Source organism: Aythya ferina, assembly GCF_964211825.1.
Source record: "Aythya ferina genome assembly, chromosome: 15".
Classification (NCBI taxonomy): domain Eukaryota; kingdom Metazoa; phylum Chordata; class Aves; order Anseriformes; family Anatidae; genus Aythya; species Aythya ferina.
In genome coordinates this window covers 6,504,797-6,626,692 of record NC_140314.1, presented here as the reverse complement: position 1 = coordinate 6,626,692, position 121,896 = coordinate 6,504,797, and the positions used below count along the sequence as shown (strand labels likewise).

General features: G+C 42.5%; 2 protein-coding genes and 2 long non-coding RNA genes across 5 annotated transcripts; 3 read left to right on the top strand and 1 right to left on the bottom strand.

Moving 5' to 3' along the window:
• Nucleotides 1-545: 545 nt before the first annotated feature.
• On the bottom strand, nt 546-10,977 carry LOC311444937. Its single transcript, XR_014698142.1, has 4 exons — nt 10,919-10,977; nt 1,302-1,408; nt 987-1,197; nt 546-897 (listed from the first exon to the last, which is right to left on the bottom strand). It is a non-coding gene; the product is annotated as an uncharacterized lncRNA (long non-coding RNA).
• Nucleotides 10,978-13,532: 2,555 nt separating this feature from the next.
• Nucleotides 13,533-71,038, top strand: FAM20C (FAM20C golgi associated secretory pathway kinase). The gene is made up of 10 exons (XM_084536298.1): nt 13,533-14,184; nt 15,975-16,147; nt 25,111-25,189; nt 56,838-56,930; nt 58,579-58,694; nt 66,191-66,371; nt 66,960-67,069; nt 68,662-68,743; nt 69,244-69,303; nt 69,898-71,038. The coding sequence occupies exons 1-10, from the start codon at nt 13,670-13,672 to the stop codon at nt 70,148-70,150; spliced, it is 1,662 nt and encodes a 553-aa protein (XP_084392424.1). The 5' UTR covers nt 13,533-13,669; the 3' UTR covers nt 70,151-71,038.
• A 685-nt stretch (nt 71,039-71,723) lies between these two features.
• Nucleotides 71,724-76,071, top strand: LOC311445418. Its single transcript, XR_014698400.1, has 2 exons — nt 71,724-72,410; nt 74,105-76,071. It is a non-coding gene; the product is annotated as an uncharacterized lncRNA (long non-coding RNA).
• A 23,934-nt stretch (nt 76,072-100,005) lies between these two features.
• On the top strand, nt 100,006-103,629 carry FOXL3 (forkhead box L3). 2 transcript variants are annotated; one of them, XM_084536773.1, is made up of 3 exons: nt 100,006-100,179; nt 101,028-101,094; nt 101,445-103,268. In XM_084536773.1, the coding sequence occupies exons 1-3, from the start codon at nt 100,073-100,075 to the stop codon at nt 101,925-101,927; spliced, it is 657 nt and encodes a 218-aa protein (XP_084392899.1). In that variant the 5' UTR covers nt 100,006-100,072; the 3' UTR covers nt 101,928-103,268. The 2 variants fall into 2 exon arrangements, with proteins under 2 accessions (XP_084392899.1, XP_084392898.1); XM_084536772.1 differs by having other exon boundaries at nt 100,009-100,179; nt 100,926-101,094; nt 101,445-103,629.
• The last annotated feature ends 18,267 nt before the right edge of the window (nt 103,630-121,896 follow it).

Genomic DNA, 121,896 nt, shown 5'->3' with positions numbered 1-121,896 from the left:
AGAGATATGCCTGAGCTTCAAAGCCTTTCAGCAGAATACCATGGTGCATGAAAATCCCTTTAGTGACACAAACACATGCAGCCAAGGTGGAGTCTTCTACCCATTGTTCCTTTGCCATGCTCCAACACATCCACACCTGCATGGGAAGCAAGCTGTACAGTAGGGATTAAGGCACTTTCTGTACTTATTCCCATACCTTTCCTATCATGTCCCCTCACCCCAGCAGGGTGACACTCTCCTTGCTCATCCACCAGGCAGATCACAGAGCACGGTTGTTTCAGATGTGCACAGCCCCAGACTTCTCCTCCTTAAGGATGATGTGATCTCTAGCTGTGATTTATTCCCCTGGCCTTTGCATGCATGCTGCATATGGTACTCATTTCACACCCATTTGAAAGCGATGCATTGAAATTAAATGACATGGCCACAGTCACACAGGGACGACAGAATTAATGTGGACTCTGGCAAGGTAACCTCACCCTCTTTCTAAACGCAGGTGTGCTGCTTCTTCCATGCTGTATCACTGCTCTATGACTGCCAGGCTGACAATACCATTGCATGTTACCAAACCTACATGTTCAATTTAACTTGTGTCCTTCAGAGGTTAAACTTACATGGAAAAAAAATGTTGTAGAAATATGGCTTGCATATGCGTGTGCCAAGAAAGTTTTCTTCTGCTTTTCTCCACAAAAGATTTGTGCCTTTTTTTTTGAATTATGACTCAGACTAAATAAAAGTACAGCTTAGGTTTCAGGAAGAATGCAAATGTGCATATTCAGCACCCAGGGCAAGTTTTCCCACTCCTGGAATTAGCCTGCCCAAGCCGAAAGAACAGCGCTTGCAGAGGATCCAGCTGGCAGCAGTCGCAGTCACTGCCTGCCCTTTGAACACTGGGGTCTGGAGAGCAAAGAAAAGGAGAAAATCATTTTCCACAGACCTTTCCATTAAAAGACTTTAGAGGCGATCACCACTGCTGTGCCTCTCACCTTTCTAATCCTCAATCTTTTTTTTCTTTTCCTCCTTCTGTTTCTCAGCCCCTTTGGCTGTCAGGTGCCAGTAAGTGAAGAACCAAATGACTTCAGATCGCACTTACTGTGGGGTACAAACAGGAGTGTGTTTGCAGTCTTTTCCTGTTTTCTTGCTGCCACTGCATTGAAGGAGCAGATGAGGAAGAGCTGCTGCATCAGAACACAGCCCCTGGAAATTTGATGGAGGAAGAGAGGCTACTGGGGCACGCAAGCTGCCAGCATTTCCCTCTGGGGTAGAGCAATTTGTATTTCACTGCCTTGTAGCATCCTTACCCCTTCTGAAGTGTTTTGCAGCAATACCAATGTCTGCCTTCTGAGAATAAACCAAAAGTGCTAGAGCAGATACTGAGGGGATTTTCAGCTGGTTTCTCTCATGTCCTCTACAAGAAAAACAATTTGGGTCTGGCTGGACTCATGAGATCCATTGGCCATTTCACTTCCCATTTTGCCACAGGTTTATAACCCCACAACAGGTGGGGAATAGCACGATTAAGCTCTGACTTTTGCACTACCTCTGTAATGGGTTCACCCTGGGGCACGCTTAGACATCTGTTACACACCATTCACATGTAGCACACCTCGTCCCTTACCCCAGGGCTGTTGCTGTGCCCTGAGCATTGGTGCAGGGGGAGCACACGTGGAACAGCTGCACAGCACGACTCTGTGGCCCTTATTTATATTCCAGTCTCCACATCAAATTCTCCCAGTATCTTGGCATATACCTGTTACTTGAAATAGCATCTTCTGTGGTGCATAAAATAGCCCTGACTTCATCAGCAGAGGTACTTCATACATTCTCCTGCACCTCTCTGTAGGTGGCAGATAGGGCAAATCACGCATTATAGACCTCAAGTAGGGAAGGCAGCCTCTTCCTTATCCTCACTGAGCCTTCACCTACCGTGACACATACCCAAATCCTACCCATATTTGAGCACATGACAGAACTCTGCTCCTTCCTCCTGCAACCCTCAGACCACTTCTGCCATTGCTAATGGCGCAAGGCAAAGCATCCAAGCAGTTCTTGACAACCCACAGTGCTATTTCTGTTATCCCTTGAGACCAGAGGTAAAAGGCACAGCCTACCTGTAATTATTATTAAAAGGAACCTATAATTATCTTCTCTAGGGTAAGGTACAATAAAATGAAAGAAAATAAAATAGGAAGTATAATGCAAGTGCTCACATTGGACTGTGAGCACCCATGCAAATGATACTCAAGGCTGCATCATGCTCCTATTCTCTGATTTCTTCATGTCCTTCATTTTCAGTCTTCTGTGTAAGACATTTTGTTCTTTCTCTACATAATTTTGTTCTTTAATTTATTTGTCCCTATTTCCTTTTGTTCTTCCTTTGATGTTGATCCTTTTAATGTTTCTTTCTAAAAGCATTTTTTTAAAATCCTTACCAGTTTCAATGGGCTGTCTTTGAAGCTTTTTTTTTTTTTTTTTTTGGATTTGCTACTTCTTTGCTCTTCCTGGAACTTTTCTTTGCTGGTTTGCTCGCTATCTGTGGCACAGAAGCTATTAGGTACTGGGAACCTCATTGCATTACTTAGTATCTTAACTAAATACAACTATTCAGTTTAGGTTTCAGTTTATTAACCATAGTCCTTGATTTATCTACACCACTTCCATTTATAGACTAGAATTTTAGAGTGGTCCTTGCAGATAAGGAATTAAAGTCTTTATGGCCTTATACAATGGTCTCCAGTAACATGAATGTGGGTCTTGCAGAACTTAGTTCAGCAAACTGGCGACCAACACTGAGCTGAGCAGGACCTCTATTCCCAGTGACAGCATCACATACAAGGGCTCTACCAGCCTTTCAATTCAATATGTTCAGTCAGATATCAAACTGCCACGCTGAATATCAGTAATGAGAGCTTCTGGTGACTTCAGCGAGCAATTCAGGAGGCCAGCTGTGTTTCACTGCCACCTCCGGTGCACAGAACTGATGGAGCCACTACAGCCTCCTCCCCATCACAGGGCAAGGCACACCTAGGACATGCCTGAGATCCCCCAAAGGGGCAGTGCCATTTACCCCCCTTTTTTCCTGGAGTGTTCTGGCTACATCGGTGCCCAAAGGAGCAACATCTGTGGAAAAGGTACAGAGAAGCCTTATCCCTGTGCCCTGATCAACCCTCCGGATGAGCATGATCTGTATTTGAAACAGACAGAAAGGAAGGGGAGATGCAGACATCCACACAGCAAATGTGAACACACCAGAGCACTACTGCTACTGCAAACCTCTTTGTGCCCTTGAATTTTTAAGCTCTAGCAGTACAAGCAGATGCTCTTTGAAGAAACATCTATACAAGTCACTGTATTAGTGCTTAAATATATGGCAGTTGTGTTTAAGGGGTTTCAGCTGAGGTCTGGGCCATACCTGGCGCTGCTCTAACTTGGAGCTCCTGATATATTTCACAAGGCAACTACAGCCCTGGCTTATTCTGCATGTTTTCCTATGAGAAAGGACAGAAATCAGAGCAGACAGCCATGTGCAGCACATTAATCTAAAAGATAATAGGAAAAGCTTTGCAAGGAGAAAATTCAATTCACTCCAATAACAAGAAAATGTTCATTTCCCACAGTGACACCCAGAATGGTCACCTCCTGGTTCCTGCAGGCTCAGCTCCCTAGACAAAGGTCACAATATTTTGTCAGCAAAGAAAACAAGTTTGCTGAGATGGGCTAGTCAATAATTGACTGGGCCTTGTTACTGCAGTCTCCATCTTTTCACCATGTCCCTGTCTGGTTAAACCAGCGAATCACTTCACTGAAAATGACTTCTTGTGGGGAAAAAAAAAAAAACACCACACCACTGACAACAAAGTTCCTCCTGTGTTTTGGTGTTGTGTTTTTGTTTTTTTTTTCCCCTCCAAAGGTCACTCAGCACTTAGGTCCATTTGCACTGTGACTTATATCAGCTGTGAAGAACATACAAAGCACACTGATATTCACTCCTTCGGTTCTGAGATTTCCATGGAAACCTTTTATTTTTATTTATTTATTTTTATGTTACCTCAGTCTTCAAAGAGCCCATGAAGGAAAAAGCCTGCACTTCAACCACTCTCATTTTGCACGTCTAACACTGACGCTCAGGGCCCACCCGGGAGTTATAACCTTGACACATTTCTCGGCAACTGCCCAAAGTTTTTATCTTCCAACGGAGCAGGGAAATGAGCAACTACTTTCCCTGCTGGATTATAGGTGCTGTGCATCTACATCATCTTTCTTCTAATCTAATCCACCTGAGGACACTGCTCTCTTGCTGTAGGCACTGCACAAAGAGAATAAAGGATAGGCCCTGACTCAAAGCTCTCCCACCCTGAGAAGAGAGGAGATAATCAAGTCTTGTTACTCCAGCCCCTAGCTGGGAGTCTTGGTTGAGAGATCAACACAACGGCAACCCCAAAGGCAATTAGGTCTGACCTGCAAGGGAATATGGCAATTATGCTTCCAGCTCAGCCACTGAAGCTGTCTAAAATGTTTTAGCCCATCCCTTGGAGAAGCCCCAGACCTGACAAGAAATGAGAGCCAGAAAACCAACCTGCCCCAGCACACTCCTTTACTCATAGATCATCCCTCCCTGTAACAGCACAGCTGCTTCTACAACGAGGGCCGCACATCCTCCCACCTTCAACAGCAAACACAGAATAACCCCATTTAATCACTGCAGTTTTACTGCAACATATCAGTAAGGAGAGAAAAAAAAAAAAAAAAAGTGTGATAAACCCCTTAGAAAAGCAAAGACAAATTTAGGACCAAAAGAGTGGAAATCACCACCAAAGCAGTTCCAGAAAATCCTGCCAACAGGGAGGGAAGAAGAGAAAAAGCAGAGACATCAATTCAGATACCAAGGGAGCATAGCAGGAAGGGTGCAGGCTGGATGGGAACTGCTGCCTCAGCAGGTTTACAGCAGCACCAGGCAAGGAGAAGCCTGAACCACAGAGAAGGTGACGACCCATTAGAAAAGAAGTTCACACCAAGTTAATAAATCAGAATATATACATTTGCTAGGGATGGGAGCACAGAAGGCGTACATTTTTTAAACAGCTACAAAAGCTTTTTCACTAACACCTACTGAGCAACAATTCAGGAGGTGGGAAAGAAAGAGGGCTGCTGGGAGCTCAGGCACCCTTGGCAAGCACCTACCTTTCCCATGCTTTTCTCTAAGCTTGCAGTGAGCTTTATGGCAAGGCTTGATTAAAGAATAAAATATCATCAACTGGTGGAAAAAGGGAATTTTTTAGTGATAATTACTGTACAGGAATTCACCATGGCCAGAGTTTCCAGTGACTTTAACATCAAACCATCAGAAGTAGATCTGTGATTATGTTGGATCAGCATTCAAAAAAACATTTTCTTAGGGACAGGAAGCAAGAAAAACACAGGAGAGCAGGAAAACAGACAAGGCTGGGAAAGGAGGAGGTGCAAGGGGGCTCTTGCAAGCCCCTCTGTTATTGGAGACAATCTGCTTGCACTTCCAGTCACACCACAAAGTCCTGAAGTATGCGAGCAATCAAATAACCCTCAATCATATAGCCATGAGGGTGCTACTAGATGTAAGGGTTTTTCTGACCCCAGACTCGTGCATAGTCCCAGCATTTCAGGCCTTCCTCTACAGAAGCATTCTTAAGGGTGTGAGTTTCTTCTGAGGTTAAAGTCAAGAGCATGAATTATTCTCCAAAGACACTGAAAACATCATAGTGTCTGTCTCTCTCTCTCTCCTGTAGTGACTTTTATTAATAGATCTCAAAACGCTCTAGGGTGTCCCTCCTACTAAATGAGGAAACAGAACTGAAATAACTTCCCAGCATCACGTAGCCAGGGAGAGCCCAAGTAGGGAAGAGCCCTGGTGTCTCCCAGGGGCAGAGTAATTCACAGTCTGCTCTGTTACACTGCCTAGTTGTAAGGCTCTCCCATGAGATTTTTTTTTATTAGTATTTTAATTTCTATTTCAGGTTGTGGCGTGCTTTAAATGTCTTTGTGGCTTGCTCTTACTTCCTCAGGTTGTTTTTCTTTAAATGATCTGATCGAAAATTTAACCAGCCAAGGGGAAAAAGGCTCAAGTCAAAATATCCATACAAATCCAAATTAGACAGCAACAAAAAATGTATTCCCAAAAGTTTCTCCAGCATACAATTAAACTGCTCATATGTGCCTCCATTCAAATGTTCATATGCACTAAAACATGTCTGTGACCACGCTCACTCCAGTAAGCCTAACTTTCCTGTGTGCACGTGTAACTAAACTTGTTTTAGCACCAGAAAACACTTTTTCCAGGCATAATGCATATAGCGCCATCAATTTCAATGAATCTGCAAAATAATTGTGTGATTTAGCAAGCCATGTTTTATATACTTTCAAACGATTCATGTAGACTGAGTTCAGGTAATAATACAAGAAATACAGGATATTTGATGACAGTCTTTTTAAAGGAATCAGTATTATAAGAGGATAAAATTAACTGAAATAGTGCATGCTGTTATGTCATGCAAGCCAAGATAATTTGTTTTGACTTAGTTTAAGTAATTTTTAGATAAGAACACAGCTTCCTAACAGTTAATTTTCTTTATGATGCTCTACCATTTAAGAGTGGAATTTTTCAGCCCCTCTGATGTAGCTACACACAACATTACTGCTCTGCCTGAACAACCGGAGTAAATGTGATACCTCCACCGGCCAATCCCATTGCTCTAACAACAACAGTAACAGGTTTTGTTCTTGCATTGCCAGGCAGCCCTTTGTTCCAGCCAATGGAAGAATTAAGCATTGTGGACCAGACCCTCAGCTGATACAATTAAATAGCATTTAATTGAAACTGGGGCCAGCTGATACCAGCTGAGGAGCTAACACTTGATCTGCAGCAGCAATAGCTGATGAGGAACAAACAGGCAGGGAAGTCTTCTGTTTCGTTGGCCTAATATAATGAATTTCAATAGGTTTCTCAAGCTACTCCTGGTCATTTTTTTTATTTTTTTTTTGAGGGGGAGGGTCACCTAGAACATTTGTATCCTAAATTACAGAATGGAAACGCTCAAAGCTGGAAGTTCTGGCTTTCTGAAATCAGTTGGGGCTGGTGATGCATTTCCAGGACAGGGTACACTTTGCCCAGCACTGATGATTCAGCAACACCAGCCAGCAATGCTGGTAACAGGGGAAGCCTCCTTTCATATTACTGAGCTCAAGCTCACAGCTCAATGCACTTCCAGTCAACCTTAGCAAAACCATTACAGGAAGGAATGAGTGGCCAAACTGTCTCTGGTTTTGGGAAGAGATTTGGCCACGATTTGGATCAAAAATATAATGTAGCTAACAAAATTCTGGGCTGGAAGGCAATCAAAATAACCTAGGGGGTACTTTTTAATTGTTATTTTTAACACATTAACATACCACTTCAAACAGGTATCTTTCATACATTGAGAAGTTGACTATGAAATCATGCTTATGGACTTGCCTTCTGTTCAGTAGACAAATCAAGCATAATTCTCAGCAATAAAGGTGATTTTCACAGTGTGGGAAGTTAATACGCAGTACCTGTCAGATTTCTGGTGTGATCCTTTTTTGTAAGGCAAAGTACCAATAAATTGGGTCAGTACATGCATCTTCACAGAGGCGGGAAATGCAGAGGGAAAGCAGAAAGAGCACCCTAGGCAGTGTCACCGCAGGGACCAGATGAGGCATGGGATGCCCTTGGGGCTCCCAGCATCAGAGATAGAGGTTTTCAGAAAGCAAAACCCATTTTTTCCATTAGATGGAACAATAAAAATATGTTGATAGAAAATGTGCAATCAGGCCTGACTTCCAGTTTGCCCTGCTGCATTCAGGTTTTACATCAGAGGGCTGTAAACAGTCATAATAGAAAATTATAGCTGGGTACGTTTACTCACCCAAAACCACGCTTCATTTATTTACCTGAATACATTATCACATACACTGACCATTGTTGCTGCTCAGCGAGGCAAGCAGACAAAATGGGGAAAATAAACTTCTGCACAGATTTCACCAACAGAAAAGCTATTAATTCATGCACAAAACAATGAAGTGCCAGGATATATAACAACTGCTCCTGAATTCTTGATTGTATTGTTAAATAAAAGCAAAGGCAGAACATGCAAAAATGCATTAAGTGCAAATTTATATCAGATAAAAAAAACTTGTTAGATCCAAAGCCATCTTGGCTTGTGATTATTCTAATTTAATGTCAAATTTCCAATAACATTCAAATACCCTCAAGAAAATGAAGGGTATTTGAATTCAATAACCAAAAAGTTGATTGTGAGAGACTTGATTTTATTGAAATTTTTAAAATGAGCTGTATGCAATAACTTATTAATGTCGTAATATTCCATTAAGAAGTTATTTCGTTGTTTACATAACACTAGCAATTATAGGAGCAATGCTGGCCCAACACACAACACAGCAGAAACAAGAAGCTGTTGGCCACATAATAGAATTCCATACAACAGCATAGAGTTTAGATAAAGAGAAATATTTACATTTTTCTTACTAAGCCTAGGACCTTAGAAAGTAAAACAATGAACTTCTGAAACTCTCCAAATCAGGCATTATTAGAAAGGCCCTACGTCTCTACACAGATCAGTTCTGTGGATAAAAACTTATTTGAAGAAAAGGTTCAACACCAGTCAGCAGTTACCAAAATCAGCATTTTCCCTATCAACTCCAAGTCTTAAAAGCAAACGTTTGAAGTCAAGGGAGGTAATGCATTCAAGTGTTGCGCTTACACTGGAAGTGAAGGGGCCAAAGCATCAAGGCGCGGAGATACGGCTGAAATCCAGCTGGCTGGACACAAAACCTTGTTTCTTCCCACACAGCAGGGGAAGGGAGTCATTCCTTGCTAGGGGTAGGTCATGTACCCCCAGACCCCAGCACAAAAGCCCCCCTGCCCACACTTGCTCAGAGTAAGCAAAGGGATGGTTCTGGGAAGCCGCACCAGTCCTGGTAGCCCTCAGTCCTGTTCCTTGAGCCTGTCTGTCCTAGCTCTGCCTGCTCCTTATCTTGTACCTGCTGCCCAATTTCCAGGCTTTCCTGACTTGTGGCCCAGCTCCTGACTTCACTCATGCCTCACCCTTTGGCTTCATGCACCCACAATCTGTGGCTTCTTGGCCATTGGCCACCTTGGCCCTCCCAGCCCAGCAGATATTTAGACACCCAGCTCCATCAGGTCCCCTACCAGCCCTGTGTGACCACCAACAGGAAAGCAAGCTTCAGACTTATTTACTTGGTGCTCCCAAGTAGTGGGTTACAGAGGCAAGAGCCCCTTTACTCAGGCCCAAGTTGAATTATCTCCAGAACAAGAGCAGGTCTTGCTCACTACCTATTCATGGGAAAGATCAGTAAAAAAAGAAGGAAGTTGGTGTCCTCATTGCATTGAGGGATGTGCTAAGGATGGAACCCACACAGGAGAGGAGAAATTTAGATGTACCTTGGCTTCATTCCCTTGTCTCACCAGCCAGCACAGCTTAAAGGCACAGAGGGAATGTAGTATTGTGCTGATGCTGATCATTAACAGCCTCCAGGAAGAAGGATGAAAGGCTCAGGAAATACAGCAGTGGGAATTACACATTGCCCCTTCCTTTAGGGAAAAGCCACAAGTTCACTCTCTGTGTTTGCCTTAGATGCCCATACATCTTTACATATTGATACGGTCATCTGTGAAGCAAGACATTTGAAGATATCGAAGTCAAGAAACAAAGAATTATCTGACGTTATTTTCCTTTAAAGATTGTTGTATTGCATTGAGCAAGAGGACGAAAGAAAAATCTGATTCAGGTAACAGCATCTGCTCATCCCTGCTGGGAAAGGCTGAAGCCTGAAAGACACTGTGCAACTTAAGGAAAAATACCCAGGCTGTCATGGGGAACAGAACTCCACACAAGAGGCAGCCCAAGTTAACCAACTTGTAGAATATTGACCAGTACTTTGAGGAAGCCAGGAAGGCCAGAAACAGAGGTGAAGGACATCTCCTATAGCAATTAGCTGTATGCCTACAGAGCTGTAAGTCCACTGAAGATCCTGAAAGGAGAGATCTCCAGCCAGTGACACCTTTTTTTCAAACACCTTTACTTGACTTTACCCAAAGCTACGTATGATCTTGCAGAAGAGAGACTTAATCCTCCTGAAGGCCACTCCTAAAGAAGCACAAAGAGTTAAGAAACTCCTTTATTTGCACCTCTAGGGAACTCTGGTCCACAAAAGTCCAGTTGTAAAGGGAATACAAACAGCTTCCCCTCACCAGATAGGTCTGTAAGGCTTGAAAGGCCCAAGGAACAGAGTCCATGGAACAGCCTTAGCAGGAGTCAGTTCTCAAGTAGGCAAAGTTTAGATGAAACCATACTTGGTTTGGTAACAATGTTCACTAAAGATCATTCTGATGAGAACAAAGTTTCAAGGAATCAGTTGCCTGTTTACTATATTGCTCTTTCATTTCACCTTTTGAAGGCCTCATAACTAATTACATTCAATTTTCTGTATTACACTTCAAAGCTAATCCCACTTTCATTATATAAACCTTACATGCAGAATTATGATGTCTGATGCAATTTGTTGCTGCAAAATACCAGAGGTATTCAAAAAACAATTATTTTTCAAGTTCATATCTGTTAAGACCCACCTCCTATCTAATATCATGGCCTTCAGATTTAGTAGGCCAGACACAAAGTTAAAAAAAAAAAATAATAATAGTCCTGTAGCTACAGCACATACTCTGCAAACCCTATAGTGGCATGCTAAAGCAGGTAATGTGTTGTATTCTCTAACCTTACAGAGATCCATGAAGAGCTGCAAGGAACTCACCCAGAACCTCTCAGAAAAGCTGTAGTAAAGGGACTACAAGTAAACTACACAGAAGCACGCAGCCTGCACTCACCCCCTCCCAGAGGGCCTCCTTTGCCTGCTCTCCTCCACCACCCCCATTCCCCAGAGCCCAAACTTTAGCTCCCACCTGCCTTCTTTTGTTTCCTTGGGCTTTACTGCTAATTCAGCCCAGCTGACTTCCCTAAGTGACAGCACCAGAAGCTGTAACCATTGGCAGATTTTAAAAAAAATAATAAATAAAAATACTCTTCCACATGTCGTTAATGTCGCACCCCTATCACATACCATACCCCCTTCAGGTAGTGGTGGGTTTCCTGATATATATTCTTTCCTGAGTGTACCTTGCTAAGAATGCAGAAAAAGATGAAAAGTGTTGCTTCTGGCTCCACACCCAAGTGTCTTGTTGTCACGAAATATGCTTGTACTTAAAGGTCCCAGGGTGACAAAATGGCTTCCGTGGGAATCAAAGGCCTGCATCTGAACCTTGGAACCAAAATGTTCCCCCCAAGATAGCAATAGCTCTTGTTCCCCCATGAAGGCACAGAGAAGTCCACAGGATCGTTGCCCCACCAGATCATTGTTTCTCACAGTCTTTTTTTCCCTTGGAAAAGCAGTGACTTCACTTGTGTGGAAGCTAGCCATGTGGTAACCCCACGGATGTGTTCCAGTGGACTGCAGGGCACAAGGCTTTGTAGAAGCTCTCAGTGGGGGGACAGTGCTGGATGGAGTCTGGGGGAAAAAATACTTTTTTGGGGAAAGCAATATTTTAATGTTGGTTAAACCAGGGCAAAATGGGTCAGCAATTGAGATGATTCTGTGTGAAGGGTGGCAGTGGGTGGGCAGAAGCCCATACCTCTCTTTCCTACTGTGTCCCCACTTCACGACCATTTGAACCCTGCTAAGCACCACAAATCCAGGGTGGCCCCCTCCCAAAGGCAAAATCAGCAGCCCTGAGCACCCCTACCTGGTCACCTGAACACCACTGCAGTGACTTGTCCCTTCCTCCAACAGCCATTAACACCTCCCATCAGCCCCAGGGCCACCAGCACCACTAGCCACCTGGCCACGGAGCTGCAGGGGCAGCTAACAGCTGCAGGAAGGCAGATTACCCCACAGCACACCCTGGGATTATCACAACACGCAGGATCTGGGATTAAAAAGTAGACTGCTCCTCCGGAGGAAGCGGAGCACAGCTTTCCCTTCTGACCTTGCTACGGCGAGGGGCTGGGTGCGAGGGGGAGCGGGCACCCACCCGCTCTGCAGCCCAGACAATGACAGAGCAGAATTGCTGCTCCCAGCAGCAGACCGTGCTAATACTTTGCAACACTATTAGTGCAGCTTCCCCACTCCGCCACTGCTTGATTATTATATTCTTTTTTTTTTTTTTTTTTCTAATTATTTTGCAAACCTTTGTGGAACAGACGCCCTCTCCTTGCCCCAGTTGGAGCTGCAGTAGAATGAAAAGGGGGGTGGGAAGGAGGGAGGAGAGGAGGAGAAAAAAAAAAAACGCTTTTGGTTGAGGTTTTCCTGTTACTATCACTGTAGCGTTTATTTAGCCAATCTCCTAACTATGACGTGAGGAAGGCAGGAATCATGGCTCGCTCATAATATTTAACACACCCACTGAAAGCTGGAGCTGCAGAGCTACTAGTCCAACCAGTCTCCAGAATTCAGTGTAGCTGAAAGAGGTTTTCACTCTGCACCTGCCAAAGATCTCTCCCCCCTCTTCCCTTCTCTCTCCCCCCCCCTTTCTCTCTTCCTTTCTCTCTCACTAAAAGGCAGATCTGTAAGACCCAGCAGAGATCAAAGACGGGACCTCTTTGCTAAAAAGAACCTCTACTGATTTATTAGTTTCTTTTCTCTAATCCTCCCCCCCCTTTTTTTTCTGTGCCATATTTAACCTTTATGTTGCAGTTGTGCCATCAGACAGTTTTGCGGCCAAAAAAACCGACCCAAGCCAAAGCAAAAGCCCAGCTCGGATACAGCAGCCACCCAGACTTGATCTCAGTTGAACATATTAATCTCTCCCAAGCACTGGACGCAATGGATGAAGAAACTGGAACCGCTCTAAGAAAATGATTTTCCAGCCAATGTTCTTAAACAGTCTCACAGAAGAGAGGGAGCGACAGCGAGCGGGAGAGCGCTTCTGCTGCATCACTGGTCAAATTCAAAGGAAGGGAGTCAGCGTTTCCTGCACAGCCAAATATTATGGATGATTTTTTTTCTTCTGTCGCCTTTCTGTACAGGTTTTCTTAATATTATTCTTCCCCCCTCCCTCCCCATTTTTTTTTATTATTATTATTGTTATTATTTAATCCGAGCTAGCGTCAGATGCTGGTTTCTCTTCAAGAACCAGTTTTCCCTATTTGTTGTGATCCCTGTAATAAAAAGAGAGAGAAATCGTGAACAGATGGCTTTATAAATTGCAACGCCGCCGGCTTTGTTTTCCTATTGATTTTAAAGGCTCGGACCGGTGCACTTTTTTTTTTTTTATTATTATTATTATTATCTTTTTTTTTTTTCCTGTTTTTTTTTTTTTTTTTTTTTCCCTCCCCCCCTCCTAAGTTCTTGATGCTCCTGAGACATGAGGACCTATTGTTTTTAGCCTGTGCGTTCCGCGGCGCCTATGGAGGTAACTTTACGGACTTGATCGCCCGCCGCCCGACCCGAAGGGAGAAAACCGAAGCGGCCCCGGGGGGGTTGCAGCGAGCCCCACGCCCGCCCGGCCTTTTTCCGCGAGAGACCCCGGCAGCCTCCCCTCCCTCCCCCTTCCCCGGCTAATTCCAGAGCCTCATCCCCGGCCATGAAAATGCTCCTGGTCCGCAAATTCCGCCTGCTGATCCTCATGGTGTTCCTCGTCGCCTGCACCATGCACATCATGATCGACCTGCTGCCGCGCCTGGAGCGCCGGGGGGCCGAGGGCCGCCCCGCTTGCTCCTGCCCGCCGCCCGCCGCCGCCGCCGCCCCGCCGCCCCGCGCCGCCCCGCGTTGGCCCAGCAAGCACACGCTGCGGATCCTGCAGGACTTCAGCGCCGAGCCGGCCTCCAACCTCTCCTCCCAGTCGCGGGAGGCGGCGGAGAAAGCGGCGGACGGCGGGGGGCCGGCGGCGGCGGCGAGGCCGAGGCGCCTCATAGCTCCCGGGGCGCCGCGCCCGCCGCCCCCCGGCTCCTCCACCGCCGCCGCCGCCGCCCCGTTGGCCGCCCTCTTCCAGCACCCGCTCTACCGCGCCGCCCTGCCCCCGCTGGCCGACGGCGACCTCCTCTTCAATGTCAACAGCGACATCAGGTTCAACCCGCGGGCGGCCGAGCAGCCCGAGTGGTGAGTAACGGGGCGGGGGGCTCGACCCTGGGTGCCCCCCCAGCGAGAGGGGAGGCTTGGGGTCGGTGTGGGAATGGGGCGCTGGGTCCCCGCTTTGGGGTTTGTAGGGTTGGTCTTCGGCCCGCAGTGCTCGGGGGTTGGGGTGATGGGTGGTTCGGAAGAGGAGGAGGGTGAGGGAGGCAGCCGGGTGTCGCCGGTGGGAGAGGGGGAAGAGAATCGTCCATGGGGTTGGCCGGTTGTTTTCCTCCGAAAAATGCAACAAAATGCGGGATATAACACATGAGAACAAGAAGGCTGGAGTGCTGGGACCACAGGGTCCCCGTGCCCCTATATGCTGTCTCTGGCTGTAGCCTGAGGCAGATGCTGCTGGAAAAACAGCGTAAAAATGGGGTCAGGCTCTAAGTGATCCTCCTGCTCCAGCACCTTCCCAGTCTCTGCTCAGAGGAGCGGGGACTGAGCAATGAGGCCAGGCAGCAGCATATTAACTTTTCTCAAAAGCAAGGTCTGGTATCACAAAGGCATCCACCCTAGCAGGTATTTCTGCCTTCAGGATCTGATCTGTGCCACATTTTTCATCCTCAATTAATTCCCAGTGTCCCGGCACCTCTGCTGCTCTCCGGCCTTCAAAGCACTGACTTGCCTCTGTGAATCATTTGCCCTGTTGGCTTGTAAGGAACGCTGCAAAATTTCAATGACTGAAAAATCAAAAGGCTTGTCTAATACAACAGCACCCTCTTCCAAACACACCGACATTGTAATGTTTAAACAGCTGCATTGTACCATACAAAAGCTCTGTAAAGCCGCAGAGCAGCCAGCATGATCTAAATCCTCAGAAAGGGAGGATAAATATTTCTGATTTCTGTCCCGTATGCATGTGAATGGTCCAGGCCCCTTCTGCTTTATAATCCAAAGTGACTGTGAAGTGAAATACCTGAAGAAGTTCTGGTTACTCTGAGAAAAAAAAAAAAGAAATAAAAGTCACAAAATTATGAACATCTGGAGATGACTAAAACCACAGAGGACCTCTGGATGGAAGATATGTGACTGTGTCAAATAGGTGAAGAGCAAAAATATCCCTGACCTCCACAGTGCAGCTGCCTTTTGTGCCTTTTTTTCCTTGGCTGCAGCGAAAGTTCACAGAACTAACATGAAATGTAGGAGTTGAAAGTCAGCCTAACCATCCTTTTCTGTAATAATATCTTACCCCTAAGGAAGGGGCATAACCACCCAGAGTTTTTCTTTAGTGACTGGTTCAGAGTGATCTGTTTTCTTCTCATTCTCTGTGTTTAAAAAAGAAGAAGGAGAGAGAGAGTGGGAACATTTGGTACAACAGGTCAAGTTCCTGCTGCACTGTCAGCTTCCAGACCCAGCTTCCTGTTAAATAAAAGTTCAGGGTGATGCTTTCCTTTGGGTCAAACTTGTAAAAGATGTTTGTACATAATGCAATGTAAATACGATATAAACCTTGCAGCCCCATGTTTCAGCTGTATAAGGACCTCTGCTAGTGCTCAGTGATGTCACTCTGAATTTTCCTCCTGACTTTTGGGCATTAAATCAGGCGTGAGGAGCAGAGGTGAAGATCCGGCCACCCTGGCCCTGGGTGGGAGTGGGCTCCTGGCATGCAGCGGGCACAGGGACAGGCTGGGATCTTTTCCTACCTTGTAGAGCTCTGCGCTTCCATGCTGTCACCTCCTGAAGCTTTATTTCTTGATGCCAGTTGCAAACTGTAACATTATTTCTTACTCCTCATTTATGTTTTTTCCTTTTTTGTTGCTTGTTTTTGGTGGTAGGCAAAATGAAGATAATGAAGAATTTTTGCCAACTGGAGAAACCTCCATAGACTCCTACCCAAACTGGTTAAAATTCCACATTGGCATTAATCGGTACGAGTTGTATTCCAGACATAATCCTGCAATTGAGGCTTTACTACAAGACCTGGTCTCCCAAAAGATAACCAGTGTTGGTATGTTTGGACATATATTGTTTTTTTGATTATTTGCTTGTTGTTCAGGATCTCATTGCTGCTTGAATATTAATGAATATTTTGTATGGCTTTTCTCTGGTGTGCCTACAACATTGCTTCCTGACTTCTGCGTTCATTTTCCTTGTTAAACATAAAGAGATATTGCCAGCTCTGTATTACCTGAATAATTGAAAAGTCTGCCAGCGAGGCAAACCTCATTCATTTCAGACATCTTTTAGTTATCAGGCTGAGAGTGCCCTATTTAAAAAAAAAAAAAAAAGGGATAATGAAAAAAAGGATGGCCAAAAGGAGACAGCATCCTAGCAGCACTAGATCTGCATTATTAGCTGATCATTATTTAAAAGGCTGCGTCTGGAGGAAGGAGGGAGGCAGCTGACCTGCAGCCCTGCAGCGATGGCTGCGGGAGCATCCGGCGCCGCGGGGCTCTGCGGCTCAGCGGAGCTGCAGCCTCCCTGGGCATGGCTCAGCTCTATTCTGCTTGTAAATCCACAGCAGGGATATGCCTGTGTCAACCTTTGGCTCCGGTTAAACAAGGTGACAGAGTTTGTTTTTTTCTCCAGGGCTGTTTAATGACAGTGTGTGTCTCTTCGAATTTAGCTGCGTAGCTGTGCAGGGAGCCAAAAAAAAAACAACCCACAGCCCTGAACGAAAGCCCTGGGATACTAAACAAACACACACCCCGTGGTTTTGTAGAGGTAGAGAGCTGCAGCATAGCCAGCAGTTTTCACCGGTCGCAGAGAAAATGGAGTTACTTGTGCTGACCACAAAGTTGCTAAGTCTGTTTCAGAGGGATGAAATAGCAGGAGCTCTGTAAAACTGCTGATTGTACATTGCCACCACGGGATGAGGTCACCAGGTCTTTAACCCTGCAAGGCAAAATTTCCCCTGGCTTCAGCAGGAAATGGTCCCTGCAAGAATAGCACCGAGCAGGCCGAAGGTTTGAATTTTCCATCATGTGAATCTCAGCAACTCCTGGGCAGGAAAAAGGGAGCTTCTTGGTCGTCAAGAGTGGGCTGATCTGGATGGAGTAGGTGGGAAAGGTGGAATGTCATGGGAGAGCTTTGCCCTGTGAATCGAGCTGCTGCTTGGCTGTGCTCAGCTCTGAGCTCTGCCAGGCTTCGCATAAAGCAGTTTGTGGTGCCCAGCTGCCATCCCCCATCTTGGATGGAAGGGGCCAGTGGACACCTGGGCTCATGAAAGAGGACAAACACAGGCTCATTTATTAACATGTGCTGGGTTCTCTGTTCCTACAGCTCTGGATTGGAATGATTAATTAGGGAGCACAGGTGTGACAATCGAGCCATGTATTTTCCCATCCCTGGCTCAGACGTGCCACTGCAGGTAGCAGCACACTGCCCGAGCTCCTGCAGTCTGCGCAACGAGGGCATGGGACAGACCTGGCCTGTCTGATTTTCCCCTTGACGCACGTAATGTTTCCTGGAGTGTTAGTGACCCGTGTGAATGGGGACTGAGCCAGCTTTTCCCGGCAGGCTTGTTAGCATTGCACTTAGAGCATGTCCATTGAGAGAAAGGAGGAAGAGACGCAGGCTGTGCCCTTCCCTGCCCACTGCAGAGTGCAGCAGAGCCCTGGGGCACCAGTGACCAGCCTGTCCCCAGGTCCTTGTGGAGGTGATGCTCAACCAAACCATCTTTTGGCTCAGCTATTGAGGTGTACACAACATGCATGGGCTGTAGCGGCGTTTCAGACTGCACGTCTGCTAGGTGTATCAATATCATTTTACCTCTTGTACACTTTGGAGCTGAGCAGTATCGGCTGCGCAGGAGGAGAGCAGCATTTGCAGCAAACTCAGCAGCACTGGGGCTATGAGGTCTGTCCCTTCTGCAGAGTTCTGAGCAGTTAAGGTTGAAGTAGGGACGTACAAGCTGGTAGGAGAAGGGAGATGGGAATGAGAAATAATAAGTTAGTACTCGTTCTTGCTTGATCTAAGCTTCTGGGCATGTTGCTTAACCCCTCTATGCTTCAGTTAACCTGGCATCAAAATTGTTGTAATAAGAAATAGGAGTGAAATCCTGACCGCAGTGACGTCAGTGAACTTTTGTTCATTGACTTCCCTGGGGCCATGATTTCACCTAATGTGTCATATAGATGTGTCGTGAGGTTTTCATTAATTATGATTTTGATAGAGCTTTGAAATCAACAGGGGGAAAGTGCCACAGGCCTGCAGAGGAAGACTGATGATTGTTAACAATGATTTCCTACGGGATTGTCTCTTTGCTAGTATTTCAACAGTTTAGGGCCTCTTATGCCTCTAGCACAAAAACACAGAGCTATGGTTTCTAGCAGTGATTCAGTATTATTTCCATAAGCTAAAATATGAAGTACCTTAGCTATAGGTATCAGTCACTGTGGGAACTGTCAGGGAATGATTCCTGGACAGAAAACCCAGTCTAAAATTAAGTAGATGGAGGTGGAAGGGGACTTTTGCTTATGTAAAGATGTCAGGATCTGAATTTAGCTGGTAGCATCCACAGCCTGACTCTGTGGGATTTCAGGGGCTTTCAGTCAGGTTGCAAAACAAGAAAGAGCATCTTGTTAATACACTTTTTTGTTTGTTTGTTTTAAAATACACAGTGCAGCATCTTTTCCTTCATGTTGCAAATTCTTTGTGTGTTTAAAAATATATATTTTTAAATAACATCTGCCATTTTTCAGCTTTACTGCAGAGCCACAGCAGGGATTCGAAAGCATGCAAGCTGATTAATAAAGAGTAATATATTTGACCAAAGAACATTTATAGGACTTTTACAGTCTTTTGCATATTCCTGCATATTTTCCAGTTTGTCTGGTTGTTATTTTTTTCTTTCCTGCAGGGTTGTTTTTTATTGTTTTGCCTTCTGTGCTTTTTTTTTTTTTTTTTTTTTTTTAGGTTAGCTGCAAATATTCTAGGTTAGAAGTACAAAATAAATAGGAATCTTCATAACACTAAATCTTCAGGCTTCTTTTTGCAAGCAGGACAATTAGATATACAGGCTTACATGTATTACATGAAACAGAATATTGCTTTGTCCAGTCTTTTCCCACTGTTCAGATTTGCTGTGGCTCTAATAGAATTAGGTGATTTGCTGTGTGGGTTTTTGATACCTTCAGTAATTAGATCCAAACTGCAGCTAAACAGCTTTCTTAGCCACGTCGTAATTTCTCTGCTCTGCTTGCATTATTTATGGGGGAGAGTGGTGACCAGACTGATCCTGCACCATCTATCAGAACAGCTCACACGACTCTGTAATGTGCAGTGTTGTTTTAAAATGAAAACGGTGACAGAAGCAATTCCCAAGAGCAGGGAGCACCAAGGTGACATTTTCTTGATGTTGAAGTTTAAATGGAACAAATCCATGGATGGGAAGGAGTATCACATTCAGCTCCCACAGTGACACCTAGAGCTGGCCTTGGAAAGGACAGGGTTACTGAGAGCTTTTAAGCTGAGGATGTGTTCTGTGCCCTGCATCAATATAAGTATTTCCTATTCATTTTGTGCAGCATAAAGGGATAGCTCTTAATTTGATTTAATTCAGTGAAAATTTCCTCCCGCCATAAATAGGAGCCTAGAGAGAATTGTTTTCCATTGAGCACTGAAACAGTTTTCAGAAGAAGCACATGCACAGGCAACTGCACATTTTGTTTGCCTTTCATAACTGTTTATTGCATGCATAAATAACCATAGTTATCTGTTTTCTTGCATATTTACAAAATGTCTGTGCATAATTGTGGCAGCACTGTCAGCAATTTACCAATGAATATGGCATGGTGCATTGTAGAGACAGTGTAGTCTTCATCTCTCTTGTATTTCTGTCCAGAAGCGCTGTGCTGTCGGACTGCAGTTGAGCAGAACAGGCTTTTGTGTTTGCTGGGCTTAGTTAGTTGGGTTTTATTTTTTGATTCTTTAAATTCTCTGGCTGGAAAGGTTTGGAAACATTACCTGACTGAGTTCATTTATGAGCCTGCAATGCCTTCAGTTTGTACAGACAGTAATTAGAAAGCAAGCACACAAGATTACTCATGCAGTGAAGAAATGCTGCAATTAAGTAAGGTGGACTCTGCTTCAAGTCAGGAAAAAAAAAAAAAAAGACAAGACACTAAATATTGAACCTAAATTCCGGTACTAAAGGAAATTATAAAAATCTCATCCAAAGGAAAGAAAAAATAGTGCTGCTGAGAACGTTTGAAAAACATAATGAATTATAGCACCATTGATTTACTGTATAAGGAAACAGTGATTCTGCCAAGAGTCAACAGATTGATTAAATGTACAGTTCCAGATGAAAGGAGGGGACTTAAAATGTACAACAAGGTCTTTGAATGGTTTTGCGGATCTCTTCCCCTCCAGAAGTCTATACTATCTTGACTGAAGGAAGAAAGGTCTTTAAAAACAAGTTAGCAGAATTGGCTGAGCAAGAACAAATTAAGAGATGATGAGAGTTTGAATTTATTTTGAAATCTGTTCTTTACCGCTTGTATGGGGCCATGTCTCTAGCCTGGGGCAGAGTATTGCTTGTTAAAGCCAATCAACATGTTTATGCTAGATTTAAGCTTGGTCTATAAATAGGAATCCAAAATGAATCTGAACTTTTGTTTCAGACATTTGTGCATCCCAGGCTTTGACTGGACCTCACTGCTCAGGCATTAGCATTGCATAAATAAATACATTTTCAAATGTTTGTTGGACTCTGACCAAAAAAAAAAAAAAAAAGTTCAAAGGTCCCATTGGGACCTTTTCTCTCCATCAGAAGAGCATACACTCTAGAGATGAGAGTACTACAGAAAAATTGAGGAGCTGGAAAACCAGATCAATTCCAATTCCAAGTCCTTCTGAGTCAAATCACTTTGGGCAGCATTGGGTCCCTACCAGAGTTTGTACCAAATGCTTTAGAAGAGGGAGCTAGAACTCAATTAGCATACAGGTATAAAAACATGCTTGAGAGATAATTGGTAGTACTTCTTTTATATTGATGGTATCCTTGGGTTGGAAGGGGAATTCAGGTTGTGTACTGATGACTTTTCAGAAGGAATGGGAGAGGACAAGATGGGGGAAGGAGCAGACATGTTATGTACTGTGCCAACGCTCTCTTTAGATGTAAATGAAGAAGAGATTTTTAGAGGCTTTTTCCAAAGTCCATCAGAGAAAACAGAAAGAATCTCACCGATATCACTGATCTTTGGACAAAACCCTAATCTCTCAGACACACAAGCAAAAGGATATCTCAGGGAGTTTTTTGCAAAGCCTTCTGAAGTTAGGAAGATTTCTAATCACATCCACAAGCTCTTGCCCTGGGTTAACAGGAAAGGTTAACATTGCATTCTTTTGCTTTCTACTTTGGGGGGAAAAGAGAGACTTTGAGTAGCCTTGAAATTAGAAATAATGGTTGCATTGGGATTTGTTTCTAATGCTTTGCCAGCATGTCCAGGAGGTGTATAAGAGAGAATTTGAGGTACCTATATTATTTTCCCAAAGCTGCTCATGACCTGTGATGTTACAGTTCATGCAGAAACCTTAAACAAAAAACATAAATTCAGAGCATGATTAAAGGTTCCCTTTGGAGTCAGAGCAGCATGTAAGACCCTCTTAAAAATATCTAAGCCTGCTGATTGTAGCCATGACAGTTTGCAATGGTGTAGTGTCTTCCAATTTTTCAGAAAATTGTGTGTTCTGCTCCAGGGTATTATAAATTCTTCAGAAGTGTTCATGTGGGCAGTAGGTGACAGCACAAGGGCGTCTCCAGATACCAAACCATGTTGTCCAGGCTCAGTGCCTGGGAGGTGACGGGGCTCCTGCTGTTGGGTCGTCATGGCCAGAGGGACATGTCTAACTGAGGTGTGAGCAGGAAGGGGAGATCCTGAAGGAAAACAGCTCAGAAAACAAGAGGGAAGCTAGTATGCAGATGTAACATGAAGGAACAAGGAGTGTACCAGACCTAGAAGTCCAAGTAAGTCATCTCCAGAGAGACCTGCTCTTCTCCAGCACTGCCACCCCCAGGAGCTGGGCACCCTGGGCAGCTGGTGGCCTTCCTCAGGCCCCGCTCCCAAATCTGTGTCATGTAGAGATGCATGAAGGATCTTCTTCAGTTTGGCGGGCCCAGCACCAGGTGTTTCCTTCAGTGCAGGGAGTACAGCAGTAGGTGTTGGCCTTGCAGGGCCTCTTTGAATCCCCACCAGCCTGCCCAGCACATCTACAGCACAGAACAACCGGCTGAAGTGGGAATAGCTGCGTGTGAGCCCAGAGTGTGTGGAGGGAAGCCAGCACTGAGCTCTGGCATGTGGTGTTGTCCATGGTGCACGCGGCTGCCAGCATGCCCTGCCACGAGGCACGATGCAGCGCCGCTCCCACCGATGTCACCCTCTGCTTCGGGGAGGCGCGAAGTTTTCTCCTGGCAGCAGCAGGAGGACAGCATCCCAGCAAAACTCGTGTTTGGTCGAGGCTGCTATTGCAACCAATTAAGGCAATACAATAAGATGGATCTTAAAAGACCAGGGAGATGTTTTTGTCTTACTTCAGCTCAATTCTTTCTGACAGGAAACCAGGCCTTTGTGTCTCATGGAAGAATTATGCTGAATTGTTAATCTTCTTCATACATTTCCCTTCTCGGTGATGACACACTCATTGTTGAGTTCGGCTGCTAACAAAATCATTATCTGTCGAGTGGCTTCAATTTGCTGAGAAACCAGTCGGCTTAATGTATCTGAAGCTTTGTGCTTAGAAATAGGCATGCTGGAACATCCTTTTTTCTTCTTTGCATTGCTGTGGTTTCCCAAAGCCTTGGCTTCCTAGCTGTACCTCAAAATAGGCTCTATCCTTCCCTTTTCTCTGATGGGCTTATGGGATATTTGCTACATTTTAGACATACATGTCTGAAGGCGTAGAGGGAGTCAAGGTCTAAGCCCTAAGCTCCTCATAGTTAAACCAAAAAGAAGAAATTGTATAAATTTTAGATTAACAAACAAACAAACATTGTTTTCAGTTGGTGTGAGCCGTTTGCAAGCAGCTCTGTTGAGAGTGGTGGAGCTGGGGAGCGTTACACCTGACACAAATCTGCCCTTTGGTACTGGGACTGACATTGCTGACCTATATGGAGCTATCCCACATGAGCAGGGGTGCAAGTGCAGGTTATGCCTTAAAAAGCCAGGCAAATTCTGCACCTTTGGCAGCAGCTGGGCAGGGAAGGCCCATGGCATGGCTGTAGATCTATGTGGGCATGAAGCAAGGGCAGTTCCACCTCGATTCTGCTGTTCAAACCATCCAGGAGCATTTCCAGAGTGAATGGCTAGGCTGAGATGGTCCTAGGGCAGCACATATATGTTTTTGGCTGGGGGGTTGTTGCTTCTACTTTGCCTTCAGGCTTTGGGCTAGGTAGAAGAAGGAGCCAAGTCCTTCCCTCTGGTGCAGATCAACTGACCTGCTCTGCACAAGAGAGGGAGTTTAGTATATGAAAACCACATGCTTCTGCTTTACCTGTTCAGTACAAGTTATTTGATGCCCTTTAATTTCTAATTATTTATATGTTCCTTTGGGATAAATTGGTAATGTAGGAGAAGGCAGGGGTCAGCAAAACAGCAAGGCAGGAGGGATTTTATTCTAGTGGAAGGAGAATCAGACTGACCAGATTTGCATAGTATTTTGTTGCAAAAATATGGATTACAAGGGTTGGAAGAGAGACGGTGACCTATCAGTAATAAAGCACAGTGAGGAGTAATTAAAAAGGAGGTGTGGTTAATGGTGTTGGTTAGATGAAGAAAATGTGCGAGTTATATAGGTGAAACAAGGGCAGCTGTAAGCCAAAATTTACGGAGCAAGGTAACTTGACATTTGTGTAGTTCTCCATTGACACAGGTTTTGTCAGAACTGCAAAGAAAGGGATCGATTATCTGATCATTCGTGGGAAGCATTTTGAAAGGCCTGACTCATCCCCACAGACAGGACTGACATGGCTCTCCAAATGCTGAAGTGAATTAAAGAGTCATTCTATGGGTCATTTCATTTATTCAAAGCAGTTTTGATTGAGATTGTGAAAAAGCAGCTGGTTTGCCAAAGTATATATTTACCACTTTTAGTAACCTTATCATCAAGTCAAATGCGTTTTAGGAACTCTTACATTAAAAAAAAAAAAAAGACTCTGGCTTTAAAAACACTATAATCTGGCTGTTAACATGATATTGTCCAAATTGTACAGATTGGTATGAATGAATGTCAGTCTTAAATTCCTATTAGCTCCCAGCTGGGAAGGGAGTGCATTCAGCGTTTGAGCAGATAGAGCCCTTAGTGCACGGTGTGGACGGCACCTGCCACCCCCACGTGTCCTCTCCTGCCCCCCCAAATGAGCCAGCGACCCTCTCTGCACAGCTCTGCTCACATGTAGGAACCACCTTGGGATCCCCTGGAAGTTAGTGGATGGGCTTGGATAAATCTCCACTGTACAAAGAGGAGATGGATTTACATATTTCTACTGCTCAGCAGTCATTATTAAAATCACAGCAGAGATCAGAGATTGCTCTAGTATCTGCTCATACTTTTAATTAAGGAGATGTCTGCTGCGCGTCTCACTGTAATCCCAGCCACAGTTGTCTTTGAAGACATCCTATTTCCTTTCCCAATGTGTGTCCCTTGTTAGCAGAAAGTCCAAAAGTTGTTGAAGATAGAGAAAACAAGGCTCCAATGAGCTATTCCTGTACATGCTGTTCAGTTAAGGTGCTTGTGGTGTTCATACATCCATTTTTAGTCCTAGTCATCAGCTCAAAGCTGTCCCATGTACACTGTACCGACTGAATAATTTTTGAAAATTCTTGTCCAGTTAGTATTACCCTTCTTGGTGCTCAGATATTGCAGTGCTGCATATAATCCAGAGCAAAGATATGTGGGTTTGTTTCAAGGAAGCTGAATGTAAGTAGACCCATATGTAACATTTTAAAGTGGTTTTGTTTTTTCCCACAGCAATGAAATCAGGAGGCACCCAACTGAAGCTGATCATGACGTTCCAGAATTATGGACAGGCATTGTTCAAACCAATGAAGTAAGTGAAAAAACGTCTGGCTGTGTTGTAATGTGAAATTGTGGTGGAATATTCTGTTGTCATTTTCTCAGCCATTAGAAGTTTGCTCTAGTATTGCTCAGGGTTGGTGTGGCTAGTTCTCTAGATTTGCTGCTGGATGTAGAGCTTCGGGCTGTAGTGAAACCTTGTCTTGCTGGACTGGTCTTTGAAAGAGATACTGAAGAGGCTTCTTATATACATTACAGTCTTCTCAGGAATGTTATTCAGATCTCTGTGAAATCTCCCATCATAAATATAGCGTGTTTTCAGCATTTCTTTCTTATGTAATCTTACTCTGCAGGCCTGAGCTCTATCTAGTGTTAGTTTCCCCCCAAGGAATATGACTAGATATGAGAGATGGTTCAGAATAGCTTTGGGAAGACCTAAAAAGCATTTGTGTGATAAATTATAATTTAATCCATTGATTTATTGTTATTTGTATTAAAGGGCTGCGTTAGTCATTTGGCTGTGGCTATGCTGACTTTGTGAAATTTGAGAGTGATGCTGCAAGATAATCTAGAGAGAAGGGGAAGGACTGGGATGATACAGACTTGATTTTGCACCAGTATCAGGATGGCCAGACTCCACTGAGATCAGAGAGATAATTCAGATATAAAGCAGATGTAAATGAGTTCTGAATCCTGACCTGTATGCTTGTGTTGTAATAAGGAAAATGACTCTGTGCTCATTGTAGAGGGTTTAGCAAAGACGCTCGGGGCTGCAAAATGTTTAATGAAGCTACTCAATATCTGTGTCAAGGGTACCACTGGAATAATAAATTCATTTCCTTCTTTTGTTCCCACTGTAGGGAAGATCCATTAATTTCCTCTAGGATGGTCCATAAAAGAGTAGAGTAACTCAGAATGGGTGGTTTGACGTATGTATTGGTGTTGTGTTATGGCTATAGTGGGGTACACAGTTCAGGGGGTAAGCTGCTGGCTGGCAACTGAGATAAATTCCCAATTTTACTATAGATTTTGCTGTAGACTGACCTCAGACAAGTACAGATTTTATTTAATCTTATTTTGACTGCCAGGAGGGACAAATAATTGGTCCCTAATTCCTTCGAGTTTGAGCAGGAACTCACCTTGTGTGCATTTGTCCTGGTATTCACACAGAAATCGTGTGAGCTTGCAAGGCATTTGTGCAAAAGCCAGGTGCCTCCCTGTTATTTCCCCAGTTCCATGCAAATTTCTCCATGCTTCTGGTAGAACCATAATTCCCTAGGGGAATCAAGAGGAATCACAGATAATAGAAGTTAGAGGCAAGGTGCTATCAGAGAGCATCTACTCCAGCATCTTCCCTTCCCCTCCCAGCCCTCTGCTCTGAATCCTTAGATCATTTACTTCATGATCTATTACTCCATGGGTCCATCCCCCTACATTTGCAAGTTCGATGCATTTAAGCACAATTCCTAGTCGTCTCCTGTCCCACGTGGCAAATCAGCAACTGAGCAGGTTTGAGCAGCTTTTAAGTACTAGGAAGAAGTATGGTTTTTACCGTGGCTTTTTACATAGTGTGAAATTTGTTTCTTCTCCATTTGCTGAGAGGCAGATAATTTCAATCTTTATCATTGGTATGACATTGTAATTCGAGGAATGCTAATGAGGTTAAATCAAAACTTTACTGCTTCTACTGTACTATACACAGCCTTGGCAAGATGATGGATGACAATAGATGTATAGCCACTTTCCTGTATAGAAGCAATTACCACCATCCACCAGTGCAACAACAAAAGATGATGATGTCTTAATCATTCCCTTTGCTTGATTCAAAGGGCAGCAACACCCTATTTTCTCACCGATCTTTGCATTAAATACACATCTGGAAAAAGCAGCATTCAAACATTCAGCAGCTGTGTTCCCAGGCACCACACCTTACAGCAGCAACACTGCTGTGTTTGTGCTGATCGTTGCTGAGCACATTAGTGATTTTGAATAACTATGTTTGCAAGCATTTGTCTTCATTCTGGTAGCAGTGAGCAGGGAGCCAGATGCTCAGCTAGCGTAAATCTTCCTAGCTCCTTTGGCATCTGGTCCCATTGGCCTCTTTCACCAGCTTACGAACGTTTGTTGATGAAGTTCTTGGAAGTGTTTGTAGCATCCATTCTTGATACAAAAATAAGTGGTCTTGAACTGAAAAAGAATAAAAGAAAAGCTACGAGACTTCTTGCAAGACCTTACCGAGTCCCTAGGCACCTCCCAGGCTGCTTCTGGTGCTCCCTCTTTTCTGCAGGATGCTGTTCTGATCCAGGCTTCACAAAGCTGGCTGTGCCTTCTGAGGGCAGGAGGCTATAGGAGAGTCACCAGTCAGGGCCACATGTCTCCTAAGTGTAGTCTGGCCATCAACACTGATGGTGCAAGCATCATTAAAAAAGGTAATAATTTAATTTGGGGAGCATGAAACGTTATGATTCTGTGAAGACTGGGGCCTGAGTTTGTCCCTTCAGTGCTGGGGGAGGCCGTAGGAGTTACATCTCTGTTGAACTGAACTGCTCCAAAGTTTTTTGGAGAATAGAGTTGGCATTAGTAGGATTTCAAGCTTGATCATAAGGAAAACTGATAAACCTGTGTTTTCTACCCTGTCCGGGATCTGAAGTGCTGAAAACCGAATGGTGTGAGGTCCACCAAGGGTAATATGCAGGTGTGAGGCCAGTCTTTACTTGGTGTCAATTAATTTAATTTACCTGGAAAGCTGTTTTTGCTATACAAAGCTGTACTCAGCACCTTCCAAACTGAATACCCTTTTTGAGCAGGATAGCTGCAGAACGGGGAGTCCATGGAAACCCTTGCCTGACACAGCCAGGTGTCTGCTCGTGGAAGGGCAGTTCTCCAGACTTCAAGCAGTGATTTCTGAAGGAGTGGCAGCAAAACAAGTCCCTGGCAAGTCACTTGAAACCCTGCAGAACTCATCGGCCTTGCGCTGCCCTTTCCCAGCCTCCTAATTCCACGTTGAATTTATCCAGAGAGCAAGCCAGCTCTGGAAAAAAACAGACAGGGGTTGGAAATGGGGAAAACAGAATCTACCTTTGGCACCTTTTTTGCTCAGTGTTTGACATTAACTGACAACTCTTCATCTGGTCATCGATCCAGGGTAGTGGAGCAAATGAGAGGCGGGAAGCATAGCAGTCAGGGAAATGTGATAGCAGTAAATAAAGCCTGATCAGCTGCAATTATTTTATTTATCTGTGGCTCTGCATCTTAATTTCTGAAATAATTGCCCATAAAGGATTGCAGAGGAAGCCAAATCTATTTATAAATCATATGGCCCAGTGTAGATTCCTTTGCTAATTCCAAATGCCTCATAGAAAAAGCGAATATTTGCTAAAACTCCAGGGAAGATTTAATGTATTTGCAATGTATCTTACAGTTAATGTGTAGTTTTATTTAGCTCATAATAGTTCAATCATACAAGATTATTACCATATGGGACAGGAAAAAAATAGCAACCTCCCCTTCTCCCATGATTAGTGTGTCTAACCATATTAGTATTGTAGAACATAATAAAATTTATTTACATGATCGCTGGTATCTGCAGCCACAGCTTTTTGTATGACTTAGCAGGTAGAGATGGTGTAGAGCCATAAATTTCAAAGGGTTTTGGCTTATTTGTCCAAAAAGAACATGTGCTTTATAGTTTTATTTGGTTTCCCTTTGTTTCTGCTAGCTGGTGGAGTTAAATAGCTGGCTCAGCAACAAAACCAACACACTTTTTTTTTTTTTTTTCCTCCCAAGGCTTTATTCTTGAAGGGGGAGATTCTGCTCCAGCAGAGTCAGTGTCAGGACTCCTATTGATGCCAGGATTTTCAGAGAGATTTTTACAGTTCCTTATGGAGAAGCCAAATAGAATCAAATAGAAAATGATATCCTGTTATAGGAGTTGTGAGAAAAGTGTCCAGTGGTATGTTTTTAACAATGGCATTTCTCATTCCCAGTTTTATAGGCTGCTTTGTACAAATGTGTAGAAAGGGTATTCATTAGAAAATCTTTGAGGTTCATTTGTTCTATTTGAAGAAATACTACTGTATCTTATGAACTCAGTTTTGACTGAAACTGAGATTAAAGCCAGTTCTGTTCCAACTTCAGATTATTCCTGATATTTTTAACATCTTTTTTCTTTTCTCCTTCTGTTTTTACAAGTCCCAGTGCAGGATTGGTAAGAGCCACGTGGCTGCTTCTTTCAGTGTCTGCTGCTTGCAGTTACAGTCTTTAATAAAGTAGAACTAATTAGCATCAGGGTGATATCAGGGCAGAGGAGACTTTTAGGGTCGCAAAATCCAGATTCCTTGAATCACAGGTAATCATCTCATGAAATTTCATCTATAAACTGATCCAACCTTGCTGACCGCTGTGTTTGTACCCTTTGCCCCTGTTATTCCTCCTGAAACTCGCTGCTGTGAGTGCACTGCGCAACAGTGCCATTGGTCTCTTGTATTTTGCAAGATAAATATTGATTGCAATTTAACAATTTAACTGCAGAAGCTTTTCCTTTGGAACTTTACAGAAGAAATGCGTCACACTGAGACCCATTTTGCTGGAGCGTTGGCTAGCAGGGGGCACTTTTCCACTGTAGACAAGTCTCCTTGCTTCTGCAGCTCTCAAAGTCGTGACCCATCCCAGTGCCAACTTCCAGATAAGATGGTAGCCACGGCGTCATACAAAGTAGGTGCTTTACAGGAACACAACCAGCACGCTTGCCTTCTAGCTTCTGTAATGTTCCTGTAGCTCAAAGACATGGGGGCTGTTAGATGGGCTGAAATCTAGCAACCAAGGTCATGGGAGAGATAATATATTTGTTTCGATTGGCAAAGCACAGCTTTTTATCGTCTTTTAAATGTCGTACTTATAGAGACAAAGCATTATCAGCATTCTTGAAGTTTCTCTTTGATTTCCTTTTTGGAGTGTTCAACAAATAATGCATCTTTTGATAGGGATATTAAATAGGGCAAACAACCCTCGTAATACAAACAACTGTTAATCGCCTTCATTTCCTACAGTCATATTCCCTTCCTAAAGCTGCAGTGTGGCTGTTGTACCTGTGAAAGGCAGCCTCTAGGCCTGATTATCATATCAATTAGCCCGGTGTAATTCTTCTGACTTGGTAGCATTGCTTCCAAGTCAGAGGAGTTGAAATGAACTTCAGCATCAGGGCGGCTGGAAGATTGCTTTCCTTATTACATTGCATATCATGCTGTTTTGAGGAAATACATTTTGCAAACCTGTTGCATTTCAGCTGGCAGGCATCCAGTATAAACATACTGTTATAAGTCAACATGGCAATTAAATCAAATTGCAATGTTTTCTCTGAGCGGCTACAGAAGTGAGATATGCATACAGTAGCTGCTATTCTAGAAGCCTTCCAGGATTAACACTTGGGCACGCTGGAATGTGCCGTGTGAAACCCAACAGAGCAGATGCTCGTCAAAGTACGAACCTGGCCAGTTGGGATTGTCACTTGGTTTTTGTCCTTAAACTGTTTTACTGCACAACTCCCTGGAGATCTCTGGTTTTGTGCGAGGTGTGTTATTGGAGACCCAAGACTGAATAAACCGGTGGGAAAGGCTGATGTTAGTAATCCCAGTGTTTAGTTTATATAAGTGTATTTTAAACTGAGAGGAGTGCTGTCTCATTGCGTCATGAAGAAGAAACGCTTTTCTGCTGCTCAAAGTAACAAACAATAATCAGATATTCTGTGGACCTCATCCATGAGATTTTGGGCTTTTAAAAGATACGTTCAAATCCTTGCCTACCAAATCCCTGCTGAAATGTTTACCTGACTCAGACTGACAGGCAGATTCTGATTGTGATTACATCAGGAATAAACGTGGAGTAAGCTGGATGAATTATATCACTCGAAATTTGAAATGCATGAAATCTGAATGTGGTCCTAAAGTAGAGGTTGCCATGTAGTATTTTGGTTCTTCAACTTTCTGTGTATTATGCATGAATTGCTCTTCTCTTTTATAACTAATCCCGTTCATCAGAACATACTTCAGTATTTCAATGCAAATTGTGTTTTAGCACTCAGCAGTGCCTGTGGTCCAAGTCTCATTTATGCAAATTGGAAAATTTGCACTGACTTCAAGGGGAGTTGGATGGGGATTGATGCTGACTGATAGCCCTGGACAGCAATGAAACTCAGTCTTCTGTCTGCCAGTGCGTGCTGCATTTCCCCTTGCCACAGTTCAGCAACTGCTGCCTGAAATATTGATCAATCCCATCCAGCCCAAGAGCAATCTGTTCTCCAATTCTGCAAGTGTGTTTATGAAATGACCCCAGAGTCAAAGTCTGCAAAGTCCAGGTAGCTCAAAGGTTGTCCACTCTGATTAGGGTCTGTAGGGATGCATGACAGCAGTGTTTCACCAGCCAGGGCAGGGAAAACAAACCTCTTTTCCATTTTTTGGCTGCGGATCTGCTGTGTTGTCCCGAGCTGAGCTGCCCAGTGGTGGGATGGGGCAATAAGTGTCCCAGTGGTGTCATGCTGGGTGCCACCTCGTCTGTGGGGTTCAGTCCATTCCATACCAGGGGGCTGAGGGCTGCTTTCCACAGCCGTCAGTGAATTCTCCAAAATTCCCTCTCCCCTCACCTCCCTGTGGCATCTCCAGCTCCTGGCAGGAGAAGACTTTACCCAGTAGCTCACAGAAGTCTCAGCCCATGATCTCTGTGTCTGGGGTTTTTGCATGAATAATTAAAGCCTTTCATTTTACTTCACCTCACTTGGTGTTTTTCCTGTGGATGATAGCGTGGTGCTCAATGTGTTTTTTTGGCTCTTGTCTTACACACAAAAGGCCACAGGTACAGGCTGTACCAGCCCCATATCACCTTTTCAAGAGAGAGATGGGTGGGCAGTCATATTTTACAGTAGCAAAGTGTCTGCATGTATGAAGCTATAGATCAGCCTTCTTCTATCTAAATACTTGCAGAATCTCACTAATTAGTCTTCAGGAACAGAGACATGCTGTTTATTTCTTCTTTAAAAGCCAGCTACTGCAGCAGCTTTTTTTTTTTTTTCACTTGTTACCAGAGTGTATTAGGAAAGAAGCATTTTCAGTGTCTGATTTTAATCAAGCTATTTCTCCATTTTAATTTTCTACATACTAAGCAATGCAGTCCTGTGGATTTGTCTTTTAATCAGAGACTCATTTTTAGTTCCTCACCTTCCTATTTAACACAACTTACCCTGCATTGGCAGTGCAGAAAAGCAGCAAATGTTATCAGGGGAAGAGCTGGCATGAAATTCATAACCTGTAATTTACTGCTAAGTAACAGGGCTTAGCACACAGGGGACTCATTGGTGTAGCAGTGAGGTAAGATGCCCTTAGTAAATCTAAGGAAAAAAAATATGTCCAAAATGTTTTCAGTGGGACATGCAGATATTGCTACCCTGAAATATTTCATTGGAATTTGTCTCCATTGCTTTACAATTTATAATCCTTAAACTAGGCTCAAGAGGCTGAAATTCAGGGAGGGAAAATGATTTGTGCAAGACTTGTGGCATAAACCAGAGGCTGAAGCCATTGGGCTGTGCAGTGTTTTCTCTCCAGAGCAGCAATGCGCAGGTTTCTCCTAGCAATCAGTTGTGCTGTGCTCACCTCCTCCCTTGGGAGGAATTATTTTTGGAGGCATTTGTGGAGCTACATCACTCCCCTCTGCCACTGGTCTTTGTGGTTTAGGCATCCCCACTGCCTTGGAGGGTGCAGATGGGGATTTGGTCGCTCGTGCTGAGATTTGGTTGAGTAAATTTGCTCTTCTAATGCTCACCTTATTACAGCCCTCAACATTTCTGCATGTTCCTTGAGTTAGGGTTGGCTCCCTAAGGAGGAGGAAATCAGCAGCAGTGAACTGTGTGGGATAAAACAGTTTCAGTGTTTGAGCACCCACATCCAGCTTTGGCAGAGGGCAGTCGTTCAGGTCCCATGGCCAGTGACAAGGCAAAAGCAGTGGTGGCATGCAGGAGGGACCCACAACAGAAGTGACAATGTCTTGTAAGTTGAGATGGGGACACTGGCAAAGTTGAGATGCTTAAGAGAGTGCACAGAGTGCATTCAGATTGTGCCATTGGCATGGTGCTGTTGGTGACTCACTGCTGTAAACAAACAAAAAAAATGTATGTTTAAAATAGCCCTAATGGCTGATAATAATAATACAGCTTTAGGACATGCTGGGCATTTCTGACTTTCTTTCTTTTCTTTTTTTTTTTTTAAATTTCATTTTCATTTTCAGTATCTGGTTCAATACCGTTAGTGCGTTCTCTTTCTAACTTACAATTTTTCACCCTGCTGTAATGTGCTGCATGTGGGTAAATAAAAGTGAGAAAGCCTGAAAGACTCATTTGCATGTGAAGAAGTAGCAGAAACCCAGAGTAAATAGCATCTGCAAATGTGTGGGAGCTGGAGAGTAGGGGGGGACAGCAAAACTGTTGTAAATAGAAGCCGTTTAAAGAGCTGGATTATGCACTGTGGATAATAAAATACCCCAAGCCAGCTCTTAAGCCAGATCCTGTTCTGAGCAGCAGAGTCCAACTGATCCTGTTAGCTCTTCAAGCCCCTTCTGTAAACCTTGCTAATCGGTGGTCCGACTTCTTCATGCAGGGCTGGTCACCAGGCCAGAGAACGAATAATGCCATAGCTGTGCATGGAAACCTGCAAGGGCAGAAGTATTGCACACAGATACCAGTACACAGCCAGTCCATGGATTTTGAGCTGCTTTGGTATGCTGCCATGAAGCAGCAAGGGAAATGTTGAATTAATCTGTAGGTGTATGGGAAATACAGCAGTGAAGGTTGTTATTATTTTCTTTATTTTTTGGTATAGCTTATTTGTATTTTGTTTGATTTTATTTTGTGATACGCAGAGCATTTTTACCCAACGCATTTGTATTTATTTCCCTGTATTTCGTGCCTGTTTGAATCACTGCAGTATGACAATCCATCCAAAATTTTCAAACGAGCCTCTTTTGCATCCAATTCTTTAGGGATTTATTAAGCAGAAAATCTGATTCCCGGGGCCTAAAACCCAGAGGTTTTTCAGCCTTTCATGTTACAAGCCCAGGTTTTGTGCAGGGAGGAGGGGAGCACAGTGCTGTGCTTCCACTGCCAGCTCTGCCTCCCAGGGCTGCTGATGGCAGAGACAGCTTAAAGCAAAATCCTGTTTTTTTTTTCTCCGTAAGACCAAGACGTGAGGCCTGGCCGGGCCCATGAGCTGTTGCTGGCAGGATGGGGCACAGCCAGGAGGACCTGTGCCAGCCCTGGGCAAGGCAGGGGCAGCAGCTCAGCTGTCCCTTTCCACATGGTCCCAACGCCACCCCAAGCCTCTGTGTCTCCCCTGATCCACACCAGCAGCCAGCCTGACATCTCAGGGCTCCAACACCAGCAAAACAGACTGCCAGAGGAGGGGAGAGCTTCCTTTCCTCATTACCTGCCTAATTACCCTGTTCTTGGAGCCAGCTCGGAGCTAACACTGTCTATTTTTGCAGCCTGCTAGCCCCAGGTAGAAGAGCTGGGTAATGGGTGGGGATTTAGCCCCAAACATGCCCATTTTGCTCTGCCTGACCTACTTGTCACTGCCCGTAGCAGCCACAGGGCTTTCTGCTCCTCTCACTCTTTGCTTTTCAGAGTCAGTCTTTTGCACTGCCAATTGCATCGTGGTGCCTCGAGGTTGTTTTGCCGTGCATTGAGCGTTTTAGGACAGAAGCTGCATTTTATGAGCTTCTGCAGCACTCGGGGCAGTAACGCTTTGCCCGAAGCACCGGCGAAGCCTCCGTGTTTGTGCTGTGGCACCGCAGGGCAGCATCAATTCGGAGCGGGTGCGTGGCTCTGGGAGGTGCGAGCACCCCTGGGGGCTCCAGCTCTGTTAGCAGCCAGCAGAAGAGCTGGGTTTTGTAGCGTATCCAGGCCACCTATTCAAATCCATGCTCTTTTGGCACCCGTGAAATTGTCTGACAACTTGCGAGCGGGCACCGTGCCATGCAAGCAGATGGGCACGGATGGCCTGGCAGCCAAGAGCCCAGGGTGTTCATCTGGCAGGGGGGAGCAGGAGCAAAGCTCCTCGGCACGCACGGCCAAGCTCCCTCCTGAAGTCACCGTGGGAAAAGCTGGCACACGACGGGGGGCCTGGTTTGGGGACGGGGTGTTTCGCAGTGGGGGTGTCCCGTCTCCTTCTGGCATGGTGCTGGTAGAGGTACATTTCCCGAAGGCTGCTGACGGGCTGAGTTTGAGCAGCCTTCATTTCAGCAAGCTGAAGAGAAGAGAGGCTGCTGCCGTGTCCTTAATTCACCAAGTCTTTATGCAGGGAGAAGTTGTTATTATTCATGGCCGTGACTTGTCCCTAGATCCACTTCTTTTTTGGTTAATTTGCTGAGAGAGAGAGAGAAGGTGTCCCTACAAGCCAGGGTGCTGACCATGTGAAGACATAACTCATGGAAACTGAGCTCTCTTTCCAGGCAGGAGGTAGCAGCAGGGGAGCCTTCCTTCAGCATTTGTGCTCCATCCAGTCCATACCACTCCAAAACCAAGGACAGGCAAGTTTCTGAGATGCTTTTAACCTGAGCTCCCCATCTTGATGCACAACGTGGTGGTGCCAGCCAGCCCCTGGCACTGTCCGGTGTCCTCCAGAGGCTCACCTTGAAGGCAGCAGCGCAGCAAGGTTTTTAACTACCTCTGCCAGGCGGTGTCCTCTGAGAGGCTGCCTCCTGCCACAAATGCACTGTGAGATAAAAGGATTTAAACATCCTCTTTGGGGCCTCACAGAAATTGTCAGGAGGGCTTTCTTTAAATCCTGACTCCAGGGAAGGCCTTAACGCTTACTGCCCGGAGGGAAGCTTCTCTCACACAGGCAAGCGTTTGGAGGTGATTGACAGATCATTAATTAACTGTTATTAATTAACCCCTAATCTGAAGGGAGGGAGGATCTCCTTGTGGGCCTGGATCCTGTCCTTTCTTTGAACAAAGGAATCCTCTGTTCTGCTGTACTCCCAACTCCATCTGTCTGTGGGACTGCAGAAGCTCATAAAGAAGGCAGGCCTAATGATCCACCTTTTACAGCCCCCCCTTCAACCACCCTCATTTCCTGACAGTCACAGTTCAAGCAGGTGATTTGCAGGAGCAAGACTATTTGTGTCTATTACTCCGAATGTAGAGAAGGAGATCTGTGTAAAAATAAATCTGTTGTTGCCTTTCCACCTCGCCTCGTTCCCCGCAGTGTAGGATGGGCTCTGGAAGGGTGCCGGCTCTGTCTGTAACACAACCCAGCTCTGCATGTGGATGGTCGCATACCTCCCTTCAGGCTGGCCGTGCTTTGAAAGGTTTCAGCCAAAAATTAGGACAGAAAAAACTTTCTTGTCCAGGTTAGCTCTGGCGTGGTGACCTCCCCTCTGTCCTCCCCAGCCCCAGCTGTGCTAAGTGCTGAGTCCAGCTGCAGCTGAAGCCGTAGTGGAAGGGACAAATGCTTCTCGTGCTGACTTCAGCTGGACTCTGCTGGTGTCCTTGAAGATATTACTTGGCTCTAATCATTCTGAGCCAGCCCCTATCTCCTGCCAGTTGTACCTCTAATAACCTCCCATGTCAGGCACCAGGATAATGATAGCTTTATTTAACTTTGTCTGCATTTGCCTGTCCAGGAGCAGCAATGCAGCAAATCTGTACACTAGCTGTGGCCTAAGAGAAGAAATCATCCCATTTATCCCTAAACCTCAGTTTGCAAGTTCTTTGCCAGTCTTGATAAAATATCAGCGGTGATGACAAGCCAATAGTCATAATCACTGATGAGTGTTTTGCTGATGATTGTTCTAAGGCTTGTGTCCAATATTGTTGACCCTACATGTTTCCTCTTATGTGCTGCATCTGTTGGCAGGAGAGAGACCTTCTCAGGGATCAATATAGTACCCATATTGCAGGAGTTATCTAAAACCCATAATGTTTGGCATGGGTTGATCCTTTCATTCAGTGTAGTGTATCAGGATTCATCCCTACAGTGCAATTTCAGACACAGCAGCTTTAATGCTGTATCATCATGAATAGGAATGGCCTCACTTTGCTGACATCTCAATTACATTTTTAACAATAATTTCCTTTATTAAGTAAAAGGAAGCCAAAACAAACAAACACCAGTACTGGAGGCTTACTTTCAGGATTGTATAATGCAGTCCTTTACATGGATGAGGACTATGAATCATTTTTGTGTAAATACTGGTTGAGGTTGTTCATGTGCTTGTTTATGAAGGGTTCTTGTTTTGTTTTTGTCCCTGCAAATGCCAGTCTATCACTTTCTATGCAGTAACACAGTTAAGAGCTCCCTGGTCCCTCTTATCTCACCATACTCTTATTTAATTATTGGGTTCTTTCTTCTGTTCTTTCCTCTAAAAATTCACTCACTTTAAGAGGTGAGATTGCAGCGTATTGAGCTGTGTGATATTGCACCAATTGTTTATTGCGGTATCTTTTAGATTTTAAGAGCTACAGGTCCTGAAAGTATTTTGGTGTTACCAAAGACTTTAGTATCTGTGTATTTATGGAAGGTATTTTCTGGCTCTCAGCAATGACTCCAAAGCCCCAAAGAATTACTCTCAACAGCCCTGAGTTTCAAAGCCTGACATCACTGTGAGCGAGGACTACAAATCCATCAACAGGAGCAGGATTTTAATTGCTTTAGAATGATTCTATAGAAATCTAAAATTGCTTTGTGGGATGAAAAAAATCCCCACTTTTATCTGTGAAGAGGTTTTAATTCTGGTGAATAAAATAAGTGGCTGCTGTAATAATACAAGATTTTTTCCCTCTGACTGTGTAGCTGTTCCTTCAGCCCCTGCCTGCTGGGATTTTATCCTTGAGCAGTGAGACATCGGAGTTCATCAGATATTATACATGGCAATTGCCAAACCAGGAGAGGCTCTTTGGTGGCTGGAAGATTTGTGCTTCTGTTACGTTAGCTCTTAAAAAATGAGACCCCCTGCATTCTTTTGCAATGTGACCTTCTCTGGCTGATCATGTGCTGTATTTTCTCTGTGATCTGATTTTAAGGGTGATCAAAAGGTCAACAGTGCTTTAAAACACAATAATACCTTGAATCTTGCTTTGCAGCTTTTTTTTTAATTTTTTTTTAATTTTTTTTTTTTATTTGAAAAGAACCAAAACCTCTGCAGACATTTCTACATCTGGCTTAGTTTCTGGTTAAATGCATCCTCAGGGGGTGCTAGAAAATATTACTTCTCCTCTTCAGAAGTAAATGAGTCATATTTTCCAAAACAGTTTTCAAGGAAAGGGCTATCAGAAGTTGTTTATATTTTCCTGTTAAATAGATCTGGTGAATACTTGAAAATGGTCTACAAGCAAAGTCTGGAAGGCTTCAGCAGCAAATTTTTCACAGACGATGTGGCTGAGCCAGGGACTGGGCAGACCCTGATGGTCCTTTCCTTATTCCACCCCTTTTGCCAGGGAAACCTTTTCTGAACTCCCAGATAAGCTTTAGCCCAGGCTCAAGCTGGAAAAAGGCACCATTTCTCCTGACTGCACCCCAGCCAATGTCACCTAGATGTTCCCAAAGCCTCCCAAGGCCGTTATCAGGCATCTCTCAAGTGGAGCCAAAATAGCATTTAATACTGGTCAGCAGTAGCATTTCCTTACCAGGTATTTAAATGATTATTGAGCTCACTTTAGGGAGGGAAAACCAAAAAAAAAAGGGAAAGGAGAATCTAACATTTGTTATTTTAGTGGTAAGCTTGATACAAGGTGATTGCCAGCTGCTCCTGAAATTCGGTGCTGATATTTTTCCTGTTTGAAGCATGCTGATGCTAACATGCATTAAGGTACAGAAAACCTTCCTGGTGAGGACTTTAAAATATTTTTAATTATTTTCAGAAATAAACCTAGCCATTATTGTATTTTTGAAGGACGATTATTTTGCCCTCTCTTGCATAACTACACATTTTAAAATAATTATTTTTATATTGATTTTCTTCAAATTGACCATAACAAACCAGACAAATCTCTTCAGGATTAATTTTCCACCTAGCTGAAGAAATTAGCTATTGCTTTCTCCCTCCCACCTCAAAGTCGTGGTAGAATGGTTACCTGGATACCCTGCCTGTAAAGGATGTATGTGCTGAAGCAATTTAAATAGCCTGATTTGTCATCTAACTGCAGACATCATTAGCAAAGCATTATTTGGCTGGAACATTGTAGGCTGAACATGGATAACTCCTCTGTGTTGAGGAGAGATTTAATTTAACCACCTTGTGCCCAAATAGTGCCTGTCTTGAGAGTGGAGCTGCAGCAAGTCCAGTGTGAGGACATGTGTATGGGTGGGAAATTATTTTACCATCATATACAGCTTTTGGAAATGTATTCTGCACCAGGGTAAAAACAAGATATTTCAAATAATTTGTTTTAAAACCTGCTGATTTGTTTGTTTGGAGGCTAAGAGAGAATTTGCAGATGGAAGAAAGAGGGGAGGGAAGGAAATTTGAACCTGGCTTTTGCTTTTTTTCGAGTAGCTTTTCTCCTCGTCTCAGCCCCTGTTGCAATGTATGTCTCTTGCTAGCCTTTCAGTTTTTAAAATGACAATTACATCAGAATGGAAAGATGTGCAAAAGTATTTCTTTTTAGAAAAAAAAGGTGAAATTACAGTGATGACTTGAGATTAATTTTTCTGCATATGACAGCGTGCAAAGCAGGAAATAGTCACCTCCTCTGAGAAATACTGCATGCCGGGAGGTGGGAATGGACATTTCCCTGGAATCTGGCTGTTGAGCTTGGCCAGGGGTTAGCCTCTGCTTAATGATAAGCAATGCATAAAAATAAATCCAAGCTATTGGATCACTTTTTAGGTCTGGACTCAACCTAACTCACTATTTCAAGGCTTTATCCAAAATCAGGTTAGTTATATTGGTTCTGGTGTGATTTGGAAGATTCAGCTAGGGTCTGGGGATTTGTCAGGTAGGTTCAGTGGACCTGCATCCTTCCATCTAAGCTAATTCTGCAGCTACAGCTGAGTTGCAGGAGCACCACAATTGCATAGCTGCCAATTACATATTCCTGAACATCCTTCTTGGCAAATCAACTCCCAAATCATGTTCAGGAATCATAGTCTTAAATGAAGCACGGTTGCAAAATATTCTGCTGATCTATGGTGCAAGTCTTTTTCCTTTAGTCGTAATTGATGTTACAATTTTTTTTATGGCTTCTGTCATTAGTATTCCCAATTGGCTCGATCTACAATTTATTTTGTGCTATAAAAATGCTAAGAATTTTCTCCTGATTAGCAGCAGCAGCAGGGCACGTTTCTAGATTTATCAACATGGGATATTTTGGGGCGGGTAAGGAATCTTTTGTCTTTGAATTAAAATGTGTCTAGACAGTTTTTTTGTTACAAATCTAGCAAAATGAAGATACTTACTAGGTAGTAATTAAATTCTTTCAGTGACATACAGTCTATTATGCACAAGACTTCAGTATAATGAATATATTTATTTCCAGGAAATCTACAGTATTTTCCTTGCCATTTGTAGGAGTAAGCATATAAATAATGCAAACCATGCTGCGCTGCTTTTCAGCTCTTCCTAGGAAATTATGCCATTAAAAATGCCATGGTTCTTTCAGGCACACACAGACACAGCAGGTAAAAGGAATGTTCATGTGATGAACAGTGACAGAAGCAGCATCAGCTAATACATAACACTGCAAAGCACAGCTCAGACAATGAAATTGTTTGCAGTAATTATGGTGCAGAATGAGACTGTTGTTTAACTTAACATCATGGTAGTCAAACTGGGATCCATCAAAGTGGGCTCTGAATTTACAGCCGAGGGTTAGGATTCATAGGCATAAAATGAGATGAGGGAAGATGGTGAGCTCTGCAGCCTCCCCTGCCACTCCATACACCCACCATCGATAGCCGTAAAGAAAATCAAACTTAATTTGAGCAGTTTGGGAAATACGAGGCCCCAGAAAATTCCTTGTGGGCTTGTTTTTGTTTGAGAGCACATGTTGCTGTTAGAAATCTGCAATTCAGATGTTAAAATCTCTCTTCTGCAAAAATAGCAGTCGCTCCTGCAGCTTTCAGACAGCAAAGATCAGCCGGTGCATAAAAGCACGGTCGCGTCCTTTTTCTCAGTGAGGTAGGAGTGTTTGGTGTGTTAAGGCAGGAAAATTTACCATCTACCATTTGTAGGCATTCCTTATGCATAAGCAGAGCTTTAGTACGTGTTGCAAATGGAAATTGAGTACATTATGTGCCTGGAAGGAGTTTATCTAACTATTTATGGGCTGATCACATTTTGAGCTAGAATTGCCTGGGTTATTTTTAGTGAAATAACGTTACAGGAGTAGGTGCCTTTAGAAAGGAGCAGCGAAATTCTCCTGTCACGTGGCAGTGCTTCACGGAGAGACTCCCAGACCTCACTTGTGTGTCTGATCTAAAACCTTCATGTCCCCAGGCTCACGGACGAGAAGCCGAATCCCCAGTGCCCCCAGTGGGGCTGCCATTTCAGATCAATGAATTGCAGCTTGGAGCCAGGCTTCAACCTCCCACAAAGCAGCTCCGTGCATCTCTGTGCTTTCCTCCATCTGTCCAGCCGTGTGCCGAGCACTTGGATGGCTTTGGCCAGCCTGGAGCTCTGGCGTGGAAGTGGTCCGTGGCTGCTCCCTGGCAATCCAGCATAGGTTTTCCCATCCCTCGAGCACGGTGCCCACGGAGTGCATGTGTTTGCCCTGTGGTTTCGGAATGGATTAATTTTCAGAGCTGAGGTTAGCTGTAGCTGGTTCAAAGGAGCCAGGAGTGAATTCAGCTTAGCATGAGGCTGTTGGGTGAAGTTTTTGTTGGATCTGGCAGAATAGTTCAAAAAGCCAAAAGAGTTCACTGTCTAAGGAAAAAAAGGCCTCCGCCTGTTTTCTCACCTTTACTTTCAGGGTAAAAATCAACAATTTTCACTCAACTGCTCTTTGATACAGATGGAGAAAGAAATTCCACAAACATTAGAGATGCAGATGTAAAACAGCACATCATTAGCACGAGTGACTACCCCTTCTTTCTAATATAAAAGGAATGGAAAACCATTAAAACTCATGAAATAATAAGGCAGAAGCATATAATTTAATATGGTCATCTATTTGGAAATGCACATTGTGCATAAATAAGCAGACATAGCAGCAGGGAATCCGCAGCCATCTAGCAAGTAAGTTGTTTTGCCGTTGCCATCTGACCTGTAGATAAGTGGAAACAATGTCTTCATTAAACCTACAAAACTGCACATTAATCATTAGCAAAACCACTGCTGCGAGATGTAGGGGAAGCCTTGCTGTGGCTCCGGGAGCTGCGTGCATGTACCTAATGGCAGGCTCTAACTATTAAGTTCATATCAAAAATAGATCTGCTGTTGGCGTGAAGGCTTGAGCCACAGTGCTTACGTGCCTGCTATGAAGGAAATCCAGTTTATAGTTTCTAGACTTACTGTACATTGGGGAAGAAAATCTGTATCTGCAAAAAATCCATCCTAAATGTAGAAAATAGAATCCTGTGTTGCACCCTTCGGTCATTTTGCTGGCATTTCTGTAGGTAAGCAAAGGACCCACTTTATTTTGTTTCCTCTGTCTTCCTCTTTCAACCAATAAGCCAATTCAGTCCGAAAGTAGTCAGACTGTCTGTAACTAATCCTATAATACTTTCTTGACATTCATATTGCTGTTGAGCATTTCTGTCAATAAAGTCATTGCCTGTGAGCTGCATGGAAAACAGAGTGCCCAGGCAAAAAATACAGGTTTCATTCTTATCAATATTTTGATAAAATGAAGATCTTCTCTCAGCTTTGCTGGAATTTACTCAGGCATTTGATAATGGCAGCATATTGGACATGACTAAGGAGGGAACTTCAGGAATCTATACTAAAACACGAGAAAATGGCCTGTGTATTCTTTTTTATCCAAGATCTGAATCCTGAAAGTGTCAAACAAACAGTGTATTTTGGACAGAGTTGAAATTCCAATATTAATTTCAGATGCTACTCCCCAGCCTAGCTTAATCCTACAATATCTGCCTTGATATTAGTAAGAGCTCTGGAAGATGTCATTGCCATTTTCAAACTAAACGCTAAAAGCAAAGGTTATGTTTTCTGTCCCCCACATTCAGGCATGGACAAGAAAGGGGTGTTTGCTGTCACAGCCGGCTCATTTGGTTATTCCCTTCAATCTGCCTCTGACTCATGCGCCACTGAAGCTAGTGAGGGCTTTTCCCATGACTTTGCTGGCCTTTGGATTTGAGTATGGGCAGGTCAGGTCCCAGTTTAGGAACTGCCTCTGTTGTTCCTGATCCAGTTCACCTTGAAGTTAATGGGAGACCTTTCACTAAGTGATAGGGAAGTTGGATCGGACCCAAAGAAAAAATACTTAGTGAGTACTTGAGGGATGAAACAGTGCAATTCAATGATTAACTCATGCAACCACTTTCCTCCACTGAATTCTTGTCCTCACAGTTTACATTAAAAGGCAGGAAAACTGTGAAATACAAGTGTCTCATGCTTTAGGAAAATCACTGTCCTTTCTTTTGAACCAGGCTCCCACAAAACTCCTGCGGGTTGTACACACATACCTATCGCACTGTACAGGAGATAAGCTTCATATTTTGTAGACATTTAAACACAGTTAAAAATTCCAGGAGAAGTAGCCAGACATGAACATTTGGAGAAAAGCAGCTGCATGTCATAAATCAGGTTGTTTGGTTTTTTTTTTTTTTTTTTTTTTTTTTTTAAATTGGCAACAGTGTCATTTCACACAATGTTTTACTGCAGATCTTTTGCAGATCTTTCCTCCTCTCTCTTGTCTTTTGCTTTTCTCTTCTTCCCTGTGTCGTTTTTCCTAACCTCTGCATTTATTATCAGCCCCTGCATGCTTTAGCACAATCTCCCCTTACCTTACTGAACAACCTGAGCATAGGTAAGCCTTTAGGTTTAAATTAGCCAAAGCTAATTTCTAAGTCTTGTTCCAAGGAGCACACTTGTTTCACGTTGAACACGGGCTCAGCCAAGTCACATCGGAGTGATGTATTCCCTCCACACCCATGTGTGTGTACACACACACACACACACACACACACACACACACACCTTTCCTGAGCTTTGGTTCAGGTTTGCGTGTGTGCGGTTGGGTGATCCACGAAGCGTGAATATTTCTCTGCACCTTGAGCACGGGAGTTCACTGAACTCGTTCCACTCGATGGGAGATATTTATATAAAACAGCAATTGCCCTGAGATGTGCTGCCGGGAGCAGCCAAGCCAGTGAGAGGCTGGCTTGCAGCTCCCCTTGCAGTGGTGCTGAGCAGTTTCTCTGCCACCCTTCTGCTCTTTATTCTTTCATGCTGGGTGTTTTTCAAAGGTTTCTATGAGTTTTTTTGTTTGCTTTGTTTTTTACTTAAAAGGAGCAGGGTTAGGCCAATATAAGCCCTTTTTAAATCCTGCTTCTACTGCTCTTGTGATAGATGCTCCTCAAAGCCTTCTCCTCCAGGTTTTCCCTAAAATGCTCTCCTTAGTGGGGATGAAACAAGGAGAGGGCTCATGGCTGCGTGGAGAGCAGGGCTGCTCTTGCTTCTCTCACCCCGCTGCAGCCTCCAGCAGCAGGGCCCATGCAGAGGCTGGGAGGTTGAAATAAAAATGCTCCTTCCCAGTGTAAAGGCAGAAGAGGGAAGAGATGCTAATATGGCTTGATTTTCCCTTGGGAGTAACGCAGTGACTCCCCGGGGGCTGCAGAGCATTAACCCAACCTTTATCCAGACGCTTGCAAGCTAAAAGGGCCCTGATGTGTAATTTCCAATGTAATTTGTGACTCACGCAGTGCCTTTAATATAAAGCACGGATTAGCGGTGGGGGTTTCCAGCCTGGACGAGGAGAAGTGTAGAGGGAAAGTGAGATTTTTTTACAGTTCTTTTAAGGCACAACTGGTCCGTGAAACGGCTACAAAAAAAGAGCTCCCAACCCAGTGCCCTCTTACTCATGCAGTATATGGCCAGCCAAGTCGGAGAATAACCCTGTTAGCTTGAAAGTGGACAGGGAGCTGCGAAGTGTTTGGGTTGGTGCTGAGATGGTCTGTGGAGTCTTGGAAAGCCGGGCATCCTCTGAATGAGGCTGTTCCTAAGTGCTCAAGAGGTTCAGGAGTACCATGGAGTATTTGGGCTTTTAAATCACCTTGGCAGCTGCCTGCCAGAAAGGAGCTATTTGAGAGATGCTCTACATGGCAAGCCAGTGATGTCACCACATTCCCAAACGTGTAATGCTTTGCAGACTGGAATAACCAAGGTGGGACATGTGTCCATGAAGCATCTATGAAACCAGCCTCAAAGGGCTGTGAGCAGTTGCTTGGTTTTACATTGGGATGGGGCTGGTGCCCTTGCACAGCCTGAATCCAGTCCCATCACACCTGGGGAGACAACGAGCAGCAAAGTGCTGTTCTGTAACCCTTGTTTGGGCAAAATTCTTGTCGGGAAGAAAACACACAAAAAAGATGGAAGAAAACACATTAAAAAAGAAAAAGGACGGTTACCCATGAACCGCAGAAGTTACCACACACTGCAGAAGCAGCTCAGGGCAAAGAATAAGTCCACCACCCTTCATGGAGATCACGGTCACTGACAGCTGGAGAAGTAAAGAGACAGGAGGAAAAATTAAAGAAAAGCTGGAGGTGGAGTAGTTTGCTTTATTAGAGCAATGAAATACCACACCATATCAAAGCAATTCCCATTTCTTTTGTAACCACAAAGTAGTCTGAAACAGGCAATTACATCTTTTTTCCAGCTCAGAGAGGCACGTCACCCTTTGCCACACATTAAGGAATGTTAATAGCAGCAGGAGGGAGTTCAGGGGTGCGTGTGCTTTAGTGGGAAATCACACCTCCGAGGAATTAGAAGCACTCAGCCCCAGGGAGTGATTATCTCGCAGTAACCACATGCCTGCTGTTCTCTGTGGCATAATTATTCGTGGGATTTGGGATTCAAACAAGCCGGACAAGCAAAACTTGCAGTTCTCCAGGGAAATAACCCCCTCTGCCCCGAGCTGGACTGGGCACCTGCATCCTCGGGTGCTCTGTGCTGTTCTGACCCCGCATCTCTGGGTTGGTGTCAGGCAGGAGAGCAGCGTCCAGCCCTGGAGATCCATAGCTGGTAACAGCTGGGCAGTGCAGCACTCACTGTACAAATGAGAATTTGATGCTCTTTTTTTTATCTGTCAGTCCCCAAGTGTAGACTCTGTCCTCCTAATGGGTCTTGACAACAACAATTTCTCTGCAAAGTCTTGGGCACCTTGCTCAGTGTAATGCGATGTCCAGTAGCTCTCAACTGATTAACTGTGAATAAAAAGCCCTCAATATTTGGCTTTTGCATGGGTAATTGAGGAGGAAGAAGGAAGAGTGACGTAAGTTAGTTGTTTGGCATCCTTGGGGAAATGCTGAGTCTGTTGTAGTGCTCTGCATGGGGCTCTTGCTTGGGTACTGAATGTTCTGAGGGCACAAGGTGACATCTGGGTGTCACCAAAGCCCATGGCCAAAGCTGATTTGTACTTTTGGTGGAACCACATGTTTTTTTCCCAAAGTAGTTGTTGTCATGGGTGGAATAGGATAAAGAAAAAAACAACAATAAGTGTAGAAGTGGATGGGGTGAGCGGCCAGAGCTGCTTCTGCGATCCCATGCTCATCACTGCCTTGTTCTTGCAAAGTGCTGAGAACAAAAGAGCTCCAAGGAAGTATTAAGTCTATGCTTGACTGTCAAGGACACACATAGTTCACTGAATATATGCGTGCCCAAAGTTAAGCATGTGCTTAATGAGGCTAGAGTGCTTTGCTTAGGGCAGAGCTGAATCCTTAATAGCTCCGTGTTTTGCAGCTTTTGCTGAAAAATGGAGCTGATACTTCCCTGCTTCCTGCACTATTTGGAGGACAGGCTTACTAATATTCATGCTTCTTGGACTGATGGGAAGGAAAGTAATGAATAAAAAGGAAGACATTATGTATCAAAACATCAAGTTCACAGTAATTAATTTTTCAAATGTATTTTGAACTGGTACTTATTGTGAACCCTGGAATTTCAATGGCATATGCATCACATACAACAAAAAGAAAAAAATCCAGCAAGCTGAAGGAAATTTGAGCTCCTGATGCTTCTGATACATTTAATGTTGTTGTTCCTTCAAATCCCTACCTCTAATGACCCCAGACATATTAAATAACATTCTCAGGGCTGAAGCAATGCTTCAGACTTCTAATTTTACACCAGTTTTTCCTCCTGCACTCTAAGAATGTTATATATTGAAAAATCTTCTCTGCAGAAAGCACTCTGTAGGCTTTTTCCTGAAGACAGGCTGCCGGTACCTGGGCTCACACTGAGCGCTGTTTGCACTGCCTGGTTTTTCAAAAATAGTTTTTGCAGCTGGATCATTCTTCACGTTTGCAATTTATGGCTAGCAGGCAGTGTACAACTGAGCCTTAGAGGGATAAATCACGGGGAAAGATGACAGATTTCATGGCCTTGGCATGGCAAAAATGCTCACACCACTTGTCCAAGAACACAGAGGAATCCATGCCAGAAAGGCTAGTATAGGGGTGGAAAATAGTGATGGTGATCTAGTTTCTTAATGAAGATACCTTAAAGAACAGCACAAAATATCATTATAGCACCTCATTAATGATCTCTCCTGCTTATTTAATTGCTATGAGCCTTTTTTTCTCCCTGCTGTGGCAACAGCATTGACCATATTAACGTTGGTACTGGGAACTGTTCTGTAGTGCTGTCAAGTACCTCTTAATCTTTCAACTCCTGCACGTCAGCGCGGGTTTCTCTCTCAAAGATGAATCAAACCTTATTTCTGTGTTGAAGATTTTGTTGTTTTTTTTTTTTTTTATCTGCAGAGTAAATTAGTGACAGGAGCTTCCCAGACCTTGCTGTTCTCTTCATACCGTGACTCATTTGTTTTTCTGTACAAGCCCGGCCTTTTCTGGATGGTAGGAAAGAATTCCTGGCCAACACGCACTGCCACTTAGCCACTGGAGCATCAGCATTTGTTTGTTCCCTGTCCCAAATCCCCTGTCCCCATCAGCATCCCAAAAAAGGGAGAGGAAGGAGAATTTGCAACAAGTCCCACGTTTTCACACCTTCAGTTTCTGCTCATGTCATGTCCTGTGCCATCAGTGGACCAGTGTGGATTATAAACGTGCTGCTGAGCAACCCGCACAGACAGTAGGCTTCTGTAAATCAAGGCATGGAGACCTGAGCTTCTTATTTTGGAAATACACATTTCAATCCCCTCTAGAGGTCCCGAAGCAGCCCTGCATATTGTTCTGTACATCAGAAGCAGCTTTGCATACAGATTCCAGAAGCAGCTGTGAAAAGTGTTGGGGTAGATCTTTACTTACCCCATTGTTCAGTGGCGCTGCATTTCGTTAATAACCGAGATCAGACTCTATCCCATAAAATGAAATGAGCTGGAAAAACTCATCTCGTTTTAAGTCTTTTAAACTCTTACACTTTTTAACACTGTGCCTGCCTCTTAATTTTGAGGTATCTTGGGGAGGGGGTAGTGGTAGAAGGGAAATAGAAGCAGATATTGTAAAGAATAATCTGTAAAGAATACCTGTCTGATCATGTCCAGTACTGCAGCAAGAGGTGTAAGATACTGATGTATGTGTGGGACTATGCATGAAGTACACCTCTGTGCATGCACTTACATGCATTTATCTGGAGTTTGGTAGTGGTAGAGTTCTGCGCTCTCATTGTGTATGGCTTACTTACTTTGTAACAGCATTCCATTTTGCTTTCTTTTAAGCCATCTTCTAACTAAATACTACTACTACTACTACTACTACTACTACTACTACTACTACTAATAGACCCATGACTCCGATATCTACCCCACACCAGCTCTCTTTAGCTGACATCCCTGGAAGGGGAAGGGGACTGCTGGCTGTCGCACCAAAATGTGCGGGTGGGGAAGACGTCCTGACAAATATGCTTACACTAATAATATTTTTCCATTTGATTTTCCCATGATGACAGGCAGCTACTTACTAGGCAGGGCTGGAAGTCATATTCTGAATTGCTGAAGGAAATGTTCCCAGATGATCAAACTCTATGTGTTTTTTATACTGATCAAAGATTCTCTGCATGTCTTATATATCTGAAAGCACAGAAGAATGAATGAAGAAAAAATAGTTATTCTTCTGTGATGGTAGACAATGAAATGATGATTGGTGAGATTACGCCTTGACTCTACTGTCAGCACAATGTCAGTAAAGGCAACGGTATAGAGAGGGAGCATTCTGAGATATTAATACCAAATCCAGATCACTAGAAGGAACAGAAAAGCCCCAAGGTGGAGGAAAAGGTCTGGTTTTATTATTATTTTTTATAATTTGGTGGAGAATAAAACGAATCTTACAAATTCTTCTATCCTATTAGTTACTCTGATTATTCATCCCTTCGTATGCTATCTGCTTGTGTAGTCAGGAGTGGTAACTTGTTTTTTGCTCAGGTGAAGATCTGCTTTTATATATATATATATATATATATATGTATGTATCTCACTAGTGGTATATTTTTGTGCATGGGATGGCAGGAACCTTTCACTCTTGATGCTTTGAGCCAGGGACTAGTTTTGCAAAGTCTTTTCCCAAATGCCCTGATTTGTGCTGAGGAATCAGAGGTTATTTCGGTGTCTCGTAGAAACAGTGCTTTTTTGAGGGGAAAGGCTAAAGTAAATATTTCAAGGCTTTGGGTTGGGGGGAATTGTAATGAATTAAAAATAAATGAATGGTGCTTAGTAAAGAAGGGGCCTCTGAGCAGAGGAATCTGCAGTCTAAAGGCATTAAGGCTTAATTCCCGTGTCTTGGCTTAAGGCTGCTCTTTTCAGGAATGGGAGCCAGTTATTCTGGTAAATCTATTGTGTGTATTCCTTCCTTGGAAAGACACTCTGATCAGCTGCAGCAGGTCTTACTGAATTGGCTTTGTTTTGATCATGGAGCGAGGAGGAAAGCTGAGGATGGAAATTTTCAGAAGAGTGAGGCCAGCACATTGCGACGAGGAAGAGAGGGCTGCAGCCAGGGAATTGGGGAAGGACATTTTGAAGATCATGTTATAGCAATGTCTGTCAAGAATGGTTTAGGTCCAGCTGATCTTGGCCTGGGGCCAGGGGATGAGCTAGGTGACCTGAGCCTTTTTTCTTTGACTCTGAAAGTGGAAGGAGAAAAAAAAACAAAACACCTTAATATACCATTTTCCCTGTGGATTTTCTCTCCCTCTTCTCTCCCAGTACCCTCTTGTGCCAGGTAACAAGATACTCATATATCCAAATGCTCTTTCTGAAGCTTATTGTCATGCACTGTATCAGAAGTTTGTGATTTATATGACGCTCACTGGTCCTTGAGCATGTGCAGTTGTTAAGCTCTCCTCGTCTTCTTGGAAGAAAAGCCCCCCAGGGCTGGCATGCAATAGCATGATCTCGGTATTTATCCTTTTGGCGGTTTGCTAATTATTCCTATTCCTAGCACATCCCTGTGTGAATTTCTGTCTTTCTGCCACAGTAAATATTCTCTCATTTTTCTAGCTGCAGAGCTGCTAGTTAAGCAGGAGAAGCCTGAATATCCTGCAGAGGCCCATATTGTCATTTGGATGATAGCAATGAAACCGGCCAAACATCTTTTCTGTACCACTTAAATTGCATGTCTTTGCATTCCTGGATCGGCCACTCATTTTCTGGACCATATTCTGCTCTTGTAAACAGCTCATATCGTTCCTGGGAGTGCTCTTTGTAGCAGAGCACTTTGATAAAGCCAAAGCCATCAGCTGCCAAGACTCCATAAGGAGTCGGAAATAGGCACCAGATATCTTCGCTACTGTAGACGTAGCTGCATTAGCAGTATCATTTATCTTCCTAAGGACTTACTAAGCCACTAAAATGTATTATAAAATTAAGTGGCATTTTTTCCACCTGTTCTAACCAGTGCCAAAAAGCTCTCCCCAGTGATAGGATTCTGCATGCAAAACCTGAGTGCACTCCTAAGGACTGCAGCTGCCTCAGAGACAAGGTTTTGTTTTTCTTTTTTTTCTTTTTTTCTTTTTTTTTTTTTTCCCTTTTTTTTCCATGGGCTGCCTCCTTCAGTTACAATAATACACTTTAAATTATCTCAGGGCACTCTGGATCCCAGTGCTGCACAATCCAATTTGACATAAGGGTTGCAGAGGGGGGAGAAAATCTTGCAAGCAGACACCAGACTTTCGGTCTGCATCTTCCATGAGTACAAAGAAGTTCATAGGCTGGGGAAATTCCCTGCCTGTCTGTGCTGGGAGAAAGGCTTTCTGCTCCTGAGCTGTGTTTTGGTTGCTTGCCGGAGTAAAAGCAACCCCAAAGCCCCACCGTGGGGCTTCTGAATGCAAAAGGTCCCCATGTCCCTCCCAGGCTGCAAAATAATTGAAACAGCAGCAAACTGCTGAGTGGCCCCTTTTGGTTTTGTGTTAACTGTATTTTATCGTTTAGATAACACTGCATTTTAACTGTTGTGTTCACAACTTGGCTCCAACACAGGTATTTAAGCACCTTAAACACTCCACAGGCACGGAGAACAGTAGCAGCAGAGGAAAGCTGCTTTCCAAAGGAGAAAGAGCAACCTATAGATGTGGGTAGCCCCAGATAATCTCCAGTTATCTTTTCCCGTGGCCAAATTACTCTCTTACCAACATTAGTCGTGTGCCTGCTGATGCACTTGCCATGCCACCTTGGCCAGTGACATCTCTTGCTGATTTTGCTGCTGCCAAATTCCCCAGCTGGAGAGGGTCAGGGTCTCCATCTCCAAAACAGTCCAACCCGAGCAGACCTGCCACTGCCGTGGAGATGTGATCCGTAATCATCCCTAATCCCTTTGGCTGATTCCCCTGATTATGTGTGGGAGCAGGAGTGCAGCCTAGTTAAGAGGAGCTGTTTTCAAATCATCAGCATGTCCTTTGATTAGCCAAGGTGCATGCATTTGAAACGAAGGTGTCCTGAAATGGCTCTGGGCCGCGGCACAGAAAGGCAGCATGTGTCTGTCAGGATAAAGCTTGACTCACATTGGGCTGTTTGCCCTATTTTCTAGCTTTTTGGCTGCTGCACAGATAATAGGACCCCTCCAGTGCAGAGGAAGCCTGGCATCGAGGCAGGATTCTTTCGAGTAATACACGGCCCTGGTGGGTACTAATCCTGGTAATTTAGGCAGCTGCATGCGAGAAATTCTGGAAACTAAATAGAGATTTCCACGTTAAAGGTATCATAACGATGCTTTCTGAAATGCCAGAGAGCCTGCAGTCCCAGTGTGGTGATGGGGTTCATGAAGAAAATAAATGAGGAATTAGTAATATTGGGGTTTGGCAGTGAAGTAATTGGGCAAAAAATATTTACAGAAGCCTTTAAGAAAAAAAAAAAATTGAGGCTTTGCAATGGTGCCTGCAGACAAGTCACCGTGTTGGTTTATCCAATCCTGAGCACCAATCCAGGCTCCAGCCATGGTCAGAATGGAGCTGCCTCACCAGATTTACTCATGACTGCCTTCATTTATCAGAGGAGCTTTGTTGCTGCTGTTTGTGAGCATGACTTGCTCTTTTCGCCACAGGATCAGATGACAGTTGCATCTCATCATGCAAATGTGTTCTTAGCCTCTTTAAAATCGTTCTTTATTTCCTGTATTTTCTCCGAGTTGTGCCATGGCTGGGAAATTTTCGTGGGCTTTGATTTCCCCTTAGTTCTTATTTCTCCCCTACTAGTGTTACCGGTGCTGATTTGTCTTTTCCTCATGCAGTAATTGGGCTGGTGCCACTGTGTAATTTTTAACTGTGTGCAGTATCAACAGACCTCCATCTGTCTTTCCTCCAGAGCTTCCCAGCCTGCCGTTATAAATATCTGCCAAATCCTCCTCCAAAGAGAGGATCACCAGATTCCAACTGTTTGCAAAATAAGAGCCGCTGCCAGGAATCCTCTCCCACCGTCTGCAACCTGTGCAGGACCCGTGTCCTGCGTGTTGTGAGCTTTTATTTTTGCCACTAAGGAGCTCTGACCATCGTCTGTGATTTGTTGTCTGTCGGAAGCGTGCACTTCTGCGGAGGGTTGGGCACATCAGTCTGTTTGCTCAAATATCTCATTGCATGTGTCATTTTATTAGGCAATAACCTTCAATAACCATCGGGTAATAAAACGAAAATAACAGGGATTTTATACATATATATATATATGTATTGTTGTTGTTTTTTCCTTTAAAACACAGTGCTGATTTAAAACATGCTATGGGCTGGATCAGTTCCATCGTTGTTTTATAAGGTATTTTAATTGACCTGGAATGGGCTCAGTGTGCATGCTCCTTTTGCAGCCCTTTTCTTAGAGACTGAGGGTGTTACAGTGCTCTGAAGCTGGTGTAACCGATAGGACTTGCTCACTGCCCACCTGTGTTACCAAGAGCAGTTTGATTTCATAGAATCACAGAATTTCCCACCTCTCTACATTTGCACATCAGAGTAGAAGATCATTAGAAGAATTAGCACCAAAACAGGTGATGTACTGATTAGACCACACACACTAAAATCTATCAGGTTTTCTAATACAATAAAATTGTGTATAAGTTCATTTCTACGTGTATAACTCAAAAATAAATATTATGATGTAGGTGCCCTTTTAACACCATGAAAGCCATTCTCATAATGGTCCATTGATTCCATCGATTCAGTGCTGTGTTAGGCTCATGTGGCTTTTAAAATTCAGTTGTGTACCCTAGGCTACGATTTCACACGTGTTAGCGTCTGCTGGTGGTATGGTAACCTGCTGTGGCTGAGGAGCTACCAACAAATCTCTTTAGGTGCTGCTGCTACAGACATCAAATTAATGATAATTTTTGTTTGAATAAAACTGGTGCCAGCTAAGGTCAGATCCAAGGAGCAAGGCTCCAGTTCTCTCAAGTGGGATATTGGAATATGTCATCAGAAAGGATTTTTCAAGGTTATTTCAGGAGAGGACCTCATACATAGAAGTTCCGCAGAGCTTTGCAAAGGAACTTAAAAGCCAGCTTGAAGCTGAAAAATATTCTTTCCAGCCTGCATTCAGAAGAACCCAATATTTCCCAGAGACAGCAAAGCAGGTGCCCTGCCTGCCTGCCGCAGGCATTGAACACAGCGACTGGGGCTGGAGGCTGTTCTTCTGTAGGTGATTAGAAACACCTGGAGCACTGAAGGAATTTAGAAGTTTGTTTCATGATCTATAGTCAGGTTGAAAAAATACTGGTATTTACAGTATATAGATTGCACTGTGGATTTGGTGTCCATTTTTGAAGGTTTTAGGGCAACCAAGTTCACGATTTTCTAGGAGGGCGCGCCACCATTTAATAATACATTATGACAGGAGAGAAATATGTACAAACAAGTCGAAGCCTGCAGGAGAACTGTACTTATTCCCAAATGAATAATATCCCCAGCCATTGCCGGGGGTGGCAGGGAACAAATAGGAGAGTGAAATTAGAGAGACCAGACCATCCCAGCGGTGATGTACTGACTGCCTGGCGTGTTGAGCTGTCATGGGGCTATGGGGAGAGCTGTGCTTGCAAGATTGAGATCGACCCTTTCTTTAAGTCTGATTTTCTGGAGTAAGATTTTCTTGTAAAGGAACAGCCACGATTCATTTAAAGTCTTTGGGAGATAAAAAGCAGATGGCATTGATTAGCTAATTAATTATATTTTCTGCAGCTTGTCGGCTGTGCTGGTATGTGTAAAGTTTGCAAAAGCTTGGTATGAGTCTTTTTTTCTTTGATTTGTTGAAGAAATTGACTATTTTAAAACCTGGAATGGAGGGGAAGTTATACACAGATGTGTAATTTTCCCAACAGAAATATCTTAAACTTTTTCTTTGCATTTATATTCAGGGCTCGTTTTTGACGGGAATATGCACAACGAGGCTGCAGCTCTTCTAGCTCTTGTCTTGATTACACACTGCGCTGTGTGACTTGCCACAGGCGTCTGGCTCTCCTGTATTCCTCCTTGTTGGTGTGATCCTCCCCCCTTTGCAGTTATGATGAGACAATGCACAATATTATTTTTTTATTTTGTTTTATGCCAAGCTTTTATGCCAAGCTTGTCTACTTGTGAACCCTGGGCAGATACAGTAGCTAAAGTACTGATTTGATTTCCTCTGTAACATCTGCTAAGCATTGGCCAACTCCGTGACCACCAGAATGGTCCCTGCTGTTTTGGCTGGGGCATCACTGGGTTGTTGGACACCTCTCTGACCTCCTGTAATACTGCATATGTCAAATATCTTGATTTTCTATCTGTGATGGCAATTGTTCAGCATTTAGGGAGAGATGGAATACCTTGCTAAGAAAAAAATGTAAAGAATAATTCGTGAGAAGGGGTATCAGCTTTTCAAATCTGCTGATGGCATAGCAAAATTTTCACATGACCAAAAACCACAAGACTCATCTGGTTTCTTCAGCGAAGTGGACGTGGGGGACTCGCAGGCATACCAGTCCCATCAGTCATCATGGTCTGGGTGGAAATGAGCATGGCTAGATGCAGCTTTGGGTTCCCAGCAAGCCCTCTAAGTGCAGCTTGCTGCAAACTCTCTGCAGGTTTGAGCTCTGCACCAGCACCACCCCCAAAACCTTTCATGTGACAAGGTCCTGGCGCAGAAGCTTTAATTTAATTGCCAGTGTGTAGCACAGGTGATGCACGAGCTGTCAGCTGGCCACCTGTGACAGCTGGGAATGAAAAAGAGCTTTGGAAAATTATGTTTTCCTCTTCTGGGGAAGTGTCCTCCCTTGCAGATGCTGTACAGAACAGCTTTGCAGTCCTTATTTCATTTTTAAGACTTCAGACAAGGATATGATGCAGGTCTTGGTAGGGCCCAGACATTCTACTGGTCAACTGCCTGAGTTGTGCTCCATCTAAAAGCCACCAAGACTGGAAATTGCCTGAAATGAGACAGAAATTTGTTCCTGCTATACAGAACTTTCTATTTTCTATGTAGTTGGGTGTTCAAGCTTGAGCCTTTCTATTTCCATCAGAATGACATTTTTTATTGTTTCTTAAACTGAAGAAACAACAAATTCTGCATCTTCTCTGGAGCACGGTCTTGTTAATGTTCTTTGAAACATGACATGTGTCGTGGCCGTCAAACTGCAGTGATCCCATTTCTTCTGAAATGAGAAAAACATGTCACTTTTGGCTCTAAGTAATACAAAGGGAGAGTCATATTTTAGATAGGAGCTACATGGCTGCCAAAGATGAAAGAAAAATGTTATTACTTTTGGAAATTTCATAATTACATTTAATGATAATTTAATGAAATGACATTGTCTTCACCGCTATCACTAATGAAATGTTTGAGAGTGATAAAATAGATCTTGTTAAATAGAGCGAGAGCCTTGAGTAGAATAGCTTTTTGACAGCAGCCTCCATGCACAAGTCGTGGAATACTGTTTTTTGTTAGTTTAAAACAGAAGTTAAAATGAAGGCTACATTGCAAATAATGCTCAGAAGAAGTATTTAAAGGTCTTCCATTAAGCAAACAATACTGAACTCCTGAATAACATGCTGATGATTGAGTACTGCTCCTTAGAAATGCTAACCTTTCATTAAAACACTTCCCTTGTTTTTCTTTGCAGACAAACCAGAGAGCAAGAAACACCGCCTGACTTTTTTTATTTCTCAGACTATGAAAGGCATAATGCAGAAATAGCAGCATTTCACTTGGACAGGCAAGTAAAATGGATTTACATTAAAAGAAAAAATAGAAATATTGTGATAACTTTCTGCACTTTGCCCTGCTCTGTAACTGAATTACTTTTAAAAAGGGGGAAGATGGAACAAAGGTTGGCCAACACCATGAATAAAAGAAACAGAAGATGATGAAACAATAGATTAATAATTAGGAAGTGCGACTTACTCTGGGAATGAGAAACCTGGCACTAAGTAATTCTTAAAAAGAAGGAGAAATTATATTGAAGGGAAGTTGAGAAATGAATTTCCCCTGTGATCATGAAGTGCATACGGAGAGGACCTGTCTTCTGGGGAATAGGCAGCACAAGTACGATGGGAATCTGGCTCACCCTAATTAGCTCAAGGGCACACAAATCCAAGTGAGGCATGGGGAATTGTGTGAGTGTTCAGAGAGGAATAATTGCAGTGGAAAGGGGATTCTGGTTTCACAGCCAACAGCTGGGGCTCTCCCATGTCAGGAGAATATGGAGACCACAAGAGTGTAGGAGGGAGAAGACACTGATGTTCACCCCGTGTTCCTGTTAGCTGAAAATGTGCCTCCAGCAGAGGTAGAGCAGAATCTGTTGGATAGTCCAAGACTGGAAATGGGCTGGGGCTTGCCCAGATTAGAAGCAGGAATTAATTCATGAGGAACTATTAATTGTAGGGCTAGAAACCATGGCATTTCAGGCATTTCACAGTCTGAGTTAGAACTGAACAGAACACTCTGAAGTGCCAAGAAACATCCTTCCAAAAGTTTCAAGTTTTGGGCCACAAATTATTTGGGGGTACGTATTATTGGTGCCTTCTGGTTTGGTGGTCAGGATGAGGGAATCTATCAGCAGGTCACATCCTTAAAAAATCTTCTGTATTTTATTGTTGTTGACCTTAGCATTGATTCCCTCTGTTTCATATTTTATATTGTCATTTTAAGCAGATGGTGCTGTAGGAAAAAACATTAATGGAGTTCCTGCAGGGAGGTATGTTAAATATCCACATGTTAAGCAGAAAAAGCAGTGTAGAAAATCGTAACAAAAGCTGGTGAGTTTGGGGTTGAAAAAGGCTCTTTACCCAGCCTTTGCCCCTGGGAAAATTTTTAGTCTTGGAGAGGTTGATTAGGTTGGTGTAAGGGTATTTAAACAGAGAGGAGTGGAAGCAAATAAATCAAACAAGTACTAAGACTGTCAGGAAAAAAAAAAAAAAAAAAAGAGTACTAGTTTTTAAATCTATTAGATGGAGTTTATGGAAGAAAGAGGCAGAAATCCCGTTCCTCAAGTCACTTAAAAATTGATGAGCAAAATGCTTGTTATAACAATCCTGAATTGGCACAAGGTCAAAGTCTCTGCTGTCTCTTATTTGTGGAATTTTATGCCACTTGCTTTTTTTTTCATGGAACAGTGTGTCCCCATCCTCTTCTGTATATTGAGTCTGCTTCGTCCTATGTAGGCAAGTCAGAGCTGATCATATTCAGGACGTATTTTGTAGCATATTATCAGAAGGATTATTCAGTTTAAAGTTGATGGGCTTTTTACTCCTTAAAGGCCACAGATAAATGTGCCTTCAGAGTGTAATGAACCTTCCTAAAACCTATCACTATCATTATAATTTAATCCTTTACATAAACTGCCTCTTCACTCTTTCTCCCAGGATCCTGGATTTCCGTCGCGTTCCACCAGTTGCAGGTAGACTGGTTAACATGACAAGAGAAATACGAGATGTTACTCGCGACAAGAAACTGTGGAGAACGTTTTTCATCTCACCAGGTAGTCTTGGAAATAGCACTGTATTCTTTCTATCCCGCCGAACACGTACTTAAGGGAACGATGCGTAGATTGCTTAATTGCTCAGATATTTCTAATAGAACTGTCTTCTAGACCTTTGAATAAAAATAAATGTGGAGACATAGCCTACAAAGAAGACTTTATTGTTTTGAATTGAGTGCCTTTCCCCTTGACAAATTATCCACAGAGACAGGCTTTTATGTTCACAAAAGCAATGTATTCAACAAATGTTTTATGCAGAGCAATTTCTAAAGCAATTTCTTCTGTTGCTCTCAGTTTACCCCAAACCTTATTACTTAGCCCATTAGTTATTTAGACCTTTTTTTCTAGTGGTATGTGATCCATCACTTCTGGTGGTCAGATGCATTTATCTCTTGGTTTTTGCTGGAGGACCAAAAGCTAATTTTCTCGGAGTCATGTGCCTCAGTTTTTATTACAAGAGGAGTCTGAAAGAAAATCAAGGCAATAAATGTGTAAGGTATCCTGCTTCCGGCTCACATTCACAGCTGTGCAGAGGCTGGACTGGAATTGATCTGAATTGTTCCCAGTCTTGTACTTGCTTTGAGGACTGACTGCAGGAACCATCACCTCCCTCTATTTCTATTATCCTTCACTCTTTCACAACATCTGGTGGCCCTCGCCAAGGACAGAGCTCCACAGGGTGGGAACTATACAAACACAGGGTAAAACCACATCCTGGTCCCAGAATATACAAAAATAGGTAAAGACGGTCAAAAGGTGAGAGAGAGGTGGTAGCCTCTGGGGTGCTGAAACAGTGGAATTAAGCTCTAGGTTAAGATACAAATGTACGTTCTTAATTATGTTCATAGGGAAAGATCATATAGAGAAATGTTCATTTTGAAGCATTTAGCTATGTCCAGTGAGCTTAGCTGATATTAGTTCAGCTGTGTGCAAATGTGTTGCTGAACTTGGGCTATGCCTTGTGTAAACAGGAAATCTGGAGTGGGAATCTCCAGGGTTCTCTCCTTAGCTTGTGCCATTGGCCAGCAGTTGTTTATCCCAGATCCCCAAAGCCAAGACCCAAAGACTTCATTGCAATTTCTCCCAGTGTAGCAGTATTATTGCTGATAGCTACAAAGCACAGCCATGTCACTACAGAGCTTTCTCTCTTAAAATGTTCATCGCACTGTTTTGAGCTCCAATAAAGTCATTATTATGGCTGTTATTTTTAGCAGGACACAGCTGAGGAGACCGTTATTAATTCCAGTAACTTCACTTGTGAAATACATTACACAATTACAAGAGGTTTCATCCTACCACACATCACATGTGCTCCAGTTTTACCCATACTACTGAGAGTGTTCACAAATGTTCTGTGCAGGCATTCTGTGTGCACTGCTGGGCACTTGTCTCAGTCCCTGTCTCTCCCCTTCTTTCCCTCTGTCTCTGTCTATGTTTTATTTATTTATTTTTACTTGATTTGTTTGTAGGCAAATAATTACCCCTCAAAGATGACAAAAATCCTTGCAGTTGTTCATGTGCACAAGATACTTTGGCTCATTTGAAATATAAGGCATTTTGTTCGCATTTCAGCAAGTAAGACAAGGATTAGTAGGCTTGCTTGCGTTCTAGTCTTTCCAGGTTATATATGAAGGCTTAGGGGTGAACTTGAGCGATTTCTGAGAATTACAAAACTGTACTCGGGTATCGAGCAGCTTACAGCAGCCACAGCCCAGCGATGCTGAGTTAATGCTGCCGGTTCGGATGAAGATCTTTATCTTGTCATTACAAAATTCCAGACATCCAAAGGATGATCCAAGCATAATCCTTTATTCAAATTTATTTAGAGGTCTTGGATAAATTCAATTAAAATATTTGATTAACTATGAATCAGGCTTTTCCGTAGAATGAAACGCTTAAGCAATTATTTTTTCTTTCAATTTTACATTTCCTAAATCAATATACTTTGCTTAAATCATTTTGGTTACTTGCCAGAGTTTTTTCCTACATGGCCCCCATTTAATTAGTAGGATTCTCATTAACATATGCCCAGCCTCAGTCTTGTATTTCATACTGACCTTAAAAGGCAGGCATTAATTAATGCCTAATGAAAAAGTAATAAAAGCCCTAAATTAAGCAATTAATTCTGTTGTGCTACATGGATCCTTGCAAGAACCATTCTGCACACCCACATGAAGCTGTCGAGGCCCCCTGGGACTGCCTTGCAGTCGGCTCTGGCTCTGCACCTCCATCCCCAGCAGTGCCTGGTGACAGCGACTGGGGACACAGTGTCGGACAGCAATGCAACAAGCCCTCCATGTAATTTATTTCATACAAAACTCTTGCTCTCAGGCCGGGAGGCCATCATTTGCAATGAAAACCCTGTCCAACCTTCAGGGGTTCGTTATGAGCATCATGACTGATGATGTTCACCAAGACATGGTGTTTTTCTCTGGACCAGCGTGGGGATGTGTTGGAAGACACCTCCCTGCTTTTCAGTGCCTGTGCCACCTCGCTTGTCCCAACAGGAATGGAAACAGGGGCCTCTTACTGCCACAAAGCTGCCGGCAGATGTTGCTGCACAGCACGCAGCATCCTTCCTTCCACCGGGGAGTGCAAATGGCTGAGAGCAGGCAGGGCTGCGAGGGGCAGGACGGGGTCAGGCGATGCATTAGGCTGCATTTGGAGAGAAAGCAGATTGCAGAAAAACGCTCTTCCAGGCAGTTTGGACTAAACATGAGAAATGGAATTAGGTCAGTAATTATTTAAATTAATTTTACATCCTTTGCGGTGGGGTAGACTGCAGTAGCCCTGCTACTTTCACAAATGAATGGTAATTTGCTAGGAAAAAAAGAGACATATTAATGATGTCAGCCTTCGTTTTGGAAGTAATTGAGGCAGCAGCTTAAAGAAATCAATGTTACACAGCTAGTAAGCATTATGTTTTTGTTCATATTAACCAATTCCTAGGAATTATGGATTTTTTTTTCCTCTTAGCAAACAATAGCAATTCTGAATTAGCTATTATTTTGAGCAGGTAAATGAAAGATCTTTTCATGCATTGCTTAGTAAATATTCAGGGTTCTTTCCAGTGCTTGAATTGCACAGGCTTGCTAAATGTCCTCTATTAAGAGTCATGCAAATCTCAATAAAAGAATTGCTCTGCCAAGCAATTTGCTTTAAGGTATCTCCACTTGTTCCTTTTCTTCCTAAGAAGAATTATTGTTCAGCTATCAGGGTGATGCATAGAAAATGTTCAGATGAGTACACAGACACTCTCTTCTTCTTAATTGTTGTAATTAGGTGGAGTTTCGATCAACAGGCGTGGTGATTTTTGCATGGATTTCATTACAAATCATGACCATTCATCCTCAGATAATGGAAGTCAGACATTTGTAACACCATTTGGGATTCTCTTGCCTCCATTGTGCTTTGAGGAAACAATTTTGTTTATTTGTTGGTGTTTTTTTGTATTTTTTTAATGAAGAAGGAGTTTACATGCTGCAAATGCGCAGCATTTGAACATTTCACAGTATATGAACATCCCTTTCTGCTTTGCCAGCACTGCTGCTGCTGCCATATCTACCCAGCCCACAGGAGCACAAATTCCTGGCGGCTGCTCCTTTTGCAGCTGTGCTTTGGGACTCTCATTTTTCCCTTCCAAAGGCCAAACCCCGCTCTCAGCATGGGCCTCCCATCAAAGCCCTGGGTTTGTGTCTCCAGCTGGAATTTCCCACTCGGCATGCTGTGCAGAATGTGGGTCACCTATTTCGGTTTCCAAGAGGCTTGCTACTGCACCTTGAAGTCCTAAGTGAGAACTGCGTTTTTCTATCTTGGGTACCTCTTTATTTCTGCATTTTTAAGAAACCTTAAAAATCTTTCCCCAGATAATTCGGGCTGCTTCATCTCACTTGCTGTGTATAAGAACTAGGGTAGACATATCAGGATATCTATCCTGTGTCCATCAAAGCAGTTAATTTCTTTATTAATCACTTGAGATCCAGCACCCTGTCACCTCCACTACCTCCAGAAATCAGACAGGTAATGGAAAGTAAGTACTATACGTCTGAGAGAATACCAGATGTCAGAAAAGGCTTTGTCATCAAAAGAAACTTCTCACCAAGAAATATGCTTGTGTTTTTACCGCACATTTGCTGTCCTAATGAAGCATCCTGCCATCACTCAGAGGTTGGGCTCCTCTTGAAGGCAGTGGGGGCTCTGCAGGAAAGTCAATAGCCGGAGGAGCCCAGTGGGAGCAGAGCAGCCCATGTGCCAGCCGTGTCGCCCTGCAGCAGCAAATGCGATGGCTGCGATAGCCCCCGAGCTTTCCTGAAGATTTATCTGGATACGAATGTGTGATTACTGTCAGATGATTAGTCCCAGTTGCTTCCGTTGACAATACCAAGCAGGGTTTCATTGTTCCCAAAGTTAAATTCGGAAGCAATCTATTAAACACAGTATTTATCTTCCCCGCTGTGCGAAATGATGTGTTTAATATAATTCCTTTCTGGAAAGGTCAGATTTACATAGTGTGCAGCAGAGGCTGCGGCAGAGCAGGAGGGGCATCACCGTGCTGTTTGCTCCTTACAGAACTGGTACAGCTGCAGATAACCACGCATCTGCTTCCCTCTGCCAGGTCGTCCAGCCTCTGGAAGATAAATTGTCTCAGGTGATCAAGATAACTACGAGTAGGTTCCTTCCCTGCACACAGGAGCAGGTGGTGCTGACAGAGCCAAATCAAAGCAGGAGCCCCACTGCAGCTTCAGTGCAAACATAAGCTCTGGCTGCAGCGCAGGGGTGAGCTGTGCCTTCCCACCGAGGCAGCAGGCGCCTGGGAAATCAGGGATCTCTTCATATCTCCTAATTCTTTTGTGTTAGCCTGCAGCGAGCGGCAGCATCTGTATGTGATTTCTTGTAAATCATCCCTCGTGGCATCTTGGAGCCCCTTGAAATACTTGGTCTGCAAGCATTTCTTTTAAAGGTATAAATCACAGATGTTTTCCCCCAGTTTTTATTGGCTGGGAAGATCCCAGCCTTCCTAATGACCCACTCTGATCCTCCCATTCGCAGACCATCTGCAGCTCACAGTGCTGCCCGCAGGTGCTTGGACAACTTTTCACTTTCATCCTGAATTATGGAAGAGGTTCACATGGAGGCATGAAGCCCTCCTGGTTTTGCCAGGATGATCAAAGGCAAGTTGAGGCACCTGTGTTAGCCCTGTAAAAACTGCGCCAAGTCCGTGCTGCGATAGCATTTTTTGAACAGGAAACCCATGAGAGATCATTGACTACAGGGCCGTGAGCCCACAGCTTGCATTAGGTTGGGTCTGTTTAGATGTTGCTTGATTTTAAGCTAAGAAGTTGAGTGGAGTCCAAAGGAGAGACACTGATGTGGTCCTGGGTACAAGGAGAAGCTGAGGGATTCAGATTCATTTAACCTGCAGAAGAGAAGGAAAAATTAGTGGGGTTTCTGTTTAGAAGTTAAGTGTATCATGCGATGAGCTGTGCCAAGGCTTGTGCTGGGGTTCATCAGCAATCACCATGCCAAGTGGCTTTATGGCCAAGGACCTGGTCATTTCTTAGCCCACAGGAAGGCTCAAACCACTGTTCCTTTAATTAAACTGTTAAGGGACTAAGTATATCTTAAATATAAGGAGAAGCTTTAAAAATATTTGTAAAGTGTATTTTGCATGATAAAACATTTTAATAACAGAAGGAAAAGTGCAGGCATTCTGAGTGCTCCCTTTCTTGCTTTTGTTATTTCTGTTTTTTATTTTCTCTTCTCCTAAGCACTTTTCTTTCAGTAATTGTCAGCGAGGATTTTGACTACAGGGTAAATATTTCTGGAGTGAATCAGGATGTGTTTAACTGGTATGAGCCAACTGTGTGAAGGTAAATGTGCAGTTCGGGTAGGACTTGTACAGGACTTGTAGGACAGAAAGGTGTGTGGCTGTTCCAAGCCAGTCACAACAGAGGGATTTGAAAAGTGTGTGTCCAGCATGAAGTAACCACAGTGTAATGGACAAATCTGATGACTATTGATAGAGGCTTGGGAATGAAGAGCCAATAGAAACTGCCAAGCAGTAAAACATCAGCCTTTTAGTCCGATTATTTGGTGTAATTCCAGGATTAGCAGTCAGAACCATGTGATATGGCTAGTTAATGCAATCAAAACCATTGCAAGACCTTCTCCATGTTCTCGTGTTCCTCCTTCCCCACTTGCAGCCTTGTGCCCTGCTTCTCCATCCCTCCTCTTACCTTGATGGCATCAGGGATTGCCTCGATGGCTCCTTCACCTCTTCACCCATTAATCTCCCTTGCATCGCACATCAGCAGTGTCCCAGTCCTGCCAGTGCTCTGCCAGACCTAGGCTGGCTCTGGATTGTGGGGACGTGCCCCAGAGCTGGGGGCACATTGCAGCGTGGTGCTGCAGAGCATGGCTGTGATGAAACCCCACCGGTTTGCCTCTTGGAGCCACATGGGCTTCTGCAGCAGGCAGAAAATAGACTCCATCTACTCACCAGCCCTTCCTGCCTCCTTTACACTGATTGTGCCCAAAGGGGAAGTAGCTCAGAAGCAAGATTTGAATTTAGAGACCTTGGGGGGAATTAGGAAGCAATGTGACTTCTGCATCCTTGTGCTACTGTAAGCAAAGGGCACAGTCTTCCTCTAATGACATTTTATGTGCACAAAGCAATTGTAGGAAGAGCACTCTGACAACATCAGCATCATGATCCTATTGTTCATAGTCCAATGCTGGGGTCTGGGGACGAACTGTTCTCTCCCACCTCCAGTGGGAAGGGGGTTCTTGTACAGAGTTGAATGGTTCCCGGTGGTACAGATATGTGTGGTGGGAGCTCTGAGGAAACTTTAAGGGAACACACACCCCCAAACACGCTGCAGGTCCTTTTTGTGTGGTTGATGGAGTAATGTGATGTGTGGAGGAGAAAATTTCTGTTTGGGATGTGTGGTGAAAGATTTACTTCTGTGCTATTTCCACCTTCCCCACACACCCCCACACGAGTCTGCATGCTACATAATTCTACTTGGTAAAGCTGCCAGTTCTTCTCACACCAGCAAGTAAATGGATGAAAGGTTTTTGTCTGTTCTTAAAGAAGTGAACCAAGATTTGGAAGGAGGCTTAATTTTGGTCATGTCATTGTTTGGCTGCAGGATTTGGGGTTTCAGCCACCCCAGTTAGCTTGGGGTAACAAATATATGCAAAAAGATGTATCAGACTGGGACTGAAAGGAAAAAAAAACAACATATATTTTGTGTTTTTGGAATATAAATAAACTGGAAGTAGTCACAAAGAGCTCATCACAGGGCGTGATCCCAGCCACTGAAATAAATCAGTCTTCTAGTGGTTTCAGTGGAAGAGAACTATGCGTGGTAACGGTGGGTTCTGGGCTAGGGCTTTATTTCTGCTTATGTTCCATTGCACACATGAGTATTTTTATGAGTTCTTGAACACTAATTTCAGAGTAGGTTTTAAAACTCTTTTTCTTTGTTTGCCAGCCAACAACATCTGCTTCTATGGTGAATGCTCCTACTACTGCTCAACCGAGCACGCCCTGTGTGGAAAACCAGATCAGATCGAAGGGTCTCTAGCTGCTTTCCTTCCTGATTTGTCCTTAGCTAAAAGGAAGACCTGGAGAAACCCTTGGAGACGTTCCTACCACAAGCGCAAAAAAGCAGAGTGAGTAGTGGTGAGCAAAGGGTTCGTTCACCCACTGTGAATGTCAATAAAGAGACAAAACAGTGCTTCTTTTACCTGATTTAAGGCTTAGGAGAACATCTGCATTCCTTTGGTGGGTCCAGCTCCTGGGAAGGGACAGAATACTTGTGATTGCAAGGAGCTCTGTGTTGTGGTCTGAACCTGAAATGACCTTCAATGGCATAATTCCTTGCTGGGATACATTTCTGCAGTGGATTTTGACAGGATGCAGTGGGACCTAAGTCCTATCAGAAAGAGAAAGATTCACTGCCACCCTCAGCCCTAAACAAGTCTCCAGCGTTTTTGACTGATGGTGCAGCTGGTTTCCTAAATCTTGAACCTGTTAGCTGCATAGTTTCCAGTCTTGTGTTTTCCTTCCTTTTTCATCAGTCACAATTCTTAACAGTTGCTCGGATTACTGAAAGCAGCCTGAAGAGTCTGCTGCCTCCACCTGACCCTGTCCTCAATTTAACATGATACAACTAGATATTCACAAAATAACAATTTATTTTTTTAATACTCAGTAAGCTTTGCATGTCACATAAAATATCAAAATATCGGCTTTTCCAGATGGGAAGTTGATCCAGATTATTGTGAAGAGGTTAAACAAACACCCCCGTATGACAGTGGAACCAGAATTCTGGATATAATGGATATGACAGTTTTTGATTTCCTAATGGGTATGTTTCATCTCTTTCAAAAATTAAATGCAACATTTAATTAGAATAAGAACCACTTCTTTCTACACCGCTTTGCATAGCTCAGCAATTTACTAAAGCATGGTTGAAGTTGCATTTACAGTATATGCCCTTCTAGATGATTATGAGAAAATGCAGATTTACATGGTTATGTATTCCCATCAGCGCAGATTAAAGGAACAAAGATGTTCAGAAATGCACAGTGATGAATGCAGGTCATGCTAGTCTCCTTCACAGCAGCTAAGGGCTTCACAATTTGCCTTAGTGAGTGCCTTGCCATTGTAATGTGTGCCTGTGCAAGGATTGTTGCTTATTGGCACATTGTTTTCATCCTCCAGCTGTAGTCACTGCTGCTTGCTCTGTAAACCTAGGGGTTGAGACTGGAGGGTGGAGAAGTATTGATTTATCATGAAGGCAACTGCAGTAAATAACAGGGAAACTTTTTTGTTCAGGTAACCTGACCACAATTAATTTTTTTAACAAGTAGATAACAGTGACCTATTTCAAACCTACTCAGTGGTTAACACTGAGACATTTGCACATGAAACCTGTCCTGCTGCAGCCAAAATAACTGCAAGGTGCCAGCACACATACTCGATCCTTGGACAAGTGCCAGCATGGATGTATCCTCTGCCATTCCCACTACTGAGGTTTCTGCAATTGACTGCAGCAGGAGAGGCCAAGTCCCATCTCAGGAGCCATATATTGAATCTAGAAGTGACTCAAGTCCCGATCATGAAGACAAAATTCCTAGCTTGACACTAATACTCTACACATGACCGTAAAAGGGACACAGATGTGGGTGCCCAAACAGAGCTGTTCAGCTGTACCAGGAGCACCCTAATCCACATGTTAGAGCCATAAGATTGTTTTGGCTTTCCAGACAGACAGAAATTTGGGCAAAGTTCTTAACCAAGTTAAAACAGGATATTTGGTCATGGCTCAAAAATATTAGTGAAGTCATATGGATTAACATCCCTGTTTGAAGGGTGCATTTCCCCCCGCCCCCAAGCTAAGCCTTGCACCCAGCATACATACCAGTGCTGCTTTGTGCTCCATGTAGACTGAGGCTTGGAGCAGTTGGTGTCATTTTCAGTGACGAAGCTGTGCTGGCTCAGGATGTGGCTGCCTTGTGGATGAACAGGCCATTGAGATGCCATCGTGCTTGAGTGGAATTTCCCTTGGTGTACCCCAGGAGAGGGTTTTCTGGAGAGTAGGAAGGTTTATTTTTGTCTCCTGATAGGTCCTCTAGAGCTTAAGTGTAAAAGCTACAGGGAGACAGAAAAACTCATCTTCCCTCCCAGAGGCTCTGATGGTGAGATGTTTAAAGGAGATGTTCGGGGATTCTCCAGGGAATTTATGGGTACAGTTTAGCATAAAAGCCCATTTTGTAGTATCACATACTTTAGGGTTTCCACAGTAGAAATGAATAGTGCCAGTAGATGCATAATTTTCTCCACCTTCTACCTTTGAGGAGTGTTGGGATTCTTGCTGAACCATGGTTTTGACATTTTCTTAGCCTGCACACCCAGCAAGCCTGAGTGAGAATGGTCTTTTTTGTCTTTATTCTATAGGTAACATGGATCGACATCACTATGAAACGTTTGAAAAATTTGGAAATGAAACATTTATTATCCACTTAGATAATGGAAGAGGGTAAGTACCTTTAGTAATCTTTTTGAACAAGGAAACAATTTTGACCATACTAATTACTTTATACTAGCCATTATAAGATGATTTTTGCATCCCGTGATTTATGATTTAGTACCAATTATGTGTATAATAGGACAATATTACAAACTCCAAAGGGAAGCCAAACTCTTCTATCCTACATGCTGGTCAGGCAGAAGTTTGCCTTGTCCATAACTCAGAGTTTATAAGGAGAACAGTTTAGTAGAGCAGGGTACAAAATAAATATTTTTTCCCCTGTTTCAAAACAGAAAAACTGAAACCCACCAATACAATAACATCTATTCAAAATAAGTGGCTGAACTTGGAGTCCAGATTTCCTCAGCTCCAGTCCAATTAAGCGGAAAATAGACAACTATGATTTTTTTTACTTCCATTTCCAAAAAAAAAAAAAAAAAAAAAAAAGAAGTGAGCGAGTGAGTCTTTAAAACAGCTTTTGTCACATTTTTATTCTTACCTTTAAACAGGTTTGGAAAATATTCCCATGATGAACTTTCCATATTGGTGCCTTTAAACCAGTGCTGCAGGTATGTTTCATCTCTGTAGTTGTTCACCATTTTATACTTTTGTTTCCACTAGTAGGACTGAAATGTTCAAGTGCATCTTCTGCTATGAACCGTGGAGACAAGGAGATGCTGTGATCCTGCCTGGAGAGTCTGACCCGAGCTAGCCCTGAGCATTGGCTCTGATGTGCTGAAGTGCATTCTTTACTGAATCAAGATCTTCCAGCAGGAGTGCAGCTGTGAGCTGTTGTGAGAGAGGCTTTATTAAGATTTGGCTTTATTAAGGCAACATACACCTCCCATTGAAGTCAAGTGGGAACACTCCCTCCAGCTTGTTCTAGCGCTTCCCATAGGTATTTGTTCCTCAATGCCCCTGGCCAAGATTTTCAGAGGACAAGTGATACTTAGAGTTTCAATTTTGCATGAGATTTTGCCCATTTCTAAGGGCTCCTAACCAGGTGAAAATTGGAAAATTCAGACTATGACACTGTCTGGTTCTGATCATTTCAGATCACATGGTAACATTTTTACTCTGTTATTACTATGCTGACTACAAGCCCTGTTGAGATCAATAGTGATGAAAATACTGATTTGCTTTTTTTTTCCTTTTTCTCCTAGAATAAGGAAGTCTACCTATCTGCGATTACAGTTGTTAGCCAAGGAGGAGTACAAACTCAGTCTCCTGATGAAGGAGTCCTTGCTAAAAGATAAAATAGCTCCCATTCTTTACCAGCCTCACTTGGAGGCGATGGACAGGCGGCTGCGGATTGTCCTCAAGGCTGTTAGTGACTGTATAGAAAAGGATGGTTATGACAATGTGGTTGAAAATGACTTTAACACTGATGTTAACACTGTTGCGACCGAGAGGTAGTGAAATCGCAAGACTACGTTTTTACCAGCCAAATAAAGAAGATTCAAAAAGGAAAAAAAAAAAAAGTCTTGCAAAAGACTGTGTATGCCACTTTGTGAATTCAGTGAATTCAGAAATGAGATGTAATTGTTCCCAGAGTAGGTAAAGTGTAGACTCTGCAAAGGATTAGTTCATTAAGAAAAATAAGTCTAACGTGATGCGTTTTCATTAGTTCCTAAGAAGAGATTATGAAAAGGTTGAGAAAATATTCAGTGACAGACAGCAGTCTGATAGCAAAACACCTCCTGTCCTTTTTGTATAGAAAGGAGGCCTTTACTTAGTATTTTCTATTTATATATGGTATATCTATGAAACCCCAGACCTACCTACCAAATTTAACTAAGAGGGACAGCATAGTTTTGTGACTCACACTTTATTTGTGGTGACAGTCCACTTAGTATTTTGTGTTAACCCTTTAAGTGCTCTAATCCACTGTATCTTATTTAAATTGAATGCTTTCTTTTTTTTTCCAGCTACTCAGCATTTAAAGGGTTAAGGCATTATGAACTTTTAAAGGCAAATAATAATAATAATAATAATTAAAACAGTGGTTACCAGAAGGGAATTTCACTATTTGTGCATTGACAGGAATACTTGAATGTTGGTTTTACAAAGTGATGTAAAATGACAAGTTGTACTATTTATCCTTAAGGAGGTGGCAGCTCTTATCTTTCTAGACTATCATAGCTGAGCTGCTACTTTTCAACTTTGCTTTTGATAGTTTTGTGTAAATATATACATATATGGGTAAAAAGCTGCTTTCAGCAGCTCTAGGCTTACTTTTGCAGCATTTTTGTGGAATTGTTTGCAACGTGGTTAAAGTGCAATAAAGATATGGCAAAATGTGTAGCCATCACGTGTAAATGGATTCATTTTTCATTGTAGATCTTGTTCAGGGCAAAGCTGCGTATATCGGTCAAATATTCCAGAAGTAGTTGTTTAAATTGTTGTCCCCTTCTGTAGCAACAGCAAGTCAAGCTAAAGCAGGGAGCTGGTGACTAATATACAGTACAACAAGGAACATAGCATTGAAAATGGCTAATCTTTAGTATGAAAGCATTATTTTGATTATCATTTCAGCATCCCTTCCTCTTGCAATTATAGCTGTAGAAACAAGCTGTAGAGCCACACCTTTAAAAGATTATGGCTTGACACACTGCCCAAAAAATTTAGATAGATCAGTTTCTCTGGAATGGGTTGCAAAAGCCCTTGAAGAGTAGGAAATCTCAGCCTAAATTATCTAGAAACACAGTATACCCAAGCAAATAATTTTGAATCATGCACAGCTGAGCTTGTGTAATACGTGTTGAGACTTTCAGGCTAAAAGCAAGCTACAAATTGAACAAGTGGCTGTATTTGACTTGTAAAAACATGGAGTGGTACAGAAGGAATCCCTCACCGCTCTTTAGGGTGGAGGAGAGAATTTATTATGACAATATTCATCACAGACATAATTCTCAGCTGTCATTTGTTTCATTTTATGTCTTTCTTCTCAAGGATTTATAAACACATATTTTAAAAGCTTGTAGCCAGGTAGATTAAAAGATAGGCATTACAGCATAACCCAGCAGTATTCACACTGTGAACAAGAGGAAGAAGTGTTCTATAGTCTCATTCACTTCTTAGGTTGATATATGATCACTAAAAAATGCCTTTGTTACTATTTTACTACCCATTTTAAATTCCCATGACTCTCACATACATGGCATGCAAAGATGACAGAATAGCTCAGATCCTGCAGCTGTCCATGCACTTGGAAAATTTCGATGTTACCCTGTGGCTCTTTACACTTCCTGAGATCCAGCTGCGGTACTGAGGATTTTCTCTGCAACACAGCACTTGCACTGCCACTCCCTCTCATTTATCCAAGAGATGGAAAAAACGGATTGCAAAACGGTGAGATGGGTTTTACATACTTATCTGTATCTTTCATCCCTCAGGGGTTACAAGGGACTACCTGCATGTCCTTGCTCTTTTCTCCCTCAACAAACTCAATTTGCCTCCCTTGCTTAATCCTCAGTGCCTGGCTGTGATTTTCGTGCAGGTGCAGCTTTTTCTCTCTGTGAGATTGTGAGACAGGGACAATAAAAGCGTCTCCTATGGGAAAAGCTCTGCTTTCTGCTCTTGGGGTCAGGTCAGCCAGGGCTCTGGGTCTGCAAACCTGATTTTCTTTTGGAAAGCAGCACTTGGCAGCCTCTTAGCTGAGGGAGGAGCAGACACAGTGAGGATCTTTGTTCTTTAGAGGCTGGGCTGTAGGTCAGGAGCTCCTGGCAGGGAGGTTCAGGCTGAAGGTCTCTGCAGAGGGCTGCTTGGTGTGTTCGGAAATAAACTCGCTGTTATGAATTGGAATTTGTATAAGCTAACTAGCGGTATTTATGTAGAATAATTACGTGAAGGTTACTTGTCCTTGCTATATTATAACCATCTCCATCGGGTCTCCAAGTTTTTCCATTTCCTGAGCTTTGATGCTTTCCCTTGCAAGCTCTCTGCTACAGTCCTTTGTAATCCTACAGAAATTATTTTTGTCTTCAGTGAACAGCAATCCTTGGTTACTTCTAATCCTAAATTACACATACAAAAAAGGTGGGGGGTCTCCTCTGTAGGATAGGACTTGAAAGTGCCTTGGAAGAAGGGAGGTGTTAACTAAGAAACTGGGAGAAGTTTCCTTTCCCTTGTGCCTCAGGTGAGAAATTGGGGTGAATTAACCACACCTAAGCAGTGCAAGCCCAAATACAGGTTGGGTTGTTCAGGCAATAAATGGTAACAGCTGAGTTCAAGCCCTTTGTGTGCCTGGGGGAGCTGAGGACATGGGGCTGACCTGGAGGAGGTTGCTGTGTGTGGAAGGGCTGGTTAATGAAACAGGCTGTGGAGCTTCTTGGTATATACCAGGAAGCTCTAGGGTGTTTGTAGTTGTGCTGCCAGGTAGCTAGAGTTTTGACTCATTAATTCTCAAGGTATTTGGGAAGGGAAAGGAATTACTGCCTTGTTCCAGTGTTTCTTTTTGATGTGGGTATAGAGGAGCAAGCATGACAGACAGGAGATTGGGGGAGTGAACTCATTGCTGTCTTTCAGCTCCTGGGGCTAAAACACCATAGAGAATAGCTCTGTACAGCCCAGGGAGGGGCAAACCTCTGCTTTCTGGGGGCGTCTGCGTTGTGCTGGGACAGGGCTAGCATCTGGCCTGAATTTCTTCTCTTAAAAGCCTTCTTGGTATTTCTGAGCCTTTAGGCAAAGGGCATTGCCCTTCAGGGGTGAAATGAGTCCTTCTGTGGACAGCAGGAGGTTTCTGAGCTCCTCAAGCAGTAGTTTTAATTTGAGGGCTCCTGTGAGGACAGCTTGTTTTGTTTATGTGTGGGGGGGTCTCATAAAAAGGTCACCTGGGGTTTGGTGTGCGGAGTTCGCACACTTCTGCATGCCCATGTGGCAGCAGCTTACTGCAGTGCGAGCTGATGGCTCCGAAAGGGCTGTCACTGTGCGTTAGGTCAGTAATCCCTGAGCTAAGGAGGATTAGCACGAGGCGGTGTAACATCTCTTTAGGAGTCCTACATATCTCCCAGACAAAAAGATTCATTCTAAGAAGATAAATAAATGTCAGAATCCAATTGGTTTGTCGCCGACTCAGAAATGGTGTAGGAACAGCATCCAGACAATAACATACTGAGAAATCTGCAGTTGTCTGTCAGGGGCATAACATGTTCAGCACAATAAATACAGTATGCACAATAAATAACAGATAAAATAGATAATATACTTCTAAAAGCACCTAATTACAACTGTATCTGACAGCCTAAAACAGCTTACTGTATTCTCCTGAGTAATTCAGATGAGAGCCTCATTTTGTTTTGCTGGTTTTATGTTGTTCAAGCATCAAAGGAAATTCACACAAATTAAAAGAACTCTCATTGTTTGAATTAGGTATCGCGGTTGTGATCAGTGGTACCAGGCAGAGCCTGTGATGTATGTACAAGCTGCAAGCCTGAAGGAGGTTGTGGTGTAAGCAACAGCAGGAAATATTGCGTAGGAGGAGGGAACGTGGGATTTCAGCCTGACTGCTGCCTTCGGGCACTGAACTGAAAATGAGCTCGCCTTACGTGGGTGATAGAGGGAAGTGTCCAAAGGGTGATGTGATGTGGCTCCTGCTGGTGGGGCCATACAAGGCTGCATAGTACCCAGGGGTCTAGGTGGGCACCTTGCTCTCATCCATTGCAGCAACTGCATCATCACCTTCACACCTCCAAAATCCCCCTGCAGGCTGTCCCTGCATCACGGCTTTTGTGGCACCAGCCTGAAGGTCCTGAGTTTCCAGCTTGGAGCTGGGCCCATGCTAGAGCCTTGATGATGGAGCAAGCTTTCTTCTGGTGCTGAATGTAGGACTGCAAATATAATTTCCCTGAAATCAGTCCAGGTATCAGTTGCTTCTATAGACTTGCTTGCCATTGATCATTCACTGAAATATTTTTTACAGTATACCTGTGAAAATGATTCGTTAGTAGCCTCTGGCCAGTATTCAGACTGTGACCAGATCAAAATTAATTCAGTAAAGTACCGATCCAGTGCTTTTGGGGACTGTCTGCAGAAACAGATTAAAAGCAATTCAGTTTGGTGGCCCAAAAGACCTAAAAACTCTGGACAGGCCAGCTCCGGTCATGTGTAAGAAATGAAGCAGAAGCCAAAAGGAAGTCTTATTGATTTAGCAGCAGCAGTACCCTTTCCTCTAAAGCAAGGTCAGAGCAAAAGTTTGTCTAGAGATTGCCTGCAAGAGCTGCTGAACTGCATGCCATCAGCCGCTCCATCTTTTTCAAGTTATTTAATAATTTCCAAGGATTTGTTCAACTTTGATGTAGTTGGCATGAGGAAGTAAGGGGATTTTGAACAGGCTGGGGAATGGCTGAATTTGTGTCCAATCCACTATATGAAGACTGATGTGCTAGGAGATCAGCTCCACTCTTTGAAATGACCTTCATACACAAGCATCTCTGGCCCTTGTCAGAAGTTGCATGTGTTATGCATTGAATCTTGCTCAGATACGGGTCTGAACCCAACAGCTTGCAGTTGGAATTGGCAGCTTGAGCTGAAGCAGGATATCTCAAAATTGGAGGTGTCAGATCAGAGCACTCTCCGCTGCTGTGAATGTGGGAATCTGGGTCATGTCATGCCTTGGCCACTGTAATGAACAACATCAGGATCCCTACATAAATTCTTCTGCCACCTGTTCTAGAAAGGAGCTCACTGATTAATAGACACATGTATAAAACCACCTACAGGCTTCAGTTGACCCTGTCAGACATAACTTCAAAATACATCCAAGGGTGGCTAAATATAGATCCTACCCGAAAGACAGACAATTTAAAATCTCATCCCTCCAACATCTGGTGCTGTACTAATGCCAGCCAGGTGTCACTCGAGAGGTGGTGGCGGGGGCGTGGTGCTGAACTACAGCGATCTCTGTACGTCCACATCACTTGCTGGAGCACCTGGGTGCTGCAGAAGGTGCCATAAATCAAGCAAGAATTACAATCTGCATGCATCTTCTGAACCCTCCTGCTCAGCTAAATGACAAAGGAAAGTTAAAGCTGTCAGCAAAATGGAAGCAACACAGCTGTGGAAGTCCAAGTGGGAAAAAAAATTGACAAAGGCAAGTTGATGCTCAAACTTTTCCTTGCAGACACTGATCCCTAAGCCAGGAGCACCGCTTACTGTTCTGATCTCGGGTTGAGCTTTGGAAACCAGGGACAAATCCTCTTCTGAGTTGTAAACTGAGCAAATCAGGCTATCCCAAACTGCAAGTTGCCTTCCTTCTGGCACACCCTCCTTAGTTTTTCACCATTACCATTTTTGCAGCCTCTTAGAGTAGCACTTGGAGTCTTTGCCACAGGCAGCACTTCATAAATAGTGGAGATAAAAGGCTTTTCCTGGTAGACCACTGAGGGAGGTTCACATCATTTTCCAGATCAAATTCAAACTTTTTTGCTGATTTTTAAGCAACTCCTTCCTAAACAGTGAAGCCAGTGAGAGTTTCAGAAGCAGACTTCAGGCCTGTTAACTTCCTCACCCGCCCCATTTACAGATGAATGGTCTCGCTGACTTCTTCATGAGTTTCTTAGCTATAAGATTAAATAATTTATTATTATTGTTTATCTCTTCTCTAGATTGTTAGCTGTTTGCTTCACTGAATTGCGCTGGATTTCCATTTTTAATGGATGCTTTCTTAGCCTGAATACACTCCAAAATTCATTATTTATAAATTGAGGCATCTATAGCCAAGTCTTTGCATTGTAATTGCAGCTTTGTTTAAATGCTGGCAGTGGCATTATACTCAACTGTTTGCAGTGAGTTTCTTTATGTTGTTCCTGTCTACAGAGCCCTCACTTTTTGACACATACATGTATAGTAGACATCTATAGGAGACCGTGTGATAATTCATCTGAAATCCCATTTTCCTTTGGAGCCCCCTTATAAGAGCCTGACCAAGTGCTTTACCTTCATTGTCCATCTGAGGGCTATATGATGCAAGAAGTTGGTGGAAATTTCTTTCCAAAGAAGCTGAAATAAGGTTAGAAAGCTGCGTCATGACTCAGGTATTTGAGTGACAGCTCCAACGGAGAAATAGACGTTTTACCTCTTAAACAGGCAATTGCAGAGCCATCCCACAAAGCCTCCTCACTCACCAGAAAGGATCAGTGTTTTCCTGTCAGAGGACCTAATCTGGTGAAGATAATGGAAACCTTCCTGGTGGTTTCAAGTTTCTTTGGATCCAGCCCAGAGCAGCTGCAGAGGGCCAGAGGCACAGAGTTGCTCCCTGAGCTGCTGAAAAACACCCTTGAAACTAGGATGTTAAAAATTAAAAGAGCGTAATGGTTGTACCAGCATGTCGATTGACCTAGCGGTGGTATATCTGGTTCCTGGTTAAGCAGTAACACCTCAGCTATGTGCATGGGACTCGGTTTTGCAACAGGTGAAAATAAATGTTACCTACCAAACAGGGAGGCTAAGAAATCAGAAGAAAAATACAAGGACCGTCCAGTCTTGTGTAATCTTCAAAGAGGATACAAACCAGCTGGCAGGCTACTGCATATTCATGAGATCATTTCACACATCCTCACTCTTATTACAGCATCCTATCTCAAGCCTGTCATGCTTGATTAACTTTTTAACAGGTCCAGGCACTTATCTGCCATGTCTCCACCCTTGGCACCCCAGACTGGATAATTCAGACATTGAATGCTGGTGACTGTGGAACATTGCCTGTCTAACAGCATCCCGGCATCCCGCAGCAGCCTGAGAGCCCATTCATTACAACTTTCCCTGTGCTACTAGAAATTGTGAACTGACTGGTCAGGCACAGCTTCAAATAGCCAACAAACTTCTCATCTGCTCATCAGCCTTCAAAACCCTTTGCAGCAATTCATCTAAACCAGTACAACATAGGGTGGGTTATCTGTACTGTCTGGGCATCTGAAGGCCATCATTCAGTATTTAATTTATAGCCTTCAGTGCAAAGCTGCAGGCATGCTACAAGTTGCACACTCACTGTGATAAAGATCCTTTCAGTTGTGCAGTTTGTAAGAACCCAAATAAATAAATAAATAAATAAATGTGTTTAAATAGGACCACTATTTAAATAGAGCAAAAGACTTAAGGCCAGCAAAGCCCCAATATCAGCTAAAGAGCAGGTCCCACTACCTGATTCAGCAGCACAATCTGCACGCCCTATTCTCCTATTGACAGGCTCAGTCAGATGTCCAGCTTTTACTGTAAATTAACTCATCAAGAGGACCAGCACAATCACCCTGCTTGCAAATCACATCTGCTTACAAGTGTCACTTGAAGGAACCCCCATCTTCCTGCAGCACAGATCCAGGGGAGGATGGAGAACCTTTCCCTGTGTTTCTCAAGGCAACTGTCCCAAAATATGTAATTTTCTCTCTCTTTGGGGGAATGCATTATGGAGAGTTGCATTTTCTCCTTTCTCTGCAACATGTTCTAATTTATAGGATGAAATTTGTGATAATTGAGTTCAGAGCTGAATGCTGAGCCTTCTCCTTATTCCCCGGGGTCTTCCTGGGAACAAGATGGATTGCCCAGTATGTTTCAAGCAAAAAATAATGAATGAATAAATAAATACATGAATAACAGCATGCCTCATTTTGTCTATCTCCTAGAGAGAGAGGAAGCTGATTCTTTAAGTATCAGGAATGTGCTCATTATGCAAAAATGGCAGAGCAGATGCACATATTCATAATAAGTATATTAAAAATCTCATTTTAGCTCCTAGAGGACAAGTGCAAGTGCAAAATTGGGTGCAATTATATTTATCTTCCCACCTATGGTGTGCTTTCATTTGAATATGTATTTGTTTGAGCTGGCTCTATCTAGAAGCATGAAATTTCCTGTGACTGAAGAAGCAAATTATTGAGACTACTGGCCTATCCCAGTTGGTGTCAGAGGGCTGATCCAAGGTCCCCTGAAGTCATGGAAAAGGCTCATGGTGGGTTCAGCTGGCTTTGCATCCAGGCAAGGGCTGGTCTTGTGTGCAGCCAGCTCTAAGTGTGTTAACAGCGACACAAAAGAGCAGTGGACACAACACCAGCGTGGCTATTCATGACGACTATCATTTAATCAAACTAACGTGATGAACTGATAATTGTGTGTTCTTGCAGCGACTGCACAGAGTCAGAGCCCTGGGTAGGGTCCGCTTTCATACGCAGAAATAAATCAGACAAGGAGTCTGCTGTGGGCAAAGAAATTAATCTTTGGCATGAGCATGAACAATAGTGGAAATAAGTGTTACTCATGAGACCATCGGTCTGTGCCTGACTGCGGTAATATGCTTGGTGCTTGTGAATGAAAGAAGCTGCTCTTTCATACTTTTAAAGTAGCATTAAAGGCCGTTGAAGCTCTACATGTCCAAGCTTATTAAAAAGCTGTGACAACAAAAGCCTGACTGGGTCTAAGACAATTAATTCAATGGAGGATTTTCATGCTTTCACTTCAGCAAGAGCTAAAATACAGGTGGAGATAGAAGACTGAAGCCAAACAAGGACAGAATAACAGGAAAATTGGGAAGAGACGTGGAGAATGGTCCTACACAGGCAAGGGAGATGAACAAAGTCTTCCAGTGGTAATTCAGCAATAGGAGTGTTCTGTGGTATATTCAAAATTCTTTTTAATTAACATTAAAAGTGTATTTGTGTTCTCCCCAAATCCCTATCACCATACCATCAAGGAAAGCATAACCATTTTTTGAACAATGAACCACGGTGCTTATGAAAAATAGCACTCCAAAGAGCAAACGTTAAATGGATAGCAAGAAAAAGAATTATTTTTCCATAGGGGAAAAATTAAGAACCAGAAAAAAAATGGTGAAAATGTTCAAGAGCTCATCTATTTCCTAAAAAGTGGTCTTGCCATGTTTCAGCTGAAGGCCATTATCCTTCTGTTCTCACCTATTCTTACCAGCCTACCTGGGGGTGAGCGGCAGTGATGGTTCCTTCACTGGCAGTGTTTGGCACTTCCCAGCAAGTGACTGACATCTGTCCCAGCTGGCTTTACTCAGCAAATGCAATATGGATTTAGTGAAGTGTGTATTTTGTCTGGGGGATTTTTTCCCCCTTTAGCTGATCCTGTTGCTCTGTTTCCACCAGACAAGGCAAAGTCCCAGTAGCAGCACTTGCATGTGAGGATCAAAGTGGGAGCAGACCTCCAAGGGTCCCAGAGAAAGAGCTTTTTTCTGCACATGTGAACTCTTCCTGCACGGGTAACTATTTTGCTGGAGAGATGGAGCTGCTGCCTGCCTGTTCCAGGGCACTAGGTAATATATATTAGCTGAAAATCTGTGTTCAAAGCTTTGGTGAGCCAGGATTAATTGCAGTTTGGCACTGCAGGTTACCACTTGGCTGCCTTTTTTTCAGACACACATCATGTGCAATCCAAAGCCAGCACTTTTTCCATATTTCTTTTGCAGTACCATTTAGAATTCTCTTACTCCCCCCCCCCCCAAGCAAATAAGTTAATAATTACTTTTGCAGTTCCATTACACCCAAAGTAAGAACACCATCTTTTGAGAGTTGTAATGTCTTTCATTTTGTAGCAAGTGTGGAGTTAAAAACTAAAAACAGACAAAAAATTCTCCATTATGAGTAGTGCAAAATTTAACATTTGTGTCTTTAATCCTGAAATGAGTGTTGAAACCAGAGTGATGGGTAGTGGAAAGACCTCCAGGCGCTACAGTAGGAATGCTAGCTGTTACATGAAGAGAAGAATCTGTGTTAAAGTATTCCAGGGTTATCATAAATATATCCAGAAATAACATAAGACTGTGTTAGCAGAGCGATCCATGTGGAACAGGAAGAAAAAAAAATTATGTTTCTTGGACTACTTTTATTTCTATAAGGAAGACTTTTGAAAGTGCTTTCATCCTCTCCAACATACAAGAGGAAAGGTTGTCTGCTTTCCAAGAGTTAATGAGCAACACTTTAGAATACTGCTATGGACTTAAAGGCCGTTTAATGAACACAGTGCCAGTGGAAGGTCATAATCCAAACTGAAAGAAAATATGGCTTAAATAACAGAAAATCTAATGTTCAGACTATGAGGAATACAAAAGAGTCTTCTCACGGGACTATGGGGCTGACACAGAACGGCACCTTCAAGATATTTAATTGGGTTTAGTTCTGTTCTGTAAGGTGTCTAATGATTTGGGTCAAGCCTGGTGTATGGTTCCTGTTGGGTCTGCTGGGCAAAATCCTACTCTGTCTTGATTTGCACACTGGCATAGAAACAGGAGGACTTTGTCACAAAGGATGGGTCACGGTGGCAGACACCTGAAACAGACTTTGGTGCTTTTTGAAAGGTTAAAGAAAGCACAGCTGAAATCAGTTTTCCAAAAGAAAATGAAGCAAAGTATATTTATTTTTGCAATCTATTCTTGATTTCCTTAGTTAGAGGGAAACAAAGGAAAGAAAAACACAAATAAAGGGTGTGACATTTAGCTGAACAAAATGCAAGATGAACTAAGCTTCTAATTATACCTTCTACATGAAGACGGAAGATGTTTTCCAAAATAACTAAACATTGTACATTTATCCATAATTAGGGCAGGATGTTGTGAGAGAGGAACATGAAGGTAAGAAGACAAAGACAGAGGGTTTTTTTTATAGCTGCTTTTTTTTTTTTAAAAAAAAAAAAAAAAAAAAAAAGATCGTTAAAATTACCACAAGAAATATGCTGGAAAAGACAAGCTTGTGGGCAGGAGCACCACTGAATGAGGAAGATATGCCACAGGAAGGAAGAAGAGTAATTCTAGGAGTAAACAGCTACTTTTAGAAAATGCCATCTGTCCTGAATATGAGTTTGCCACATATTGTGACTCAAAAGACTTTTTCCACTGAATTCCCAACTTTGGCATTGTTAAATGTTGAAAACCTTAACCTGGCTCAGATACAGTCACATCCCATGGTTAATGTGTAACTTATCTGGAGCCAAAAGTTCTGGGCAGCAGAATCTCCAGTTCCAAAATTCATCTTAACTCCTGCAACCTCATGACCTTGCTGCATTTTTTCAGCTCAGTTTGTCCATCTATAGAAATTCATGGGGCTTATCTGCCTCGGGAAGTGCGTGCTGTTCTCACTTGCAAACATATGTGGAAGATAAGGCAACACACAAGTCATCGTCACAGTAGAAGCTAAAAATTTTATATTGCTTAGAATTGAAATTGGCAGGACATGTAAGAGGTGTATAGCTCGGTGAGCACACAGGGTACACCTCTGTCCTTTCTATGGAAAAATGCCTGGGATGCTTATCATACACAAAGAAATGAACAATTTGAGGTACTGGAATGAAAAACACATCGATAAGCAGCTTTGCAAGCCATTTATACTCAATCTTCTAATTATCCACAAACTTTGGAGGTGGGAAGTTGTCTTTTGAAATATGTTATTCTCCATCAAAGATTGTTTTCTTCAGGGCTTTCTGTGATATCAGTAGGAAATCAGAAAATGAGAGGAAAAACAATTAATAGATATAAACATCAATCGGTCTGGAAAACAGGCCAAACAGATTTGATCCTTTGAGGGAACGAGGCAGGCTTTCATCACTAAGTCCTAGGCATCTCCTAAAGGATGAGAAACTGAGCAGAGGAGGAGAAAAAGCCAAGCCTGGTTGGGGATTGCATGGGAACAAGCTTAGGCAGAGACTGTCCCCAAATGGCCCTGTTAGGGAGAGAGGCTTTCTTCTTTGCATTTGTCCCAGAAAGTGCTCTTTGGATAATCAGGCTGTGCCGAGTACAAAAATAATCATGAACAGCCCATACGAAGAGTTGTCTTGGGTCCATCTACCAATGGTTCCCTGTTCCTTTCCAGATACCACATGGGAGACTGTTGCTGTCTCACCTGCCTTTGTCCAAAGGACATGGCCAATGCCTCTACTCACCTACCTGAGCCAGCAACAAAGGGGGGGGATAAGAGTGCCTAAGAGGGGTATGCCAAGTCAAAATCTCTATCACAGTTAATTCTGAGTTAGTGCAGTTTTTAATAGCATCCTTTACTCATGGTCATGATGGGGGGAAAATTAAGCCATTTGCAGAAAATAAAATTAGGATGAAAATGTAGCTTTGGGCTTGAAAATAAAGCAGCAGGTGATCATTCACAGTGGTAGGGGTAGCAGTAACTTTGTGTGGAGGTTGCTGAGTGTGGTGTAGCACATCCGGGACACGGGGCCTGGCTGGTGCCTCTTACTCTAATTTCACCATGGTGCAACTCCAGCGGTTTCTGTGAATTTCCACCTGATTTATTCTGACAATGACAATTCATTTTTCATTTCTATATATGTAGTTCCAGCTAGTCCTTCTCTGGAGGTCTGAAAACAAACAGCAATACTTTCACCCACAAGTGGCTCTGTCATTTCAGAAAGACTGCCATTGCAAAAGTCTTCCTTTTCTTTAAGTACAGGGTATTACAACACAATCTTGCATTAAACAAATGAGATAAACATGCTGCATTTTCTGATACCTGCTAGAAACACTTTATCCTGTTGCTGATTTGGTGAGCTGGAGGCCACCAATTTGGACATTCAGAGTCAAAGGTCCATGGAAATTCCCCAGTTCCTTCCTATCATCCACCCACCCTGCAGAACTGGAACATGAGCACACAGCATCCTCACCAGTGTGCACATGTGGACAGGGCCATGCCATTTACGCCTGTTTTGTTATTGTATAAGCACTGCTTACCCCCTCCTCCAGTCTCAACCTGCCCTCAAACACCAGTGTGTAGAACAAATTATAGGTTTCAGCATGGGTAGGAAGAGGGAGGGAAGCTTCAGGGATTCAGCCTGCTCTCAATTAGCAGTTATCTCCAGCAGCTTATCTGATTAATGGCTGCACCTCACACTGTGCCTGTATAAAAGGTGCAGAGAAGGTGCTTTAAAAGTGCTTTGCTCCTAATTACCGTGGAGACTAACACAGTGGGTATCTCTCACTAGAGCAAACAGCTTCTCTGTCCTTCCCCCAGCCATGCTCAGATGCTGGGCCTGGGTGGACAGACCACACAGGGGTGGGAGGGTAGCAGGTCTCATGTGGCTGGTGCCAGCAGGACCCTGAGCATGACGGAGTTGGGTAAAGGTACCTGCGGCCATCAGCACTGAGCATCCTCACATCTTCACGCCCTGCATCAGAGTCCTTCTGCCCTCATGGTCCAGCTCTTTTGGAGCTGACCCTCAGAGTACAACGGCACCCATTTGTCATGTTTAGCACAAACTGTCCCAGATCCAGAGAGCTGCTGTGTGTTGGTGTGATGCATTACTGCTTACTGCAGTACACCTCAGACCCAGCTGCAGGCTGAACCATAGCTTAATTCCCTATATCATCACAGACGGTGACTTTGGACAAATCAATTTAGTGTGTCTTTGCAACAAAGCTAAATGAAATATGCACATATTACATCTTGTGGTAGCTTAGCTGAAGTGTGACCAGCTACAGTGCACAACTATCCCTGCAGTGCTGTGACTTGATGTCTGCCCCAGCTTCTCCGGATCTTGTCCACTTAGCTCCTGGCCTACAGCTACCTGCAGTGTGCTATAACTCTTTCCCACTGAGTTACAGGAAAAGCTTGTGTCTGCTGCCAAGGGAATGCATTGGAAGATCATTTATAACTCAGACAACTTCAGTCTGCACATGAAGAGAGTGAACAGAGCAACTGAGTCTTGTGGCTGTGGGCAGGGGTCATGGACTTGGAGCCACCTCTTTGCTTATACTCCTTAAAAAATGGTCTTCTACTCAGTGGAGAGTTTGCTCCAAGTCTGGCTTAACATCTACAGAGCTCTCTCTCATCCCTACCTATCAACTGTCCTCAGGGTTGGTTTAGGTGTTAGGACACACTGGAGTGACTTTCAGGCCAGACCAGTCTGCTGAAATGGTTTCAGAATTTCGGGGCTCTGGCATGTGAGGAAGAGATGAGATTGACCTCACCCTTTTTCCACCAAGTAGTTCCTTTGCTTCAGGTATAAACATGCAGGTAATGATAGTCACCAGCCAAGAATTTTGAGATCTTTTTGGAAAAGTCTCTACCAGCACCAAAGCCATGTCTGTACTATGAACAGGAATGCAACAACATTTCCCAATCACAGCTGAATTGCATGGAAATTACAATCAGTGCACAGCTATCTGGGAGACCCTATTCTAAAGCTTGCTTCCCTCTACCTCTTTTCAAGAAGTTCACATAATCTCACATTCACTGCAAAGTAAAGAAAGGTTTCAAAATACATTTACCTTGTAAAAATATCAAATCTTCTTTAGAAATGAGCACTGGTGAATTATGAATGAAGGCATGCAGAGCTGAAAGCCCCTGCTTATACATTTTTAAATGTAGCCTTTCACTTCTGATAATACTTTTAAAAACCCACTGGACTGGAGCTTACAACCGACTGCAAAAACCAGCCACATGCCTTGCCACCATGTCCCCTTGTCTGACGAGAGTCCTGGCTGCCTCAATGAAGTCACACACCCTGCTGCCTCCCTCACAGCCTGGAGGAGGCCAGCAGGTCTGGGCGAAGGTCACTTCAAAGGGCAGGAGAGGAACAATTCATGGTAAACAGTAATTATATACTGACAAGAAAATGTTAAGATTAAAAAAATAATAATAATAATCTAATTTTAATCTCTTATATTGGTTAATTTCTGGGTTGTTGATATAGAAGTAACTGTGCCCACTAAGGGACATCCATGGGCAGGGGGTTTGTCAGAGCTACAGAGCAGGGTCCAGACTCCAATGTCTCCATCACAGCAGTGGCACGTTGGCCTGCTGGGTGTTGGAGGTAACGTGCTACCTTGGAGGAGATGGTACATTGCTTAAATGCCAATGAATATGCCTGTGTGTGGGGGAATGAAGCCCCAGTGCAGTTCCTGAGCTCAGGTGTGATGCTGCACCGGCATGGCTGTACTGTACACAGGTGGGAGCTGGGGCTGCACTCACAGGTGCTCCTTGTCCTTAAAAATGTGTCAAAACCCTCCTTTAAAAACATCATTATTTTACTTTACAGAGTAAGAGACCTACCAAGCTTGAGATGAGCAGCAACTGATTTTAAGTTGCAAGAACAAGGGGGAAAAAGGAAATCCTCAGCTTATCCTTTCCTCTCACAATCTGTCTCTATCAATCTTTCTTCAGAGACAATTTTCATCACTTCAGAGCAAAAGGCAAGGAGGAGACCTTAGACCTGATCCAAACCTGATCTTCCTTCTGTCAGCATTTCAGCAGGTGTCCCCGAACTGAGTCCAGTAATTATCTGACTTAAGCAGTTACCTGAAAGGTGACAGTAGCTGATTTGAAGCCATGAGGAAGCAGCAAAGCAACCTGCTCCCCTTGGCAGCTTCCTATGATGGCCCCCATTTAATGTGTGCCTTCTCTCCAGCCTGAACGTGTCACTTTTTTGCTATGCCCTTTTTCACTCTGCTGTATATAGCTGGTAGTCATGTTCCCTTGCAACCTTTCTTTCAGCTAAGCTCTTTCAGTTTGGCCACTTCAGTCTCTCCCAAACTCCCATCAGCACTCCCAAACTTTTCAGCTCATGGACAGTCCCATTATTAGTGTGACCACTGCTTGATGAGAGGTGTAACTGCCTTCTCCCATAAACCTACTTTCCAGTCTGGCCATTGGACCACATCCAGGCAATTGCCAACTTTGTAAACTCAGACCTTATCTGTTTTCTATTTGTTTAACAGTAATTATAGTAATGTCCATTCATTTCATCTTCATAGGATTCTTTATCAGCCTCTTGGATGAGAAGATGTCCCACCTGCAGGACTGGCTGGTGCCATTCAAGTACCAATGCAGCAGCACTGTTCTTCTAGTCCCAGACTTTGGCCCACTCAAGCTACCCAACAATTAATTCTCATGGGCCAGAGACTTCCTTGGTCAATTCTTCTAGTACACTTAGGAACAAATCTGACTTTTTCACTGACAAATGATGTCTAATATTTTCCTAGCTATACAGACCAGGAGGTACTAGCCAAGAAGAGATCTGCTTTCCAAATACAGAAGGTATCTTTTGGATACCTCTTGCTTTCCCATGGCTGTGTCAGCTTCACTATCCACCTAATATTAGGACTGTGGTGTTGCTAGGATATGTTTTGCTTAAAAACAAATATCCTTTTCATTTTCTGTAACCCTTCCTGCTCTGGATTTTCAATTATACATCTTCCACTTGTATTCATTTTGTGGGCCAAATGATTTTCAGTTTATTTTGGATGTTATCCATTGTGCACACACTCTTTCTCATGTGTTGCATGTTGGTTTTTTTTCCATTCTAGTGGTGCTTTTGTTTCATCTGTGAATCAAAAGTGGGCTTTCACCTCAATTTGCTGTCCTCTGTTTCAAACGGATTTTATTTTTTTTTTTTGCATGAGTTTTTGCTTCTTAAGAATTGCCTATTGTTAGTGTGCTTTTTTTTTTTTTTTTTTTTTCATGTTTTCTTGTCTTCATTTTTTTCCCATTAATTCCATTTGACAATGGTCAGCTTTGTTAATATCTCCTTTGCAGCACAGGTTTTGTTCAGTAGAAATTTGCAGTCAGGAACCTGTGGTTATGAACTGTAAATACTCAAAAACATTAAACCTGGTCTCTTACTCATCTCTGTGATATTTCCCAGTCTGACCTCTGAAACTGAGTGCATTTCCTGGTAAAGACTCCTAAATTAAATATATATATATATATAAAACTTTAGAAAAACGGTTTAGGTAGAAACTTACTGTGCAAAATAGCTCAAGGTACAATACGTAAGAGTGCACCAGGTTATAGAAAATATGCATATGCTGTCGTGGACCTGGCTCTCATCCCACCACTTAAGGGAATTACCAGCACTGCAGTGTTCCAGTTCCCAAGCACTGGCAATATGCCCTTCTGTAAATGCAATTAAAAACCTCTGCCCAGAAGAAAGAGACCCCAATCCAAGCTTTTTTTTTTTTTTTTTTTTTTTTTTTGCTTTTTTTTTTTCTCATATTTTTTATCAGACTGCACCATCTAGAGGGCAACAGCAACATCACCCAGCTCCAGCTCTGGAGTGCTCGTTGAAGGAGTACCCCTGCTGCAGATATTGCTATGTCCCAGGGTAGAGAAAACATTTCCACATTCCTGCTGCCTCCTTGTAGGCGTTGGAGCAGCTCTGCAGAACCACATGCTCCTGCAAAGGTTTTCCTGGCTGTGTGTGAATGCTGTCAAGGGGCTGTGTTCATCACAACAGGATGAAATCTTTCCAGAGACTTGACCCTGGCCCTGTTAACCCTTCCCTGCCCTCAGTAGTAGCAAGCTATTCCTATGACCCTTTGTTATTATGGTCAACCTTTAACCAACAATAAGTACTCATACAATATGATATATACAGACCTCTTTCTTGTCTTCTGTTTGCTCTTTTTTTAAAAATATGCATTCTTCCCATCTTCACATAAAAGTTCATCATAGTCAACCAGAACACCATGAAGCCAGCTGTTGCATGTGTGCTCTTATTAAATTCACATTAAGCTTGATAACAATCTTTTATTCAGCAGAAGTGTCTCCTGGTTTACTGTGTGACATCTGATTTATGAAAATATTAATCAGTTTATTGTTAGGATATTAGTATGTACTACTGTATTAATCAATGCACTGCTCAGAGGAAGGTAAATGTTTTTGCCAGGGTACATACTCATCCATGGAACCTTAGATAGAACTGAAGTCATCTGTGTGTCAAAAAAAACCCTTCTACACTGTGACAGCTCAAGAATATTCACCACTCATAGAGAAAAAAATTGCTTCCTGTCCCTGGACCACTTAGTTAGGAAGGTGAGCATCTAGCGGTGTAGCGAGAAAACAATTTTCTTATTGACTTGTTGCTTGAGAGGGTGATAGCTGGTAGGTGCTGCACAGCTGCAGGGGGACCAGGGTGCTGCTACAAATGGCAGCAGATGACTCAGGGAGCAGTGAAACTTCTCAGAGCCACAGGTTTCTGCCTCCACAGTGCAGGTGTATGCTAAGTCTTAGGTGTCCAGCAGGAGAAGAGTCCAGGCTCAGCTTTCCCATCAGATAATAAATGAATTTTAAATATAAATATTTACATTAAAATTATGAACTGCTATAACAATTGTTTGAAACAGGCCTAGAGAAGGCAGCAAGAGACCACTTGATGTGCCAATACCTACATAGAGACGTCTTTGCATTCAAGTAATTCTCAGTTCTAATACAAACAGGCTAACAGTGACAGGTTGGAGGAATAGGAAGAAAATGTACAAATTAAATGGCGAGACCAGTGATGATCACCACCATTTTGCAGTTTAATCCTTTTTAGTGTCATGCTTATCTTTGCAGGTACTTTACAAAATTCACCCAGCAAGTGGAGTAGTGGTTTATCAAGCAGTTTGTGACAAGACCAGCAGTGCTCTTCTCAATGTTTTTGCATTGAGTAGAACAACTCAGTGCAAAAACACCTGTGCAGTTCATGAAGAACTACTGGGTCTGTACTCCTGACTCCTCACTCCACATGCATTCGCTTTTTTCTGCTGCCAGACTGAAATCAAAACTTCCTCTTGGATCCTCTTGGCTCTGCAGAAGAAAAGATTTTTGGAAGCAGACACTCTGAGATGATGCTTGCGACTGTTGTGCAGCCCCAGACCACTAGGACTAAAAAATAACTAGCCACAGTACTGACATAATATTCCCTTTAGAAGTACTGTTTGTTGGGACGGAACATAAAAATTTAATTTTTTTTCATTGTCAACACTCTACTCTAAAAGGAAAGTGGTGACTCTCCTCTCATTGCTCCAGCCACCTCAGGGAGCAGAGCAATGAAGCTAAATTAAATCTTTAATGGGGTTTACACAAAGAATCCTTGCTGCTCTGCCATCCAGAGGGAATGAATATACACCATGAAGTTTTTTAGGCAGCTGTGCTTGGAAATAGTCTCTCTAACGGTTTCTGCTTTGCTCCTGCATAATGAAACCAAGCAGGCAGCATCAGGGGTCTTTCCTTCCCATGGACTAAGGGGGATTTGATCCCTCACAAGGAACAGCAGCTGACACCGTAGGAATATGCAGCAAGGCATGGCTGTGGAAGAAGCCTCTGCTCTTCTCAGTCTGCCATACCCTGTGCTCCCCCCTTAGTCAAACCTTCATGAGTCTGGTCACCCAAACAAGCATGGAGAGGGCAAAGCCAGCAGGGACACCTGCCCTGCCTAAGGCAGAGGGCAGCAGAGGGCAGTGACTTTTGCGATCCTTCCTTTTGTCGGGCCTCGACATCCTGCTACATCCTGGTGTTCCACTGGCAGCATCCTGATGCCCCAGGACACAGCTGAACCCTTGCTGGGGACATTTTCACAGTGACAACCTGCTCCTGCATCACAATGCTGACAGTTTCTGAATGCACTTTGACGTCACACCTTGAAGACAAATTGCTCTGGAGGGCAATGTGATGAGAAGACTTTTCAGGTGGATGTCCTTATACAAAAGTCTTCTCCTTTCCCTAGACACCAAGAGGAATTTCAGATATTTCCCAGTCTCCCCTTCATCTGGTAACAAAATATATTGACAAGCTGCAAGACAGATGCATTTGTAGGAACCAGACTGCCTCAAATAGCTTTACACTGTCCTAAGAAAAACTGGGGACATCCCTTAAAATCTGTGAACAGTTGCTCTCCTTTGTTTCCAAATAAAGATTAAGTTCCAAATTGGCCAAATCAGATATGAATGTGTAGGGGTTGGAGCCAGGCGACAAGCTTTAGATCCAGACTCCAGCAACCAAAAATAACCTTGGGAAACAATCTTCTAAACTCCCAGTTTTAATCAAGAACATGTCCATCCCCACCCGTATTCCAGGGAAATGAATCTAAATACAACTCTGGCTTTCTGCTTGATGCTGTTCAACCCCATACCAAACAAACAAACATAAATAGTTGTGATGCCTTTTTTTAGAAGAAGTTTTCCCCACAAAAGCTAGCAAGAGATACAGAGGCCCTCAGCCACAAAAAAAAAAAAAAAGACTGAGATGAATTCTGTGTGCTTCAAATTTGGAGTTATTGGGATCCAATATTTATATTCAGTTCTATTTCAAAATGTGAGTTCTTGATTCAGACAGCCCCTCCATGACACTGGTGTCTGATTTTTATTAAGTGAAATGAACAGAAAGGAGTGCTCTCTGTCCAAGCTTAGTTATTGCAGAACAGCTCCGAAGTATTTTGTATGGCCTGTAAAAACTCCCATGCTCCAGTTTCTCACCCACCAGTGTACCATGATGCACTGCCAGCAGATCTCTCTGCAGTACATGTCAAAATAGGGTTTGCTGCTTATTTTAAGTGATCGTTTGGCTGCTTTTTATCCTGCTTCCTAGAAATCATAATTCTACCTCAGCTCTAATAGAGAACTGTTGTCAATACTAATGCATATTTCTTCATAGCTGAGTGACTTTTAAGATTGTTTCTAAGTTGCTTCTTCAGTGTAAATTACCTTTAGCAGCCCAGAGCCCATCAGGTAGATGCTGCTTCAAGTCTTTTCCAGGTATGCTAAATAAATAACACCAAGCACCACCAAGCCCAGCTTAGTCAGCAGAGAGCAGGGCTTATTCTCCTGCTGTCAGACCCTGCATTGGAAAATGCAGCTCACATCAGGAGGATGCTTCTACTACTCATCTCTGCTGCTCATTTTAGTATGTGCACAGTGTTGTTCCACTGAGATAAAACCTGAGACATGAAGCAGAATAGGCAGGACTGTCTTGTACCATTGCTTCTTTTCAGATCAATGCTGGGTGTTGGACAGTGGTAGTACATGCTTTGGAGGGTCAGCATATTATTTACTTGGCTCTGAGTATTTTACATATATATATATATATGTATACATATATTTTTTTCTTTCCAAATTGACTAGTACTGAAGAGAAAAAGGAGAGAAAAAAAAATTGTCAAGACTCCCAGAAAGCCATAAAGAAAGAATGTTTGAAACTATCCCTGTGTCTCACCTCCACCCACTGATCATCCCTTTATGGCCACAGTCTACAAATGGTAACACTAAAGTTCCTACTTGGGACTATCATTATCAACAGGATCTGCAATTAAATATGGATACATTCCTCCTTGTTTCCTGGGTCATGTCACTGCTTTTGCCACCACCCACACACTCAGCTCCTGCTCATCTGCTCCCATCCACCCTGGGCAGCTGCTGCGGCGTTGACTGATACAAGTCCTTTACTCGTGGCTCTATTTTACAAGGACTATGTCAGGCAAGTTGGGTCCCCTTGTAGTTGTGGCTTCAGACTGCTGTGTGGGCAGTACACATGGCATAAACCTAGCTCTGTTTCTTGTGAAGCTGTGAAATACTTCAAGTAATACCATTTTTACCATATGACTGGGTTGCAGCTCTAAGTAGAGAGATGCTTTGCTCACTTTGGGGACTGTTCAGCAGTATTAGAGCAGACGTGCACATAAACAGTTGGATTTAGGAATATCTTTTGCATAGTAAAAGTGCTGAGTTTGCTCCCTCATGATTTCTGAGATCCTATTTGTTATCTTTTGAGTATACAGACAAATACAGAGCCCCTGAATCCTTGAAGTTTCATAAATTGCTGTTTGTCTTGAAATTCATGCCAGCAGTTAAATATGCATGCCATCATTTATTATTTCCCCCAAAGTGTTCTGTTCAGAGCTCACAAATTGTAACCAGTATTTCTAAATTCTGAAGTTCTGAGAAATATTCATAAGAATTGATGGGCAACTTGGAAAATAAGTAAGATACTAAATAAAAACAAACTGCTCTCCCAAACACTCATTAACTGAGAGGTGAGCTCTTAAATAACAGCCCTTTTGCTTACATACCTAGTCTAGCATGCTATTACAAAAATAGGTTAGACAGAAAATGCACAGGATTTGACTCTCAAATAAGGAAATCTTCAACTCTTAATCAAAATATGTGGTTTACTGAGAATTTACTTACATATACCTGAAAACACCAGGCACCTGATGAATGGGAAGAAACTGAGTTTCTATTAAAATACCCAGTTTCTCAAAGCTTTTGTTTTGTTAAATTCAGTTGTCTAAAGGAAGGTAGCTACACACTGAGCACAAGAAAAGTGAGAAACTTAAAGCACTATAATTAGGCTTCAGACACATCTAAATCCCAAAGACATATCAAAATGGCCAGACTGAAATGTTGATGTAGAAAGATAATCCAGGGTCAAAAATCAATGGGAAGAAGCAAGAACAAAGCTTTATTATTTTTTTTGTTTCCTTTTTTTTTTCTTTTTTCTTTTAAATATATATATTGCTTTTAGCACACTTAACCAGTTCAGACATAAAATAAGACTTCACAAACAGACACGGAGCAAAGCTCCTACCATCCCTAGAGACAGCAGAACTGAAGACAATAGCATTGCACTCCAAATATTTTCACCTGGAACTATACTAATGGTGATGATGCACTTCAGGATGCAGAGATCAAAGCTTATTTCTCTTTACACTCTACTGCAAGCATCAGGAAACCCCTCACAAGATGAAAAGGCTGGAAAAGCAAGAAGGAAGCTTATACCTCTTTAAGGAGCTATCAGCAGAAACCTCAAAATCCAATGTTAGCCAGTGGTTCTCTGCTGAGACTCACTTTCATGTGATAGATGGTCAAATACTTGAAGGATGATAAATGTTGAACTTTGAATGAGTATTCTAATTCAGAGGGAGAGAAGACTTATGTCTGGCATTGATGAAAAAGTAATCAGATGTCCCTGACATTTTAGCCATTAAGTGTTTATCCTGGAATGAAATAGAGCAGTTTAACTGGTATTATCAAAACACAATATGTTTGGTATTTTTTTCAAAATTAAGAAAGCCCTTGACAATTGAACTTGCTTACAGGGAAAAATACTTCAAATTACATCTATGATTTAGGAGAAATTCTTTTTTTTTTTTTTAATGGGAAAAAAGAAATTTTGGTAATAGAGAAACATTAATACCATTTGTCAAGAGAGAGGGAGGAGAAATCTTATAAGGCATGATTCCATTTTAAAGACAGGTTTTGTGGAAAACTGGAATACCCTAGAGGGTTCGTGCAGCCACAAGTTGCACCTTATGAATAAATCAGAAGAGAATAGCTGAAGAGAAAAGGGTAGATGTAGGGTCTGGAGAGGGGGGATCCTGCAGCTCACTTACACACAAGCGGACAGTCCCTGACTACCATCCCCTTCTTCAGCAGCAGCACTTTCTTAAGACCCAGTTTCCAGTTACTCTTCTCCTGCCAGTTTGATCTGCATTGCTTTGGGATTGTTCATGCAACTCCCAGAAAATTCTGCGTGGGTGAGAGAGTTATGAGTAACTGAACTGGAATGAATCATTATTTTCAAATGAAAATAAAACCAGCAAAACATAATGGTGCTGGTTCTCCCCGTCCCTTCTTTTTCTCCCAAGGTGTAGTGATCGTAATGCTAAAAGGGGCCAACAGGGTGCAGAAAGAGACAGTAAATGACCATGGTCCACTACAGCTGTGGGTCGCAGATCAACAGATGCACAAAACTAACCTCACAAACTTGTCCAAAGTAGGAACTGGAAGTCCAGGGACTCCGTATTCAAATGGTCCTTTGATTCAGATGTGATTCCAATGGTCTCTAAAGGGTGATGGTTTCTCACATGGCCTGTCTCTGGTGGTCAGAGGTGCAGGCAGCACAAGGAAGCTGTGCATGTGTTCCAGCAGCTCAGGCCCCCACCTCCTCACCCTTCAAGAAGCCTGCATTGCCATGGGGCTGTTACCTTTACGCTTATCAGGCCACATGCATACAGTCAGTTTGGGCAAAGCTTGTTTGCAAACAAGGGCTTTCAAACCAAGGGCCATGTGGTAGAGAACAGGCAAAGTGTCATATACACTGGCCAGCCCCTAAGTGGCTACCAAACTCCTAAATATTGCCATTTGTGACTGGGTAAGATGAGTCTGTTTTGACATTTAGATTTATGGTGGTAGGAAAACCCCATTACCTATGGCATCTTTGACAACCATTTTTTGTCCCTAGAGTAAACCTTAGCTCAGCTGGGAATTAGCTTCTTTGCCTCATCATTGCTCCTCCATGCTTGGTTGACTGTTGTCCTTTATACTCAACCATGATGGCTGAAAATAAATGTGTGGGACAACTTGTGCCAGTTTCCCCAATTTAACAGTACATGGACGTTTTTGTGAAAGTGTGAGCCAGGATGTTTGTGTTCTTTCTCCTAATTCTCTCAACAAAATGATTTTATAAATAATCAGGCCTTAATTGTGTGATTCCAGTTAATGCAGAGGGAGTTAATTAACATCTGGAACAAGTTTCCTGGCCCGAGCTATTAGCTGTGTCTGGTGCAGAATTCAAACAATGTATGAAGTGAGGCCTATAGCCAAATGATTTTGTACATAGCTGAAATGAGAAATGACCAAAGATGGATGAGGTATGGCAGCTGCGCCAAGATAATGTCCGTTTTTGGTAAACAAGTGTAGACATGAGTCAAGGCATGAGTGCTGTGCCGGTCCAAGAGGTGCACTATGCTGCGAAGAATAAGCATCACCTCTTGATTTATCCCCTCTTCAAATCCTCCAGCTCTCCCTACTTGTCTCCAAAAGTCTCATGGATCAGTGATTCTGGAGACTTTCACAGCTGAGGGAGGAACAAACCCACCAGCAGAAAGGCCAAATCTCCCTCACAGCCTTGCACATTTCTACTGTGTTTTATCCTATCTACACACAAAGTCAAACAGGAGGATTTAATCTTGTGCCACTGAGAAGGAGAATACCAAGCATGAGCAAGCAAAGTCTGAACCTCTGTCTCATTTATCTGTATCAAATACAGAAATCCATATGTGGCCTTCTAATCACCAGCATTCCACCTACAGAATGGTTCTGGGCAAACCAAGACAGAATGTCCCTGGTCCAGGGTAAAATTTTGAAAAAATTTTGGGGTAAACACAAACCATTTTGTCCAACCTCAAATTATCTTTTTTTATTCTTTGAGATTTTTTTTTTTTTTAATTTTCTATCATTTTTTGTTTTAAGTAGAAAATAAGTTCAAAAAAAGTCAAGAATTTTTACCTAATAAAAGACTAAAAATAAGAGACCTGCTTATTGTCTCTCTTCACTGTCTTTGAAACCTTGATCCCATGGGAGCAGCTCCTGGCTTCTTACCCATTTGGTAGTCATCACTTCACTTGTCTGGGAACTTCCCTCAAGAAAAGGATTTGTTGTTCTCTTGGAAACAAAGATAATAATAGAGAATAAACCAATCCATTGCTCTGGGGAGTGACGGACTGGGGTACCAAGTCTGCACACCATGCAGAGAGGAAAGCTCCTGCCTGGTCCAAAGGGACATGTAGCCTCTCCTGGTGATAAAGTCGTCACAGGACTTCACAAGACCATGGAAAACACTCAGCTTGGTTGCATGGAACTTCTGACAAAACTGCTGATTTGACCAATAGTCACAAACCAGGAGTAGGTATAGAAACAGCTTTTCACTCTGAAAACTCTTCCTATTTTTCACTACCAAAACATACTAAACATGCCCAGGAGTGGATTTTCACATATGTCTTGTGAATCTCTATATTTACCTAGGGCAGGAATAATAGATCTGAGCTAGTTTATACAGTTGCTCTCTTATTACCACCCCACAATGTGATGAGTTGTTATTCAAGATTTCTTATCCATGTTCCATGTTTTAGTAGAAACCTGTGTTGTGTTTTATGTATGAGTTTCACACTGCTGCAGCTAGAAGGCATGCAGATGAAGAATGCCTCTCCAAATAATCCTCTCACTAGGAAACATAAACAATTCTCACCGAGCTCCAGCAGAAAACTGCAAACTATGGTGCAAACTGTATTTCCATAAAGTTCTATGCAAGAACATAAAAGACACACAGAAGGGAAAGCATCAGCGAACAGACTTGGATGAAATGGAGAGTAATTTTTGGATGAAATGTACAGTTTGGCAAGACTCATATTTTTCTTCAAAATGATAATCGCTGAGCTCAATTTCAGAAGATCACATATATAGGGTATCAGGTACCACCACAGCCACAGACCCAGCCATGTCTTGGGGACTGTCCTTCTCCTTATCCCATATCGGAGCAACTTGGAGAATAATTACTACCACCTTAATTTCCCCACCCTTTTGCCAAAGCTGTAGATTTCATGCTAAAAAGAAAGCAGTTTACTGGAGATACAGACTGCCATTGAAAGCTGCTGAAGGCCACCAAGTTTCCAATGAAATTAAAAGGTCAGCTGCAGTCAGCTTTGGTGCCCAAGTCAGAGAGAAAACAGGAGAGGCTGTGATGCTGGGTGATGCCAGGCTACACCAGTAAGAGGACTGGGATGCCGGCATGCAGTCCCACACTCTGAAGTACCTACTGGTACTCCAAGGAGATAAAATGATTGGTAATTCAGCCCATTTTTGGATTTATGGCCAGTTTGCATTTCATGCACAATTTCTGTAATCTGTCTCATAATTACAAAAATTGCAAATAACTTTTTAATACCAATGTAAAAAAAAAAAAAAAAAAGCAAATCTTTCACAGTGTTTTTATTGCCTATTTACAATCTCAAATCAAATGGTTTACAACTTTGTGTTCTGAAAATATACAACATAAGAAAACACTACCCAGGCAAAATTATATTTTTATGGTAATGACAGGGATGAGTTATAGTTACTCCAGTTAAACTATAATGGCTGCACAGATGCTAGGAAAAAGCGGTTGTACAACATATTTTGCCACCATAAGAACGACACCTGCTAACTCTGCCATGGTACATATAAGAGCGTGTTAGCCTTTCTTTATGAATATTATTTTCTAGGATTATAATTGGACCATAAACATTCACTTGGGGATAAAATATCAGTATGTAGGCTTTAAAAAAATACCTTGAGAAATAGTCCGTCAGTTTTGCATATCTGGATTTCAGCAGCAAGTTTATGAGAGACAATATATGCTTCTTTTCTGATCTTGTAGGATTCAAAAATGGTTTGCACTCTTCTTATGGTCTATATGGATTTACAACAAATGAAGTTAGTGATATTTAATGAGTTAAAACTTAAATCCTCCAGCCCACTACTGGCAATCAGGAAATAATATTTATTCACAGATTATATATTACACAGAAGGAAAGGGCAGGAGTTTCTTTATGCATCTTGCCAATGTGTCCTGCAGACTCCACCACAGTCTCACTCCTGAGATGCTCCTCAAGAAGTTAATCTAAGTTTGTTGTTGTTGTTGTTGTTTTTCCACTGGAATGGGTAAGGAATATCGTGGCCATGAGCTCTTTCACAGAGCAAAGGTAGCCACCAACAGCAATGAACATTATGGATGTGCTAGACAGGGGTGGGCTGATTACACACACCAAGGCTAGAAGATGCAGGAATTGAGGTAAATCATATTACAAAAAGAATGACACTACATTAATTTGCTGTCATTCCTTTTACAGAAAACTTTACTTACTACTTACTCTTGGTAAGGACGTGAAGGTTTTGGTCAAAGTGTATTGTCTGACTTTTTCATCAAGGTGATTTTTGTAAATGGAGTATTCAAGAACTTAATGAAGGGTGCCAACAGACTGTGTAAAATCAGATCCAACTAGCACAAATTTTAAAAAATTATTATAAATCAGAAACATCAATACTTGTATTACTGAAATGTCAGTGAAGTAAAACACCTTCAAAGAGAAGAACCACTGCTAAAAATCCAAGCAGACATTTATTTGCATCTCAAGGATTGCTCTTTTAGTGCAGGAAAATCTTCCTGAGTCCGTGCCCCCCTCTTCTTTACTTTAAGCCATCTGGACAGAGTATGAATGAAGATCAGACATTATATATTTCATTCTTCATCACCGAATCTGCTCCATCTTACTCAATATTAAAGCCCTGCCAATGCCTTGGGCAGCAGTAGCTGACCCTTTGTATTAAGACCTCCTCTGCAGTGGATGCCTCATGCATATGCCTATTGATGTATTTTAGAGTGAAGATAATTTTTTTTTGTTTTGGATTTCTTTGGTTGGCTTTGTATTCCTCAGCAAGTACCTCTTGTATCTACATTTTCATGCCATGTATTTCTTCTCACTCTCTGCTGTATACTGTATCATTATATTCCACCAAAAAAAGCTACTTTACACCCATCTTTATCAAAACCCTATGAGACACTTAAACATCACTAGGAAGGGTTCTTTATCACTTAGATGAATTTTCCCCTAATTGTATCCTTTAACTCCAAAAGGGGTTTGGGGACATACTTTGTATGAAGGATGCTATAGAAAACAAAGTTGCCTTGCTAGTGGTTCTGCTTTTATATTTCGATCCACACAACTCTCTGCACACCAATTTGCTTTCTCTTTTCCAATACCCATTTCCTCCTGGGGCTAGTTCCTGGGACAGAGCTGTCTTCAAATAATTTAATTATCATGTGGCATACACCTTTTTAGTCCCCCCTGAAATGGTGTGTGATGTCTTCGGTTTACATCACTTGTTGGAAAACACTCCAAAGCATTGAAAAACTATTAAATTGTTACAGTATTGGATGCCAGCACACAGGGCTATTAGTCTAATTCATCCTTCAGATCAAAGCCCACACAGGCAGCTCTCCTGCCTACAGCTATTTTCCTTTTACTTTCCTGCTTGACAGTAGTCCCTCATATCCCTCTGTTCTCCTCTCTTTGAACATACACATTTTCCTTTAGTCATGGAAATATAATTTATGTCTATTATACTGCATTATAGATTGCAGATCGGGACAAGCGTGAGTTACTGCCTGGATCGTCTGTTTATTGTACGTCGGGTTTCTAAAAATAAATAAATAAGAAAGCCACCCTGCTTCGCTGGGGAGAGAAAAAATAAGAAGGGGGAGGACTTGGGGGCTGGAGAGGGTGTTGGGGAGGGGAGCTGGAGTCTGTTCTCAAAGTTTAATTTCCAAGCAGGGACCTTGAAGCATGATTTATTAACATCATGCTGTTTGCTTTTGTCACGTTGTGGATGTGGCGGGGGAAGCACTGGCCCCGCTCCAGCCCAGACCACCCAGCGAGCCACGCAGAGCTACCGGCAGTGCACACCCCGGTTCAAAGGTTCACCCCCAATCCACCAGCTCCATCAGTCACCAGCACCCGGCCCCACCACCCCACTGGAGGCGAGAGCAACAACAACAATAACACCCCCCCCCCCAAAAAAAAAAAAATAAAAAAAAAAATTATATGCTAACAGGCGGGCTGTCTGGGATGCAAGAATTGCAAAAACAATCCCCACCCCAACAGGGAGAGTATGTGTGTACGGAGGAGAGGGAGAGTGAGGAGGGGGGAGAGAGGGAACGAGGCAGACAGAGGGGAGGGAAGAAGGGAGGAGGGAGCCCTAGCTCTGAGAAACATCACTCCATCTCTCTCACTCCACAGGAGCTGAGCAAGGAGCAGGACGATGTTTGACAACACACAGTACCCCTATAACTGCTTTAATTATGATGGGGATGATTATCCTACCTGTAGTTCTGACGAAGAGAAAAAATTCACCAGACCGGCATATAGGTAAGATGAAGTTTTTCCAAGTCCCCTCGTCTCTGGGGAGGATTTTGAGCTCTGGGAGAGTGGGATCAGAGCACTCAGGGCAGTGGGCTACCTTGCCCCAGGTGTGCATGGTGGGGCTGGTCCTGGTGTTGACACCGTGGTGGGCAAATTTCCCCCCCCCTCTGTGTCTGAAGTGTTCATGATTTGTTTCTTCTTGTGCGGGGTCACAGCAACTCTGGCATGCTGTTGAGCGACCAGACCTCAAATGGTCTCTTTTGACCTCCAGGAGCCATAGGAGAAGGGGAATTAAATGTGCAACTTGCCAATGGGGGAGTTGGAAGTAGATAATCGGTGCTGTGGTGGAAAGATGCACAGTGTAGTGCTCACAGGTCCTTTCCAGGAGCAGGCAAGATCTCTGGTAACAGGGCTCTGAGCCTGGTCGGTCTCACTGCAGCCTTTCAGCCCAGGGAAACTTTTCTGATGGGGTTTGAGAGGTGGCTGAACTTTCTTTAATCCTCTGGGACTCTGCTCCCTGGAAGTAATGCCTGTGTTTTGTGCTGGTTATTGGAGAGCAGAGGCAGTGACTGCGCTCAGGGCTCGTCCCTCAGACATCTCGGGTTAGGGTGCAGAACTGGAGACCAGGGCGCAGGGTGCAGAAAAGGAGAACTTTTGGAAGTGGGCTCATAGACACACGCTTACCTGTGTAGTCCTAATAATGGAATATGTGGGCAAGGTGACGCTGTAACAGCAAGTTTTCCTTTTTTCAGCTACATTGCCTTAATTGCAATGGCCATCCAGCAAAGTCCTTCAAATAAAGTCACCCTCTCTGGCATTTATGACTTTATAATGAAGAAATTTCCTTACTACAGATCAAATCAAAGAGCCTGGCAGAACTCCATCCGACATAACTTATCATTAAACAGTTGTTTTGTGAAGGTAAGACCTATAACTATATATTTACATACACACTGTGCATGGCTGAAAAAATATGCAGGAATAATCCCATCACTAGGAAAGAAGGAAAAAGAGCAGCTGAGCTGCAAATCATTTAAAATCGTCCTGAGTTGTCAGTTATAGAGATAAAGAGTATGTCCTTGTCTGATGTATGCTAATAGATAACAAATTGAAGAGGCTAGAGTTTACATCCTATTCATATAATGAAAGAGAATAGGCTTAAAAGTCTTGTCAGATGTGTTTACACCATTCTTGAATGTAAATGAATGCAGATGTTAAGCAGCAGCATCTGTAACACATACAAATACTGAACTGCCTTTAAATAAATACAGGTTCCCAGAACAGAAGGGAATGAGAAGGGGAAAGGAAACTATTGGAGCTTTGCAACGGGATGTGAATCCATGCTGGATCTCTTTGAAAATGGGAATTATAGGAGAAGACGGAGGAGGAGGAACATGAAAAGGGAACATAAAGAGCAGAGATCAAGCAGAGGGAAACGTCCTTCATCCCCCGATATGTCTCCTATGGACTCTGCTTTTAACAGTATTTCCTCTTCTGAAAGTAAACACGAAAGTATTGGATCAGGACCAAGACTACTGGAGCCTCGTGGGTTTGCTCCAAACAACATGACCAGCAGGCAGAGCCTGAGCAATTCCTCCTTAGCAAAATCGGATTCTGAAATTAAATTCAGCATCGATTACATTCTTTCAGCCCCCGACCCCTTGCCTGTCCTGAGATCTCAGTACAATATGCAAGATAACAAATATCATCTACTGGAGGCCCAGCAGATTAATCTCCAATTTTGGACAATGTGATGTTATTTAGACGTGGTAACAAAATCTGAGTTGCAGTGTATTCAGCAGCCTCATGTCACTGAAAATCAGCCATCTGCCTCTTTTTTTCTCTTCCTGAGCAGTATACAGAAAGGGTTACTGATTCACCAGCTGGTACTCTGTCTATCCCCTAAGAACTTTGCTAAGGTTAAAGTCTAAATAACTTTAACCAGTATCAGTTTTTGCTATGCTGAAATCCATGAAATTATAGCTTTGTTCTCTAAAATATCCTGGACATCATCAACCACCACACAGAATTTTATTTTTCAAGCAGAATCCAACAGAAAAGAGACTTGCTCATCACCCAACACTTTATTAGAGACAAGTGAATTGGATTCCACTTTCACTGGTGGAAATTAGTATCAATTCCACCAAAGTGTATAGGTCAGATCTTGAGCTGATCTAAAACAGTGTAATTTCGTTGATATGTGCTACCTGAGAATGTAATGATTTGGGTGGGGGGGGAGGGGGGCTTTGTTTTCTTAAAAGGAATCACAGAAAATCATCCCGTCTTCCCTTAATTTTTATTTTAGCATCATGTCTCAAACTATTGTGTACTATGCAGTTTTAATCCATCTTTATTTAGTAAATGTAGCTATTAATAAGTGTTTAAGGTATATTTTTGTCGATATTCAGGACAGAGTTGTTTAAACTGTTAAAGTTGTATTCAGAAAAACTCCACAAAAGCAAATTGCAAGGCTGTTGAACTCTGGTAGACATTGATGGATAATGTGGCAGAGGCATAGGGTCTCCTAATACTCTGATTTAAAAGCAAAAATAACACTTTCCCCTGGCACTATCAGAACGCTCCCTGAGATGCTGCAGGAAAGTCCTTGAATGTATTTCATTTAGCAAGCATGAAGGGAGACACATTTTTCCAAGAAGCAGTGTTCAGTGTCAACCAAAGCCAAAATTTCACCAACCTGCTTTGAGACAAGTTGTATATTCTTATTAAACAGATTTTTATTGATCCTTCTTGGAAGCAATTACTGAAGTGGCACCTGATACATTTTCAGCAAAGCTGGTGAGATTTATAATTTACAGATAGCAATGCTAGATAACGAGTGCCATTTCTAATGAAAGTCCTTTCATTACATGCAGCAGGGTGTTTCAGGACAGAACCTGATGGGCTATGATGAAGTGTAACTAGCATTTAAGAACTTGTTCTTATATAACTTGCTCATGATAAATTGCTTCCCAGTACCTAACGGCAGCATCAGCAGAGACACTACAAAATCTTGGTTTTGGCTTGGCTACTAAAAACTTCGCCTATTAAAGATAAAAGAAAAAAAAAATACAAGGATTCTAGTGGTTTTAAGCAATTACATATATAGAGATAAAATTATCTTTACAACATGAGCTAAAGGTAAATGAAGGTATATGAGATAAGACTAAGCAAATTGTGCTAGAGGAATGCTCAGGCATGACTTGAATTTTTATGCAGAAGCTTTGACATTTCACTAAGTTATTTTACGTTGTGTCTAATATATACTGTACATTTATACTATATATTCTTATATATTGTTATTGAGAAAAGGAGCAATATTACTGCACTTATATGTTGTAAAAATGCATGATGTATGTTGCTATGATCCTGAAAGTCCTGCCATGTACTGAAAATTTACCATCAGCAGTATTTCATGCCGATTGGTAATAAATGCTCATTTTGGGGAAAACTATAAAACTTGTTATCTTCTGGCATTTCCATAGCATGCAAAAGTCTTTGCTTCTTCTTCAAAAGAGCCAAAATGGAAAATGATGTCAAAGTCACATCACTGCATGTCTCCCAGACTGTCAAGGGATGCCTTCTTGTGACCAAATTCTGCCTTCAAATGGGAGTTTTCAGTTCCCTGTGAATCAATGGTTGTTCTAGGCTACTATCTGAAAGCAAAATTTGACTAATTAGACCCAATTGATCGTCTGTTTACACTGATGTTAGAAAAAAAAAGAAAACCTCTGGGGTCACTGGAAAGATGGATTCTCATTTGAAGAGAAATGAGAATTTGCTCGTTTAGTATTTATATTCAGTAGTCAATAGGTGTGGGAAGTATGTCTGCAGTGAGTATCTCAGTATATGCATGCACTCACATGTGTGTCGATATGTGTGCAACTCTACATTTGTATATTCATGCTTCATACGCATATTTTTTCTTGATTGTTTTAAACATGGCAATGCTGCTGTTAAGCTGATAGTTATAGTACACATGGCACTATATTTGAAATATATATTTTTTGCAGTGAAATGTGCATATGTTTCTTACTATGTGTTCTTTGTTACTGCTGTGAGCAAAAGGTAACTAAATGACAGCAAAAGTTCCCACCAAGCATACACCTTGCCCAGGTGAATGCAGTGGGCTGCTGAGACCAATGGTGAAACAGTTACGGCTACTAAGCACTACAGGATAAATGCATTAGGAAAGGCAGAAATATACCCACACAGATTTACAGCAGAGCTCCAAAACCATTTTCAGAGAGATGAATTAATATTCACAAATAGCCATTTTCTTTGCTCGCAGTAAAGTGCCTGCTAGGAGACACTGTCATACTTGAGTTTCCCTAACACATAATCAAAGAAATTTGTGTACAAATAGGTGTTAACATTTGTTTTGCAAAGGATATCAATCATATTTCAAAAAATGAAGGGACATATTTCAATTTACCCAGTATATTATATTCTGACGACTCCAGAAAGGTTTCCAGCACTTAAAGTGAATGGCATTTAATATAGAACAACATAACAGGGGTGAGGGCTAGACGTGACCTTATTCAAATGTCGTCGCCATTACAAAGCCATTCCCAATGTAATTATAATTAAATACTTTATGCCTTTCTTGCAAATCCTCTGATCGATCATTGATATTAACATTAATATTGTATTACCCCCGAGCAAATGTCTCCCACACAAGTGTTATGGATCACCAGGTTTCCATTAACAAAGTTGTGAGCTATTGCTGTATGCTGGTCGTGGATAAATTTACGTAAATTACCTTTTCTCAGGGAAGGGGGGGAAAAAGTCTAGGGTTTTTTCTTATCCCTGCACTCTGAGTCCAGTGCTATTTCTTCAGTTCCATCACAGCCTGCCAGTTACTTCCATACAGCCATAACCAAAGAAAGAGAAAAAAATCTCACAGGAACATCCCTCCTTGCCCCTCACTGAAGCAGGTGAACATTCCCTAGACATGGTTGAGAACAGTTTAGTGTCTGGGTTAAAAGCTGAAGCCAGGGCTGAGCAGTGCATGCAGGCTGCAGGAGGGGGCTACCTTCTTATGGGCAGGATGAAGACAGGGTCTGCACCCCACCGATGCCATTCCTGGGGTGGTTATGCTGGGCACAGCTGCCAAAATAAGCAACGGTAAAGGTGTTTGGCTGAATCCTTAATTTCATGGGGTTTTCCTGATGGCAAATGGAAACCCAGAAGGAGCCTTGGATTTCCTAATCCTAAAAAAGCTACTTTCCCTGGGGGGGATGATGCTGCCTGTCCCAAGCCCAGCAGCAGGGGAGCAGCTCCTCCCTGCCTGGCAGGGGAGAACAAGCCTTTTGTCCTGTCCTCTTAGGATCATAAATACCTTTGCAAAGGGAAAGATGAAAGGTTTCTTCCTGGGGAGAAGCTTGGTTGAGCCTTGCTGAGGGACCCCGGGGTGTTCTCTTTATGTATCAGTTTAAAGAAATGGTTCCCATGATAAATCAAAGATTTTGTGGAGCTATGCCAGGTTACTCTGCACTGGTTTGATTTCCAATGATTTAATATCTTGGGCTTTTGTCACTGATGTAACAGAAATATTTTTTTTACATGGCAAGATGATGCTCTTGCTGCAGAGCAAAAAATCCAAAATACACAGGCAAAGATGCAAGCACCTTTTTCCTACCACCAACATGAAGAGCCTAGATAACAAATACCCAATGCAGTTCAATGTGGTTGACCTCAACTGCTGGAACATCTCCCTCATGGCACAACCTTCCCCTCATTATGGGAGCTAAAACCAAACCTTTTCTTTGTCAGTAAAGCAATGTTGCCCTACATTTTCTACAGTCAGATAGACCCTACTGGTTCAGTCCTATTAAATCACAGCATAAACAGAAGCTGTGTTCAATAAGCATTTGAAGGGCAAACCATGCTAGAGAGCTGGTGTTCACCATGACTATATTATGTTGTGCTGCATCTTGTTGCTTGGATTGTCATGGCCTTCCTCAGCCATGCGACAAGTTGATCCTCAAGTACTATGCGGGGCAATCTGCATGCTCCCTCAAAGATGAATGTAGATTTTCAATTTTGGACCATTTTCTGCTCCCAGAGATTTTTCCTTTTGAGTAGGAATTGCGTGTTCAGGTCCAAATGTAGTGTGTCTTTCCACTCTCTTTCAGGTAGAGGGGACACCCTGGGTGGGAAAGGAGTATGGAGGGACAAGCCTTGAGGAAAAAGCTCTGCTACACATCTTCCAACAGTATAGTGCTGGTTGGGACTCTGTAAATGGTTTGGTGCAAGGGTCCTTGGGACTGTGTATCAGGTCTATATTATCTTGCAAATGGGCAGTAGCTCCCAGTGTCCCACCACACTCAAGCTGGGACACTGCACCACACTCAAGATGGTCATTGGTCCCACCGCACTCAAGAGGGACCCTAGTCCATATGCTTGCATTGCGCCTAAGCAAACAGGGCCTTAATCTTCCCCTCTGGTAGTGTAACACTTCCTTACCTGTGATCAGCACTTCAAATCCCAAACCCAAAATGTGGAAATCCCACTCTGATCATTCCATCTGGACTCTACCCTCTCTAGATCCTCTGGGGTGCATTCTCCTTCCAGCTCTGTGGGTATAAATCCTTGAAAATCCATTAAATTTAGTGCAATTGCTTTTAGAATTTAAATAACACATGTGAAACTGAACTTTGCATTTTGTACCCAATGTATCTACTCACACAGTCTGCCAAATTGTGCCAGCAACTTATCTTCTAGATAGCATTCATGAATGGTCCTGCCTCCTTATTTTGCCTCAGCTTCCAGCTTCTAATTTCTTGCTCCAGAGCATGGCTACCATATGCACTGCAAGGCACAAAGAACCTACTACATACTGTCTGTCTCTCTTTTACTGAGAATGTCTTTCTTATTGCACATAGGGTCATTAAACTAAAGACCAGGGTAGGTCCAAGCCCTATGGAACTCACACTGGCATTTTTTTACCCAGAGAGCTAACATAAAATAACAAAGTAAGCTGTGCTCCCTCCCACCCTAGCTACAACAGTTGGAGGCAAATCCAACTGTGAGAATTTTGCCTGAGAAAGAACTGCAGGATTTCTCCCACTGTGAAATCCAGCTGTTAATTCAAACAGAAGGGATGGACCTGACCAGATAGGCCAACTGGCTTGTTTCCATCCCAAAGTCCATTGTGTTCCACAAGTTCCTAAATTTATGGTTGTGAAGGTCTTCCAAGCCCTGTAACGGAGTATGGCATGCAATGTTTTTGTTATGGAATGCACGCTGCAAAGGAAAAACAAGGTTTGAATTTATCTTTCAAATGAAGATCCTGGAATCTCTCAGGATAAACAATCTAAATTAGGAATCAAAACACGCCATGTTTCTCACCATAAGTATGAAACTGAAAATAAGCACTTACAGAGTACTGTCAGAGAAGAAAGCTAGAAGTTGCAATAACCCAACTAACTCTCTTTTTGTCATGAGCATTTCTATGTGTGCTCATTGTCACTTCCTAGCAGGGGATGGCAATGTGCAGCAATGGGAACAACCTTTCATCTTTAGGGGACTGTCATTCTGTTGGACTGTTTCAGAAAAAACATTTTGCATTTCAGGATTGAGCTGTCGTTATTCACCACCAACATTTATGTTAGGTGCATATTATCTTGTCTTGCTTTGAGCAGGCGGGAAATTGCAAAATGCTCTTTGACTTAACAGTGCAGCTTTCCTGTTGCTACAGCTCCACAAAAGAACTGTTCTGACAACTCTGCTCCCTTTCAGGTCTTTGTCAAAGATGCAGTGAAGACTTAATAGGCTTGGAAGTTTGTTCAATTTTCAGAGTGATATCAGCATATCAGTGGCTGTAATTAAAAAAAAAAAAAAAAGAAACTTCCTGAAATTTGCATGGCTACAATGACACTCTTTCCCTCAGTCATAAAAATCTTTTATTAGTACTAGTACTTGGCCTTACAGCCCCATGTATGTGAATCTAACTACCCCCCAGAAGCTGCAGTTTCCATAGCTGCTAATGGTGAAACACTGTCATGTTTTCCTTTGTCCAGGAAAAAAATTAGGATAGAATCAACTTTCCTCTTGAGCCCAAAGGCTCCACTGACCATTAGCCATCTGTCCCAAGCAGATCAGCTCTAGCTGAAAATCCTTTCTGAGTTTTCATGCACAGATATTTATCACTACATCAAAATTGCTCCCTGTTTCTCCCTCTATACCTTGAGGCATTAGGTCGTGCTTGTATTGACTGCCATCAGTACCCTCTGTTGCTGTCTTCTCCTTCCGCATGGACTATATGAAAATGGGAAACAGAAGCAGTTTTTCCATAAAATGAATCTGGAAAATAACAGGTGCAATGAGCTGTGTTTTGTGATTAATCTGTCTCAAGCTTTTCTAAAGCTAAGGGCTATATGAGCAATTATCAAGCCCTGGGAGGCATTTCAGTACTAATCAGCCCATAACATTGTTCTGCACTGGAGCATCTGGGACTGGCTTCATCAGTTGAATCCCTGACTCTTATGAAATGAGTGGGAGTTTTGCCATTGGGTTGAAGTGATCAAAACTTCATCTTCTGTTGCCAGAACCAGAGATTATTCAGTTTAAATGTCGTGTTGACTGCAGAGAAAATTAAATACTACCTTCTAGAAGTAATTTGATGTCTTCTCAAGACAAAATAGAAGCTTGTTTCCACAGGTTTCTTTGGCTCTGTCTTTCAGCCAGAAAAAATACTCCTTGAATTCAATGGGAGATGTGTACAAATAGGGAAGAAGTTCCTCAAAGCCCAAGGGCTGAACATAGCAGAACCAGATGTTGGCATCTGGGGTGAGATTCCTGGTGCAAAGATGTTTGTATGTTCTTTGAGAGCACCTCTGTTCTGGGGCTGGTGTACGCATCCAAATAAACAAGTTAAGCTAGGCTAATACCCAAACTTGGGATCTCAAATTTTCTTTCAGCCGGAAACTGTCCCAAATCTGCTACAGTTTGGCAAAGGGGTGACATTGTATTACTTTCTATTTTGTTTTGCTGTTGATGAAATTACAGGAAAATAAATGTTTTCAAGATGATACATTGTGTATCCCTAATAAATACCAAGGGCATTTAATATAAACTATGGACACATGGTTTGCTTTGTTGTTCTAAGTAACCATTTCCTTTTAACCAAATGAAAAACTAGTTGTGCTGTGATGCTGCAGATTATAAATTAGCAGCTCTCATATGGTTTTGTGCAATTGTTTCTTGAAGAGCTTTAGGCTACTTCAGACAAAAATTTCAAATAAAATGTGAATTCATTGAACTGTAACTTGTGGTATTAGATTTATAATAAACAAAGGTAGGTCACATAATCATGTCGTTGAAAACAACATTTTAAAATTCAGCCAACAACATTTCAATCTAGTTTTGGTTCTGGTTCTAAAGTCAAGAGGAAGCTTGGTGCTTTCTGCTTCCCAGCACGTGAAACCAAGGTGAATGTAGACCAGGTGAAGAGCATGCAGCCAGGCATGCACTTCAAGCTGGTTTGCTGAGGTGGGAGAAGAGAAGACATTTCTTGTTGACTAGAGGTGGCGACAGCTGGCTCCTGCTTCAGACAAGGATGGAGGGGTCAATTGAGGAGAGGAGTGGGGCACAATTCAGTCCTTTTTCCAGTGCTTCCTCACTGCTGGGTCTCACCTTTGCTCAGTGGAGCACGTGGGGAAGAGAAGAAATCAGGACTGGCCACAGCAGAAAGGCATCAGGTCGCCACAGCAGCAGATTGCTTAGAGAACCTGCTTGGTTTCCTACCTCAGCTACAGGAAAGAATGTACCTAACACATAGAAACTTTTTATTTTGCCCCTAAGCCTGAATTTGAATCATTTCTGTCATTTTGTTTTGGGAGAACAAAGACTATACTTGCACCTCAAATCCAACTGCAACGTACTCCTGTAAGGAATATTCCTATTAGCAAGTGAGTTTTCTGTGTATTGGGCTCTATGGGTACATGTGCATGTATACAGCACATATGAAATTGACATCTCTATCTTAATTCTAGGTTGCAATTACTTGGAGATGAAGTTTAAAATTTTTCCAACTGCCAGACTTGTGAGCTGAATGACTGTATAGCTACTGAAATTGATTATCAGGCTTCCTGTTTCCTCGCTTGTGATCTGGTAATATTGACATACGGTACAAGGAAATTGCAGACTGAACTACTAGTAGCAATAGCTAGAGGCAATTACAGAAGGAGTATTGCTGGTGGTAGCACATGGATTCCTTTATTAGATTTAACCATATTCTGATCATAATGTGTTCATTTGAGATAGAAGGAAATTCTATATTTTGTTTTTAAACTACACCCAAGAAAACATTTTAATATGTTTGTGTATATCAGGCTTTGCTTTGGAATACTGCAAGAAGAAAACCTTCTGGCTCCAGAAATTCAGGTCCATTTTGATTCTAATTGGGGTGATACATTTGTAATGTTGTCCCCTTGCATCAGGAGCAAGTCATTTTCTTTCTGCGCCTCCACATTTCCATTTGCAAGCCAGCATATAGAGTTCATGTTTGCAAAGCATTTTATTAAAAATATGCTATGTAAGCTCAAGTTATTAACCTTCTATATTATATTAATTTGCTATCACCTTTTCTGTCTTTGCTTTAGTCTATTCTAGAGCTCGAACAATTCATTCCTGCTGTCAATGACCAGTTGCCACAGATCAGTTTTGCAGAGGCCTGTCATACAAATATACATATATATACATATATATAAATACATATAAATGTTTAGAAGCTACCAGCTCTCCTTCTTTCACATGTACATTTTAAGAAATTAATATATATATATAAAGAGAACTAGGATCAGATCACAAAACTTGAAAATGTTATTTAGTTTTTTGTTTGTTTGTTTTAACTAATCTTCTTGTTTCTCATTTTCAAGATGAACATACCCATATATCCAGCTAAATGAAAGAAGCTTTCCAACTTGTGTCACACCCACTACCACCCACACTAGAAAACTTTGTGTCATTACAGCAAGCAGAATTTTGCACCCAGTTCTTTTCATAAAGACCCACAAAAAACATTTTGCTGGCAGTGAAAAATGAGTAGAGGACTCCTGTAATTTCAAGAGGAGTTGCTAGCACTGGGGATGATGGTATAGCAATGGCTGATTGAACCGGCCTCTGTAAAGGATTTCTATGCTGCCAGGAGATTTGTTCAAACCCAAGGAATTCAGGAGCTTAAAATAGCTTTTGCCACAGCAGATGCTCCCTGGATGCTAAAGCTCCTGGAGAATCCAGCCTAGCTCTTCTTGCGATATTCCCAACCCTATTAGTAGGGAAGAGCATTCAAAAACCCAAGTTCAACAAAAGCAGAGCTTTGATTTTGCCTTCAGAGAAAGTTCCCAGGCCAACCCAAGCTCATTACTTAGCATTTGCTACAAACCTAGTCTCAGTGTCATCCTGAAGTAATGATCCATGGCCATCCGTTACGCAGAGGATGAGAAAAAGTGGATTGTCATGGATCGTGGCTTCTTGACAGGCCAACCTTTTCAGAAGAAAAGTTCAGCAGAAGTGGGAAAGTTATTGTGTTTTTTTTGGTTTTTTTTTTTTTTTTTTTTTTTTTTTCCTTCCTTGCCTGTGTGATTTGTGAAAAAAGTACTTTTACTAATGAGCTCTGCCATCATCTCTCCTTCTCAAGTCCCTGGGGCTTTGCATGTGTGACTGCCCACCGAAGCTGCAGCAAAATCTAGCTATGAGTGTGAATAAAGCAGATAAAACTGCACTGTAATTACAGAGATCCTTACCTGCAACCGCTCATGAAGGTGTAAGGTAGCATCTGTTGGGACCACTATAAGCTATAATAAAAGCGAAATATAGGACTTTCTATCTTGTTGCAATACCAGTTGTTTGCAATTCAGACAGGAGTTTGCCTGTAATGAACCCAGATTTTTAAAGCTTGGAACCTTCTGTGACCCTTAAGAAAAATGGATAATTAAGAGAGTGAGGAAGCAGATATGTCAAAATGTGGTGAGTGACTCTTAGTGAATTTTTCCTTCCCTCAAATGGGACAGAGTGGAAATTTCACCACTACCATAAGGTGTCTAGAACAAAATAAGAGACAAGAAGACTTGTACAAATGTAATCAAACTTGTCAATTTTCTTGAAGCTCTTAGGCTCAGTCTATCTTTGATCAAAACCAACTGGAAGAGGAATAAATGTACCTGGAAATTGGGCACGCCTGTCATACCTTTGCAGTGGCCTATGTGGAGCCAGGCTTTGTTATGCTCAGTCAGGTTCCAACCCCTTTTTCCTTGCAATACAAAAGTTAATGGAAATTTGCTGTTGGTTAAATGTGTGTAAAATGATGCTTGAAATGAAAAGTCCTGAGTTAACTGACTTTTTATTACTGAAATCAGTTGAAGTTGCATAATGTTTTTCTTAAAATAATTAGTGCTCAATCAGGTTCATTTGGTAGACTAGCTGGGTTATTTTAAGGCAGCATTGTATTTTATTCAAGAAGGCTCTTTTGTATTTGAATTATTTCCACAAAGTGATGAAGATAATTGCTTAATGCTTAGTCATTCTAATACATAGTCCCTCAGCATCTGAACATTATTAATGGGAGCAGAACTTGGCCAAACTACCTGTAATTTATTTTTTTTTCTCCTCCCAATCTTTTTTGAGCCAAAGACAGAACATCACAGACAATGAAGTATGCAAACTTTCTATTTTTTACCTGCAAATTGATCCTGAAATAAAGTACACTCCTCTGGCTGCCACTTCAGGACTGCTTTCACATCACTTAGGTTTTAATATGTTACATTTTAGCCAAGTTTAAACCTGGTCAATATGTGCATGTTGGTCTTGGTACCTTTAATGTTTCCCCAGACAAATAACTTTACTGACCAGAATCAGGACCAAAGACTTCCTTGTCCTTTGTAAAGGTTTGTTTTGTTTGTTTAAATATTAGCGTCCACCAGCAGTGCAAAATAGACCTTTTTCATTAGTTGTTTGATCATGGTGGGAAAAGCTATTAATTTAGTCAGTTCCCTGCAATGAGCTCTGGGGTTGCTACCAAACCACAAACTGATGAAAACAATAAATGCTAGACTGTATTAACTGTAAAGGTTAATCCATAAATCAAAGAGAAATGTCAGATGCCTTTTAACATTGATTGAGATGTAATTTGGTGTTGGTAGTGATATGTTTGTTACATAAATTCACAAGTGCACTCAATTCCTGTTAGAAGTCCAGGTCTTTGTAACTTAAAAAAAAAAAAAAAATAGTTTGTTTTATTTACATAGCCATATAAAGATAGAATACCTCTGTTTCGGTTATGATATAACACTGATTTTTAAACAAGTGAATATTAACATCCAGGTCTTCTTCCAGGGCTTTATATTTGGCTTGGTATAAAAATGAATGCTCTGTTGTTTTTCCTGAAAGTATGCCATTACCTTAAATATGTTTAAAGCAGTTGTTCCTTTTAATTTTTGCTTTTGACTCATGCTTTATAATTACAGCATAAGAATTAGCCTTTGTACAAATGTACTCAGAAGTATAGAACATGTTTTCTATATTATGGATACATAATATTTAAATATATAATATAAAACAACAAATATGAAGAGGAAATTCCAAAAATTAGATCAGAATGGAATACAGCAACTGATGCCAACAGAGCAAGGAAAAGATCATTACAGTCACTCATAGAAACGTTTCTTTCCACTACTCTTCATGAAAGAAATGTGAGGCCATGGAATTCTTCACTCGGCACAAATGAGAATCAGGTCACCAGACCTCAAAATATAAACAGATAAAACCAGCCTTTCAAGCTTTATCCACCCAAGGAAATTGCAAAAGAGAGTCTTCAAGGTCAGGAGCATCACTCGCAGATCACTATTGGCCAAAAAACTGGAAGCCACCGAGCTTTTTCACTAGCTGCCACTTTGGTGGGCAGGGTGCTGAAGGCTGCCAAAGTAGGGAGCATTCTGCACTTCCATAAACTGCAGAGGCCCTGGCTCAGTCTTTTTGCCTTGTTTCTTTCTGAGAGAATCACATATGATATCATTTTACGTAGTAATCTCTATAAGAAATTTGTGGGAGCAGTGTTTTAAAGGCAGTCAGGTAGATCACAATCATTTGCTTCTGGTTAATTTAACAGAGCCATGAGTGGGAATGTTTTCCCCCAGATTCCTGAAGGGCATCGATCCAAACAGGCATCCAGAATGCTTCTAGTGAGATTAAGACATATAATGACATGAGGCTTGGTCAATTGAAAAATGCCCTAAAATTTCTTTATTCTATGGTAATGGGACTCTTCAAAGTTCAGCGATGGCAGCTGAGTATTTCAGCAATGGAGACAGGCCATGCAGTGCACAAGTCCTATGTGGACGTGTCATTTAACTCTTGATGACTCTAAACCATACAAAGTTATAAATGTGATTTTATTGCCCCTTTCCTTCTGTCTATGAATGCACATAACAAGGTAAATAACATTCTTTATGCACCTCTTTTCCATGTCTTCTTGAAAATGCCTGCATGAGTTGAACCATATCCTCAGCTCATGAGTATTTCTTCAGTAGTGTTTCACTTACCAATACATTTTGTCTATATATAAAATTTGGGGAGGAATATTCCCAGACACGTGAATCCTCTGCAACGTCTGCTGGGGCACAGGTCAAGAAGAGCACAGATTACACACCTGCTTAATAGGGCAGCAAAAAAAGGCAAACATCCCTGAGCTCAGCCAGCCACATCTTCCACTTCTGCCCTCCCACGGCAGCTCAAAGGCACATGGGGAGGCTGACGGAGCTGCGATCAAACACCGTGCTGTGGCTCTGCAAGCAGGGTGGGAGATCTGCACGGTGCTGGCATTCGCTAAGCCCCAGGGAGAGCCTTCCGTGGCTATCTAAATTAGGTCTTCAGAAGAGGGCAGGGAAGGAAAGATGCAGAAGGAGATTAAGACCACCCTGACCTCCAGCCAGCTCCCACGGCTCTGCATTTTGTCCTGAGAAGGAAGCGGCAAAATGTCTTTGTAATCTGAAGCAATGCAGTCAAACATGAATCACAGATCCACACGCAGGAAAGCCTTTCTGATAAACATTACAACATATTTTGCTGGGAAGAGCAAGTCTTTATGCTAAAATAAGTCTGACTCTTTGTAAAAGCCCTGGCCGGAGATTTCTTAAATTTGGGGCTTTTTCTCGCATTATAAGGCTGTGATTTACAGATTTTTCAGCTACATTCACCACATTTATATAGAGTGCTCTAATCAAAGGTTCTATACTCCTCACCTTCAAGGATGGAATTGTAATGAGTGCATAATGAGCTAGTCCACAGCCATTAGTTCCCATGCCTTTTAGACAAACTTCAACAACTCCAGAATCTTCAGTGTAGATTAGTGGAGCCCTACTGATATACATAGCTATTGTCTCTGGAAATAAATGAAAATTGTATTATTGTTCAGAATGTCATTCACTTATATGCTAATTGGAAGGATCACAAAATAAACTACAAAGACAAACACAAAAAGGCACATGACTAGGGTAAACCTCAAGGACATGAATAATAGTGTTGGAGGGAGACAGACCTCTGAAACCACCAACTTTTGGGAATTCCACCTACTCTCCAACTGTCCCAAAGATGAAATAGAGGCCAGCTCTCTTACCAGTTGTCATGGCCAGATTCTTGTCCCACTGGCTGGTGTGAATGGTGAGGATAACGCAAACAGGGCAAGAAAGTCTGCAGCGGCAGAGGTTCCCCTTGTAGATAGACAGAGGGATGCCCCATTGGGACTAGAGCTTCAGCTTTACCCCATGAGGATGAGTTAGATTGGCCGAAGGAGGGTCTTACCAGACTGTTGTAAGTCAGTTCAGGATGATGAATTCCTTCCCACTCCATCTTCAGCTTCGGGATCATCTCAACTGAAACTTTCAATCACTGCAACACATCACTGAGATTTTTGAACTTAAACGTCACTGATCTTTTTATTTTCTTCACTTTCTTTATTTTAATTTCTTGGAAAAGTGTTTACTTGATTCCTCAAGTACTTGTTCAAGCATGAGGATTTGCCAGCTCAAGACTAGAAAGGGTAGATTTCTCCTCTATGGATTTGCACCCTATGCCACTTACACCTGACAGCATGTAAAGAAAAAAGAACTGTGCACCAAACTAGGTAGTTACCCGTAAAAAGTCTTCCTGTCAATCTCAGTCTAGACACCTGGAGTAGTATCTCCTACCTCACTGAACCTACTCTGGTGTGATTTGGTTCGATTATTTCCCAGCACAGAACTACCTACATCCAGTTGCATATGGTGTGGAAATACCTGCTGCTGTTGTCTTGGAATGTTTGAATACAAATATTCAGAACATTTCCCTTTCGAACAAACTATACATCCCTCTGTCTAGCTGAATTATTTTCAAGATTAAATAAATCAATGAGAGAAAAAAAAAACATACACACACACAGACAGATCTCAGAAAGGAAAAAAGACAGGACACACAGGTGCAGAAGTTTGGAACACTATTTCCCTGTTTCTTTTTTATACCAGAGTTGAACTGTATCTAAATTATTCATTAGGAATTAAAAACAACTTGGCTCTTTTTTTTTTATTATTTTTCTTTCTATTTGCTGATTTTTTTTCTCTGATCTATTTTTCCCTTTCACAGAAGATGACACCTATTACACCAAAGGCCAAGTTGGGACCAGGCACCACTCACTGAGTTCCAGTCCCTCTCTGCATGTCTGAGTTTAGTGCAGGGAACAAAATCCCTTACCCACTTTTAGATGTCAGAGATATTGCATGAAACCAAGAAGCATGCAGTAGATACATTAACAGATTAAATGAAGGGGGCAGGGCAAGTGTGCAGTTCCTCAGCCTTATAAATGTTGTAGTCTCCATTCTAAATTAATTCCCATATGCTAACAGGGTCACATCCTGGCAGAGGAGATTGTCTTCACTGTGGGCAGAGCTTGCTGGAGCCCTCCCACACCTCAGGCTCTTTCTTTTCCCAGACATTAGACAGAAGCACTGGAGACCTTTCTTGCCTTACCAGCCTAAAAGTTCTCATAAAAACCTTTCAGCAACTCCTTGGGTGAAATGCTGATTTTCAGCAATGGGAGCCTACCCAACTTGAGATATTTAAGATTCCATTATAGGTTTTAAAAACTTTTGAGTTCATTTGTATCTTAACAACTGCTCCGAGGTCATGTCCCTTATCCCCTGACTAGCCTAATAGAGAATTTCCAAAATATGTTATTTAGTGGGGGAAAAAAAATCAGACTCATTCTAGATTTGGTCCTCTTTTTGGCACGAGACACATCCAATCCCATCGGCTGTGATGTGCTGATTGCTTGCCAGCATCACAACCTGGTTAGGGCAACAGCACTGAAGTTCCTGACCAGAGCTGACAAGTATAAATAAGGGACAGTTGTCACATTTGCTTACAGGAGGGCAGCTGAGAGGAAGGTTGCCTGCAGCAAGAACAGCCAGGCTGAGACAAACTCTCCCATTGTTTGGGGTCATCTGGTCTGCAAACTGTTTCACATGAGAAAATTAGATTATGCCAAACCAGCTTCTTTGGAGTATTTTTTTTTTTTAATCCAGCATTAAAAGGATGGAAGTAATCGTAAATCTGGAAGCAATCACACACACATCACTTAGAAATGCTCTGCCTCAGTGCAAGAGAAACAGAATACATCAGTGCTGATTGGCCTGGGGTATCTCTCTCCCCCCCCCCCCCTCCACCCATCCCCAAACCCATGTCCCAGACAAGCTAAATGTTTCATTAATTAGGCGCTAACTATGGTTAAAATTAGGAGGGTTGCAAGGCTCTTCCTTCAGACTAATCCCCTGATTAAAAGCAGGGCCCCCACTATGGGCTCTCAGGGTCACTCCAAGTTGCTGGTATGCATTTGTTGACTTTGGGTTTTGAGTCAGCCTGGCGGAGTGTGTGGGGCAAAAAAATAAAAAAAATCGTTTTGGTGCCTGGACAGGGGGACAAGCTGTGGGAGCAGGCTGGAGGAAGGGGACACTGCTGTTACATGGTGTGTTTGGTGGACGTGCACACACCCAACCACTCTCATGGGCCCCATAACTCCCAGCCGTGTATCAACAAGAACCGATCAAAGCCCACCACAGTCCTCAAAGGGAACTATCTCCAGAGAGAGCAACTCAGGACATCTACCACATCTTTAAACCACATGCCAGAGAAGCTACAGCCCCCATGTCCAGCCCGCTCAGATGAAGGGACACCTCACAGGACCCCATCTCTTCCCTGTTCCTCTGCAAGCTGGGACGCCATCTCCAGATCCTCCCTGCAAGGCAAAATGCAAAGAAAGGCAACACTCCAGACAGGAAATTCTGGGCTTGAGGATGCTATCTCAGAGAGGTTTTGATTTTAACTGTATGCAAATCCAGCTGTTTTGCAGCACCATTCACCTCAGCAGGACTAGCATGGAGATTTCAGTGCTGTTTGCTTTTTAAGAAGCAGAGAGAAGAGATGCTCTATCTATCCATCCAAAGTGCTGTCGAACTATGATATTAATCAGAAAACAAGGGTTTTGGCAAGCTGTCCTGTCAAGAAACAAAAGCAAACCTGGCCATTGAGGGCAAGCAGTGAGGGAAGCGCACCAGAAAAGAAAACAATAGGGACATTCTGTAGTAACCACAAAACCCTGAGTTTTCTGCCATATTCTGTTTTCCATAAATATTGGCCTCACTTTAATGTAGAGCAGCCAAGAGCGGCTTGTATGAATTCAGCCTCCCTAACCAAGAGCTTTAATCAAGTATAAATAAAGTTACCATGACAGACAAAAATAAATATAAATTAGCAGTGCTGAGGTACGTTCTAGCACCTTTCAACAAAGTAGAAAACCAGGAAAGGCTGCTGAAAGGCAGTTGCTTCCAGGCAAGCAACCAGTATCTCATTAGGTGTAGTAAGCAACGTGCAGAGAACAGCCAGAGGAAGCAGTGACTGATTTACAGCATCCAAAATGTCAAGAACCAAAATCCAGAACTTGTTAAAATACTTGCTATTTTGCTCAAACCTTTCCCTGCAGGTCTACACCTTCTCCACATTTTGGGCTTGTTTCATTCACCATGTGAGAAAGAAGGATCGATTAGGACATATTGAACAAGTTTTTTCCCATAAATTAGGAGGGTGAAAATGATGTTCTCATAAAGAGAAGATGAAATTGTCACATGATGACTCAAGTCCAGGAGCTTGGGCATTTTTATACATCAAATACAATGAGATTGGCAATGAGATCCAAAGAGAAGGAAGGTCTGAGGATGAAAACCAAACAGGGTACCAGAGAAATATCACGAACATCCCATGCACAGGACTTTGTAAATATTATTTTTTAAAAAGTACCAGGGGATGAATATTTACTAGGAAAGAGCACCTCACCTTTAGTTCTGTGCAGCAAGGTGCCAGGGACCAATTTCCAAAGCAGTGAATCAACATTACAAATGAAGGAGCCCACTCACCAGACCTCCAGGACTATTACCCCTGGGCAGCAGGATGTGTCAAACAAAGTTGAAAGACAGGAATTGAGTTTCCTGACCAGACCTGATGCTTCCTTGGTCCACCTGATTTGTTAACGTATATAATCTGGAACTGAATAAATAAATAAATAAATAAAAATCTTAAATTCCACTCAGACAAAACATTTCAAGCAAAAATCAAACATGATATATTTAATTTCCATTATTCCTCCCTCCTTGAAACACAAACATGCTTAGATCCATCTCTAAATAGAAGTTCCAACAAAAATGTTGGAATTAAAGCAAAGCAAATCTTCATCTTGAGAATGCTGCAAAGTAGAAGTTAGAGAATTATGAATTATTATTTTGAATTACTGTTATTAGCTATCATCTTCAGTTGGCTGAAGCACCTGAAAAATTTCAGCTAATGTACAAGCTTGTCAGAACGGCTCACATTTACATTTTTTTCTTTTTGCTCATTAAATATTTGACCACAAACATTCCTCCAGTTCACATCTCAACACCTCACCATTTTTGACCCTGTTTAACTTGTGAGAGCTGAATCCTTCCTAGTCTGAAGTGGGAATGGCTGGAGGCAGGAGAGATACCAAACAAACAATGCTTGTAATATTACCCCACAGCAAAAAGAACTACGATACATTAGTTTAACTCTCCCACTGTGCCAGGGAACTTCATCAAAGTGCATGACCTTGTTAATCATATGCTTTGGCATGCTGCCAGACACAAACAGTGAGTTTAAAGTCAAGTAATCATTTCAATGCTGATTTTTTTTTAATATTATTTTTATTTTTTCTGCTTTCATTGGCATTTAACTCATAATGTTAGTTTAACATACTTTTTGTTTCTAATATTAATATGTACCAATATTTACAGAAAAAACAGGATGAATTACACTGGAAGGAAAGATGCTGGTATCACACTGTTGAAGTTCAGCTCTTAAAGAGGGAAAAGAAACTCCTAATGTTGTCTCAGCTGGAATAGCTGCTAAGTGCACTACTAGCAGCTTTCCTTGCTGAGAACAGTATCTTTAGCATGGTCAATGCTTCTGAGATGCTGTGATAACATTGCCATTTATTTCAAGGGATTTTTTTCTAACAGTTCTAGCTGAGAATCCATCATGACATTCAACCACTGTCATTAAAACCTACCCAAAACCCAACCCAAAGACAACTCTCTAAAGCCTGAAGAAAGAAACAGCTCTCTCATTACCAAGTATAGAAAGAGATAATTTTTTTTTTTTTTCATTGACTGCTCAGTAAGATCATACACAGTTTTGGATCTGGCAGCTAGAGATCCCCACTCTCCCAAAAACGGAACAACTGAAAAAAAAACTTGTAGTAAAAAATCCCATCAGACTGACAGAGCAAGAGCTCAGACTCGCACTCAGGAGGCCAAGCTGTGGAGTGCTCTGAAGTTTTTCCATGTAGATGTGCCAAAGACTGTGTTTGCCTCATGTACTTTTTTGCTCATGAGTGCAGTTCAAAAGGGTGAGTCTTGCTGTGATTAAAGCCCTATTATCTTCTGACGAGACTTTTCGCAGGCTTTCTCAGTAAAATGTTGTTGTTGTTGTTTTTCCTGGTTGTTATAAACACTCAGAGAGTTCCATGGATATATTTTATTAATATATATATATATATGTAATAATAATAGGAAAGAAAGATTCAAACCCCACCCCAAACTTTGGGAATGGGAGCTGATATGGGCAGATGAGTGGTTGCTTGTTGGCAGAAGTCAGAACATGATGTGAGTCATAAAAAAGGCACCATCGGCGTCATCAGACAAGGGGAAGGTGAGGGTAGCAAAGCAGCTCTGGGGCCAAAGAGCCATGTACTAGGACATGGCTGAACCACCTGCTGTGGTTGAGAAATGATCAGCAGCTCTAAAATAGATGAATGAGCCAGCTTCAAAAAAAAAAAAAAAAGGTTGTTACAGTGGCAGTGGTGTCTGGGTGACAGCACACATCAATCAACAGATAAATGCGGGATAGTAGAAAGGTTTTATTTTCTTCATAGCCTCTCCTTTTGCTCTTTAGCACCTATAACACAGATATTTACCAGTTTAAGGGATGTAAGGGTTTAGAACATCCCAATCTGATCCTTTTTCAAACTAGTCAATTGCTAATTTTTGACAGAATAGAAAATAAATTACGAGACAAGAATTAAACTGAAATATTTTCAGTCAAAAGGAAGGGAAAAAAAAATGAAGGAATAACTTTAATGAATTTCAAAATAGATTATTTCAATGTTTCTTATATGAAACATTTTATTTT

Excerpts from the sequence above, each read along its gene's own strand:
- FAM20C (XM_084536298.1), top strand. The coding sequence starts at position 13,670 with ATGAAAATGCTCCTGGTCCGCAAATTCCGCCTGCTGATCCTCATGGTG. Across the intron at positions 25,190-56,837 it reads GCATTGTTCAAACCAATGAA|ACAAACCAGAGAGCAAGAAA; the intron begins GTAAGTGAAAAA and ends TTTTCTTTGCAG. Across the intron at positions 56,931-58,578 it reads GCAGCATTTCACTTGGACAG|GATCCTGGATTTCCGTCGCG; the intron begins GCAAGTAAAATG and ends TCTTTCTCCCAG.
- FOXL3 (XM_084536772.1), top strand. The coding sequence starts at position 100,073 with ATGTTTGACAACACACAGTACCCCTATAACTGCTTTAATTATGATGGG. Across the intron at positions 100,180-100,925 it reads TTCACCAGACCGGCATATAG|CTACATTGCCTTAATTGCAA; the intron begins GTAAGATGAAGT and ends TCCTTTTTTCAG. Across the intron at positions 101,095-101,444 it reads TAAACAGTTGTTTTGTGAAG|GTTCCCAGAACAGAAGGGAA; the intron begins GTAAGACCTATA and ends AAATAAATACAG.